Source organism: Callospermophilus lateralis, chromosome 2 (genome assembly GCF_048772815.1).
Source record: "Callospermophilus lateralis isolate mCalLat2 chromosome 2, mCalLat2.hap1, whole genome shotgun sequence".
NCBI lineage: Eukaryota > Metazoa > Chordata > Mammalia > Rodentia > Sciuridae > Callospermophilus > Callospermophilus lateralis.
This window is the reverse complement of record NC_135306.1, coordinates 159,016,196-159,129,862: the sequence shown is the minus strand read 5'-3', so window position 1 is coordinate 159,129,862 and position 113,667 is coordinate 159,016,196. Positions and strand designations below refer to the sequence as shown.

General features: G+C 39.2%; 1 protein-coding gene and 1 non-coding gene across 5 annotated transcripts; one reads left to right on the top strand and one right to left on the bottom strand.

Annotated features, from left to right (window-relative positions):
- The first annotated feature begins 14,697 nt into the window (after positions 1-14,697).
- Positions 14,698-103,976, top strand: Dennd5a (DENN domain containing 5A). 4 transcript variants are annotated; one of them, XM_076846851.1, is made up of 23 exons: positions 14,698-14,869; positions 44,958-45,029; positions 45,791-45,900; positions 48,371-49,028; positions 59,147-59,334; positions 69,434-69,751; positions 70,968-71,183; positions 72,342-72,576; positions 77,469-77,619; positions 78,662-78,755; positions 80,993-81,124; positions 83,484-83,636; positions 88,642-88,726; positions 90,999-91,083; positions 91,539-91,667; positions 96,807-96,928; positions 97,858-98,003; positions 98,733-98,851; positions 99,242-99,423; positions 100,003-100,085; positions 100,636-100,759; positions 101,348-101,516; positions 102,931-103,976. In XM_076846851.1, exons 1-23 carry the CDS (start codon positions 14,758-14,760, stop codon positions 103,112-103,114), a joined length of 3,867 nt encoding a protein of 1,288 aa, XP_076702966.1. In that variant the 5' UTR covers positions 14,698-14,757; the 3' UTR covers positions 103,115-103,976. The 4 variants fall into 4 exon arrangements, with proteins under 4 accessions (XP_076702966.1, XP_076702969.1, XP_076702968.1 ...); XM_076846854.1 differs by having other exon boundaries at positions 101,348-101,482; positions 102,931-103,093; XM_076846852.1 differs by lacking the exon at positions 14,698-14,869 and adding an exon at positions 32,073-32,103.
- Positions 20,484-20,589, bottom strand: LOC143393299 (small nucleolar RNA U13). The gene has a single exon (XR_013090593.1). It is a non-coding gene; the product is annotated as a small nucleolar RNA U13 (small nucleolar RNA).
- Positions 103,977-113,667: the final 9,691 nt, after the last annotated feature.

Below are 113,667 nucleotides of genomic sequence, written 5' to 3'. Positions count from 1 at the left end.
TGTCTGCCTCAACCTCCCAAGTCTCTTGGATAACATGTATATACCACCATGCCTGCTGATCTCAAATTCTGATGGACATTTTTACCACTAAGAAAAAAAAAACAACTTCAAGACCTTTACTTTTTTTTTTTTTCCCCAGTGCTGAGGATCAAACTACAGGGCTTCTACATGCTAGGCAAACACTCTACTATCAACATACACCCCTAGTTCAACCTTTTAATTTTAAAAGAAACAACTGAGCTAGTCACAGTGATACATGCATAAAGAAAAGAGGTTACCTCTAAGGAGTGAGTGATAAAATGTCCAAAACCTTTTTAAAAAAAGAGGTTTATTTACCTCACTGTTTCTGAGGTCCGGGACCAAGGGGAATCTGGTGATATGCTTCTTCCTAATAGAATCTGGAGGTGACATGGGATATCACATGTAGAGAGATTAAGAGTATACTTGGATAACTTCTGGTCTCTCTCTTACAAAGCCATTAGTATTCCATCTTCTACCCTGATGTCCTTATCCTAATCACTTCCCAAAGGCCTCACCTCTAAACACCATAGTTGGATTAAGTTTCTTAATATCTCACAGTGGGAATTAAATTTAAGACATGAATCCTTGAGGACACACTGTTTTGTATTTGTGTCGATATCATCTCTTAATTGTATCATATATGTATCTAGATAAATAGATGTAGATGGGAAAATGTTACCATTGGATTTTTAAATGGATTTTTCTTGTTTCTTAGAAATACAAATAATTCTATTATTATTGACAGATGAAGTTTAACTAGAAACAAAACAGATTACATGAATACCCAATGCAGAAAGTTGGAATAAATCTTAGTAAACTTTGAAAAATAAAAAGTTAAATTGAAGAGTAGATATTAATGAAATAGCTGGATATGGTGGCACATACCTATAATCCTAGGTACTTTAGAGGCCGAGGCAGGAGGATCACAGGTTCCAGGCCAACTTGGGCAATTTAGCAAAACCGTGTCTCAAAAGTTTTAAGCTGGATGTGGTGGCACACACCTATAATCCCAGTGGCTTAGGGGACTGAAACAATAGGATTGAAAGTTTGAGACCAGCCTCAACAATTTAGCAAGGCTCTAAACAACTTAGTGAGACACTCAAGATGAGGCAGGAGAATTGCGAGTTCAAAGCCAGTCTCTGCAAAAGCAAGAAGCTAAGCAACTCAGTGAGACCCTTCCTCTAAATAAAATACAAAAAAGGACTTGGTGGGTGGGGCAGGGAAGGACTATAAGAAAAAAACATGAAGCTTAAATATAAAAAAATACATTAGTGAAATTGCAAAGGTAATCAGGCACCTCCCCTTCACAAAGCCCCAGGGTGATTTTTAATTTCAAAATCTAGTGAAAATAATGCAATAAAAGATAAACTCATTTCACTTATGAACACTGGTGCAAAAATCCTAACATAGTGTATGTCTACATCCAGGTCTTACAATAATAAAGAGTTTAGCTCAGCATGGTAGCTCACATCTATAAACCCCAGCAACTCAGGAAGCTGAGGCCAAAGGACCAGCCTCAGCAATTTATCCAGGCCTTAAGCAATTTAGCTAGAGGCTGTCTCAAAATAAAAACAACTGGGAATGTTGCTCAGTGGTAAAGTACTCCTTGATTCAATCCTTAGTATTTAAAAAAAAAAAAAACATAGGGGTGATTTCATGTCAGAAAAAATATTTTTCAGTGTAATTCATGTTGAGGAAAGTAATATTTCTGTAGATTTGGGAAAAGTTAATAGAGTTACACCTATATATGATAAAATTGATGATATATGATAAAATTGTACTGTCAGTAATAAAAGGGTATTTCTTTAATTGATAAATGGTTTGCCAAAAACCCACAGCAAAAGTGTGTGTGTGTGTGTGTGTGTGTGTGTGTGTGTGTGTAGCTAGGCATCACACACAGATCCTTACACATGGTAGGCATGTACTCTACCCATGCCTGCAAGTTCTTTTTTTTTTTTTTTTTTTTTTGATACCAGCAATTGAACCAAGGTGTATTTAACCACTGAGCCACATTCCTGGCCCTTTTTATTTCAGGGTCTGGCTAAATCAATGAGGCTGGCTTTTAACTTGCAATCCTGCCTTAGCCTCCCCAGTCATTGGGATTGCAGGTGTCTACCATCATAACCAGCTAAATGTCATTCTTTTTGGGGGGGTGGGGGGCTACTGGGGATTGAACTCAGGAGTACTTGCCCACTGAACCAAGCCCCATTTTGTATTTTATTTAGAGTCAGGGTCTCACTGAGTTGCTTAGTGTCTCGCTTTTGCTGAGACTGGCTTTGAACTGAGAATTCTCATGCCTTGACCTTCTGAACTGCTGGGATTACAGGCATGCACCACCATGCCCCGCTAAATGTCATTCTTAATGAAAAACTTTAAATGCATTCTCTCTAGAGTTGGGATCTAAATAAGGGTTCCTGCTATCATGAGATGCCTTGCTCAATGCTGAAAGGAAAGAGAAATGTGAGGTGTGAAAATTTGAAGAGAAAGAGAAAACTCCCATTATTTGCAGTTGATTTAGGACTACTTAAAATATACACATAGACTTGCACAGTAGAATAAACAAACTAAACCAAAATCATGTTTTAATAGGGCCACTGGACATGTTCAAATGCCTCTTCAGTTAATAGGACCCACCATCTTAGAATCTTTGGAATCTTATCCTCATACCACAAGGTGGCCTCTCCCCTCAGGAATCTTTTTTTCTTTGGTACTAGGGATTGAACTCAGGGGCACTCAACCACTGAACCACATCCCCAGACCTATTTTGTATTTTATTTAGAGATGGGTCACTGAGTTGCTCAGCACCTCACTTTTTTGCCAAGGCTGGCTTTGAACTCGGATCCTCCTATCTCAACCTCCCAAGCCACTGGGATTACAAGCATGCGCCGCTGTGCCTGCCCCAGGAATCTTTTTACAGCTGCTAATGGAATAAAAAGCTTACATTGTGATTGGATTTTATTTACTCTTCTGTCTCTCCCAACTAACCATGAGCTCCTGGAGGATAGGAGCTTGGCTAATGAGAGGGAGGGTTTATGATGTCCCCACCAATTGGTATTTGAGGAAAGGAAGGGTAAAGGAACCAGGGGATGGGAGGGTGAGTGGGGTTAGAGACTCAACTATGTGCCTAGTAGCTTCAGGGAGAAGTTGGGCCTGGAGCTTTTCTGTTTAGTGGTAAAAATCTGAATCTGAAACCTAATCAAGGTTGTGAGCAATGGAATTTCAAGTTTTCTAATTTACATTGACAACATAGAAGTGATGTTAGAATAAGTCATGGATATGAAATCTAGAAATCCAAGTTGGGAAAGTCATGACAGTGATCAATATTGTCAAATAAACTCCAGGTTTGTTCATTTTTTTTACTTTTAGTATTTATATGTGGTGCTGTGAATTGAACCCAGTCCCAAGAGCACTCTACCACTAAGCCACAACCCCAGCCCCAGGTTTGTTTAAAATAAAGATTTAATAAATACATAAAAGTTGTGTGTTGTGGTTTTTAAATTGACCAGGCATTTAGCTTAATTTTATCATTACTGGTGGGGTATAGTAGACGGATAGCCCATTATAATATCTGACATTTTGGAGGCGGTTTTGAGCAACTGTATACCAGGTATATTAGGCAGAAAAGGATTCAACATGGGGATTTTAGGTGTTTACAAAAATCATTAGAAAGATTGGAGTATAATAGGCTTTATGCTGAAGATTAAAACATGACTACCATTAAAACTCCAGACTACCAGTAACTGTGTTCAAGAACTTCCCACTGTAGCTGTGATTCAGGGCTCAGAAGGACAGGATCTAAACTATCATAGCAACCATTGATGCCCTGGAAGAGTGAAGGCTAACTGCCTTGGCCACTGCAATATTCTTGTCATATCCTCAACAAAATTGGAGATGGATATTGGTATCTCTGCAACCCTATCTGCCTAAGGAATGTTGCCTAAAGTAGCAGGGAATGACCTGTTTCTTGTTTTTCCATTCAAATATCTTGCAAGTGCTTCTAATTGTGGAATCTACTCTGTATGCAGAATTCTAACTTTTAAGTGTTTATAAGTTTCCAGCTTATGCAATGCAGTACAGAATAATTGGGTCCAGATATATAATGTATAGGGCCAATGCACAATGAAGGTGCCCAGAGTCCATATTTGAAAAACAAGAAAAATAATAGTACCATTAAAGTTACTAAGAGATGGTATGATATGGTGGTGTATGCCAATAATACTAGCAATTTAGCAAGGCCTGGAGATGTGATTCAGTGGTTAAAACACCCTGGGTTCAATCCCTGGTACCAAAAAAAAAAAAAAAAAAAAGATACTAAAAGATAAACATTTTTTTCTTTCATCCAATCTCCTTTTTAAAAAAAAAAATTTCAGAGGGTGGGTACTGGGGATTAAACTCAATGGCCCTCAATCAGCCACTGAGCCACATCCCCAGTCCAATTTTGTAGTTAAAGAATTGCTTAGCACCTCACTTTTGCTGAGGCTGGCTTTGAACTCACAATCCTCCTGCCTCCACCAGCCAAGCCACTGGGATTACAGATATGTGCCACTATGCCTGACCTCATTCAGTCTCCCTCTTGACTTGTCATGTATTTTTATTTTCTACTTAATGTTCTAAGAAAAATTAAGATTTTACATAATTACTTGAATTTTACTTTATTATATTTTACAAAGCTATCTTTTTAAAAACAAATATTTTTTAGTTATAGGTAGACACAATATATTTCATTTTTATGTGGTGCTGAGGATCGAACCCAGTACCCCACACATAGTAGGTGAGTGCTCTACCTCTGAGCCACAACCCCAGCCCCAAAGCCACATTAAAATATGAGTATTTAATTACATTGTGGAATTGCTGAAATTACACAATTCTGTTTTGTAGCTTTTACATATTCTTACTAGAATAGTGGAAATGCTGAAAAATGTAACTCCAACTGTTGATTAAACCCAGAGCCTCACACTTGGTAAACAAAAATACTCTACCCAGAGTTATAATCCCAGTCCTTTTTTTTTAGATGAACACAATATCTTTATTTATTTTATTTATTTATTTTTGGTGGTGCTGAGGATGGAACCCAGTGCCTCACATGTGCAAGGCAAGTGTGCTATTGCTGTGCTATAACCACAGTCCGCCCCCCACCCCCAGTCCTTTTTGAGACAAGATCTTGCTGAATTGCCCTGGCTAGTTTGGAACTTGTGATTCTCTTGCCTCAACCTCCTGAGTTTTGGGGATTACAGGTATGTGCCACCGTACCAGACTTTATTTCACTTCTCTATATGTACATGTTCTATCAACACCTTCTACCTTTAACTTAATGATGAATAAAGAAGTACTAGGGGCTGGGGTTGTGGCTCAGCAGTACAGCGCTCGCCTAGCACGTGTGAGGCTCTGGGTTCCATCCTCAACACCACATAAAAATAAATAAACAAAGATATTGTGTACAACTAAAAAATAAATATTTTAAAAAGTACTAAAAAGAGGGGCTGGGGTTGTGGCTCAGCAGTAGAGTGCTCACCTAGCATGTGTGAGGCCCTAGGTTCGATCCTTGGCACCACATAAAAATAAATAAAATTAATGTGTCCAACTACAACTAAAAAATATTTTTTAAAAAAAGTACTAAAAGGAAAAGGCTGCCCCATTTTTCTGTTTCCTGTATTTTTAGCAAATGCTTCATTAATAGAGGAAGTCATGCAAATAAAAATGTGATAGCTCGGCATGGTGGCACATGCCTGTAATTCTAGACTGAGATCAAAAGTTTGAGGCCAACCTCAGCCAGAGAGGGCTTAGGCAATTTGGTGAGACCCTGTCTCAAAATAAAAGGGGCGGGATTGTGGCTCAGTGGTAGAGTGCTCGCCTAGCATGGACAGGACCCAGGTTCGATCCTCAGCACCACATAAAAATGAAGGCATCGTGTTGTGTCCATCTACACCTAAAAAATAAATATTAAAAAAAAATAAAAGGTAAAAGGGGCTGGGGGGCTGGGCATGGTCACGTGCCTGTAATCCCAGTGGCCCAGGAGGCTGAGGCAGGAGGATCACAAATTCAAAAGGGCTGGATAAAGTGCCCTTGTGTTCAATCTCCCCAGTACAAAAAAAAAAAAAAAGTGATAGAACACTGTTGCCTTCTTGATGTTGTGCTAGTTTGAATGGATCAAACCCATGGCCCACATTCTAGGCAGTCTCTCTACCACTGAGCTATACCCCCAGCTCTCAAAAGGTAAAGCATTCCTTGAGAATGTCTTGAGTCCCAGCTGATGCAGTTGTAGACATAGACAGCTTGTCCTGGCTTTGTCTCTCTGAGGTCCCATTTATCACATGCACTGGAATTCTCTGCTCATGTGGGATTGCAAACATAAGGGAATGGAGGCAATAAGGAACAGTGGACACGCATAGCCATAGACCTTCAGTTGTGTACATGATCCTTTGTCCCCCCAGACGTCACTTAGAAAACAAATTCAAAAATAAGATTATTTAAAAATTCAGGATAGCAACAACAGAGCATTAAAGCAAGTGTGGCTCTTCTGAGCACAGGGCATGTGCACAAGTGGAATGTTGACCATATCCAGTAGAAACTGCTTGTAAACATAAGTGAGAGAGAAAGATATAGAGGCACTGAGGAAGCCATGTGATGAAAGAGCACATCAGATGCTGACTTTCTAGTCCTGCAAGTCCTGTGTCCTGCAGTTAATCAGCCCCAAACTGGGCAAAATAAAGATGTGCAACTGCATTGTTAGATCGTGGTGGCTTTCAGTGAACTAGAATTATGCTCCTTTCTTCAGATACTTTACTGCCATCTGTTGGAAAACTGTCATAATAACTATATTAACTAATAATGACTACATTGAGTGTTAGCAGCAATCTTTCCTGTTATGCTCAGAGTACCCAGGGCCAGAGGCACGAATGCTCATAACTAGAATCCTGAGCTTAGCAACTTAGCAGTGTGTGGCAGGCGGGATCCCCACCACACCCCTAACTTCCAGCCACAGAGTTAGTGAGTTGAATATCAGAACTAGTGATTCCTTACTTTATATTGTTTTGATCCTAGCACCCCATGAAGATTGTTGTGCTGGGGTCTTTATGGCCACTTCCAACATTTGACAAGGCCTGCTGTGTGGAATAACTTTTTGTATCTAGGAAAAGATTAAAAGGGCCTGCCGCAGTCTGGCTGGGCATAAATCACGAGCCACTGAAGCAGGAACAAACTTTATTTACGAACTCCCACGAACGCCACGCACGCGGCCTTCTCCTGGGACACACCACACACCAACCGGAAATCCCTCCTCCTGCACTTCCCCAACCAATGGGAACTCTCCGGGAATCCCCGCGAGAACTCCAAAGTAGCAGGCCCAGGTGGACTGCAGGGGTCTAATATACAATTGAATACACAGCTTAACATCTCAATGGCTTGCTGGCATCACCTCTCAACCACTCGTTCTGGCAAAAATGCCATGTGTCATCCCGACTCAGCTATGGCTCTCAGCAGGGCCAACAACAATAAAGTCTATTTTTGCTTTTGACTGGAATTACAGTAACTCTGCAGTCCACATATATTATGCTAATTAAAAGGTTTGAGCATTAGATAATGCATAATTTAGTAATAGATATAAGAAAACTGACTATAAATTTAGTTTGTTTTCAGAGACATCATCTTTCTTATAGGGTCCCTGGGGTGGGAAGGCAATAAGATGACTTTCAAAGATGCAGATAGTAGTAGAAACTGCTTCTTATATTCAGGCCCTTCTTCACGGAGGTGTTAGGTCAAAGATTTAAGAGACAGGGTCTTGCCCAATGTCACATCATCTGAATAAACTGCAAAGTTAGGATCCTAACTCAGGCTTCCTGGCTTCTGAGCCAGAAACTTTCTCATCTTCCAAGAGTAGGCAGCTGCTTCTCTCTTCCTCCTTCTTCCTCTTGAACTTTTATGAACCTTTATTCAGACTCATAGGAAGAAAAGATATTAACATTGCCAAAAGATAATCAAATGTATGATATGTCAAGATCATTGTATTGTCATGAGCAACTAATAAAAAAAATAAAAAATAATGATTGTACATTGTGAATATCTCATATTTAATCACTATAAATAGGGGTGGTGGAACATGCCTATAAACCTAGTGACTCAAGAGACTGAGAGGGAGGATTGCAAGTTTAAGGCCAGCCTTAGCAATTTAGTGAGACCCTGTCTCAAAAGATAAAAGGGGTTGGGGATATGCGTCCCTGGGTTCAAACCCCAATACCCAAACAAACAAAAAAATTCAAGTATATTAATTCTTTCATAAGAGCCACCATTTCTAGTAACCCAGTTAATTCTTGAAATGTTAAAAGTCTAGTTGGTTGTGTCTACAGGTGTAATCCCAGCAGTATACACCTGTAATTTAGCATCTTGGGAGGCCGAAGCAGGAGGATCACCAGTTCAAAGGCAGACTCAGCAACTTAGGGAGGCCCCAAACAACTCCGTGAGACTCTGTCTCTAAATAAAATACAAAAAAGACCTGGGGATGTGGCTTCATCAGATGTTGAGAGCCACAGCTGAAGGGGCCCCAGCAAACTTTCAGACTGCCAGCTGATGATTGGCTCACAGCGGCCCCAGCAACATCTAGCTCTTTGGCTCCTCTGCGGTGATGCTCATTGGGCTGTTTCCCTGCCCTTTCAGGCCACGGAGCTGCTCATTGGGGGACTTTTTTGGCTCCACCCATGCGACCCAGCCAATCGGCCTCAAGAGCAGGAGAATTGTGGGAGGTGGAGAGGCTGGTGGTTGGGGGAGTCGCTTGTGGGAAGCCGGTGGTGGCAATTGGGCTCTGAGGGTTTTTCCTGAGGAGCTGTTTTGTTTGGCATGTGTGGTTCTAAAAATAAAATTAGTTTCTTTTGACAAGTGGCTCCTGAATTGTGCCCAGCCAGACTGCGGCATGGCTTAGTGGTTAAGTGACTCTGAGTTCAATCCCCAGTACCAAAAATAAAGAAAGACTCTTGTGCTACTTAATCCTTTAAAATTCATTATTATAAATTTAATAATTTGTTAAATATCTTTCTTCATATAACAATTATTGTATGTATTTTCTGACATATCAAAGGCAGATTGATGCAATCTAGAAAACTGATACTATGGTTTTATATGTTTTACTTTTACAGTCAACACGAAAAAGTCCTAAAATATTCAATTATCAGTTGCATTTCTTTACCATTTATGAAGGTATCATTTTTATACAGTAAATTTACCATTTAGTGTACAGTTCTTTTGACTTTCGGCAAACAAACAATTGTGTAACCACCACCACAATGAAGATGTACAACAATTTCATCACTTCCCCAAATCCTTGAGAGCTCAGCTACAGCTGAATATATCTTCCTTTGGGGATCTGATCCAAGGGCCTTGCAATTCCCCTCATAGACCATCAGCCTTTCTCAGGAAGCTTTTGGCCCCAGGCTGATGGGAATAAGGAGGCCTCCGTGTTCACAGTCTAAGGGAGAAGGCTGCGGGTAGCACATATAAGGCCATCTGTCCAGACTCTGAAGGCTCTCAATCCAGGGGGACACAGAGAGGAGGAGAGAGGGGCTGTGGAATGCACCAGCTGAGTCATTCCTGGTCTTGGAAACCCAAAGGTACTACTTTGCTTCCTGTGTTTGACCACCCCACCTTGCCACAGCTTCCTCAGATAAAAGGACAAGCTCACACACTTATATCAATATTTATGCTTGCAAATACACAATCATACATCTGATATATATATAATCATGTACATACACAATCACCCCTATATACAATTGCTCACCCACATAGAAATAGATGTAAATATAGATATATACTTGCACTTGTCTCACAGTACTTTTGGGAAGGTTGCATCCCTTGGGGACATTATCAGCAATGAACTCCTCCTCTTGCTTAATTTTATACTTCCTCGTGCATGGGGAAGCCTGAGGCTAACTCTTCTCTGGGCCTTTTATGTTCCTATAGATTATGGTGGCTGATTTTTAACCAATTTAGGGAGCTGTGTCATTCAGAAAATGACATGAGGAGCCTGGTTACAAGCAAACTGTTGTGGACTAGTGAGACAGTAGTAGGGTATGGCGTAGTGAATGTAGTGACTTCTTTTGTAGAGATGGATTATAGATGGTTGTGGGTATTACCATTGGTTATGGAGGACCTGTTTTTCTGTAGGATCAGAGGGATGTATTTCAGTTTGCATAAACTGGACTCTTCATTGAGCATGGGACAGGAAGGTTTTGATTACTTGTGCATTCATTGGCTGATCTTTTCACCCAAGGTCTAGGTGCATGCTAGGGAAGCACATTACCACTGAGCTACATCCCCAGTTTTTTTCTTATTTTGAAACAGTGTCTCACTAAATTACTGAGGCTGGTCTCAAATTTGTGATTCTCCTGCTTCAGCCTGCCAAATTGCTGTGCCACTGAGCCTATCCAGCTGGCTGATTTTTCTTGAATGTTGTTCCATGAGTTGGGAGTAGGCAAGTTCTTCCTGGATGGAGTCAGGCTGACCTAGGTCTTACTGGAAGAAGCACCCAATCTATTATTGTGGTGGTGTAGAACTGTAATCCCAGTAGTATAAGTATGGACTACCTCAAGGAGGAATAAAATAAAGCATTGTTAATATTGCTTTGGGGAAGGGAACTGAGCAGCTGGAATTAGGGCCCTCTGCAATTAGATGTAGAGGGCTCCAGGAGTCTCCACTGGAGAACTCTTAGAAGAGGTGGGGCTCCAGCAGAGTCTGTAGGGGTAAAAGACAGGAATTAATCTGGTCTTAGCCTGGCATCTGTCTTTGTCTCTATCCTCCCTTAACCAAGGTTAGAATAAAAATACGGTAGGGCTGGGGTTGTGGCTTGGTGGTAGAGCGCTTACCTAGCTTACCTAGCATGTGTTGAGGCACTGGGTTCAATTCTCAGCACTGAATATAAATAAAGTCCACTGACAACTAAAAAAATATTATACACACACACACACACACACACACACACACACATACACACACACATATATATATAAGAGGTGAGTGGATATGCCAGCCTCAATGCCTATATGATGTGGTAGGCAGCAAAAGGATTTTCTTTTTTTTTTTAATATTTATTTTTTAATTGTAGTTGGACACAAAACCTTTTTTTAAAATATTTAACTGTAGTTGGACACAATACCTTTCCCCCCCCCCTTTGGGCTCCCTCAAGCCCTTTTATTTATTTATTTTTTAATATTTACTTTTTAGTTTTCGGTGGACACAACATCTTTGTTTGTATGTGGTGCTGAGGATCGAACCCGGGCCGCATGCATGCCAGGCGAGTACGCTACCACTTGAGCCACATCCCAAGCCCAGGATTTTCTTTTTGCCTAACACTGTGTCCTACTGCTCTTTTCCCTTTAGACTGAGGGTAGACCCAATATGAAAGATGAGGAAGTTCCTGCTTCCTGAGATTTCCCAGGTGAGAGAGAGTCTTTGGCTCAAGCATTCTTGGATCCTTATAACTCTTCTTCCTTCTAGGAAGGACTCCATTCTAAGACCTGAACTACTAGGTTGCTCAGGTAGGGTCAGGGAGAAAGAAGGTATTGTATGTTTGCTGACATAAATCGGTGAAAATGAAGTGGAAGGGGAGGTGCAGAGGAAGAGAACAAAAACTGGTTCACTTTGAGCTTTTTAAATTCTAAATTACTGGTGGTACTTTCCTCCTAGAGACAGTTCCACACACTATGGAAGAAGAAACATGATTTATTTTTTGATGAACTACAGGCCAACTCCACTACACCTTTTACTATCTCCTACCTTTCCTCCCAATCCTAACCCTCTCCAGCCTCCTCATTGCTCCATGAACACTCTGGGCCTGCTCTGCCTCATACCCTTTCCTGGAATTCCCCTCAGATGTTCACTTGCTCTCTCATGTCCTTTATGCTGAAATGGGTACTCTGGATTGCCACTTATTAACAAAAATATATTATGTTCTAGATATTTAAAATTCTCCTTTTCATTAATTTAAAATTAATTTATGAATCTTCAGTGTAATCTGCTGAGTGGTAAGAATGACTAATCTCATTTCAGAGAGATTAATGATATGTCTTAGTTTACATAGGTTTTAAAAGTGGGAGTGGGGATTGAAATATTAAATCATAAGAGCATCCAGTTCTGTATTTCCTCTGGCTCTCTAACAAGTAATCACTCTGCCAAACATATTTCCTGTTGGAAAGGAGATCACTTTACAGTTGAGTATTCTGGGCCTCTGAGCAGTTACATTTCCCAGAGCAAATTAATACAGTCATGCTTCTGTTTTTACTTGTGTTTTATGAGTTGAGTTAGTATAATAGGTCTTCTAGCACTTGGTTACTCAGGACACAGTGGATAAAAGGTTTCTGGACTTTTAAACTAGGGCATTTGTTTCTTTTTCAGGTCTTCTCCACATCACACTCAGAGTGATCATTCTAAGATGTGGGTCAGATCTTTTCAGTTGTTGGCTTAAATTCCTTTAATTTATCCCATCTGCACACCTGATAAGATAAAGTCTTTAGCCTGGCATTTGAAGTCTTTCTTGCCCTGGCCTCCCTCCCTTGTTTCATCCCTTTTTATTTTAATGAATTACTTGCTGTTGTGTAAACAAACCATTTTATCTGTCATTCCCTGATGTTACACATGCTGCATTAAACATTTTCTCCCTCCCTACTTTTTTTTAAATTTAAATTTTTTTTTTTTTTTTTTACCAGAGAAAGTTCATATTCCAGATCTCAGGTTAGAGATTCTTGTTCACAAAATCTGATCTCATGTTGGAGTATATACATCCTCTTGGAATCCTTCCCTGACCTTGCACCAACTCAGAGGGATGCCTCCTTTCTACTTTGCTCTCACTAGTTAGCTCTCTAATCCCCCTCCATTGTCTCTATGTCCCCAGCATGCAGGATAGGGTGTAGATCACCTTGACTGGAGTTTATTAAGTTACTTTCTCCTCTCCACTTTTCTCCCACCAGTTAGGGCAGGTTAGATTCAGGGAGGAGCTGGTGCTATGGTTTCCACGGATATTGCTTGTGACCTCCAGGCAATCCTCCCCAAGGGAACCACCAGTACTTGATAGAAGTACCAAGGAGAGAACCCAGGAGAATGCCCAGGCTCAGCCCTTAGGGAAGTCAATTGCCTTCTACTGCCCTTAGTGGCAGCCTGCTAGAGCAGACCTTTCTGGAACAATAATAATTGTAATATTTAGCTCTATATTCCAGGCACTATTCTCACTACTTTACCTATATATGCATTTGTCTTATGTAATCTTTCAACTCCCCACCCCCCACCTCTCCCAACTGGGAATTGAATTCAGGGGTGATTTACTACTGAACTACATTCCCGGCCCTTTTTTTATTTTTAATTTTGAGAGGAGGAGTCTCCCTAAATTTCCAGGAGTGACCTCGAATTTGCCAAGGCTGGCACTGAACTTGGGATCCTTCTGCCTCAGCCTCCGGAGTCATTGGGATTACAGGAGTGCGCCAATTTGGCTGTTGGCACCTGGAGATTAACCAACTTGCTTAAGGTCATACTATAAATGACAAAGTCAGAATTCAAATATGAGCATTATTTCTAGAGCCTATGCTAGTAACCACTATGCTGTAGTGCCTTCTTGGCCTCTGATTTCATTTCCAATAGACACATCTGCTGGCTGAGGTAAATAAAATCAGATGGTTCTAAACCAAGGACCAGGAGGTAAATTTCCCTCTTCCTTATCCATCAATTTTTCGCTGGCTCAAGGATGCATGGAATATTCTCACAGTTTGAAGAGGAAGGAGAACTTCCAAGTGGCAGGAACCTCTGAAGACTCCCAGAGAGAAAGCGGGGAAAGCTTGGTGTGTGGGAAAAGGCCTGGTTGTGGGTGGGGAGCAGCGAGTAGACTGCGAGATTGTAGTCCACGTTTTGGTCTCTTAAACTCAATGTAACCTTGGCCAAGTCATTGTTTCCTCCCCCAGCCTCAGTTTCTGTATTTGTAAATTAAGGATAAATATAAGACAGTGCTGATACCCTCCGAAAGAAGGGGCATCCTCAGTTTTGCTGGGGAAAAGGCCAAGGAGAGGGGGCAGGGAGATTGCGCTGTGTGGGTCCTAGGGCCACAGGGTTGGGTGGGCTTCGGAGCTCAGTCCTGCCATCCTATCCCGGTGACAGGGCCGGCCTAAATCTCCAGACCTCTAAGGGGTAGAAAGTGGGGGCATATGGGCCAGGGTCGTGGCACTGCGGGATGCGCCCATCTCCTCACACCTCCTCAGCCTTCCCAACCGGAGTCGCAGTCTCCCGGGATGCCGGCTGCTGGTGGCCAAGCAACCGCCGGCCGCGCTGCGGCGACTGCCCGGGAAGCTGCAGCCGGTGGGGGAACCAAGAACATCACGTCATCTTTTTCGCTAGGCGCCCGCCCCCTCCCCTACGGCGCCTGCGCAGGCGCGGCGGGAGGGGGGTGGCCGCCGCGGGGCTCTCCCGGCGCTTTCCGCCCTTCTCCAGGCTCGCTCGGGCCGCGGCGCTCTGGGCTGGCGGCGGCGGCGCTGAGCGAAGGCGTCCAGGATGCGGCGCGGGGCGGCCCGGTACCCCTCTGCCCCGTCACGGCAGCGGCGGCCGCGGGGACCGGGCCAGGGTCGGGGGCGGCGGCCCGAGCCGCGGTAGCGGCGGCGGCAGCGGCAGCGGCGGCGGGAGGGGCGGCCTGAGGGCGGGCGGGCGCCCGGGTGCGGGGGCTCCGCGCCGCTCCGCACAGCCCGGCCCGGCTCGGCCCCGCTCGGCCCCGGCGCCATGAGCGGCGGCGGCGGCGGAGGAGGGGGCTCGGCGCCCAGTCGCTTCGCCGACTACTTTGTCATCTGCGGGCTGGACACCGAGACCGGGCTGGAGCCGGACGAGCTGTCGGGTGAGTGTGCGCGGAGCTCTGTCCGCTTGCCCGCGCCGACTGCGGCCGGGGACCCCGGAGGAGCCTCTCCCATTCCGCTTTGTCCCGGGAGCCGGGCGAGGGTCGGTGGACAGGACGCAGGGCGGGCTTGGACGGAGGGGGCGTCGAGCTGGAGGAGGGGGACCGGATAAGGGGCCCTGCGCCGGGAGGAGTCCCAACCGCCACTCCGGCCCTTTGCGTCATGGGCGCTTCGCTAGGGGGAAGAGGGAAAGGGTCGTGTGGACTGGTGTAGGTTGAATGACTTAATGTAAAATAAAGGGAGCCTTGTCCTCCAATACCCTTCTGGGGATGGGGGGGAAAGAAGGCATTCCGCGTCTTAGTGAAAGTAAGTTCCACTCAGACTTAAAAAAAAAAAAAAAAAAAAAAAAAGCAAAACAAAAACTTGGTGGCTTTATCTGGCCTCTTCCCAAGATGCCTACAACACCAGTTCCTCAAAAACCGTTATAACCCGCCTGGGTTTTCCGACGGATTGCAATTCTGCCCAGTCTGGGACATAAAGTAATGAAGTGAACTTGGGCCCACCAAGTATATGGGAACTCCCATGGCACTTGAAAGGGCTTGTACTCCAGGGCCATAACTTTTTATGAAAAGTAATTTATGGCCTTTATGAGTCCAGGATCATTTGTGAATAAAAGGGTGTCATCCTGCTTAGGGTGGCTGTGTTGTTTCTCAAGTCGTCTTTCAAAGGGGGAAGTGGTGGAGGGGAGTGGCCGTGGGGCCCTGATCAGATTTGGAACTCACTGTGGGAAGTGTGTCAGAACTATAAAATCCCCGTGAATTCCACCCTATTGTCATCCAAGTCTCTGAATTGTAACAGTGTTGAAAAGTTTTTGTCTGAAGTGTTCAGTTAAAGGGTGGGGGGTTGTTATGTTACTACTTTAAAATTATATCATCCTGATTTGGTGAGGGAAATTCCTTTCAACTTTTCTTTCTTTTTCCCTCATTCTTTTTTTGGTACCAGGGATTGAACGCAGGCCCTTGCATATGATGTCACAGTTTGCCATGAGTTTCTCTTGGTTTTTGTTTTTGTTTTTGGTTCCTGGGACTGAACCAGTGACACTGAGCTTTTTTTTTTTTTTTTTTTTTTTTAGGCAGTGCTTGGGATTGAACCCAGGGCATTGTGCATTGGAGGCAAGCACTCTACCAACTAAACTATATTTTCCCCACCATCCCCACTTTTGTTTTTTATTTTGAGACAGGGACTCCTTAATTTGCTTAGAGCCTTGCTTAAATTGTTGAGGCTGGCTTTGAACTTGCTGGGATTTTAGGCACGGGCCATCATCACCTGCCACGTTTCTCTCGAAAGTGTTCATCTTGTTGACTAATTTTACTTTGCTTCAGAGATAACAGGACAGTTTCTTTTCTTTTCTTTCTTTCTTTTTCTTGCCACCAGTATCATTCCAGTGTTTTTTTTTTTTTTTTTTAAGAGAGAATTTTTAAATATTTATTTATTTTTTTTTAGTTTTTGGCGGACACAATATCTTTATTTGTATGTGGTGCTGAGGATCGAACCCAGCACCGCGCTCATGCCAGGCAAGCACGCTACCTCTTGAGCCACATCCCCAGCTCCATTCCAGTGCTTTTTATGAAAAAAAAAAAATTAAGTTCACATCACAAATGACAAAAGTGAATTTGTCTTTTAAAAATATGATAAATTTGTCATTTATCAAGGTGAATAACAAGCTGTTTCCCCAGATTAATAGCAGGTGGAGAAAAAAATCATGAAACTAGAAAAAAATCATGAAATTATTTATTTATTGCTACCAGGGATTGAACCCAGAGGTGCTCTACCATTGAGCTAGATCCCCAACCCTTTTATTTATTTTTTAATTTTGAAACAAGTCTTGTTAAGTTGCTGAAGCTGGCCTTGGACTTGTGATCTCTTGCCTCAGCCTCCAGAGTGGCTGGAATTAAAGGCATATGCACCGTACCCAACTGGTTAGCTTTGTTTATTCCAGTTTAATTTTTTAAAAAATGTTTTTGTTTTAGTTGTAGTTGGACACAATACCTTTATTTTATTTTCGTGTGGTGCTGAGGATTGAACCTAGGGCCCCGAACGTGCTAGGTGAGTGATCTACCGCTGAGTCGCAATCCCAGCCCTCAAGTTTACTTTTTTAGGTCTTCAAATTCTTATAACAGATCAATTGATTATTTGGTTCCTTTGTATTATATTTTATGACTTTGGGATGATATAATTGTTGGAATTCAGTTCAAGTTATTGGTGCTGGAAGCGACTCAGAGAGGAAATGAGGCCCAAGAAGCACAGTAAGGCCTACATCGTACTAGGTCATTTTTTAACTCTTAGTCTGGTGCTCTTCTCATGATACTAAATTGCATCTCATTGGCCTGGATGGAGGTCTTTCCCCCGCCCCCCCAAAAAAGTGATGCTCTACTACTGAGCTATGTCCTACATCCCTAGCTTTTTTTTTTTTTTTTTTAATTTTAAATTTTGATAAAGAGTCTCCCTAGGTTACCTACAGCTTGAATTCAGGATCCTCTTACCTCAGCTAACTGGAGTTGCAGGCATTACCACTGCATCTGCCTCTGACGGGATGTCTTTAGAAAACAGTAGCACGGGGGCTAGGGTTATGGCTCAGCAGCAGAATGCTCACCTAGCACAGGTTCGATTCTCAGCACCACATAAAAATAAATTAATTAATGCTATTGTATCTAACTACAACTAAAAAAATAAATATTAAAAAAACAGTACTAAAAATAAGTTATTCTCAATAAAAGAAATTTAAAGATGAAATAAACCAATGTTATTATGTTGTGCTTTGAGCATCTGATAAATTGTATAGACACTGGTTTTAGAAAATGAAGATAGTGGTTTGTAAATGGTAAAACAGGGAATGAAGCTAGGAAGTTACTGTTAGTGAGGCCATGAGTTTTGGGGTCTGATATTTCTGCTGTGCTACTATTTCTGTGACTGGGGGCAATAGTCGATAAACCTGCCAGGGAAAAGTGAATGTAAATATTATTCTCTCTCTCTTCTCCCTTTCTTTGGTGTGTGTATATGTGTGTGTCAGGGGTACTAAGATTTAACCAGGGGCAGTTTACACTGAGCTACATTCCCAGCCCTTTGAGACAGGGTCATACTAAATTGTTGATGCTGGCTTTGAACTTAAAATCCTCCTGCCCTAGCCTCCAGAGCTGCAGGGATTACAGGTATGTGCCACCACACCTAGCTATTCTCTTTTAATGAATATTTGTTAATTTCCTGGCTTTTCAACAAGCTAAAATTATATCTTTGTGTAAACTTATTGGGAGAATAAAGATAAGAGGGGTGAGTTGTAAAGAAGGTTATTTTCATGAGTCGTGGTGGTGCATGCTTATAATCCCAGTAATTTGGGAAGCTGAGGCAGGATTGCCAATTGGAGGCAAGACCCTGAGTCAAAAAATAAAGAGTGCTGGGCACAAAGCTCAGTGGTAGAGCACCTATGGGTTCAGTACCCATTGTGGCGCAGGTGGGAATGGGTGGGGGGAAGGACAGGGCATTTTCTTAAAATATAGTTGCACAGCCAGGTGTGAAGGCACATGTTTATAGATCCCAGTAGCTCATGAGGCTGAGGCAGGAGAATTGGGAGTTCAAAGCCAGTCTTAGTAATGGCAAGGTGCTGAACAACTCAGACCCTGTCTCTAAATAACATACAAAATTAGGCTGGGGATGAGGCTCAGTGGTTGAGTGCCCCTGAGTTCAATTTCCAGTACCTCTTTCCATCAAAATGTGGTTGTACAAATGGAATGCGAAGATCATCTATAAGTAGGTGGCTTTTATTAGAATAGATACTGATTGAAGGATTTTTTTTTTACCCCCTTCATTCATTTCTTATGGATAAATAAGAGTAGTCTGGACTACCCAGAGGGAATCTTTGAATAAAATAAACAATCCAAATAGCTCATCCAGTTGAGACTCTCCAGGGTGCATTTTCTCTCCTCTGCCTTTCTTATACCTCCCAAAGTGATGATGTCATTATCAGTGAAACTACAGGAAGTTGTGAATTGAGCCCAGTTTCTCTAGGGAGGTACTGGGGAGTCTGTTTTCTCCAAGCAAAGTAAGTTACATACTTTACCCAGTTTCTAAACTCTAAAGACTATATCCAGAACAAGTAAATCAAAGATGCTTAGTGTTCCTTTGGTTTTGGGAAGGATTAAGATTCTTTCCTTTCCATTTACAGAAGTTAGCATGGGGAATTGCTGTGTTAAATATAGACTCAGATCCTCCTGCCTCAGCCTGAGGTACTGGGATTACAGGCATATGCCACCATGCTTTGTCTCATCTTTCAGCCACATTGACTGTTCACATTTTGCCCCATTTTTTTTGTCACTTGTATGTATGTTGCCCTATATTATGTATAGGCAAAACAAACAGTGTATTGAGAAATAATTCATATACCATACAATTCACCTATTTAAAGCATAGTTCAGTTATTTTTAGTATATTCATAGTGGTTTAATCATCACTACAGTTAATTTTAGATAGAGTGATAATCACTCTGACCTTGAAGCCTGTAGTTGTAGATGGACAGAATGCCTTTATTTTATTTGTTTTTTTGTATGTGGTGCTAAGAATTGAACCCAGTGCCCCACACATGCTAGGCAAGTGCTCTGCCATTAAGCTATAACCCCAGTCCACTCCCCATTTCTTCTAATCTCTAAACCTCCATCCCTAACAGGTATCTTATTTAAAAGAAATAAAAGCTGGTCATGGTGGTACATACCTGTAATCCCAGCAATTGGAGAGACTGAGGCAGGAGGATCACAAGTTTGAGGCCAGCTTCAGCAATTTAGCAAGACTGTCTCTAAAATAAAGAGTGCTGGGGATATAGCTCAGTGATAGTAGTGCACCCCTGAGTTCAATCCCCATTACCAAAACCAAAAACCAACCAGCCAAACAGGCAAACAAAAAAACCACCCAGAAATAAAACCTGTTTCTTCTCATTTTATGGAGATGAAGTGGCTGTAAAAAGTTTAGTGAAGGGACTTGAACGTGTCTAAGTATAGTAGAATGCTTTGGTATCATATGTAAGGTCCTAAGTTCTATCCCCAGCACTGAAAAAATAAAAAGAGAAAAGAAGAAGAAAGAAAAGTGTGATGAGCCAGTTTTAAACTGGAATTCAATATGAACTAAATTTAAATTTTTATATTCCTTTGCCAGTTTGGTCAATTCTGGGCAAATTCTCTCACTAACTATAGTAGAACTCAAATCCTGCTTTACCTCAGGCACGTGTGGATACTGCCAGGAATCAAGGCTGCTGTAATGAGGGAGATTTCCTAAGTTAAGTCCTGTGTTTTCTTTTGTAAGGTAGAACAAGGAAGAAGTCAAGAGAAGAGACCTGCACATAGGAAATACAGAGTAGCCCAAGACAGTTTAAAGCACATGCTGCATTTACTTGGAGAGACCCTGTATTCCTAGAATGTAAGAGAATCCCATTTGACTCCCTCAGATAGGAAAGATCACATTGAAAATAAATGGACTTTACTTTAATGACACTGAGGCTCTGCTCCCCTATCTCTTTCTCTTTTTAAAATATTTTTTAGTTGTAAATGGATCTTTTTTTTTTTTCCCCCTTCATGTCAGAATGGGTAATGTGCCAATGTCATAACAAGGTTTAGAGGGAGGCACATCTCACACAAGAGCATGAACACCCAATCATCACACTTAAGAACCCAAGAATCATGTAAATGGATCTTTTATTTTTATTTATATGCAGTGCTGAGGATTGAACCCAGGGCCTCATACATGCCAGGCAAGTGCTCTACCACTGATTGTTGTTTATAGCTACACTCCAGCCCCTCTGCTCCTCTCTTTTTGTGAGGAAATCCTGGTCAGTGTTTGGTGCTTAAACCAAATTCTTTTTTTTTTTTTTTTAGTTTTTTTTAGTTGTAGATGGGCATAATACCTTTATTTTATTTGTTTATTTTCATATGGTGCCAGGATCGAACTCAGTGCCTCACACATGCTAGGCAAGTGCTCAACCACTGAGCCACAACTCTGGCCCTAAACCAAATTCTTAAGACTCGGTTTAGCCCTTCCTTCCTTCCTAGGTTAAAAATAAAGTTTACTTTGCTTAAGGCCTCCTTTGGTACACCCTTTTCCAGGCCTATATCGTTTTATAAACTTATTTTTTTGGCCAAGTCTGGTGGAAGGTGTACTTGGCCTTGGCCTGGCTCAATTCCTATTTTGTTATCCTTGGATTGGAATTACAGTCAGATGACTTTAGAGGTCTCTCAGGGACCTGCATTCACCTTAGGGAACCTCTACTTGATTTGTTTTAGGTTCCTGCTGGATATGACATAGGATCTAGTGAGAGAATGACTTGCCTCTCAGAAGCTTGTGTCTTCTTTGGAAGTCAGTGATTAAACACAGCCTACCTTTGCCAGATTTTAAGATTTAGTTCTTAAAAGTTATTAAGTGAGGCCGATATTAGTCAAATGCCTACATTTCAGTAATTCCATGATTGTTGATTCCAGTTTGGAGTATTTAGAACCACAGGGCTGAGTTCTGAGAGTGGCAGGGTCCTGTAATGACCAAAGGGAGTATATGTGCCAGATCTCAAGGTGTTTTCAGTATGTTTCTAGGGAATCAAATGTAACTTTAGGAGATAAGATGGCAACTATTACATTCCTCAAATATTATACTTAGAATATTTGCTAGGGTGCCATTCATGGGATCTCTTATGGCTGCTGCTGCTGCCGCTTTTTTTTTTTTTTTTTAATATTTTTTAGTTGTCAATGGACCTTTATTTTTATTCATTTATATGCAGTGCTGAGAATCGAATCCAGTGCCTCCACATGCTAAGCAAGCGCTGCTCTACCACTGAGCCACAACTCTCTTGTAGCTTCTTGTGAAAGGTTAGTCTTGATTGTTGTTTATTAGTGTGATGGATAAGTCAGGTCAAATTTTACTAGGCCATCTGTGGTCTACTGTGTGGACTGAACTAGCTGGGTAAGTACAAAGTGCTTCTATGGAATGCTGAGAGAATGCCTGAGCAGTGGAAAAGTCTGGAGATTCCTCTTGCTAAGTTTCATTCCCCAGCGAGTGTGGGATTCCTTGATTTCTAAAGTATTTTCATTTGGCAAAATACAGTATGCATGTGCATTCATTTATATTGGTCACAGAATCAAAAAATGTCAGAGCTAGATATCAGAGATAGTCTAGTTGTTGCTTTTGGCAGATGATAATGATTAATCTTTGTAGATGACCTTAAAATTTTTTAATATTGTATATATACACACATATATATACATGCTCTTTTTTTTTTTTTTTTGGTATTGGAGATTGAACTCGGGGTCACTCAACCACTGAGCCACATCCCAGCCCTATTTTGAATTTTATTTAGAGACAGGGTCTCACTGAGCTGCTCAGTGCTTTGAGGTTGCTGAGGCTGGCTTTGAACTTTCGATCTTCCTGCCTCAGCCTCCCAAGCCACTGGGATTACAGGTGTGTGCCACTGTGCCTGGCTTCTTAGTGTACTTTTAAATCCATTTTAATTTTTTCAGCCCTATTGAGGCTGGGGTCGTGGCTCAGTGATAGAGCATTCGCCTAGCATGTGTGAGGCACTAGATTCAGTCCTCAGCACCACACAAAAATATATAAACAAAATAAAAGTGTTGTGTCCATCTAAAACTAAAAAATATATATTGAAATTTTTTTTTCAGGCTAGGGATGTGGCTCAAGCGGTAACACGCTCGCCTGGCATGCGCAGGGCGCTAGGTTCGATCCTCAGCACCACATAAAATAAAATAAAGATGTTGTGTCCACTGAAAACTGAAAAATAAATATTAAAATATTCTCTCTCTCTCTCTCTTTAAAAAAAAATTTTTTTTTTTGTCCAGTATCACCTAGCAAGTTGGAACAGTTAGAATTCAAGTCTTCTGTCTGCTCACTATTGATCTATTGATGTGATTTTTGTAATTAAAAAAATTTTTTTTTCTTATAAGTATAGGGAAACTGAAGCAATGGCTTAATTATTGCGTCTTGAGTGTGTTGTGATGTGGTTTGGAATGGAGTGGCTTCTTAGTAGTTCAATCCCCAGTACATTTTGCAGTAGAAAAGACAGGCCACTTATTTATTTATTTATTTATTTATTGGATACTCCCATTTAATTAATTTATTTTTTAACTACATGACAGCAATGAAAAGCAATGTAATTCTTATTACACATATAGGGCACAATTTTTCATATCTGTATATAAAGTATGTTCACGTCAATTTATGCCTTTATACATGTACTTTGTTGTGGTTTTTTTTTTTTTTTTTTGCATTACAATTCTTTTTTTTTTTTTTTTTTTAAGGAGAGAGAGAGAGAGAATTTTTTTAATATTTATTTTTTAGTTTTCGGTGGACACAACATCTCTGTATGTGGTGCTGAGGATAGAACCCGGGCCGCACGCATGCCGGGCGAGCGTGCTTGAGTCATATCCCCAGCCCCTACAATTCTTAATACACATATATATCACAAATTTTGTATCTCTGTTTGTATATAAAGTATGTTGACACCCAATTCAAGTCTTCATACATGTACTTTATATAATGATGTCAGGCCACTTATTTTTTTGAAATGTAATTAAGGTTGATTGTTGTTTTTTCTTCTCTCTTATTTTTTTTGTGGTAGTTTTAGGATGTTTAATGCTTTTTGCCTGAGGTATGTTTCTTTGATTAGAAAAAAAAAAGATTTGCATCTGCTAACCTAAAAAATTCCTCAGTATAGTTTTATTTTGGGAGGGGTATAGGGGATTGAACTCAGGGGCACTCAACCACTGAGTCACATCCTGAGCCCTATTTTGTATTTTATTTAGAGACAGGGTCTCACTGAGTTGTTCAGTGCCTTGCTTTTTTACTGAGGCTAATTTTAAATTCACAATCCTTCTGGCTTCAGCCTCCCGAGCTGCTGGGATTACAGGCATGCGCCACGGAGCCTGGCTCTCAGTATAGTTTTGTAGTTCACATTTTTTTGTGATTGTAGTAGTTTGGAGTCTGTGACTTTCAATTAGCCATATTCTTCGTAGTGAAAGGATATGAGAAGCAACCAAGAAACTTGTGGAATTTTGTTTTGTTTTTGTTGGTGGTGATTGAGCCCAGTGCTTTACCACTGAAGTACATATCCAGCCCTTTTTATTTTTAATTTTTATTTTGAGATAGGGTGTCTTGAAGTTGCTTAGGGTCTCACTAACTTGCTGAGGCTGGTCTTGAACTTGTGACCCTACTGTCTCAGACTCCCAAGTTGCTGGGATTACTGGCGTATGTCACTGTGCCTGGCATTTTAGGATTTCTAAAGGCATTTAGACAGAAGAGAAGCCAGGCATAGTAGCTCAAGCCTGAAATCCCAGCAATTTGGGAGGCCAAGGCAGGAGGATTGTGAGTTCAAAGCCAGCCTTAGGAGGCTGGGGTTGTTGCTCTGTGGTAGGTAGGGTGCTCGCCTAGCATGCACGAGGCACCAAGTTCGATCCTTAGTACCACATAAATGTAAAATAAAGATATTGTGTCTACCTGAAACTTAAAAGAAAAAAAAAAAAAAAGCCAGCCTCAGCAATTTAGCGAGGCCTTAAGCAATTTAGTGAGACCCTGTCTCTAAATAAAATATATAAAGGATTGAGGATGTGGCTCAGTGATTAAGTACCTGTGGGTTCAATCCCTGGTACCAAAAATAAAGATTAAAAAGAAGAGAAATGACTTAGATATAATAATCACAGGTCATGGTTTATAGGACAGTAAGTAGATAACCCCAAGTTATAGCACATTACTTGTGCTTTTGTTATAAAACATTAAAATTAACTTTTAGGACTGTCAAAGGACTTGTTTCTTTTCTTTTTCTTTCTTTTTTTTTGTGTTGCATGGGGATTGAACCTAGGGCCTTGTGCATGTGAGGCAAGCACTCTACCAATTGAGCTATATCCCAACCCAGGATGTGATTTTTTTTCTCTCAAGATCAGGAGAATCATCATGTCATTTTCTTTCTTTTTATGTAAAATACACATAGCATCTGCAATTTTTAACCAGTTTAAAATATATAATTCAGTTATATTTGGTATTACAGTGTTGTGTAGTAGTTCTAAGACATTTCATCACCCCACCCACTAAATAGTAGCTTCACATTACCTGTTTTCCCAAGCGTGTGGCAAGTACTGATTCGCTTTCTGTCTGTGTAAATTTACACATCATGGATATTTTGTACAAATGGAATCATGCAAGACATGACCTTTTTGTGTTTGGCTTCTCTTACATAGTATATTTTAAGGGTTCACCCTTGTTACAGAATGTGTCAGTAATTCATTCCTTTTTTTAAATATACATTTTATTTTTTAGTTGTAGTTGGACACAATGCCTCTTTTTCATTTATTTGTTTTTATGTGGTGCTGAGAATCGAACCCAGGGCCCCGCATGTGCAAGGCGAGTGCTCTACCGCTGAGTCACAAACCCAGCCCCAGTAATTCATTCCTTTTTATGACAGAGTACTATTCCATTGCATGACTATATCATATTTTGTTTATTCATTCTTCTGTTGATGGACTTTGGGTTGTTTCACCTTTCTGGCTATTATTGAATAGAACTTCTGTGAACATTTATGTATCAGTTTTATTTGTACACCTGTGTGGATATATACAGTGAGGTTAAAATTAGGTTGGGTTCATCAGTTGATTATTTGTGCTTAGGAAAGTTGGTGAGGGGCTGGGGATGTGGCTCAAGCAGTAGTTCGCTCCCCTGCTCCCCTGGCATGGGTGCGGCCCGGGTTCGATCCTCAGCACCACATACAAAGATGTTGTGTCTGCCGAAAACTAAAATGTAAATAAAATATTTAAAAAAAAAAAGATTACAGATCAGGGCTGAGAATATAGCTTAGTCAGTAGAGTGCTTATTTAAAAAAAAAAAAAGGGGCTGGGGATGTGGCTCAAGCGGTAGCGCGCTCGCCTGGCATGTGTGCCGCCCAGGTTCGATCCTCAGCACCACATACAAACAAAGATGTTGTGTCCGCTGAAAACCAAAATGTAAATAAAATATTTAAAAAAAAAAAAGAAAGTTGATGAATATTATAAAAGTGGGGAGGATAAATGTGACTTAGAGGGTAATTTAGTTTCCTATGGGCTTCCATGTCAAATTACCAAAACTGGGTATCTTTTTATTTAATTAATTAACTTGTTTATTTTACAAACTGGGTATTTTAAAACAGTATGGTAATTTATTTTATCACTATTCCAGAGGCCAAAAGTTAAAATTCAAGGTGTCAGAAAGCCACAGTCCCTCAGTGGCTTTTGGGGAGAATAATTTCTTCCCCTTTTTAAGCTTTTGGTGGCTTTTGCCATTCTTTCACCTCTGACCACCCTAATTCAGTCTTTGTCTCTGTCTTCACATTCCTCTTTGCTTTGTATGTGTTTTTTCTTCTTTGTGTCTTTCTTATAGAATTTTTTTTTTTGAGAATTTTAATATTTATTTTTTAGTATTTGGCGGACAAAACATCCTTGTTTGTATGTGGTGCTGAGGATCGAACCTGGGCGGCATGCATGCCAGGCGAGTGTGCTACCGTTTGACTCACATCCCCAGCCCTCTTATAGAATTCTTTTTTTTTTTTTTTTTAAAGAGAGAGAGAGAGAGAGAATTTTTAAATATTTATTTATTTATTTTTTGTTAGTTTTCGGCGGACACAACATCTTTGTTTGTATGTGGTGCTGAGGACCGAACCCGGGCCGCACGCATGCCAGGCGAGCGCGCTACCGCTTGAGCCACATCCCCAGTCCTAGAATTCTTGACATTGAATTTTACCCAACTAATCCAGGATGATCTCATCTCAGGGTCTTTGATTATGTCTAAATGAACCTTTCCCCAAATAAGATAGATTGACTGGTTCTAGGAATTAGGATATTGTCATACATTTTGGGAGCTACCATTTAACCAATTACAGAGGGCCTAAAGAGTTGTCTTGAATTTCTTTGTGGTCAAGAAATATAGATGAATAAAAGGGGACAGTCTACAGAAAGAATGGTTAAAGAGAAAGGAGCCCAATATTACCAACGTTGTTATGGTTACTATACTTGGTATTCAGAGATGTCACAAGATTTTAGGGTAGATAAAAATGATTTAGATATAATTTATTTGAAAGAAGCCATGCAACTCAGATAAGAAATCAAATTGCTGCTAGGGTAGAACATTATTATCTAAAATAAAAAGCATTTCATTAACAGCCATAGAAATGTTAGAAAAAGTCAGATACTGTTTTTATTCTTATCAGCAGTCACTGTCATTTTTAAGCCTAGAATTTATACTGTATTCTTTTAAAATAGGCAAGTTAGGCCCCACAGATGATAAGCAAGAGTAAGTTAGAAATTTCAAACCTCTTATATTACAGAGGAAGAAAGTATAGCCTTGTCCAAGTTCTCAGCTTGTTAGTGCCAGAGCTGAGTCTTGAATTTGGGGTTCCTTAACTCTTAGGTGACTGGATTTTTTTTTTTTTTCATGATAAAATGTGAAGCTGTACAAAGAAGTGAAGATTTGTGATTATTTATGTTTTTCCCCTTTAAAGTAGAAGTTCCTTACTAGGATGATAATGGAGATAGTGTAACCTAGAGGTTACCTGGGTTTAAAACCCAACCCTTCCATCTTTCCTTCCTTATTTTATCTCTCTCCCTCCTTTATTCCCTCCATCTATTCTTCTCTCCTGATAGAACTCAGGGGCAGTATATCTCTGAGTCACATCCCTTAGGGTCTCACTAAGTTTCCAAAGCTGGTCTTGAACTTGTGATCGATCCTCCTGCCTCAGCCTTTGAGTTGCTGGGATTACAGGCATGCACCACTGCTCCCAGTGTCTTCCTTTAACTATTTGTGTGACCTTGGGTAATCTCCTTTCCTTTTTAGTTTTTTGATCTTTAAAGTGGAAATAGAACCCATCTCTTCAGAGTTCTTGTAAGGATTAAATGAATCAATAAGTGGTTTGGAACAGTGTCTGGCACATGATGTCTGTTAAACTGTCACTATTACTAACATTTTTTATTTTTATCATTTAAATTCCTTTATAATTTTGACACTGATGGGAAATTATGATAGGATAATAGTACTACATACATTATCTCATTTGAGCTTGTTAGCAGCTACATGAGGGAGATTCTATTATTCTCATTTTATAGATAAGAAAACTGAGGTATAGCAGAGTTAAGTAATTTGCCTAAAGTTACACAGCTAATGTGAGGAAAGATTGGGATTCAAATTCAGATCTGCTAGAATTCACTCTTTTTTTTTTAAATGTATTTTTTAGTTGTCAGTGGACCTTTATTTTACTTACTTATATGTGGTGCTGAGAATTGAACCAAGTGCCTCACACATACTAGGCAAGTTTTGAATTGTAATATTTATTGCTTTTCTCTCTAGTGTAGTGCATTTTGTATCTTTGCTGTTGCAAGGCCATGAAGATGTTCTGTGTTTTCTTCTAAAGGCTTTATTGTTTTACCTTTCACATTTAGATGTGTAATTCCAGAGCTAACCCTTCTAAATACTATGCTGTAACACTACTCTGTACTTGCTGACAAAAAGCTCCCCCATTCTTTTTCTTTCTTTCTTTTTTTTTTTTTTTTTTTTGGCTATTTTTCAGCTTTCTACAGAGTGAAAGAGAAACATTTCCATTGCTCACAGCTGGGCCTGAAGTACAACAAGGCTTTGATATGACCAATACAGTGCTTTTAATGCACATTTTGTAAAACAAATGCTAGTCTTTGTGCTTTGATATAGTACCAATTTGTAAGATTTTAATGGTTAGAAAACTCTGTAAGAAAAAAAAATTAATGCTATAAAAGGGTTTAAGAGAAAGGAAACTTTCTCTTTTGCTATTTTTTTTAAGAGAGAGTGAGAGAGAGGGAGAGAGAGAATTTTAATATTTATTTTTTAGTATTTGGCGGACAAAACATCTTTGTTTGTATGTGGTGCTGAGGATTGAACCTGGGCCGCACGCATGCCAGGCAAGCGCGCTACTGTTGAGCCACGTCCCCAGCCCTCTCTTTTGCTATTGAGGGTAAATTAATAGGAGGCACCCAGATTCTTTAATCTCCTTGTATTCTGTAGGGAAGAAGAGGCTTCTGGATGGTCCCTTATAAACTGTGGTTTAAAATTTAGATTCACGTCACACCAGGTTTCTTGAGATAGCTATATTTTCCTGGGCTCACAGGTATACATTCTGTAAAGTGGATATTTATATTGCCACTTTTATGCAGTAGAGACTTCTTTTTTGGGACATATTTAGAAACTTTCAGGGCATTTCTGTGTCTCATTTTTTAGGGCTGAAGGTTTGGAGGCAACTCTTGTACATATGACAGTTCTTTGGGGAAGAAAGGAGCTAATATTTGTTAAATATATATTGTGTTCTATGTTCCATATACTTTACTTGCACATACACTTATATATTTTTATATATACATATATATGTATATGTATTGGGAATTGAACCCATGGGTGCTTAACAACTAAGCCACATCCCAGATCTTTTTTTATATTTTGTTTTGAGACAGGGTCTTGCTAAGTTGCCTAAGGCTGATTTTGAACTTGCTATCCTCTTGCCTCAGCCTTCTGAGCTGCTGGGATTATGGGTATGTGCCACTGCTTTGACTTCTTTATATATGTTAACTCAGTCTTCTCAATAGTTTTGATGAAGGTAGGTATTGATTTCTCCATGGTATAGGTGAGGAAATAGATTTATAGAAAAGAGGTTCATATATATATTTTGGTACCAGGGATTGAACCCAGGGCTCTTTTATGCCTTTCTACATATGACACTTCTGACACTAAAGGTATACACTACCTCCTCCCGCCTACCCCATAATCAACCAGTTCTCTAACTCTCTGGATACCAACTGGATGTTCAACAGTTTAATTCAGTTTTTGACACCAACTACCTGGAGTTTGTGCAGATCCCACAGGCTAAGGGCTCAGTCCCAGAAGAAGACTTCTTTCCATTTCAGGTGCCAATCAGAAGTTCTAGATTGCCATGTATGCTTCTCAACAACTGGGTATCTAACAGGGATTTCCACATCCCTTCCTCAAGTTTGATAATTTGCTTGAATGGCTCACAGTATTCAGGAAAAATGCTTTACAATTACCCATTTATTATAAAGGATACTAGTCAGTAACAGCCAAATAGAAGAGAGATGCAAAGGGCAAGGTATGGGGGGTGAGGGTGTAGAGACTCTGCACTCTCTGTGCCCTCCCTGAACCTCAGTGTATTTACCAGCCCAGAGGCTATTTGAATCTTCTTGATTTTTTTTTTTAATATTTATTTTATTTTAGTTTTTGGCGGTCACAACATCTTTGTTTGTATGTGATACTGAAGATCGAACCCGGGCCGCACGCATGCCAGGCGAGCGCGCTACTGCTTGAACCACATCCCCAGCCCCCCCCCCCTTTTTTTTTAGTACCAGGGATTGAACTCAGAGGCACTCATCCCCATCCCCACTTTGTATTTTATTTAGAGACAGGATCTCACTGAGTTGCTTAGCTCCTCGCCTTTTTTTTTTTTTTTTATTTGCTGAGGCTGGCTTTGAACTCGCAATTCTCCTGTCTCAGCCTCCCAAGCTTCACCCAGCTAATTTTTAAATAGAGATTTTATTACTGAGTTCTGATTGATTTCTTATTGCCTCTTGGACCGGGAAGATATGAATGGGGATGGGTAGAAGATGGGTTAGCAGGGAACCATGGGCATGTTTTGGCAATATTGAAACATCCCATTTGGAGAGAAGTATGGTATTCAGAGGACAATAATTGGGAGAAAGGGCTAAAGAGTTATACCAGATACACTAGATGGACTATATGATAAAAGAATAGTGGGGCAAAAAAGAGATGACTATATTTGACTTTAATAGCTTTGAGACTATCAGTTGTCACTATTACTTCTATAAATAATCTAGTTCTAGGAAAATCACTATCCTATTAATCCTTCAGCTGGGATCCCCATTTTGGCATTTCTATATCTAATAAAAGGAAAGGAGAAGAGTGTTTGTAGGATTGTTGGTGTAAATGTATTCATTTTCAAAGTTTGTCCAGACAAGAAGGCATGTGAGATGTAGAACAATGACATTGAGAAGGTGGAGAGAAAGAATTGACATAGTATTTGTATTTTTTAAAAACCTGTAGGTTTTCACTTTTGCAATGATTAGTGGCTTTAGTCTTGTTTTTTCTTCTAAAGATTGGTAGAAGTCCTTAACCTCATGTCTTTATTATATTTTTCTTACTAATCTCAGTAGCTGGCAGGTTGGGATTACATTTTATCTTTATTTGCCAACTTTCCCTACATTTTTACCATTCTAGTAGTAACATGGGAAAGCTCTGAGGGACAGTCTTTTTCCTGTTACCCTCCCTGCTGGAGGGTAAGGCAGTTTGGAGATTATTGGTCCTTCATGTAATGAAAGAATCCAGGAGTTTTTGGGTTGCCTTTGGTTGCCTTGGTTCATGATCTGTGAGTTGAGGATGTACTCTGCATCACAGAAGAGAACTCGGGACCATCTGGCTCTTTAGCATTCTTTTTTTTTTTCCCTCCCCTTGGTACTAGGGAACTCAGGGGTGCTTTACCACTGAGGTGTTTCCCAGCCCTTTTTTTTTTTTTTTTTTTTGAGATAGGGTCTTGCTAATTTGCTGAGGGTCTTACTAAGTTGCTGAGTCTGGCCTCAAATTTATGATCTTCCTGAGTCGCTGGGATTGTAGCTGTATGCCACCGTGCTCAGCTGTCTCTTTAGCATTCTGCTGAAGATGATTTACTCTTCAGGAGTTTTCCTTACACCAAAATTATGCTTCTTGACTGCTCTAAAATCTGAAGTTCATCTTAGCTGGGGTTTCTGGAGGGCAGTTTCTAATTCCCTTTTGCTTCATCTTCACTGGGTATTTCCTTCATAAAACCCATTTCAGGGATGGATGTGGTGAAACTTAAGTAAAATGATATTTGTGTGTTTTTAATGGATTCCAGGTGGGGTGTATGTGTATATGTGTACATGAATGTGTGTATATGTGTGCATTTTGTTTTCCTTTTGCAGGCAGGATTTTTTGTTCCATATATTAAAAAGAGAGGAAAAAAATGCGGTGAGATGTGGATAATTACAGAATGTTTCATTTTCATAATTGGTTTCGTGAAGCGCCATGTTGACCTTTTGAGGAGGAATACTTTTAATTATCTAAGATTTTAAAGTAGACATAAGGAAAGCTCTGGTTGTGATGTTTTTCAGCTTAGGTAAGGAGCTGTATTTTCTTCTTTGGAAATATTACTAAAAGAGAAAGTGGGCATTGGATGAAAAGTCTGGAAAGGATGTAATTGTTATTTTGAAATTTTGTTCATGAGAGGAACTTGGTTTCTTCATCTGGGAAGGGAGACCAGTGCTGACTCAAGTTGTAAACTTAAATCCAGTCTTTGTAGATTTTATTTGCAAAGTATTAGGTTACAAATTCCACATACTATCTCTTCCCAGGGGAGATTTTTAGTAACAAGGCAGGGAATGATAGGTATTTTCCTTTATTCTCTCAAAGAATAATATAGCTATGCAAATCCCCTTGCAGGTGATGAGTCAGGACTCCTGCAGTAATTTTGGCCTTGAGTTGAATTTAAAAGTTTTGTTCATTTATGTTTTCAAATATTCTGTTAATATTGTGTAACTACATTAGATAGATAGTTATTGCTGCGGTTTAATGGAAATACACAATGTGTCATTCTAGTATTCAACTTTTACTTAGTTGCAAATAAATAGGAAGAGTTATATTTTTGTACTTAAAGGAAAAATAACTTTTCTCTACCCCCCCCCCCCCCCAGGTTTTTTGGCTTGGCTAGAAATTAAATTGACACAAGACAGATTAATGAGAGAAAATCCATTTGAATAATGTTTATATGTATGGGAATCCCACAAAACATCAGACTTTTTGAAGAATGGTCAGATGATAGAAACTTATATAGCATCTTGAGCTACAGAAGGGAATGAGGGGTTTGGGCTTTTGGAGTGTCATGGAAACAAGTTATGGGAGAGTGAGGGGAGAAAATGTATAGTGAATAAAGGTTGCTTTGTTATCCACATAAAATGTCTCTGAGGTAATTTGTTAGCATGCAGCTCTTTTTCTGATTGAGAAACTTTTACCAATGTGTCTACCTCTATAGATGTAACTTTCCTTTACATCAGGACAGCTTTTTCTTTCTTTCTTTTTTTTTTTTTTCAGTTGTAGAGGGACACACAATATCTTTGTTTATTAATTTATTTTTTATGAGGTGCTGAGGATGGAACCAGTGCCTCACACATGCTAGGCAAGTTCTCTGCCACTGAGCTACAGCCCCAGCCCCCATCAGGGCAGCTTTTCAGAGCTACTTTCTGTGTCTATAGTTTCTTCAGGTAACCAGCTAGAAATATGCCTAACAATTATATTTTGGTGTGACATATCTGGTCTCAAGACATATTTTGGGGTGGATGTTCTGAGTCCCTATGTACTTTAATAGTTAAATAAACTATTGTTTCAATATATAAATGGATATTGATATTCTAAATTTTAGGTTTAGAAAAAGTGTATCAGTTCAAGAGAATGCACTATTAAATTATTCATGTTGTTTTAGTGTACTTTTTGTCATATATTATATGACTATACATGCTCATTAAAGGAAATTTTAGAAAAGTATAAAGAAAAAAACAGCAATCACTTATACTCTGACCTTCCAGAGGCAGTATTGTTATAGAGCAAGGACCTGCTGTGGAGGTGAGGCAGCTATAGTGATCCTTGGTTACCTGTTCTTGGAATCATGCTGGAATGATTTCAGCAGGTATGAGTTTATTAGAAGGTACAGGAAAAGATACAAAGGGGACACTTTCAAGGGAAAGAGTGGATCCTCTCAGAGAGGAGAGGGATGACATACCCCCTTGCCCAGCCAGACTGCGGCACCCCCCTGGCTCTCCAGGTTTATAGAGGTCTTAGGGAAGTTTCCAGAGAGTCCTGCCTAGGTCCATCTCTTGACTTTTTTGGCGGGGTGAGGTGGGGTGGGGGGAATGATGACCAAGGATCAAACCCAGGGGTTCTTAACCACTGAGCAACATCCCCAGCCCTTTTTTATTTTTTATTTTGAGACTGTGTCTCTCTAAGTTGCTTAGAGCCTTGCTAAATTGCTGAGGCTGGCTTTGAATTTACAATCCTCCTGCCTCAGCCTCTGAACCTCTGGGATTTCAGGCATATGCGACTGTAAATGGCCCACTTGACTTTTGACTGACAAGATTGCATCAGATTTTCAAGTTTACACTGCACATGATCCTACCCATGGAAGGGAGGTTTGCCATGCTAAAAATCCAAGGCTACTGGCCAGTTCTAATTATCACATCTCCCTGAGTTCTAGAATCTAGTCTGTGTAAAGGTGCCCAAAGTTCCTTCCTTCAGGGTAACTTGTGTTCTTCTTATCCACAGGGAGTGTTTTGGGCTTACTTTCTCCTTAAGCTACAACCCCAGCTTCCTTCCTTTTATCTTGAGACAGGGTCTCACTACGTTACTTAGGGTTTCACTAAATTGCTGAGGCCGGCCTTGAACTTGTGATCCTCCTGTTTCAGCCCCTCGAATTGCTGGGTTTACAGGAGTACACTACTGCACTACTGCACCCAGCTAGATTACTTATCTTTTTATTCAATCACATTTTTGCACGGCTTTCTATTCTTTATTGAACCTAAGCATAGAAATAGATTGTTTTCCCTGGGCCTTTTGATGTTCATTTCTGAAAGCTCCCATGTCACATAAAATTTGATAAAGTTGTTATGCTTTTTCTTATTAACTTGTCTTTTGTTAGTGTCAGCTATGACCCTTATGGTGGAGGAGGAAAGATATCACATCTTCCTACTCCTATGACAATTATCTCTATTTCTTTCTTCTTCTTTGTGGGGACAACTGGGGTTTGAACCCAGGGGCACTTAGCCACCAAGCACATCCCCAGCCTTTCTTATATTTTGAGACAAGGTCTCAATAAGTTGCTTAGGGCCTTACTAAATTGTTGAGGCTGACCTCATCCTCCCAAGCTGCTGGGATTACAGACATATGCCACCAAGCCCAGCTCCTGTTTCTTTTAATACCTTTTGTCCTGCTTTAAATGTTTTTTTGTATGATTTTTCTTATATATCACCTTATTTTTGTGGTAGGAGTAAAAAAAGTAAAACCATTGTTGTCTCTTCAAATGTCTTAAGTTGTGTGTATTAAGGTATAAAACTTCAGCTGGAGTTACGTTTACTAGACTTCTAGAGTGCTTTAACTACTACTCTGTTTTCTTTCCTTTTGTTTCTAGGTGATGATCTCCAGTCAGGAAAATTGTTAATTTACATCATTATTCTATAATTTTTCCTTTGAGATTTGTAGCATCTGAGATTTTTTTTTTTTTTTGTTAAGGAGTCTGTTATGGTTTTACCTTGTGTAAGATCTGTAATGGATGCTTAAAGCAGTGGTTTAAAGTAGTTATTGTTTCATGGGTCCCTTTGAAAATATGATGCAAGTTGGGGGCACGGTGGCACATGCCTGATCTTAGCTACTACTTGGGAAACTGAGGTGGGAGGATTGTGAGTTTGAGGTTAGCCTACGCAACTTAGTGAGATCCTGTCTCCATATAAAACAAAAGCACTGGTAGTGGTAGCTCAGTGGTAGAGTGCTTGCCTAGCATGTGTGAGGCCCAGGGTTCATTCTGCAGTGAGCATACACACACATGATCTGATGCAAGCTTGCCCTAGCCTTATCAGTCTGGATTGTTTGGTGACTTAGGCTGCCAGGTCTATTGCACTGAAATCTTGGAACATTCCTTTGCTTTATCTTGGAGTTATCCTTTGTTACTCTTTTGTGATGGATGTAGCTTCCTACATATATACATCTTCATTCCATATATACATCTTTCTTAGTTAAGTCAAATTTGGGCAAAGCACATCCTTTCTGAGAAAGTATTCATGGAGAGCATATTTTTTTTTTTTTTAAAAAGATTAAATATTTGAAAATGTCTTTCTTTTATTCTTTATTGATAATTGGACTGAGTATAGAATTATAGTAGGCAGTAGTTTTCCCACAGGATTTTGAAGACATTGCTCCATTGTTTTTTAGCTTCTAATGTTGCTATTGAGAAGCCCAATCTATTCAGATTCTCTGTCCTTTGTAATTAGTTTTTTCTTTCTGGAAATGTCTGGAATTTCTTCTTTGTTCTTGGCATTGTGAAGTTTCAACATAATGTGCCTTATGGGCCTGTTTTCAGTTATTGTGCTTGAGAGAGCACTTTGAATTCGGAAATTTGTGTCTTTCATTTCTAAGAAATTCTGTTAAATTGTTTTATTGATAATTTCTTTTTTAAATTTTTGTGTTTTTTCTTCAAATTTTGTTTTTTTTAATTGTAGATGGACACAATACCTTTATTTTATTTGTTTTTATTTTTATTGGTGCTGAGTATTGAACCCAGTGCCTCACGCATGCTAGGCAAGTACTCTACCACTGAGCCACAACCTCAGCCCCTTCTTCTTTCTTTATAGAATACTATTATTTGAATTTTAGAACTCCTAGATTTGAATCCAATTTCTTACTTTTCCTCCAATTTTATTTTGTTTTGCTTATTTCTGAGGATATCGCCTCAAATCTATTTTCCAACTCTTCTATTAAGTTTTTTTTTTTTTTTTTGGAGGGGGGAGGGAGGACCAGAGATAGAACCCCAGGGGAGCTTAGCCACATTCCTAGCCCTCTAATATCATTTTAATTTTTAAAGTTTTCTATTTTTATTTTCTGAATATTCTTTAAAAATATCCTACATGGTGGTCCACACCTATAATCCCAGCTTCTTGAGGTCGCCCTCAGCAATTTATTGAGAACCTATCTTGGAAAAAAAAAAGGCTATGGGTTAGTTCAGTGGTAAAACATCTGTCAGTTCCATCCCCAGTACTGTGGGGTTGAGTGAGCAACATTCTATTCTTGTTCCATGTACAGTATATAGTATTGTTTTAAAATCATTGAGGATAATTTATTTACTCATTTTTTTGGTATTGGGGATTGAACCCAAAGATGCTTTACCTCTGAATCACCCCCAACCCTTTGTGGTTTTTATTTTAGACAGGATCTTGCTAAGTTTCTAAGGGCCTCACTAAGTTGCAGAGGGTGCCATTGAAATTGTGGTCCTCCTGCCTCAGCCTCCCCAGTTGCTGGGAATACATGGATGCACTACCATGCCCAGACTCTGAGGATATTTATGATAATGACTATGGGAAAACCATTTTTTTGTATATGGGAAAACCATTTTGTTGGAAATGACACATCCTCTGATAGAGGGAGACTGTGTTTTACTAGCATGCCAAATTTCTTTAGTTGTTACCTTTTAAAAATAACTTTATTGAGATATAATTTATATACCATAAAGTTTATTTGTTTAAAGTGTATAATTCACCAGTTTTTAGCATAGTTACAGAATTGTGCAGTCATAGCCATAATCTAATTTTAGCACATTTTCATCACTCCATAATGATACCTGGTACCCATTAGCAGGCACTTTCACTTTAGGCAACCACAAAGCTAGTTTCTGTTTCTATAGATTTACTTAATCTAGATATTGTAGTTAAATGGGATATTATTTTAAAACATTCTTTTTTTTTTTTTTGAGAGAGAGAGAGAGAGAGAGAGAGAGAATTTCGACATTTATTTATTTATTTTTTTAGTTTTCGGCGGACACAACATCTTTGTTTGTATGTGGTGCTGAGGATCGAACCCCGGCTGCACGCATGCCAGGCAAGCACGCTACCGCTTGAGCCACATTCCCAGCCCTTAAAACATTCTTGATAAACCTTCTTTTGGAATAGATTTAGACTTATAGAAAAATTGATAATGCAGGAGAGTTCGTACATACCTTACACTTGGTTTCCCCTAATATTTGCATCTTACATTTAGTATGGTACATTCATTACAATCGATGAACCTATTATTATTATTATTATTATTAACAACAAAATTTTGTACTCAGAGTTTGTAAGTTTTTTGCCTAATATTTTTTTTTCTGTTCAGGGTCCCATTCAGTGTATATATTATATTTAGTTGTCATGCCTCCTTAGTCTCTTCTTGACTGACAGTTTTTCAGACTTACTTTGTTTTTGATGACTTTGTCAATTTTAATTTTTTCCTTTCTGGTACTAGGGATTTAACCAAGGGGCACTCCACCACTGAGTTACAATGCTAGCCCTTTTTATTTTTTATTTTGAGACAGGGTCTTGCTAAATTGCTTAGGGTTAAGTTGCTGAGGCTCGTCTTGAACTTGTGATCCTCCTTCCTCAGCCTCCTGAGTTGCTGGAATTATAAGCCTGTGCCACCAAGCCTGGCAACTCTGGCAGTTTTGAAGAGTTTTGGTTAGATATTTTGTAGAGTATCCCTCAGTTGACATGTTGAATGAGTTTTTTCTCATGATTAGATTGGGTTTATTATTTTGCGGGGGCAGAAGATCTCATAAAGTTCCATTCCTACCACATCAAAGATACATAGTTGACACGACTTATCAGTGTTGATGTTAATTTTGATAATCTGGTAATGTTTGATTTTTCTTCAGTGTAAAATTAACTCTTTGTTCCTTCTTTCCATGATGTACTCTTTGGAAGGTCACTGTGTACAGATAAGATTTAAGGATTAGAAAGTTATATTCCACCTCCTTGGAGCAGAGTGTTTACATAAATTATTTGGATTTTTTTTTTTAATCGTAGATGGATACAATATCTTTATTTTTATTTGTTTATTTTTATGTGGTGCCGGGAATCAAACCCAGTGCCTCACGCATGCTGGGTAAGCACTCTACCACTGAGCCACAACCCAGCCCCTGGAATTCTTTTGCATGAGAGATTTGTCTGTCTTCCTTTATTTTGATCTAATATTTGTTTTGGTACAGGCTCATGGATACTTATTTTATACTTTGTTATAATTCAACAATTATTTTGTTGTTCAGTTGTTCTAACTTTGGCTATTGTGAGATCTTTCAGTTGATTTCATCAAAGTACCCAAGTTATTGTGTTTGTTTTTTTAGTATTTCCTTACTTTTTGGTACTATAAAATGCTCCAGGCTTGTTTTGTATGTTTCCTGTTCCAGTTGTAGAAGCAGCCATTTTTGCAAAGGGATGTTTTTTTGTATTGGAGAATGATATTAGAGACTAAGATGTGTGCTCGTTATTACCAGGCTGATGTTGTTTCTGATCCCTAAGATAGTATTTTAAAAATATTTTTTCCTGTATAATTTAATTTAGCAAGGGACATATTTTAATTTTCATGTAGTTGTAGATGGACACAATGCTTGATTTATGTGTGTGTGTGTGTGTGTGTGTGTGTGTGTGTGTGTGGTGCTGGGAATTGAACCAGGGCTTTGTGCATTTGAGGCAACCAACTGAGCTATATCCCCAGCCCAGCAACGGATGTCTTTACTTTTTAATTTTTTTTTTTAATCTTAGTGTCTTTTTCCCAATGTCTCAAAATTTCTGGCTTTCTGTTTACATTTAAGAATATTGGCCAGGTGTGGTGGTGCATGCCTATAATCCCAGCTGCAGGGGAAGTGAGGCAGGAGAATTACAAATTCAAACCAGTTGAGGCCCTGAGCAAGTAAGCAAGACCCTGTCTCAAAAAAAAAAAAAAAAAAAAAAAAAAAGTGGGGGTGTGGGGGTTGCTGGGGATGTAGCTTATTGGTTAAGTGCCTTTGGGTTCAGTCCCCTGTACCCAAATAAATAAATAATAAAATAAAAGATAAGGGGAAAAAAGGATAACATGCGGGGGAAAAACACCAAATAAAACAAAACAAAAAACCAGGGATGGTGATGCCCAACTATAATCTCAGTGGTTTGGGAGGTTGAGGCAGAAGGATTGCAAGTTCAAGGCTAGCCTTAGCAATTTAGTAAGGCTCTAAGCAATTTAGTGAGACCCTCTCAAAATAAAAAAGGTCTGGCAATGTAGCTCAGTGGTAGAGCATCTCTGGTTTCATTCCCCAGTAACAAAAACAGACACCAAGCCCATCACCACCACTACAACAAAAGCACCAAAAAGAATAATAATACACGGAGAAGCTGACTGGAAGGAAGCTTTGTGTTCATAAAGTGGGATTGGTGACTGAGAAGCTGACTGTAGAATAATCTGGTTACAGAGTTTCTTCACTAAGGTATTGTCAGTATCTGTGGATTTTTTTTCTTGAGCTGCTCAGATTCACAGAAAATACTCTTCCAGATCTCTGTCTTGAGGGCATAATCCTAGCTGCCTCCCTTCTGAGAGCCACATATTAGAACACTGGGGGTCTCAACTTCCAGCATTTAAAATTTCTTTTACTTCCTGTTTTTAGAATGAGATACCCTGGCTTTCATTTGTGTCTGTGTTTTCCCAGCTGTTGGTGCTTGATACAATTGTAATCCTCAAGTATAAGTACCCATTTTTTCATTTATCTTTTGTAAAGAATAAGCTTCAGTTTTCTTTTGAAATGGAGGAGGCCACATGGAGGGAGAGGTTTTGGGGTATGAGGTCCAGTTGATTGTTTTTTAAATAATTAAGAATATAATTAACATAACTTTACCTTTTTTTGTGTGTGTGCTGGGGAATGAACCCTGGGTCACTCTACCGCTGAGTCACATCCCCAGCTGTATTTTGTTTTTTATTTATAGACAGGGTCTCACTGAGTTGCTTAGCACCTTGGACATTGCTCAGGCTGGCTTTGAATTTGCAATTCTCCTGTCTCAGCCTCCAGAGCCACTGGGATTATAGGCATGCGCCACTGTGCCTGGTTACCTTTACCGTTTTGAAGTGTGCGTTTTAGTGGTGTGTGTGTGTGTGTATGTGTTTGTTCAGTATGCTGTGCAGCCATCACTACTATCAAGTTTTAGAACATCTCCATCTTTCCCAATAAAACTGCATTACTATTAGGAGTTAATCCCAATTTTCCCTTTCCCCCATCTCCTGACAACCACTAATTTACTTTTTGTCTCTATAGACATGCCTATTCTGGACATTTTATATAAGTGAAATCATACATTATATGGTCTTTTTTTTTTTTTTTTGTAACTTTCAGGATTCATCTGTGTCATAGCCTATAATAGTAGGTATCCTTTTTATGGTTAAATAATGTTCCATTGTATGGTTGCATTATATTTTATTTATTCATCAGATGACACCTATTCTTAAATAATCTTTGAACCAGTTCTTCTGTTTTTAGCTCCATCTATACCCCTACTTTCATAAGTGTTACAAATTCCTGTAATTATGGTGTATCTAAGTTTTCTCAAGTCCATTGTTACTAATCACCATCCATCTGCTTTTTAGGAAAAAAAATTGTTGTTTTTACCTTCATTATCGTTGTTGTTGTTCTTCTTCTCCTTCTTCTTTAGTTGTAATGGACACAATACGTTTTTCTTATGTGGTGTGGAGGATTGAACCCAATACCTCACATGTGCAAGCACTCTACCACTGAGCTACAACCCCAGCCCCACCTTCATTCTTTTCTGTGGGTTTGTGCCACCCTGGCCCATGCAATTTTAGTGGGGCTTTGGAAGAAGAGAGATAGCAGAGGGAGATAAGACCCTTCGGTTTGCAGTCTTTCACTTTGATGGATCAGGCACTAGGCCCAATGGTCATGGAATGACCAAGCTGTAAAAATCTTTACAAATCAGCAATTAGGCTGAGTGTGGTGGCACATGCCTATAATCCTAGTGATTTGGTAGGCTGAGGCAGGAGGATTACAAGTTCAAAGCCAGCCTAAACAATTTAGTGAGACATTGTCTCAAAATAAAAAATAAAAAGGGCTGGGGATGTGTCTAAGTGGTTAAGCACCCTAGGTTCAATCCCTGGTACCAAAAAAACCAAAAAACCAAAAACAAAATAAACCAAAAACAAATCAGCAGTTAGTCCATATTTGGTCTTGTAGGTGAGACTCAAAAGACACAGTAGTCTTATAATTAGTAGCCAAATAGGACCTTAATCCTATCTTCTGCTTTCCAGGCTAGTTACTCAGACTTAATTTAGGCTATTTTAAAATTTGTTAATGAGGAGAGCATAGAGTCCATTGCTCAGATTTGGTTTCTGCCACTTCATAGTTAGAGAAGTAGTGGGCTTTTCCAAGAACAGTTTCTGCCTGTGTGCTTGGATAGCTTGTAGGAACTCTTAGTGTGTCTATCTGATTTAGTTGGAAAAGAACATGGAATTGGGTTCCTTAGACTTTTGACAGCTTGTTATATTTCTCATTAAACAGAACAAATTATCCAAATATGAGCTTTGCTTCAATATATAGAAATGTTCCCTGTAGAATATTTAAATGGAAGGCAGTGTTGACTGAGGTAGTAGTCTTTCCTATTAAATTTTCTAGCAGTGGCTTGATGGAGTCCTGTCTGGATAGGTTTGCCAAAGTTTGTCCTCTGGTTCTTCAACTTGGTAATACTGTAGGTTTTTATCAGAGTTTTAGCCACTTGTCATGGCACAGACTGGGACTTGTCTGACTGGAAGCCACCCAGGTCATTATCTTCTTTGAAGTGTTGACCAAACTCTTCCCCTGTCAGAATCTGCCTGCTTTTCATTCTCTACTATCTTCAAGTAGTATTTTTTTATTTTTTGCAGTCCTATGGACTACTTGGGTCTTCACCCATACAAGGGAAGTCTTCCCACTGAGCTAAATCCCCAGCTCTAAGTAATTGTATTTTGTATTTTTTCAAAAGTTCATAGTTGTTTGCAGGAAAAGTTCATTAGATAGGAGCTACTTACTCTGCCATGACTGAGAACAGAATTAAGAACTAGGTATAAATTATTTTGTTGACAGAATCAACTTTTTTAGTTGTAATTTCACAGACATTTAAGGTATCTTCCCCTTTTCCTCTAAGGTGCCAGATATAAGATTGACTTAGCTTCTTTTTAAAAACACTTTAAATTTGATATAAAGCCTCTTTAAGTGTCTTTCAATTCTTCCAAATTGAAATACTTATATATATGTATAATTTAAGATGTAGATATAATAGATGTGTTTCATAAACAGTTTTCTAGTAAATGATGATTATTTTGCTTCAATCTAAACATCTTGGTCTGTTGCCATAACAGAATTCCTAAGACTGGATACCTTGTAAAGAAAAAGTTTATTTTGACTCATGGTTCTGGAGACTTAAGAAGTCCAACATTCGGTAGCCACATCTCGTGAGGATTTTGTGTAGCTTCAACATGAAGGAATATGTAAGGGCAAGTGGGCAAGAACAGAAGAGAGAAAAGGGGGCCATACTTCTGTAATAGCTAATAATTTCTGTGGGAGCAGCATTAATCCATTCATGACTTGAATACCTCCCAATTGGCCCCAACCCTCAACACTGCCTCACTGAAGAATTAATATTCCTAAACATGAACCTTTTGGGGGACATGCTCAAATCAGAGCACTTAAGCTATGTTCTGGAATAGCTTTGTGAGTACAACATAAAAGTCAAGGGATCACCATGTGGATGTAACTGGGATATACCTTTTCATATTCACTCTTACCATTTCAAATGTCATTGTCTTTCACAGATGTAAAGCATGTAATATAAAAGTGCAACTTTTACATGTTGGTGAAATTTCCTGATGACCTTCTATGCTAGGCAGAAAGCTTTGAGAACTTTTTAAAAACTTATATGTGTGTATGTTTAAAAGGAAATAATTTGCATCTATTCAATATAGACTTCTTATGATAGGAAATGAAAATAATGTTGCCCTGATTTGGGTCAGCATCAGCCTGGAAGTGGTCATTTGGTACTGCATAAATCTTAGCTTGCCCATTTAGGTTAATCTGTAAATAGTCAAATGTTTCCTGCCCAAATTAGGACATTTGGAAGTGTGGTTTCTAATTTTTTAAAACATTAAACATTTCATGATTGCTTTTTTAATTTCTCTGAAGATGTCTTGGAATTTTAATGGGAATTATATTGAATCTGTATGGGGCTTTTGGTAGTATGGCTATTTTGATAATATTAATTCTGCCTATGTAAGAACATGTGAGGTCCTTCTATCTTCTAAGGTTTTCAATTTCTTTAGTGTTCTATTGTTTTAATTGTAGAAGTCCTTCACCTTTTTTTTTTTAATGTTTATTTTTTAGCTTTAGGTGGACACAATATCTTTATTTTACATTTATGTGGTGCTGAGGATTGAACCCAGTGCCTCGTGCATGCTAGGCGAGCACTCTACCACTGAGCCACAACCGCAGCCCCCTTCACCTTTTATATTAGATTGATTTCCAAGTGTTTTTTTTGAGGTTATTGTGAATGGCCATTTTTAGAAGATTTAGGAACTGGATTAATTTATGGATGTTGATTTTGTATTCTGCTACTTTGCTGAATTCATTTATGAATTCTAGAAGTTTTCTGGTGGTGTTTTTTGGGTCTTCTAAATATAGGATCATATCATTGGCAAACAGAATTTGAGCTCTTCTTTTCCTATTTGTATCCCTTTAATTTCCTTCTCTTGCCTAATTACTATGGCTAGAGTTTCAAGGAATATGTTGCATAGGAGTGGTAAAACTATATTGTTCCTGTTTTTAGAAGGAATGTTTTCTAACTGTAAGATTCTTGAGGGTAAGTGTTGGGTCTGGTTCATCTTTATCCATGACAGTACCTAAGTTATTTATGTAACAAGATAACTCAGAAAATAGGTATAGAATTCACCTCAGTTGTCCTCGATCATGTTTTTCATGTTTTTCTGTGACAACTATTATTAAACTTACTTGTTTGAGCTATTTAGGTGCATGTAATTTGCCCACTACCCCCTAACCTCTTAGGAAAAGCAATATTTTGGGTGGTCTCTTTCAAATAAAATCCCAGTGACATTATAAGTTAATTGGTATCAGTTGAGCTCTTTATTATATCTTATTGTAATGTTTTTCAAACCTGTAATCAGCATTTAAAAAAATGATACAGAGTAGAAAACATGAGAGGGCATCACATATGGTAAAGGTAAGTATTGTTTTATGAAATTTTTGTTTTAGGAAAATTTATATATACACATACATGTATGTGTTTATTGCTTCATGATGTATAATGTGTTTTGTACTGGAGTCATGGTCAAAAAAGTCTGAATAACACTGCTTTATTGTAATACTCTGTTATTTCATTTATCATATAGCATTATGCCAGTACATACAGGCTTCTAAAGCCAGGGATGGTGCCAGCCCTTTCATTTCGAGTACGACTGAAGGTAAAAACAAAATAAAATTGAGAAAACCCAAAGCTTTCTGATGGTTTTTACACATCTTCAGTGGCATTCTGTACCCTGTGACCTTCTAACCTTCTTGTGCTTTTTTTGACCAGTAGATTTTTCAGATTTATATTCCTCTAGGTGGTGGGTTCTTTGTTTTTCCCCTCCTTACTTAACTATTCTTAATTTCAGTATACTCTTACTGTTGCTAGGAGGGGGAGGGGAGAAACAAAGGAGAATTTTAGAAATTTCAAATGATTCCAAACAAAATAGCTTAATGAGATTTACCCTGAAATCTACTTTTTTGATGTTCTTATATCTTTTAATCTCTTTTTTAGTGATCACAGAAATGTATAGTTTGTTCTGAATTTAAAGTATTCTGCTTCTATGATGTTTTCAGTTGGCTTCATTAAACAAATTAATGTGGCTTTCAGAGAAAGAAAAAAGTATATACAGTTCTTTATCATTCTTTGTGCTTATTCCCCTCTTTTCCATGAAAATTGACTATTGGCTTTGTAGTAAAAATTTCATTTCAAAGAAAAGCAAAGACAGCTAGTGGTGCCCACTATTAACCATGTTATACTTTTTCAGCTTCTTTACTGATCTAATAACTTTAATGCCTTTCCTATTCTTAGATGGTTGGCATACTAACCCCCTTGCCTTTATTTCTGTACCTTGCTGGACTGCCAAGCTCAGACAGGCATAAAACTGTGATTTAAATGAATTTATAGAAATGATTGGCTTTGTTCTTTTTCTTACAGGAGAAAATTTTGAGCAGACACCATTAAGACGAACATTCAAGTCTAAGGTCCTTGCCCGATATCCTGAGAATGTAGAATGGAATCCCTTTGACCAAGATGCAGTGGGAATGGTTTGTATTTGTTAGCTACAAATATAAGATAATTTACAGTTAAATTTATCATAGGATTATAAGTCCATGCTGTGGTAGCAGTGCCTTTACCAAGTATCAATACCTTTTTTGTTGTGGGGGGTGGTGATGGTGACTAGGGATTAAATCCAAGGGTGCTTAACCACTGAGCCACATTCCCAGCCAATTTTTCTTTTTATTTTGAGACAGTTGCTTAGAGCCTTGCCAAATTGCTGAGGCTGGCTTTGAATTTGTAATCTTCCTGCCTCAGCCTCCCAAATCACTGGAATTACAGGATACTCCATCACACTGTCTGGCTTATCAGTACCTTTTTTTTGTTGTTGTTACAGGGGATTAAAGTCAGGGGTGCTTAATCACTGAGACCCATTCCCAGCCCTTTTTTGTATTTTATTTAGAGATAGAGTCTCACTGAGTTGCTTAAGGCCTTGCTAAATTTTGAGGCTGGCTTTGAATTTGTGATCCTCCTGCCTCAGCCTCCCAAGCCACTGGGATAACAGGTGTGCTCCACGTGCCTGGCTTTATCAGTACCTTTTGAAAAAGAGATTGTAATGCATAGTGTTCGTGATTCTGCATTTTGATCAATATATCAAATATATAAAAAATCACAATGTTTCTTTTGTGTCAGACAAATATGTATTATAGAGTCAATAAATTTATTTTGGAGTACTGAGCTATTGATTGCTTATTTCATTGAGATGACTTGATTGAATTTTGAAGTGGTTTTTATCTCATTTTGCATTGTATATATCTGAGTAATATGGCAGAAATGGGCCTCTTGGTTTTATCATAATTTTAGATAGAACAGCATTTTAAATCTCATGTGAAAGAATACTACTTGGAATATTCTGACCTTTATTAAATATTTATCTGTGCCAGGCATTCTAATGAGGATTTTACATTACATAAATTAACTCATCTAATCCTAATACCCCTAATACTAATACTCATCTAATCCTAATACCCTTACAAAGAAATATTAAATAAACACCCACACACCCATACAAATACAAATGTACATATTTTACAAATAGGAAAATTAAGATTTAGAGAGATTAGTAATGTGTCAAAGGTTACATAGCTAATAAGAGTTGCAGTACTGCAGTTAGGTTCCAGACCCTGCTTTTGACCACATCTTTATACTGCCTTTATTACATTTCTCATAGTATTCTATGGTTTTTAGAGGATGATCATGTTTGATACATACAATAACTTTTCTGAAGTAGACAGAGTAAATTTGTTACTTCACAGATGAGGAAACTGAGTCTTAGAGTCCAAAGCTTTTGACCATTGCTTATTTCATTTTTATATGCTATATTCTAGAAATACATAAGCTTCAGGAAATTAAGTTCAAAGCTAATGTATGCAACATAATGTAGGTCCTTATATTTGTTAATCCAGGCTATTAGTATTTCATTTGTATAGCTACGTTTATATAAAATGGGAAAATGAGGACTGATTGATTCAGGTCAGTTTAATTATACAAGTTTCTTTGTATAACTCATCTGAGTTAAAGTGAAAAGGTTTATCCTGATTATGTCATCTTCTTGGTTTATATGAAATGAGCATGTTTTTTGATGTGAAAAGATAATTTTATTGATAATAGAATGTTATGATCTGGTAAAATCTAAAACTGTTTATAAATTTATTTTATTTTTATGTATACAGTTGCTCTGTCTGATTTTCATTTGTATTTCTAGCATAATTCCTTCTTATGTATCTTTTTTTTTTTAATATTTGTTTTTTGGTTGTAGATGGGCACAATACCTTTATTTATTTTTATGTGGTGCTGAGGATTGAACCCAGGGCCTTGAGTGTGCTAGGCGAGCACTCTACCCCTGAGCCACAACCCCAACCCCTTTATTATGTATCATAATTATCGAGCTTATTTACCTATTGTTTCCTAAATTGTCCAAGGGATTGAACCTGGAGGCACTTTGTCACTGAGTTATATCCCCAGTACTTTTAATTTTTTTTTCTTAATTTGGAGATAGAATCTTGCTAAATTGTTGAGGGTCTTGCTAAGTTGCTGAAACTAGCCTCAAACTTATGATCCTCCTGATTCAGCCTCCTGAGATGTAGGATTACAAGCATGCACCATTGTGCCAGGCCAAGCACTCTTTTACTTCTGTAACTTTGTGTATTTTCTTTCTGTCCTTGAAATGCCTTTATTTCTATTGTGTCTAAGATGAATTTTAGTATAACCTCATTTCTGAGCTTTTTCTAATGTTTTCAGACTGAGTTGTCTGTTTGGTGTTCCTCCAGCACTTTGTATATACTTTGGTATATCTCTGATGATTGTATTATAATTTTATTTACTTGTATGTCTTGAGCTTTAGGGCAGATAGGTATATATCCAGCACAATAGGTGCTAGGTAGGTAGGTATGAAGATAATGTGTTCTGAAGAGGATCAGCAGTGAATGTTCTTACTACTTGTTGCCTTGTTTTTTGCAGCTATGTATGCCTAAAGGGCTGGCATTCAAGACCCAGGCTGATCCCAGGGAGCCCCAGTTCCATGCCTTTATTATCACAAGAGAGGATGGCTCTCGAACATTTGGGTTTGCCCTTACATTTTACGAAGAGGTGACTAGCAAGCAGATCTGCAGTGCAATGCAAACCCTTTACCATATGCACAATGCTGAGTATGATGTCCTACATGCTCCTCTTGCTGATGGCCGAGACCAGAGTGGCATGGAAGATAGTGAAGGCACTCCTGGGACCAAACTTCAGCGCTTCAACTCCTATGACATTAGCCGGGACACTCTCTATGTCTCTAAGTGTATCTGCCTCATCACACCCATGTCCTTCATGAAGGCATGTCGGCGTGTGCTGGAGCAACTTCATCAGGCAGTCACTTCACCTCAGCCCCCTCCTCTGCCCCTTGAGAGCTACATATACAACGTACTCTATGAGGTGCCACTCCCACCTCCTGGCCGGTCCTTGAAGTTTTCAGGGGTCTATGGGCCAATAATCTGCCAGAGACCAAGTACCAATGAGCTTCCCCTATTTGACTTTCCTGTCAAAGAGGTCTTTGAACTGCTTGGGGTGGAGAATGTGTTCCAGCTCTTTACTTGTGCCCTTCTGGAGTTTCAAATCCTGCTCTATTCACAGCGTAAGTCAGTGCTTACTAGAGCTTTTTGCCTGCATAGGGCCTTCCTACTTTCCGTAGTCATGAAAAGTGAGTGATTTTTTGTTAGTGTGACTGACTAAAGGGCTGTTTCAGTTTTAGTAAAACCCAAATCTTTTGCAGGTAAGTAGGGGATGAAAAATTGATGAAACATGAGGAGGCTAACATTTTGGATTGGCCATCCTCACTGCCTTTTGCTAAGCACTCCAGTTTCAGAGGGGAACCCTACTTCCTAACATTCTTGTTTACCAAGGTTAAAAAGAGGGGTAAGGGGTGATGGTCACCAGAAGTGATGTTTTATCAGTTCTATGCTGTTATTCTACAGGGGTATTTTTGCTCCTCCCTCAGCCTAAAAGTAAAATCAAGGATTCACAAAGGGTGATCCTTTAATTATGAAGAAAATGTATTTGAAAAAATAAGGTTTTGCTTTTTTCCATTGTTAGTTTCACTGAATTTGTTTTATAAATGGTCAGTTGAATGTGAGCAGCAGATTTGGAAAAAATAGTAAGTCGAAAGAAGGAAACAGATGCTTATTTAATAAGCCACATAAATAATATAAAATTTATTCATTCAGGATATTTACTGAGAGCATACTATATGGCAGGTATTGTTTCAAGGACCAGAGATACGGGGTGGACAAAGCAGATAAAATTTCTTTCTGTAGTGGAAATTATATTTTAGTGGGAAAAAGAGTGGTGATTATGTCAATAAATACATTATACAAAATGGTAGTTAATAAACTCTGAGGAAAAATAAACCAGGAAAGGGATAGTATTTGAGAAGAGAAATTCCAGTTTTTAATGGGGTGATTAGGTTAGGCCTCTCTGAGTTACTTGTTAATGTCTATAGAAAAGTATTTTAAAAGGCACAGGATAAGTGATCTAAGACAAGAATGTGCTTCAAAGAACAAAGAGGAAAGTAGAGTGGATCAAGTGGAGTAAATGAGAAGGAGAGTAGCAGGAGATGGAGGCCTGATTGTATAGGGTTTTGTAGGCTATTGTAAGGACTTTGGCTTTTACCTTGAGATATATAGCCATCAGAGGATATAATTTTTTTTGCTCTTTATTTAGAAATAATTTTCAACTTATGGAAGAGTTGCAAAGAATGTTTGAAGAACTCTTGTATACCCACTCACAAATTCACCAGTTGCTAATATTTTTCTATATTTGCTTTAGTACTCTGAGAACTCTGTATGTATGTGAAAATAGCTGAACCATTGAGAATTATTACAGACACCATATCTCTTGGTTTCTGAATGCTCAAACTTTTATTTCCTAAAAATGAGGACATTCTCTTATATAATTATTAAATTTAGGAAATTAACATTGATACCATATTCAAGTTTCACTATTGTCCAGTAATATCTGTTATGATTATTTTTTTCATTTCTGATCCAGAATCTAGTTACTAAATGCATTGGTTTTAATTGTCATTTTCTCAGCTTTTACTTGCTTTCATAACATTAACATTTTTGAAGAGTGCAGATATGTTATTTTGTAGGATGTTCCTCATTTTGTGTTAGTTAGTCCCTCATGATTAGATTCTAGTAATTTTGGGGTGGAATATCACAGAAGCAATATTGGGGTTTTCTTAGTGCCTCTTATCAGGAGGCACATAATGTTGATTTTTACCATTTTAGGAGGCATGTATTGTCAGGCATGTATTGTCCTATTTTGTGTGATGTTAATTTGATCACATTACTTGGTTAAGATTGTGTCTGCTGCATTTCTTAACTGGAAAATTATTTTCTTGTTATAATTAAAAAGTAATTTATAGAAATATAGGAAACAAAAAATTATTTACTACTCATCTTCAAAGTTTTGCCTAATAGTTTTAAAAATTTTTTATTCTTTTTAGTTACACATGACAATAGAGTATATATTTTTAATGTATTTATTTTTTAGTTGTTGATGGACTTTTATTTTATTTATGTATATGTGGTGCTGAGAATCAAGCCCAGTGCCTCACACATGCTAGACAATTCCTCTACTACTGAGCTACAACCCCAGCGCATTGACACATTATACATACATGGAGTATAACTTCCCATTCTGGTGGTTGTACATGATATGGAGTTATACTGGTTGTATATGCATATATGAATATATATATGAAAGTTATATCTGATTCATTCTACTGTTTTTCCCATTCCCATCTTCCTCCTTTCCCCTCATTCCAATGAACTTCTACCTCCTCTGCATTGTGTGTTAGCATCCACATATCAGAGAGAACATTTAGCCTTTGGTTTTTGGGGATGGGCTTATTTTACTCAGCATGATGGTCTCCAGATCCGTCTATTTACCTGCAAATGCCATAATTACGTTCTTCTTTATGGCAGAGTAATATTCCATTGTGTGTGTGTATATATATATATATCACATTTTCTTTATCCATTCATCTTTGAAGGGCACATAAGTTGGTTCCCATAGCTTAGCTATTGTGAATTGAGCTGCTATGAACATTGATGTTTATCTAAGAGTTTTATTAATCATTCTGGTCTGAATCAATTATTTCTATGATGATTGAAAAATAGTGGTTTTTCTAATTTCATTTATATTTAGTAAATCACATTCTACTACAGGGAAGAATATTCGATTCTCCCTTATTTGTTTATTATTGTATGGAATCATAGATTTTTATTTTGCTTAGTAGGTAATACTTATTTTGATGCTCAGATTGTTTCAGAAATTTGATCCAGGGGCAATGGAATGACATTTAACTTTCACAATGGCAAGGTTTACATTTTGCTCACTGATGTATTCTAAGCATTAAAATAGTGACTGGTATATAAGAGTGCTCAATAAATGTCTTCTGAATAAATGAATAACTTTTAACAGGATATTTTAGCCACTATCTTAAGCGTATATCCCTAAAGAGGGAATGGAGGAAAGCCAAGAATCTAGTTAGACGGCCATTATAGTAATCCAAATGAGAGATGATGCTAGCCAGAACTGAGGAGGTAGCCATGAAGTGATACGAAATGATTGGTGTTTTGGATCTAGTTCGAAGGTGATGTAGTGGAGGTGATGTTGAATCAAAGAGCACATACCCTATCTAGAATGAACAGCTACAACCTCCAATTCATTCCTTGTGGGGATGCTGGCCTTATGTTACTTAAATTTTTCAGTTTTTCACAAGGACCTAGACTTTTTTTTTAAAACATGAAGTCTGTGATTTTTTTTTTAAATGATCAGATTGTGAGATCTGTAACTTAACTTTGTTTTATTTATTTATTTTTATGTGGTGCTCAGGATCGAACCCAGGGCCTTGCACATGCGAGGTGAGCACTCTACCGCTGAGCCATAAACCCAGCCCCATGAAGTCTGTGAATTTTAAATGTTGACAGCAGTGTTCTTGCTAAATACTGCGGGTCAAACAAAAAACATCTGTAGGTAACTGTGGTTCCTGAGGCTTTACTTTGCAACTTCTGGTTTAAAATAGAGTCTTATGCCACATAATGATGTTTTGGTCAGTGGCAGACTGCATATATGATGGTAGTCTAATAAGCGCTCTACCGCTGAGCCACAACCCCAGTCCACAAAGTTATCATCCTTTTGTAGATGAAAACCTCTGGTTCAAAATGTACCTCACCACTGCAGTTAATGTTGCCTGCTTCATGTATTGCCTTTTGAATAGAAGTGTTACTCAGGGAAAAGGAATCCAGGCTAAATTGCAAGATTCTAACTGTGTAATCCTTTCAGTGACTTTTTTTTTTTTTTTTTTTTTTTAAAGAGAGAGGGAGAGAGAGAGAATTTTAATATTTATTTATTTTTTTTTTAGTTATCGGCTGACACAACATCTTTGTTTTTGTATGTGGTGCTGAGGATCGAACCCGGGCTGCATGCATGCCAGGCGAGTGCGCTACCGCTTGAGCCACATCCCCAGCCCCTCCTTTCAGTGACTTAACTGACAGATTTGAGCAGTGTTTTGTTTGTGCAAGCTATTTTATATTTTATTTTGGTTCATATGGAAAAATTTAAATTTTTTTTTTTAAAGAGAGAGAGAGGGAGACAGAGAATTTTTATTTATTTTTTTAAGCTTTTGGTGGACACAACATCTTTGTTTGTATGTGGTGCTGAAGATCGAACCCGGGTCACACGCATGCGAGGCGAGTGTGCTACCGCTTGAGCCACATCCCCAGCCCTGGAAAAATTTTTAATAGTATTATTTTTTAGTGATTGTTTTATTTTTGTGGTGCTGGGGATGGAACCTAGAACTGCATGCATGTATTCAACCACAGAGCTACAACCCTGACCTTAGTGGTTGTTTTAAAGTAATATATAGAACAAAATCTCTGTACCTGATATGGCTTAGTGGGGTTGTTCACAGGACAATTGAAAAAGTCAGTGAGTCTGGGAACCCTAAAAGTGATATATACATTTATTAAACATTTTAACTTAAAACATGTAACTGCATAGTCACCAATCTTTTGATGATGAGTCTAGGCATTTCCCATGATTAGGGTCCACAAATTAGATGTCTGCCTTGCTTTCTTATATAAACCACACTCATACTGTGTTATCTAGGTTTTCTAATTACTTTTTAAATTTTTTTTAAACGGACAATATCTTTATTTTATTTGTTTGTATTTATGTAGTGCTAAGGATTGAACCCAGTGCCTCACACATGCTAGGCAAGCACTCTGCCACTGAGCTACAGCACAGCCCTCTAATTACTTTTATAAATTTGCTTTTAAGTGGAATGCAATTTAACCAGACTACCTCTATGTTTTTGTAGTTTCCCTTAGTAGTTTTTGCTTACTTCCCTTTTGGTATGCCTATTTAATTACAATATTTTTTAGCGATTTTGCAGTACTCAGTCTTTTGAAAGAATTTTATGTTTAGAGAACTAAACATTTTAAGAACTAAAATATGAATAAAAACTAAACATTAAAGAACTAACATTTTCTTTCTCTTATTTTTTGGCACCAGGGGTGCTTTACCCTTAAGCCACATTTAAAAAAAAAAATTCTATTTTAAAATGTATTTTGTCGTGCATTACAGTTATACATAATAGTAGGATTCATTTTAATATAAATATACATACATAGAATATAATTCATTCCATTTCCATCTCTACTACTTTCCCTCCTCTTGTACAACTCCCACCCCTTCTTTTTTTGAGAACAGGGTCTTACTGTATTGCTGAGACTGGGCTTGAATTTGTGACCTTCCTGCTTCAGCCTCCTGAGTCATTGGGATTCCAGGCATGCACCAGTGCACCTGGCCTTTATTTTTGCCTTCATATTTTACTATTTATTTACCTGATAATTGCTTACATTTTGTAATACAGAAAGAAGTTTACATAGCATGTTTGGAAACAAATGAGCCCACTCTTGTTAAGCAATTTGTGTGGGAGCAATGCAAGCTTTACTGAGAGAATGGGGAAAATCAATTAATATAGTGAGCTGGGTAAGTGGAAGTTAGTAAGGTATCTATTGTATTTTAATACCTAAACTAGTTTTTTAAATTACAGTGTGAATTTAAGACACAAATCCAAAACAGTTCCAAATAGAATAAAATGAAATCTATTTCCCTTCCTCCTGTGGTGCTAAAAATAAAGTTTCTCAAGAATCTCTATCAAAGATAATAGTTTTTTTTAAATAAATAATATGTGGATAAAGAATGCAGAGAAAGTTGCTTTGTATTTTCTTCTGCCTAGAATCCTACCCTTGAGAAGAAATCTATGAATTTTTAAATTTCTCTCTTCCCCAATATTTTTAAACAAGATACTACTTTTTGTTAGGTGTTGAGTATACATGTATTAGTGTTAACACTCTTTAAATTATACATTTATATTATGATATATGTTTGGTATATTAAGATGAAACTTGAAATAAGAAAGTATTTCAGTTATATGGTAGAAATTTAAAGCTTTGCAGAAGGGTGTAAAGTGAAGTATGAAACTTTTACCTCTGCCCTCAGGTTCTCCCTCCTAGAGGTTGCTACAGTTTCTTGTTTCCTTCCAGATAGTCATGGGCACACAACATTTATACTTCCTAAAAACAATGCAAATGGGAGCGTATTAATTGTTTTGTACCTTGCTTCTTGCATTTAACAATGTTTCATGGAGATGTCAGTATATACAGATTAGGTTGTTTTTCTGAGAGCAGAGTGTTGTGTGAAACATTTTGTACAATGTAAAAAAATTTTTTTAAGTTGTCAATGGACGTTTATTTAATTAATTTATTTATGTATTTACAAGTGGTTCTGAGGATTGAACCCAATGTCTCACACATGCTAGGCAAGTGCTCTACTACCAGTCCCTGGTTTGTATAATTTTAATGGAAGTGTCTGTATGCAAGGGCAGTTTATGATTCAGTTAGTAATATGAGGAGTTGCCCGGTAGTTTGCTAAGGAGGCTTATTTGTAGAGTGATCCTAAGTCTTATGTCATTCTCTGCATACACACAAGTCACAAAAATGTGCTGATTCTTCCTTTCTTACCAATATAATGGTGGTTGTGATCCCAATATACTTTATGTTATCACCTTTTATTAAAAGTAATTGCTTATTACAACATGGTGAGACGGAACCTGTGAGAGAATCCAGACAGTTACCTGGAGCTCGTGTCTATAGTGGATTTTGATTGGCTGAAATCTTTTGGATGAAGCTGACCTTGAGCTGCTTCCTATTTATTGGTTTCACCTTATTGAACTGGTGGGCACAGAGAAGGGCAATGGCAAAGAACATACGGATTTTATTGTTTTGACTGGTATACAGAAATAGGCTTTTGCATCGGGCACAGTGGTGCAAGCCTGTAATCCCAGTGGCTTGGGGGCCTGAGGCAGGAGGATCACAGGTTCAAAGCCAGCCTCAGCAACAGCGAGGTGCTAAGCAACTAGGTGAGACCCTGTGTCTAAATAAAATACAAATAGGTTTGTGATTCAATGGTTGAGTGACCCTGTATTCAATTCTCAGTACCAAAAAAAAAAAAAAAAAAGAAAGAAAAAGAAAAGAAATAGGCTTTTGTTTATAATTCTTGGTAGTCTCAGCTTCCTAGTGTGGATGCCACAGATTTCTGGATCCCTGAGGCATTATTTATTAAGCTATCCTTGAAGGTGGGATGTTGCTAAAAAAAAAAAATGTAGAGGGAAAAAACCCACAACTAGACCAAAAAGGCCAGAAAATTTGAAATTTCTTGTAATCTGTTAAACCAAACTTTACATGAAGGGAATGAGGTTAGCCTTGAAAGGGAGGAAGTATTATCTTTTACTCCCAAAAGAATTCTATTTCTGAGATTGCCACAGCCAAATGCATCACAAGAATTTCAAAGAGCATCCTCAGAGATTTCAGTCTGAAGCAAATAAAATTATCCACCCTATCAGAATCAAGTGGTCTGAGTTTCAAATACTAGATTACAGTCATCCTGAAGGGTAGGAGGAAAACTAGAACAAGATTTCTATACTATTAATCTTGCTTTTATGGAACAGAGAAAAGCCCTTCTCTTTAAATTCTAGTCTTCCCTGATTTGTGGTTATGGAGTAGATGTTCTCAGATCCTGCACTTCTGTACTGAATAGAATATCCAGTGTCCAGAAAGTCTCACAACAATGGCATTTCAGGAACTGCCGTACTCTGTTGGTACACTGTGAGAAGTTACTGTCCCTAAGCAGAAATGTTAGGAATGCCAGCCACATAAAGCACTATTACCTGTTTTACTGACTTGGTGAGGGAAGGAAGAAGCTTTTTGTAATTAAAATGACTTTTTGTTTTTTAATCTAGAAATTGTGCATATGTACACTGAAAGAAGGGATTTATTTGTGGGATGTTTATTTAGGACATGTGTTCAAGACTCAGTGTATAAGGTATAGTGGAAGTGGATTTAAATATCAGTTGAAGGTTTTCTCCCATGCCTTTGCATTCTTTTGAAATATCTTAATTTTGAATTTTTAAAAGTAATTTTTTAGACACTGATGGATTTTTATTTTATTCACTTATTCATATTTGGTGCTGAGAATTGAACCCAATGCCTCACACATGCAAGGCATGTCACTGATTCCTATTTATTTGAATTACCATTGAGCCACAACCCTAGCCCCTTAATTTTGAATTTTAAAATAAATTGTTATAGTAAGATTCTTAAGATGTTTGCTCTTGGGTAGATAGATTATTGGGGAGCAGTCCTTCTCACTAAATAGATTTTTGTGGTACTGGGGATTGAATTCAGGGCCTCCCACAAGTTCTCTACCTTAGCTCATTATCTTTTTTGAAATTGGTTTCACTTTTTTGTTCATGGGCTCAAGTAATCTTACTGCATCAGCATCCTTGGCTGGGACTAAAGGCACACAGTACTAGGATCTCTGAGCTCAGTTTTACTCATTGATTGGCTATATCACTGATCTGTCAATTGCTTTAGTTTCCTCAAAGAAGCATATAGGTAGTTTCCTGCAGTGTACTCAAAACATATTTGTCTTTTTTCCCCTCCTTTTTTGGTGGTACTGAGGATGAACTCAGGTCTTGCACATGCACATGCATATGCAAGTGCTCTACCACTGACTTACCCATTTTAATTTTGTTTTGAGACAGTTTCTCTAAACTGCCCAGGCTGGTCTTGTATCCTCCTGCTTCAGCCTTATGAGTAGCTGATATTATAGGTGTGTGCTGCTGGGCCCGACTTAAAATGTTTTTTTGTTTTTTTTTTTTTTTTTGGTGGTGCTGGGGATTGAACCCAGGGCCTTGTGCATGCAAGGCAAGTACTCTATCAACTGAGCTATATCCCCATCCCCTCAAAAATGTTTTAAATAAAGAATTTTAAGTCGTTGATTCCTATTTATTTGAATTACTTATTTGATATGTTTCTACTCAAAATACTATTGATACCAAATATAAGAGGGTTTTCTTCATACCAATCAATTCTCCAGCTTTTTAGACATAACAGTTTAATTAAATTCTGATACTGCTTGAAGTTATCACAGACCCCATACGTAAAGACCCCGTCTTACAAGACTACCCCCACCAGTGACAAGTCAGGGCCATCTGTATTTTTGACCTGTAGGCTATACATTTGGGAGGTTCCCATAGCCCTCTATATGTATTTGGTAATTTGCCAGATGGCTCACCAAACCCAGGGAAGTGGTTTACTTTTTTATGGGTTTTTATTTATTATGAGTAATGATACAACTCAGGAACAGCTAAATAGAAGAGATATATAAGTAAAGTTGTGGGGGGTAGGGGCATATAGCCTCCATGCCCTCTCCCAGTGTGTTACCTCCCAGCACCTCAATATGTTTGCCACCAGATCTTTGAACTATCTTTCATGGAGGTTTTATTACTATGTAGGCCTGATTGATGAAACATTTGCTCACTGGTGATGAACTTAAATCTTCAATTCCTCCCCTCTCTCATAAGATTGGGGTTGAGATGAAATTCCCAGCCTTGGCTTTTCTGGTGACCAGCACCCATCCTGAAGCTATCCAGGTGACTCCCTGCTTTCTCCATCCCAGCCACCTCTGTTCATCTCAACATATAAAGTTTTCAGGGGTTTGTGAAGAACTGGAGATCAAGACCAAAAAAATATTTATCATGGTAATTAAAAGTTATTTACAGGTCATACTCTACTTTGATTACCAGGAGCAAGGTTATAGACAGCTTTCAAAGCTTTATTACTGAGACTATTTTGGCTTCCATGCTGAGTGAAGATCCTGACTACTATTGCTTTTTTTTTTTTTTTTTAATCTCATCCGTTTGTACTTAAGTGTGTGCATGCAATATATCTGGGGTAGTATCTGGAGCAAGGTGCTATTTATTATTTCAGTTTATTTCCATACTAAATTTTATTACTAGCTGGGCCTGTGTATGGGAAGGGGGTCATACTGAATCAAGGTGCTATTTATTATTTTTCTTTATTTCCATATTAAATTTTCTTATTAGTTGGACGTGTGTGTGTGTGTGTGTGTGTGTGTGTGTGTGTAGGAATCTCTAAGTTATCTTTGACACCTACAAAATAGTCATACTGAGCATGTCCTTTCTGAAGTTTATGCTGATCCTTTGTAATGTGAAATTGCTTTGAAGGTTTTAAGTTACTATTTGAAAAGCAAGTACCTCATTTTTAATTGATTTGTGTGTGTTTTTTTCTTTCTTTCTTTCTTTTTTTTTTGACCCAGATTACCAGAGACTGATGACTGTGGCGGAGACGATTACAGCTCTCATGTTTCCTTTCCAGTGGCAGCATGTCTATGTCCCTATTCTCCCAGCTTCTCTCCTGCATTTCTTAGATGCTCCTGTTCCATACCTGATGGGCTTGCATTCCAATGGCCTGGATGACCGGTCAAAGCTGGAACTGCCTCAGGAGGTGAGAGCCTGAGTTTTGGTGCCTCTGATCTAGGACTGGGTGGACAGAGGCCTTGGGATGAGCCCACTATGGTGTGACCAAATTTATTTTATTTGGGGGGACATGAATACCTTTTCAGGAAAAAAGTACAAATAATAGACATTTAGCTCAACTTATTCCAGAGATACTTTATTATCTTTTATTACCTGATATTATAATCTCTTTTTTTAAATTAATTGTCTTTTTAATATGCTTTTTCTTTTTTTGTATTGGGGATGGAACCTAAGGGCACTTTACCACTGAGCTACATCCCTAGTCCTTTTATTTTTTTATTTTGAGACAGGGTCTTGCTAGTTGCTGAGGGTCTTGCTAAATTTCTGAGGCTGGCCTCAAACTTTCAGTCCTTCTTCGTTAGCCTCCCAAATTGCTGGGATTAGAGACATGTGCTACTCACCCAGCATCATACACATTTTTTTTCAAACATGGTACTTTATATATTTTTTTCCTACCAGTATGGTTATTGAACCCAGGGGTGCTTTACTACTGAGATATATCCTCTGCCCTTTTTATTTTTTAATTTGGAACAGAGTCTAGCAAAATTGCTAAATTAATGAAACAGATTGGGATTTCCTACCCCAGACTCCTGACTGTGAGCCCTTACAAACCCAGGATATTTTACATACTTTTAAAACATTATTAGAGACACGTTTTATTATGTAAAATTCTATAGCTAAAATACACAAAAGAATATCACAAAACCAGCTTCTCAAAACCAGCTTCAATTGTTCTCATATGTTACGCTGAATTTTACCTTTTACTTCCTATAATTTTAAACAAATCCCATAGAATTTAATAACTACCTTAGAAAATAGATGCATATTGATAAGTCAGTGGCTTTCTTTTATAGGCCATAGTTGGTCTATAGAAGTTGATCTGATCATAGTGTTTTTTATAGTCCTGAGCCTGTTTTGAAAATTTCTTAGTTCAATACGAGGAAAGCTTGAGGAAATACTTTTCCTCTCTTGCTTCTGTTTCCTACTTCATTTTAAAATAGATTTAAGCATGTTTAGAAAAGATTATTTGGAAGCAGGAGATGTGACTCAGTGGTAAAGCACTTGCCTAGCATGGACCAGGCCCTAGGTTTGATCCCCAGCATCAGTGATACTAGTCTTGACTATTTGTCCCCTTATACCGGAGCCCCCCCCCCCCCCCCAAAAAAAGAAATAAGCTTGCTTTATTTTTCATTTTCTTGGAGTTACCAGTAGAACTGGTCAACTTTTTCATATTTTATGGCTGATAAGAAACTGTATTTAACATCTTTAGCAATTAGAGAAATGCAAATCAAAATTCGAATGAGATTTTTATCTCATTCCAATCAGAATTGCAATCACGAAGTATACAAACGATAATAAATGCTGGAGAGGATGTGGGGAAAAAAGGAATACTTTTACACTTTTGGTAAGATTGTAAATTAGTACCACCACTATGGAAGTCAAAGTTTCTCAAAAGACTAGAAGTGGATCACCATACGATCTAGCTATACCCCTCCTCAGTGTTTATCCTAAAAAATTAAAGTCATTATACTGTAGCAATATATGCATACCTATGCTTACAGCAGCACAATTCACAATAGTCAAACTATAGAACAAGCCTAGGTATTTGTCAGTGAATGAATGGATAAAGATTGTGGGGGCTGGGGTGGTGGCTCAGTGGTAAAGTGCTCACCTAGCATGCATGAGGCACTGGTTTGATCCTCGGCATCACATAAAAATAAACTAATGTATCCACCTAAAAAACTAAAGATAGGGGCTGGGATTGTGACTTAGCAGTAGCGCACTTGCCTGGCATATGAAAAGCAACTGGGTTTGATTCTCAGCACCACATAAAAATAAATAAATAAAGGCCTATCAACAACTAAAAAAAATAAAATAAAATAAAAAACTAAAGATACATAAATAAATAAATATTTAAAAAAAAGAAATTGTGGTATATATACACAGTGTAGTTTTATTTAGCTATAAAAGAAGAATGAAACCAGATGTAGTGGCTCACACTTATAATTCCAGTGACTTAGGAGACTGAGGCGGGAGTATCATAAATTCAAAGCCAGCCTCAGCAATATAGTGAGGCCCTATACAACTTAGGGAGATCCTGTCTCAAACTAAAAAACGAAAAGGGCTGTGGATATGGCTCAGTGGTTAAGTGCCCCTTGATTCAATCTCTGGTACCAAAGAAAAGAAAAAAAAAAAAAGGAAAGAAGTTGAGTCACTTGCAGGACAATGGATGGAACCTGAGAGCCTTATGTTAAGGAAGATAAGCCAAAGGGTCATGTGTTTTCTCTCATATGTTGAAGGTAAAGAGGAAAAGAGAAAAGGTGGGCAGGGAAATCTCATGAAAATCCAAGGGAGACCATTAGAGTAGAATAAAGGGACCAGGGGAAGAAGGAGGGGAGGGAAAGGGTAAATACTGGGAAATTACAGTGACCAAATTATATTGTTATGTCATGTGCATATACAAATATGTGCCAAGGAATCCCACTATTATGTATGATTATAATGTATCAATAAAAAATATGGGGAAAAAGAATGATTTTTTTTAAAAAAAGGCAGGCCTGGGAAGAAGACTTTGGAGTATATATAACTCTTGTTTCCTCCCTCCACCAGTTCTTTTTCTCCCATGCTGGGGATTAAACCCAGGGATTTGCACATGGTAGGCAAGCACTCTACCATTGAATTGTATCCCCAGTAAATTCTAAATACTTTTTTTTGAAGGGGAGGATGATTTAAAAAAATACATACATATGTGTTGAATATGAGTAGGGAGACCTCTAAACAAGAGAATATTCTTATGGAATTGCTTAGGGACAAAACTTAATTGGGCATCTGGGTATCATCTTTGATTAATGCCCTGATAATTAGACCATATCTGTGATACTTTAAAACAAATGCATCTTTTGCTCCTTTTTCTCTTTTCTTTGGTTTAGAATTAAAATGTCTTCCTTGGATTGGGGCTGTAGCTCAGTGGAAGAGTGCCTTGTATGTGGGAGGCACTGGGTTTGATCCTCAGCACCACATAAAAATAAACAAATAAGGGCTGTGGTTGTGGCTCAGTGGTAGAGCACTCGCCTGGCATGTACAAGGCCCTGGGTTCGATCCTCAGCACTACATAAAAATAAAATAAAGATATTGTGTCCAACTATAACTAAAAGAAATATACTTAAAATAAACAAAATAAAATAAACATATAAAGGCATGCTGTACATCTATAGCTACAAAAAAAAAAAAAAATTTCCATTCCTTTTTCTCCTTTGACTCACTCCTCAGAGGTTTGTGTTCTTTGGGATAGAACAAAATTAATTAAAGAAAAAAAAGATCTAAATGATGAAGAAAACTATTGACTTGATATACTGGATTTTTTGTGTACTTGTCTACTGTATCCATAATGTTCATGAAGAATAATATCAAAGACTGGAGAAAGAGAACTTTTTAGTTTTTACTTTAAGCAAATGTATGTTTTTTTTAAAAAAAATTTTATATTTTTAAATTTTAGAAAATTAGTTATACATGAAAGTAGAATGCATTTTGGCACATCATACATACATGGAGTATAACTTCTCATTCATGTGGTTTTACATGATGTAGAGTTACACAGGTCATGTAATCATGTATGCACATAGGGTAATAATGTCCAGTTCATTGTACTATCATTTCTCCCCCATGCCCCCTCCCCTGCCTTCACTCCCCTCTGTCTAGTCCAAAATATTTTCACCCCACCCCCCATCTTATTGTGACTTAGCATCCACATATCAGAAAACTAAATGTTCTTTGGTATTGGCTTATTTCTAAGCAAATTGATATCTACTTCTAATTTATTTAATTCTGATTTTGTGAAGTCAGAATAAGGAATAATAAGAAATGATTGAAAGTTGAAGTTCAAGGGGGGATGTTACATGCATAATCTGATAAATAGGTTATTAACCAAGAAGGCAAATTTCTCAGTATACTTGGAGCAAGTTTTTGTTTTTGTTTTGGTACTGGGGATTGAACCCAGGGGCACTTAACCACTGAGCCACATCACTAGCCCTTTTTTGAATTTTATTTAGAGACAGGGTCTCAATGAGTTGCTTTAGGGCCTTGCTAAGTTGCTGAGGATGGCTTTGAACTCGCCTTCCTCCTACCTCAGCCCTGTCTCGAGCTACTGGGATTACAGGGTATGTACCACCATGCCTGGCTTGGAGCAAGTTCTGTTCCCTCTAGGATCTTTCAACATTGGTCTTTGTGTGCTTCATATATGTGGAAATATGAAGAGGATGCTTGGAGACCAGCAGTTTTCTTAAAGGGACTGTTTGACTACTTTTGCAGCATTCCCCATCACTACTATAGCCTTTGTTACATGAGCTTTCGGTCTCTCCCTGTGGATTGCTGACATTTGGTTGATAGAATACCAGTGTGTGCTTCATAAGCAGTTCTAGGGTCTTGGAGTTCCATTTCACCCAGGTTTTCCCTCTGACAGTTAATATCCAGATACTTTTTACTTTGATTTTTAGTAGATAACCAACCTCTGGGATATTTGAATCTGTGTAGTCCCTATGGAAAATCCTAGACTGGGGAGAAGAGAACTGGCTTTCTAAAGGAGAGAAACACTATAAGGTCACAATAATGAAAGGAGAATGATAGTATCTTGGAAATACAATTTTGAGGTATCTCGGAAATGATAACATGTTTATGGTAAAAAAGTCAACAATAAAATTATTTCAAATTTTATTACCCAGAGATAACTGATTTCAGCGTTTGCTGAACATCCTTTTTTTCTTTTTTCTTATACTGGGGATTGAACCCAGGGGTGCTTAGCCACTGAGCCACATCCCTGGTCCTTTTTGTTTTTTATTTTGAGGCAAGGTCTTGCTAAGTTGCTGAGAATGGCTTTGAACTTACAATCATCTTGCCTTAGCCTCCCAAGTCTCTGGGATTACAGCTATGTGTCACTGTACTCAGCTGGTAGACATCCTTAAACTGTGTGGTATCTTAGCCAGATGTAATGCTACACATCTGCAATCCCAGTTACTCAAGAGACTTAGGCAGGAGGATCACAAATTCAAAGCCAGCTTTAGCAACTTAGAGCAAACCATGTGGATCTTTAGACTCTGCTTTGAGACAGGATTCAGGATTTCACCTGGACTTGTGACAGGGTCCATCATCAGGGTAGCAAGGTAGGACAAACTTGTTTTCTAAAAGGGGCTTCCTCCAGAGGGATGAAGAGTGTACATTTCCTAGCCCCCCAGATCAGAATTCATCAGTTGTGGGGGCTGGGGTCCTGACTCAGGAGTAGAGCGCTTGCCTAGCACGTGTGAGGCCCTGGGTTCAATCCTCAGCACTACATAAAAATAAGTAAATAAAATAAAGATATTAAAAAATTATATTTTTTTAAAAAAGAATTAATCAGTTGCTGCCCCATCTTTGCACATCAGAAGTATGAAAAAAGCGCCCTCCCCCCGCCCCTTTTCACTAACACATAGCACTCAACTGACCCTGAGCAAGTGAAAGTGTTGAGCTGTTTTTGTGAGGAAGCATCCTTTGTTCTGTGCTCTTCTTTGTTTTTTTTTTTTTAAGAACATTTTTTTGAGAGAGAACTTTTAATATTTATTTTTTAGTTTTCGGCGGACACAACAGCTTTGTTTGTATGTGGTGCTGAGGATAGAACCCGGGCCGCACGCACGCATGCCAGCCACATCCCCAGCCCTATGCTTCTCTTTGATGCTCCATTGTCTCAATCTAGGAAGGAATTATTTCATCCACAGCCATGTCAGGGAACTAAGCAGAGGATATTAGAATAAATATTAGATATTAGTATTCTGTCTTGGTTTTTATTTCTTGCCCTTTCTTAGAATACTTCTTAAATAGCTTACCCCCAGTAATCCGTATGGTGAACTTCCCTTCAGACATAAGGATAGACTATTGGGAGAAGCTGGCTATGTTTTTTTTTTTTTTTTTCATGGGAGGTACTAGGGATTTAACTAAGATGCCCTTTACCACTAAATATATGCCTGGCACTTTTTTATTTTTTATTTTGAGATAGGGTCTCACTAAGTTGCTTAGGGCCTTGCTAAATTGCTGAGGCTGGCCTCAAACTCGAGATTCTTGTATCTCAGTCTCCCAAATCGCTGGGATTATAGGTGTGAGCCACTATGCCTGGTGCTGATTGTGATTTGGCGTTAGAAACTCAGGGTTGAGAAAAGGGCATTGTGACCCTTCACAGGAAGAGATTTGGGAGATTTTTATGGGATTTGGGAAATCGATATGGTCAATTCCCCAGGTTGTCCAGGTCTTCCCATGGCTCCTCCAACAATAAAGGAGATTAACAGAAGGAAACTGAACACTTGGGGTTTAGTACATTTTTAGGCTATTGCTTCTCCCCAGAGCTATTATGCAGGAGCGAGGCTCTTGTCAGCTAAGGAAAGGGGTGCCCAAGGAATTGGTTTATAAGTTGCTTCTGTTTGCCATATTTCTCTATATGCTGGGAGAAAACAACATGAGGCTTGTATGTGCTTAAATGACCTTCTTTTTCTGTTTGCTTTCTCTCTCTCTCTCTCTTTTTTTTTTGTACTGGGGACTGAACTCAGGGGTAGTCAGCCACCGAGTCACATCCCCAGCCTTATTTTGTATTTTATTTAGAGACAGGGTCTCACTGAGTTGCTCAGTGCCTCACCATTGCTGAGGCTGGCTTTGAACTCGTGATCCTCCTGCCTCAGCCTCCTGAGCCACTGATCCTGGCTCTCCGTTTGCCTTCTTACTCCTTCCTCTTTCAACCCAATTTTGCAAAGGATGACTGGTGGTATCTACTGGAGGTTCCTATTGTATTTTCATATAGTCCATCTTTGAAATGTGTCTGAGCTGCTTTCTTGAAACCTCAGCCACCTCTGACCAGGGGATATCCACAAATGTGGACTCATCATTTGGAGTTTATAAAATTCTCTATAGTCACTGTATATTTGGTTCACAGTAATGGGAGAAAAGCCAACCAAACTTGTTGAATGGATTTAGTTTTTAACTTCCTGTACATTTCCTTTTAGAGAAATTGCTTTTTTTCTTCCAAAGAGAAGAGAACCAAGTGGATAGATGATTGCATTGTGTGCCTCACTGGTGGTCACAATGTCTTGTTCTGATAGGTGTATGGATAAGACCTGTGAGGCAGGTGATATGACAAGATGAGTTCATTCTGTTTTTTAGTATCTTTTTTGATTACTTGGCCTGACAACATTTATAATTTTAAAAAATTAAAAGGAATGAATAAAAAATAGCTAATTTTTGGACAGTAAGTATTTATTTGACCCTTAACCAGGTAGGGCTCAAAGTTTTGTCCTTGTAAAACTCTGGCAAGTGAAACTTAAAGAGATTCTTCTAGTCTTTGAATTTTTTGAGACAAGAATTTTTTTTTTTTAGTTGTATGTTGGTAGGCAGACTAATTTATTGACTAAGTAAATGTTTATGGAATGAAACATGCAGGACCTATAAAACATACAGTTTTAATTAGCTTGAAAGTTTTTTAATAGCTATATTAAGCTGGTCTTAATCATGTTACCCTCCTGCCTCTTCTTTCAGAATATGATTTATTGGCCCGGGGATAAACAGATCAACAGAACAGCATTTTGATATACAATTGGAGATACCATGTCAAAGGAGAGGCTACTTAATGATGATGATAGAAAAATTGTGTATTATGGCTTGAATCTAGAAAGCCCCCCTAAAAGTTTGTATGTTGAAAACATGGTCCTCAATGTAGCAAGGTTCAGAGGTTGAGTGGCAATGATTGGATCATGAGGCCTCTGACCTCATTAGTAAATTAATCCATCTGATGGATTAATAATTTAAATGGACTTACTGTGAGGTGATGAAAACTATAGGTAGGTGGGACATGGCTGGAGAAAGTAGGTCACAAGATTGGGGTGTGTGTGACTTGGGGACTCTATATGTTCTTGGTGTATGTGCATGTCTCTTTCTCTCACCCTCTCTCTTCCTTTTCTCTCTCCTCCTCTCTCTCTTCCCCCTCCCTTCCTCCCTCTGTCTCTCTCTCTCTTTCTCTGTGTCTCTCCCTCTATTTTTTTTCTGCCATCTGCTGAACAGTTTTCCTCTGCCTCACCCTCTACCATGATCTTTCTTCCTTGAAGCCTGCCAACTATGGACTGAATTCTCTGAAATTGTGAACCAAAATAAATCTTTCCTCCTCTAAATTGTTTTTGTTGCATATTTTAGTCACAGTGACAAAAGCAGACGAACAAAATAAGGGGAAAGTAAAAAGGATCCATATCTCATATCTCATGCCATAACGTCATGCCATAACAAAATCAATTTCAGATGGATCAAAAAAGCTTAAATGGGGCTGAGGATGTGGCTCAAGCGGTAACGTGCTCGCCTGGCATGCACGGGGCGCTGGGTTAGATACTCGGCACCACATAAAAATAAAGATGTTTATCCACCGAAAACTAAAAAATAAATATTAAAAAATTCTCTCTCTCTTTCTCTCTCTCTCTCTCTCCTCTCTCTTAAAAAAAAAAAAAAAAAGCTTAAATGTCAAAAGCACTTGTTTAAATCTTCCAGAGAAGAAAATGTCTGTGAATACCTTTCTGACCTCTGCATAAAGAAACATTGTGTAAACAAGATACAGAAATCACTACCCATAAAATAGATTGGCATATTTGATCTTCTTATAAAGAAAAAAGATATCTTAAAGATAATAGGTAGGAGAAAGTATGAATAACATCTAACCCACGAAGAGTTAGCATCAAGAAAATATAAAAACTGGGCGTGGTGGCATACGCCTGTAATCCTGGCTCTAGAGGCTGAGGCATGAGGATCATGAGTTCAAAGGCAGCCTTAGCAATTTAGAAAGGCCCTAAGTAACTTAGTAAGACTCTGTATCAAAATTTAAAAAAGGGCTAGAGATGTGGTTCAGTGACTAAGCACCGCTGGGTTCAATCCTCAGTTATACCCCCCCAAAAAAAATATATATATATAAAAGAATTGTAAGTCATTAAGAAGGTTAGATGAGCAACACAGTAGAGAAATGATGTAAAATATGAATAGGAATTGCACAAAAATGTACATTTCTTAATTTCATCAGCAGAGAAGTATAAATCAAATGTACCATGCAATACCATTTTATTCTCCTTTCATTGGCAAAATTTCAAAAGTGTGAGGATACCAAGTTTTAAAAGGATTTTGAATCAGTAGGTTGCATTAGAATGCTGGTAAAAATATAAATTGTTGCAATCACTTAGGAACACAGATATCTTACTTTAAAGTTGAACATTTGTATATACTATGTAACACAGTGTATAGGGAGAATGTTTTTCAGGAATAATGGGGAACCATGTTAAGTAATGATCCTGAGATAGGAAAGACTTTGACATGTTCAAAAAGATTAAAGAAGAATGAAGAAGTTAAAAAGAATGAAGTATATGATTGAAGCAGGTTCCCATTAGAGGTATAGGTGAGTGACTATGAACTTGCAATCCTCCTGACTCAGCCTCCTGAGCTGCTGGAATTACAGATGTGCTGCTAGAAGTAGTCTTAAAGCCAGAAGAAAGCATAGGAATCATCAGGATCAGCCACAAACATTAGGCGTTAGAAAGTCTAGGTTGCAGTTGTTCTTTTTGCTGACTGTAGAATTCATGAATTTATCAAATGTTTAAGGAGAATATACTATATGTAGGGCTGGGGTTATAGCTCAGTGGTAGTGAGCTTGCCTAGCACATGTGAGGTACTAGGTTCAGTCCTCAGCACCACATAAAATGAATAAAATAAAGATATTAAAAAAAGAATATACTACATGTTAAATTTCTGTGTTAGATACTTAATATCTATGACACAATATCCTCACTACTCTCTAACATGAATGTTTTTAATTTTATCTCCATTTTATCGCCAAGGAAAAGGAGTCAGGTTAAGTAACTTCCTTAAATCTCACAACTAGAAACTGTCAGGTCTATCTCATCTGAGCCCCAACTTCTCATATATTCCTGTTTCAGGTGTATCCTCTTCCCTCTCTTTTCATTATCCTTTATAAAACTTCCTCCTTGATTATTCGGAATTGTTTGCATGACTCCTCCTGTTTTGACTTCCAGGCTAACCTCTGCTTTGTGGACGTTGATAACCATTTCATTGAGCTACCAGAGGACTTGCCTCAGTTTCCCAACAAATTGGAGTTTGTCCAGGAAGTCTCTGAGATTCTCATGACATTTGGCATTCCCCCTGAAGGAAACCTTCATTGCAGCGAGAGTGCCTCTAAGTTGAAAAGGCTCCGGGCCTCTGAGCTTGTCTCTGACAAGAGGAATGGGAACATTGCTAGTTCCCCTTTGCATTCCTATGAGCTCCTTAAGGAGAATGAAACTATTGCCCGGCTGCAAGCCTTGGTCAAGAGGACTGGGGTAAGCTTAGAAAAGGTAAGATGCTGAATTTAAGTCTTACAAATTTCATTTGTGCTTGAATGCTGTCCTTGTTGAGTAAGGTGTGGGATGATAAAGCACCCAGTTCAGCACAAGGCATGTTTGTGTACAGTAAGAGACTGATTCAGCTCTAGAGTAAATGTGATCCTGGCAAATGCTACTCAAATCAGAATCTGGATAACTTCTCCAACACATGTTAAGGAAAGCCTGCTGCAATTCTGTGTGAGAACTATAGCAGAGTAACTCCATTGGAGGGAATGGTGGTGGTAATGATCAGAACTTTTTTCAAATTCATTGCCCTATGAGTTTCACAGCAACCTAAGGAACTTAGGACAGGTGTTAATTGTTTTATAGTTGAAAAAAAGCAAACTTTAGAGAGCCCAAGTGGTTGTGGTTTTGCCTGATTCAATGCCTAGCAAATAGATGAGCTGAGGCCAGAACTGGTCCTCTTGAATTCTAATCCTGTGCTCTTTCCAGGGATGCACTTAACTTTTGTTTTCTGACTTTGGTGAAACTAAGCTTTCTGTACTTGGTTACCTATCTTCTTTTTCCTTTTTTTTTTTTTTTTAGTTGTAGATGAACACAGTACCTTTTGTTTATTTATTTATTTTTATGTGGTGCAGAGGATTGAACCCAGTGCTTCACGCCTGCTAGGCAAGCCTCCACCACTGACCTAAACCCCAGTCCTGTTACCTATCTTCTTCTTACCTCTCCCATTCTTATATTTGTGTAAAAGTTATATGTTTTCTTTTTAAAAATAATGGCCTGTTAAAGAGCAGAGAGATAATTAGGGAGATTAAAAAGGTTTTATTTGTTTGTTTGTTTGTCCTCTAAAAGGGAAAATACTTAGGGAAAAACATACAGAAAGTGACTTGGGGAAGAAATCCAAAGAGGTAGAGAACCAAAGTCTAATCTTGATACTTTGTATTACTGTTTTTTTCAATTACTTCCTATATTCCTTCCTTTCTGTTTGGCCCTTGAGATATTCAGCACCGTTTCCTCTATGGCTGAATTTCTCTCTTATGGAGCTTTTTAACTTTCCTCCTGATCAGAATCCCTTTCTTTTATTTTTTTCTTCCCATTTCTCCTTATTTTTTTCTCACCTTACTTTTGCTGCTAAGTAAATAACCACTGGGAAAAAAATTAGAAGATTTGCATTTCTTTTGAATAAAATGAAGAGTATCTGTTCTCAGCTGTTGTTTCTTTTTTGTAGCTGGAAGTACGTGAAGACTCCAGCAACAATAAGGATATTAAAGTTCAGTGTGATGAAGAAGAACTCAGAATTTACCAGCTAAACATTCAGATCCGGGAAGTTTTTGCAAATCGTTTTACTCAGATGTTTGCAGATTATGAAGTGTTTGTTATTCAGCCCAGCCAGGATAAGGAGTCCTGGTTTACCAACCGGGAGCAGATGCAAAACTTTGATAAAGTGAGTGTAATATTGCTGGGGAAGAGGTGATTAGAATGAGAACTCAGTTACTTCTTTTTTTTTTTTTAATATTTTTTAAAATTTGTTTTTAATATTTATTTTTTAGTTTTCGGCAGACACACTTGTTTGTATGTGGTGCTGAGGATCGAACCCGGGCCGCACGCATGCCAGGCGAGCACGCTACCACTTGAGCCACATCCCCAGCCCCAATCAGTTACTTCTTGAAGTAACCTAAAATGAGATTTTCTTTTGCAATATTACTGGAACAAGTGATTTTTGGGGGGGGTTTGGTGGTGGTTTGTGAGCCAGGAGGATTGAACTCAGGGATGCTTAACCACTACCACCCACATCCTCAGCCCTTCAGCCCTTTTTAAAATGTATTTATTTATTTTATTTTGAGACAGGGTCTAAGTTGCCTATGGCCTCACTAAATTACTGAGGCTGACTTTGAACTTGCAATCCTCCTTCCTCAACCTTTCACTGGGTGGAACAAGTTTTATTGTCTTCAGATGTTCGTAAACTAGAAGGTTGTGTTGCTTAAAAACAGATGTGCTAATTATTACCATCAGATGATTTATACCCAGACAAAGGACTCTCTTCCTTCTTTTTCTTCCTCTCCTCTCGTGTTCCCCACTTCTGTCCCCCTTCCTTTTCTTCCTTCCTTTCTGTGCAGTGCTACAGAAAAGGACTCTTAAGGCAAAGGTGTTCATTTAGATTGATTGGTTGCCTCAAAAAGTTACATGAGTAAATTTGTAACAGTATGAGTGTTTTTAAAAAAGAAGCCGCAGGGACAGCCTGGCACAGTGATTCATGCCTGTAATCTCAGCCACTCAGGAGGCTGAAGCAGGAGGATCACAGGTTTTGAGGCAACTTAGCAAGCCCTGACTAAAAATATAAATAAATAAAAAAAGGGTGGGGATAGCTTAGTTGTAAACACCCCTGGTTCAATCCCAGTATCACCCCACCCCACCCCACCCCACCCACCCTACCCACCCTGAAAAAAAAAAAGAAGGAAGGGATTTTGCAGTTTGCTTTTCATAAAGACCTGGAAAGCTCTGGAAGAATTCGCCTACTGCATCCGTTGGACATGTTGCCTTTGCAATTCAAGGCTGACATACTCTTTCCCTGTCAATAACTGTTATCTTTTGATCCCACCAGGCATCTTTTTTGTCAGATCAGCCTGAGCCCTACCTGCCTTTCCTCTCAAGATTCCTGGAGACTCAGATGTTTGCATCTTTCATTGACAACAAAATCATGTGTCATGATGATGATGATAAAGACCCTGTTCTCCGGGTATTTGATTCTCGGGTGGACAAGATCAGGCTGTTGAATGTTCGGACGCCTACTCTCCGAACATCCATGTACCAGAAGTGTACCACTGTGGACGAAGCAGGTAAGGCCTCCTGGGAGCTATACATTTTAGTCTCTTGGACTATGTCATCAACAGGTCTTGGTTCCTAAACAGCCCGCCTCTTCCTCTGTTTCTGCCTCTGCATATGTTTTTACCATTGCCTGCAATGTTTGTTTTCCTTGTTTTTGCCTAGCAATCTTCTTGTCATCCTTTAACACTTGTGTCCATTGGGAATGGGTCCTGCTGTAAGAGATAGAGAACCTAATCAACAGTGGGTTAAGCAGGAGGTTATTTTTCTTAAATTAGCAAGAAGTTCAAAACTGGTGGTTGCTGGTGTTTGCTCAGCTGCTCAGAACTGAGATTCTATCGTTTTATTCAGCTTTCCTTAGCATGTTGGCTTTTATGATTTATGCTGATAACCTCATGGTTATAAGAGGCTTTTTATATTCACATGCAAGCCAACAAGAGGGAAAAGTTGATAACAGCTGTGTTTTCCCCCTTTCATCAGAAAAAAAAAGTTTTCCTGGAAATTCTAGATAAGCTCTCTTGAGTCATAGGCCAGAGTCATGTTTTTAACTGCCTTTAAATGCAAGGAAGGCTGTGAAAGTGAACACTGAACTGAGAGTAATGTTATCCTGACAATACTGAAGTTCTATAATCAAGAAAGAAGGGATGAATGAGTAAGAAGTTGATATTTGTCACAAAACTAGCCTACATCCCTTCTCTCTGAAGCCTTCTGTGATGCCCTAGGATGTGTCGGTTGATTCTTTCTCTGTGCCCTTTGATGCTTTGTCCTTCCCTTTACTCTATAGTTTCTTTTTTCTTTTCTTTCTTTCTTTCTTTTTTTTTTTGTTTGTGCTATAATTATTAGGGAACAGCTTAAGTGTGGAGACCATATTTATTCATTTTCTTAACCTTAGTCCTCCAGCATTGTGCCTGGAACACATGGATATGAACAGTTGTGAACTACACAAATGATTGAATATGCCTTTCTGTTCATAGAGTCTGCATCTCGATCAACTTAGAGGATAGTCTCAGCTCAATGTGTTAGATTAAGTAGTGGGTTCACTTCCTTATGGGAATTTCAGTTTCTTTACTGTATTTTTATATATTTTTGTTGATTCATTTACCATATAACTACCACCATATATATGCTTAACATATGCTAAGTGCTCAACAAATATTTGCCAAATGAATGGATACGCCAGGCTTTGAGTTTTTTTTTTTTTTTTGGTTTTGTTTTGTTTTTAGGTTTTGAGGATACAAGTGATAACAGTTTAAACAAAGTCTTGCTGCCTTCATCAACCTTACCTCCACCCTCTCTCCTTTCCCTCCCCTTCTCTTTTCTTATAATACTGAGGATTGATCCCAGGGTTGTTCTACCAATTAGCTACATTCCCAGTCCATTTTACTTTTTATTTTGAGACAGCATCTCACTAAGTTGCCAAGGCTGGCTTTGAACTTGTTCTTGCCTCACCTTCCTGAGTAGCTGAGATTATAGGCATGCACCACCATGCCTAGCTCAACCTTACATTTTTTAGCCTTCTGTCTTTACTGAATAGCTTCTCTCCCAGGTTTTTCATTTAAGATGACTCTTAGGTAAGGCTTAAGGGCACATTACCCATATAAGTAGACTAAACCCTGCCTAAGGCTTTGGTCCTGAGCAGCTTAATGAAGATTTTTTTGAAAACTGGATTTAGCATACCATTTCCTAAATCATAGTGCAAATCAGGCTCCAATCCCTTTCATTTTGTGGTACATTGAAAATGACAATATTTTGAGTATGACACACTAACGTAGAGTGAGGCATCTGCTTATAGCTAGACACTGTAAGGACAGATGCTGTAGTCAGTTGAGGCCCTACTCATAGGGTTGAGGCAATCAGTTCTTATCCTCCGCCCCCTTTTTTGAATTAAAAAGATTTTTTTTTTTTTTGTAGTTGTAGATGGACAGAATGCTTTTATTTTATTTGTTTATTTTTATTTGATGCTGCGGATCGAACCCAGTGCCCCATGCTACACTGAGCTATAGCCTCCATCCCTCTTATCCCTTTTGTAATCCTTCTGTTATGCACTGAACACTGCAACATACTGATTTGAATCACTCTACTCTCAGTTGTGGCCAGAGCATTTAGTGTCATGGGCTTGTTAGAATGTGGGTTTTGGGGGCTGGGGGTGTGGCAGAGCACTTGCCTAACACGTATGAGGCACTGGGTTCAATTCTCAGCATTGCATATAAATAAATGAATAAAATAAAAGTCCATTAACATCTAAAAAAATAATAAAAAGAAAAAGAATGTGGATTTTGGAATATGGAATGCAGAGTTAACTAACCCTCATTTGTAAGGCTTATTTCAGAAAAATGGGTGTCCCAGAGATGCTTTAGGCAGCTATCTGCTTTGCTTCCAGAAATCCTGGGTCTATCCTTGTCATTGGTATATCTCTTAGGTATGAACCAGATATACATACTTGAAATATGCTTGAGCAGGCTTCTTGCCACTGGCCTCAGATCCTTAACCTTGAGTAGTAGTACAACTATCTTATCCCATCCCACATCTTAGCTTCTTGAACCAATTTGATTGGAAAATGGTAATAACATAACTAAAGACATCTTACTGGAGATCCTTTAAAATGTTTCATTTTATGATCCATTCAAAGTTTTGTTGAATAAGAAAAAAGGGAAAGGGGAAGTGAAGAAGGCCCAGACAGAAGATGACTTGACCTAGAACACATAGCAAGGCCAAAGTTGAGATGTTCTTTTTACATGACTCTACAAAATGCTGGGAGAGTTATCAGCTTTTTAAATTTTTACTCTTTGAAAGTTTTGAGATATAATTGGTACACAAAGTGCTGGCATATGCTTACACTTGCATCAAGAACTGGTGGACATACTTATTATCCTCAAAAGTTTCCTCAGGGGGCTGGAGATGTGGCCCAAGCAGTAGTGCGCTCGCCTGGCATGCGTGTGGCCCGGGTTCGATCCTCAGCACCACATACAAAGAAAGATGTTGTGTCCGCCAAATACTAAAAAATAAATATTAAAAAAATCCCCTCCCCCTCCCTCCCCCCTCCCCCTCCCCCTCCCTCTCCCTCTCCCTCTCCCCCCCCCCCTCAAAAAAAGTTTCCTCAGGTCACTTTGTAATTTTTGATTTTTAAACAATGTTGTGACATAGTTGAATAGTTAACGTAACTGTTAATATCTCTAATTCTGCTAATTCTGACAGTTGTGTCAGTTCTGGCTTGGTTTCAATCATGACTAGTTTTTTTTTTTTTTCTGTCATTTGTTCTACCACGCGGCCAGCGCAATGGTTTCATTAATGAGGTTCTTGGCATAAAAGTTAGCTAGCGAGATCGAAATAAACACACAGACTCAGTTACCTTTTTCTATGACCAGGTCCGAGACGGCTCCCCTCTCTGGTTCCCTCCTCTAACCGCCCGGCAGGGCAGCAAGGATTACTCAGGGCTAGCAGGAGAGAGAGAGAGAGAGCACGCCAGGGAGTAGCCTTTTATTGGGGAGCAAGAAATTCAGGGGATAATTCCATCCAATGAAGGTTGAAGGGGGAGCCGCACTCCAAGGTCAGGGTCAGTGATTGGGCCTCCGGGGTCAGTGGTCAGTTACACCCCCACACAGACAGGTTCTCTCATCAGGAGAGGGCCGGGAAAGCTCCGACACAGCCAGAGCGCCTCAGACCCTAACCGGGAGTCACCCAGTCACGTGTGAGAATGGCTTCCGACAATTTGTTACATTATCTGGCTTCTTTGCTCACCTGGTGGTGTTTTAGGCAGCTTTTTCAGTGCTATAAGCAAGAGATCAAACAAGAAAAATCAGAGGAGGAAAAGCTTATTTTGGGGGGCTCATGGTTTCAGAGGTCAGTCCATAGAAGGCCAGCTCTCATAACCTAGTCATCCTGTCTCCTAGCTTTCTTGAATTGTCCCACACACATGAGGTTTTGGGGGACACCTAATATTTAACCATAACACCTGGTAATCTTTGATTAGATGAATTTTACCGTTTTGAGTCCTGGATACTTTGTTTTCCTATAAATATTCTTTTTTAAAAAATATTTATTTTTTAGTTTTAGTTGAACACAATATCTTTATTTTATTTTTATATGGTGCTGAGAATCAAACCCAGTGCCTCACGCATGCTAGGTGAGCACATTACCACTTGAGCCACATCCCCAGCCCCAAATATTCTTGATTATTGTTCTGGGATATAATTTATTTGGAAATAGTTTGATTCTTTTGGGCTTTCCTTTAGATATTTATTTGGTAGAACTAGAGAATCCTTTAGTCTGTGGCTAATTATTTTCCTCTACTGAGGCAAGACTCTTCTTAGTACTCTGTTTAAAGACCTATGAATGATAGCTTAAAGATCTATTTAAAGATGATTTAAAGACCTATGATGAGGTTTTAAAGACTGGTTTTCTAGCTCTGGATATGAACTGTATATATTATTCCTTCTAAACTTTCAGGTGATTCTTTTCCCATCCTTGAGTAGTTGCTTTACTTGTTTGAACTAATCAATTAACCTACTGAATACTCAAGTGGGGGACCCCCTGCAGATCTGGGTTCTCTTTCCTCTCTGCTACCATTTCTTGTTAACTCTAGCTACCTTGGTCTCTTTAACTCAGGGAGACCACTAGACTCTTGTCTAATTTTCCCCTTCCTATTCCACAGCTTGAAAACTCTCTCAAGGCAATTAACTGGGGCAGTTTTAAGAGTTACCTCGTTTATTTCCTGTTTGTCAGGGAGCACTGCCCAATATTTTGAAATTCATTTTTTTCATGTATTTTGCCTGGTTTCTTTTTTCCTGTTATTTTAGGAAGGAGGGTAAAATCATTCCTTTTTACTGCATCTTGGCTGAAGTGGAAGAGTAACTCTTTCTAAAAAAAAATATTTGACTTGACTTTTTAAAAAAATATTTTAATCCAGAGAAAGCAATTGAGCTGCGTCTGGCAAAAATTGACCATACTGCGATTCACCCACACTTACTTGACATGAAGATTGGACAAGGAAAGTATGAACCAGGCTTTTTCCCTAAGCTGCAGTCTGATGTACTTTCTACTGGGCCAACCAGCAACAAGTGAGTCAACCCCAGAAATTCCCTAACCTAGCTTCCAAGCCACGGAAGTGAGGGTCATTCATATCTGAGCTGGAGCTATTCCAAAGACCTCAGAATTTTATAAAGCAAATATGGAGAAGACCAGACTATGTAGGTTGTTCATTTGTTTGAATAAGAAGATAGCTGACAGAGTTTGTCAGCTCCTGTCTCCACTGTGCAAATTGAGATAGCTGTACATGTCCAGAACCCACAAAAAACCAGGCTGCAGATGGTTTAAAATAATCTCATGCCTGGATTGCATATATAGTTTTTAATAAGTGGTGGTTGAAATAATTGGAGCCTGAACTGAAAAAGATAACAGCTGGATTACTGTACTTCTAGAGATGATTATGTGTGAGTTGAATGATTATAGTTTTTGATCTATAGTTTTTTGTAGATGTTTCAATATAAATAAGTCTGTGTCCTTGGGATGTTCTCTCATTCAATTACTGCTTTTTTCCTTTCCTTTCCCTTCATTCTTCCTTTTTTTTGTTCTATCAGAAAAATAAAGGATGTTTTCAATTTAACAGTAATCACATGTGTAGTTAACACATTTATAGCAGAAAGTCCAAAATGTCAGCTCTTAGAGAAATCTTACTTTAAAGAGATCTTCAGTAATAAATTGACTCATTAGCTACCAACATTCTCCCAAATTCTCCAGGCTACCATTCCTGAGTATTATTTCTTTATTCTGAGAAAATATCTGTAATTTCTGGGTCCTTTTAAAATAAGAAACATATTAATTATATAAATTAATGGGATTTATTGTGACATTTCTGTATATTAGTTGTTGCTTTTATCTCTGACCTGTCTCTGGTGACTTCTTGGTGGTTTCCTGTGCCCAGCATTGGCCTCCTAGACATTCAGGTTTTCTCCTGTCAATTGACCTTACTCCTTTTTAGTGTTTTGTTTGTGTGTTTGTTTTTGGTGCTGGAGTTGCACAGGCTAGGCAGGCACTCTGTCACTGAGTTACAACCACAGCCCATAGTGGAATGTTGTTAATTGCCTGCTTTGATTCTGTCAGGTGGACAAAAAGGAATGCCCCTGCCCAGTGGAGGCGGAAAGATCGGCAGAAGCAGCACACAGAACACCTACGTTTAGATAATGACCAGAGAGAGGTGAGATACTTAAGAATGACAAAGAATGACCCTATTATTTTGCTGTACACACCTTCTCTTTTATCACTTCTTTGGTCTCTGGTCTGATTAATTTATCCTAGTAGTATTTTAAAGTTGGTGAGGCATTTTTTGTTTTTGTGGTAGGAAAGGAGTTAATTTTGTTAGAGTGAAAATGAGGATAGTGAACTTGGATTAATACTGCGAATCTCTGAGGAGCAAGGGCACTTGTTCCTATTTTTTTGATATCTTAATTTAAAATGTTTAATCTTGACCTTGTTTTTAAGGGGACTGAAAGAGGGGGATGATGTGCTTGGGGACTGAGGATTCTCAAATTTACCTCTTGAATCCTCATTGCTTGCAAGCTGGGTTTCTCTGCTCTACTATAATTTGTTTCTAATAAAGTTTCTAGTTCTAAACTTCAGGGTGGAGAGCCTGCCTTCATAGTTGCAGAGAAGTTGTGAAAATGGGGCTTTACCTTAGAAGCCTATTTCAAGGAACTTCTTTTTGAGAAAAAACCCTATAATTTTTATCTTACACAGATATAACCCAATAAAGCATATGGTTTTCACATGTGTCTGTCACTTCAGTAAGAAAACAATGTTTTGCCTTTGCTGTTTCTTTTCCTTTTTTTGCTACCAGGGATTGAACCTAGGGCACTTAACCACTGAGCCACATCCCTAGCCCTTTTAATATTTTTATTTAGAGACAAGATCTTTCTGAGTTGCTTAGGGCCTTGCTAAGTTGCTGAGGCTGGTCTTGAACTTGTGATCCTCTTGCCTCAGTCTCAAGCTGCTGGTATTATAGGTGAGCACCACTGCACATGGCTGCTTTTACTATTTCTTAAAGGAATAAATGATAACTGGAAGGTTTGAATATGAATGTTTAACTGTTGAACTATAGGATATAGTCTTGTTTAGTTTTTTTCGCCAGGGCGGCATAAGAAGTGTTAGTATTGGTGTTGTTTTAAAACTGACCCCTGTTGGTACAGTTGAGAATTCAACATGTCAATTAAAAAAAAAAAAAGAGAGAGAGAGAGAGAGGGAGAAAAGAAAAAGAAAAAAAACAGAAACTTAACTTCTGTGTCTTCCATCTCACCTCTGTATTACTCTTTTCAGCAGTATTTATTTGAATGTGCTTTTTGGTCAAAAGCACTTTGAAATATAAAGATGACAAGGAGGTAGCCTTTCCCTCAGAGAATGTCAGTTTATTAAGGGGGAAAGTCAAATAATCAACAAACAAAACTGCTTGCAGTGGGAGCCAGCATCTGTTTCTACATCAACCTCTAAGCCTTGGAGATTGATAGACTTGTTAGAAGAGAAGAGTAAATGACAGGCTCTAAAGCTTGGTGTATGAATATTTTGGGCACATATTTTGGAGGGGAGAGGTACAGAAGATAGCTAGCAAGTTAGGAGATGGGTAGCAATAGTCCAGATGATAGGAATTAAATTCAAACCTTGGGGAGGGGTTGATGATAGTGGCAGATTAAGGGGCTACAACACAGAGTGGACAGAGTTGTGCAGCTAGAGAAAAATATGAGGGAAGGGAGAAGAGAAGTAAAGGGTAAAAATGTTGGTTGTGAACCTGGGAAGTTACTAAGGAGATGTAAGTGTGTAGTTTACTGTATTGATGTGGATTTTATGTCCAAACAAATAACACATGGAAAATTACCAGTATATTGTAGAAAAGTAGTTGTTTTGAGTGTATAGTCTTATTTTCTCATGCCTTAACTTATTATTTTTATTTTTTATTTATTTGAGCATATGGAGTACTAGGGATGAACCCAGGGCATCACACATGCTATTAGTAAGCACTCTACTAATAAGCTATATTCTCTGCCCACAGGCCCTAATTTAGGAAGGTTAGAAAGAGTAGATATCTTTGGTATGGGCAGAAGAGTAATTTCTTTCAACTTGATGGAAAAAATGATTTTCTCAAGGTATTCTGAGATTTGATTGGATTTGCACATTGAGCTAGGCATGCTGTAGCCATGTTGTTGTTTTTTTGCCTCTTATATCTTTAAATCACAGATAGTACTCATGTAGTTCTTTATCAGCAAAAATAGAAATCATATTATCTCAGTTTTTCCATTTGTTAAAAGAATTGCCTTTTAAACTTTCTGCTCCTGACCTTATCTGAACCAAGAAGAGGGAGCAAGAAAATGTGAGGTGATAGTGCCCTCTTCAGGCACCCATCATTATTTGTCACTTATGAGCTTTTTATTTTTCTGTTTGATGTAGAAGTATATCCAGGAAGCCAGAAATATGGGCAGCACCATCCGCCAGCCCAAACTGTCCAACCTGTCTCCATCAGTCATTGCCCAAACCAACTGGAAGTTTGTAGAGGGCCTGCTGAAGGAGTGCCGCAATAAGGTGAGCTGTGGTGCTTCTGCATGCGTGTCGTTTCCCTTAGCAACAAAAGGAAACCATTGCTTGGCTCTGACCACTGCCTTTTCTTTTTTTTTTTTTTTTTTTATACTAGGGATTGAACTACTGAGCCACATTCCCAGCCCTATTTTGTATATTATTTAGAGACAGGGTCTCACTGAGTTGCTTGGCACTTCACTTTGCTGAGGCTAGCTTTGAATTCTGATCCTTCCATCTCAGCCTCCTGAGCCGCTGGGATTACAGGCATGTGCCACCATGCCTAGCTGACCACTCCTTCTTGATTTAAAAAATACTGTTAATATAATGGGATAAAACTAATTTTAAGATCCTGTTAACCTGGAATTAATTGTATTATTTTTAAATAGCATAATACCATTGAGAGCAAATATGCTTTGCATGATATTAGCTTAATATATAATTTTAAAAATTTAAAGATAGATGTAGGGTCTTTTTATTTATTTATTATTTTGGTATTGGGGATTGAGTTCAGGTACTTTATCACTGAGCTACACCCCCAGTCTTTTTTTTTTTGAGACAGGATCTTACTAAGTTGTCTAGGGTTTCACTAAATTGCTGAGGCTGGCCTTGAACTTGTGATCCTCCTGTCCCAGCCTTCAGGGTCTCTGGGATTACAAGCATGTGACACCATGCTGGCAGATATCTGAGATTTTCCATGCAATGTTATCTTTCCTGCCATCAAAACATTGGTAATGCTACATTTCTTGAAAGAGTGTTCCTTCATTGTCTCTGAAATTCATTCACAAGTTTTGAGATGCAAGTCCAGGCAGTGACAGCTTTATGTGTCCTCTGCCTGGATAAATGATAAATGATGAAAGGCATGCCATTTTCAAACATAGTTCTATGTGGGAAAATGTGGTGCTTAGAATTGAAGAAATACAGTAAGCAGTCTTAACACCATCAAGTTTTGGCTAGCATGTGAAGCAGCAGGTGCAATCTTCGTTGGAAGTACAAATTGATACCGTCACTTTGGAAAACAGCATAACATTATGTAGTAATTCTTCTCTTAGGTATATTGCCTGGAGAAACTCTTGCAGTGTGTTCTGGGAGATAGGTATAAGAAGTTTAGAGCACCATTCTTTGTAACAGTCCCAAACTTGGAAAACAAAAACAAAAACAAAGGCCAATCATTAGGACAATTAATAAATGATTTGTGGCTTTTTCATTCAGTGACATGCTATAAAGCAGTAGAACCAGGTGACAGTTATACCCATCAACTTGGATGAATTTCATAAACCCAAAGTTGAATGAAACACCAAATCATAAAAGAAAAATACAGGCAAAACTAAATTATATTGTTCAGGGATTCCCATATACATGACAATTATTTCCTTAATTTTGTTTAGTTTCATTGTATAAGTTGTCACTTCTAGGGTGAAAAGGTGATTGGAAGAGGACACGTAGGGTGCCTTAAAGGTGTAGACGGACTGTGTTTTATTTTTTAACCTGGGTGTTTTAACACATAAACACCCACAATATATTTTACAATAAAAAAATTAGTAACACTGGAAAGAAATGACAAAATATTAAGAGTTGTTGCTTCTTCAGGGTAGTTTGAGGGGTGTTTATTTTCCCTGCTTTTTAGATTTTTAGATGTTACAAATTTATAGCATAATTAAATATTACTTAAGAACTTGGACTCGAGATTCAGGCAGATTTGGGTTCAAAAGCAAGATCTCCTACTCCTTTGCTGTGTGACTTTGGACAAGTAACTTAAATTTTCCTGACAATTTCCACATCAGTAAAAATTGAGAATGATAATAGTTATCTTTTGAAATTGTTGAGAGGCTTAAATGAGATAATGTAATGCTTAGTATAGCACCTAACACATATTTAATAAAAATTGTGATTATTATTACATAGATTTTTTTGGTTATAGTTTTATAATAAGCATTTGAAGATTTTTATTAATTATCCTCATTTTTTAATCCTCTTGACAGTTATTTCAGATATATTTCTAGGTTATATGTATGCTTGAAGTTTTGTTTAAGGTTATGTAAATAGAATCAGGATGTGAGAGGTGAGTATGACTGAAAGATTTTATTTGATTCTTTCCATTTTATAAATGCAAAAGCTGAATCCAGAGTGATGAAATCACTTGCTGAGGATCCTATGGTGATTGCTATGTTCTCATTTTTTTTCTTAACTAAACTTTTAAAGTATGAACTCCCTGCAACCTGACATGTATGGGTATACTGTGTCCCTTGGGCTTAATTTATTTTGTCCTTCCCAGACTAGTGGGCGTACTGTGCACGCTGCCACAGCTCTCTCTAGTTGTACATGATCCTGTTCATTGTGATTATCTATCCTACTAACTGATTCCTAGACCAAGAGAATGCTGGTGGAGAAGATGGGTCGCGAGGCTGTGGAGCTAGGACATGGGGAGGTGAACATCACTGGGGTGGAAGAAAACACCTTGATTGCTAGCCTCTGTGACCTCCTGGAGAGGATTTGGAGTCATGGGCTACAAGTGAAACAGGTAATGGATGTGTGTAACCTCTTCTGTTGAGCAAACTATCTTTCTGACTTTACTTGCTAGCCTCTCTCCACACTCCTTTTCTCCAGCTGACTGGCTTTGAAGAGTGGTGCATACTGCTTATGGAATGAGACATGAAATAGCTGAACAAACAAATGTGATCCAAACTTTTTTTTTTTAAAAAAAGTAAACTTCAAAAATCTGTGTTTGTCACTCATTAAAAGTGGCATGGGAGTAAAAGTGAAGGCCAATCTGTTAGCTCCTGTTTAGCAGTGGTACTTGCCTGGAGGTAGAGAAAGAACTTGGAGCTCAGAAAGTATCAAACATACTCTAAGGACCTTTCACTAATTATACATTCCCAGTGGAAAAAGGTTTGTAATTAACATTTCTTTTATAAGTAGATGATTTAACCAGTTACGATTTGAGAGAAGTTGAATGTTTGATTTTTACCACTTAATACCCAGAGAATTTCCTTATTTCAAAATACTATACTTTCAACTGCTAATCAAGATGCTTTGGATTGGGGTTGTGGCTCAGTGGTAGAGCACTTGCCTTGCACATGTGAGACACTGAGTTTGATCCTTAGCACCACATAAAAATAAACAAACAAAATGAAGATATTGTGTCCATCTATAACTAAAAATTTTTAAAAAAGATGCTTATCTTTTTATGTATTTTTAAATTTGAAAGGAACTTGAACATTTTCATAAAGCACATTTATCATGAAAAAGTTAGAAAATAAATTTTAGTATCTAGAAACTGTTTATTCAGATCTTACAGACATTGTTGTAGGCACATGAGATACTTCAGTGAACAAAGTAGAAGACCTGTCTTCATGGAGTTTCTGTTCTCATGGGTATGACCACAGTGTGTCCTATCTGTCCTTCAAAACATTTCTCTGTGCTCAAATGCCTATCCACATATAGCTATATACTTATCCAATGGACCATAATTTCATACCTACCATTATCATTTATTAAAGTAAAAAATATAGTAACAAATGTTATCAAATATGTGGAGAATTTGGAACCTTTGTACAGTTCTGGTGGGAATGTAAAATGGGGCAGCTACTTTAGAAAACAGTCTGGTAGTTCCTCAGAATGTTAAGATGGTTATCATATGACACAGCAAGTCCACTTCCAGATATGTACTCAAGAGAAGTGAAAACATAATGTCTACACAAACACTTATACACAAATGCTGATAGCAATATTATTCATCATGGCCAAAGAGTGGAAACAACCCAACTGTTTATCAGCTGGTGAATGAATAAAAGTGATATATCCCATATAATGGGATGTTATTCAGCAGTTAAATGGAATGAAGTACAAATATATGGTATAACCTGTGTATCAGATACCCAGAACAGGCAAATCCTTGATAAAAAATAGATAGAGCATTTCTAGAGGCTTAGAGGAGGGGAATAATGGGGAGTGACTGCTAAGGTAGATGGTTTTCTTTTGGGGTGATGAAATTTTCTAAAATTAGGTAGTGGTGATGGTTGGACAATGTGAATATATTAAAAACCAGATTTTTTTGTGTGTGCAGAAAATGGCACATTTTTAAAAGTATGAATTTTATGGTAATGTGAATTATGACTCAGTAAAGCTGTTTTAAAAAAATCCAAATGGGATCATACTGTACCTACTGTGTTTTGTTTTGATCATACTGTACCTACTGTGTTTTGTTTTGTTCAGAGATTGAACCCAGGGTTGTTTAACCATGGAGCCACATCCTCAGCCCTTTTTATTTTTTATTTGAGACAGGGTCTTGCTAAGTTGCTTAGAACTTTGCTAAGTGCTGAGCCTGGCTTCAAACCTGTGATCCTCCTGCCTCAGCCTCCTGAGTTGCTGGGATTTTAGGCGTGTGCCACCTTGTCTGGCCCTAATATTTTATACTTGATTTTTTTTCACCTCATATCTTCACCACATCCCAACCATTTTTAGGTGATAATTATGTATTTAAGAGCTATATTTAAGACAATAAATCAGAGCTGGGTTTGAAGTATAATTCCTACTTAATACTTTATGAAACTGAGCAAGGTACCTAACTTCTCTAAGCCTATTTTCTCTTATATGCAATAGAGTTTTAAAAATGCCCACCTTTGTAGGGTTTTTATAAGGATTTGATAAGGTAATTAAAAAGCACTAAGCTCAGGGTTAGGGTTGTGGCTCAGTGGTAGAGCACTTGCCTAGTATGTATGAGCTCTGGGTTCAATTCTCAGCACTGCATATAAATAAATGAATAAAATAAAGGTCCATCAACATCTTTAAAAAAAAAGAGGCACTAAACTCAGAGCCCAGTATCTGGGAGGTTCTCTGAAAATGTTTTAGTTATTCTAAAGTCTGTTTTAATTATTCTCTATCCATTGTTGGTCATTTAATTTTTTTTTCTGTTTTTTCAGTATTATAAGTAATATTGTGATCATGGAATTTTTTAAATATTAAAAAAACTGTGTAGTGAATTCCTAAAATTTTGAGGGTTCTTGTAGTATAGTAGTGACAATTTGAACAATTGAGTCAGTAAGGCTTGGGTTTAAATCGTAGATTGACTAAATGACTTTAAGTAAATGATATGCAATTTGTAAGCTTCTTCTCCAAACCCCCAAGAGTTATATAGTTAACAAAACCTGCCTTCCAGGGTTGTTGTGATAATTATTTGTAATAAAAAATAAGAACCTGGCCTGTGATGAGCATGCTACACATGATAGCTGTTGTTATAAAGCATTTGGTTTTTTTCATCTGTAACAAGTAGAGTACATATAATCCTTTTATTTTCATCTCTTCCAGATTTTTAATAAGACATATAACCTCAAAAACTTTTAATATTTACCATAAAAATCTCTAGGGAGTTAGGCTTTTTCCTACATTTTAGAAAACAGTACTTTATCAAGCTAGGTGTGGTGGCAAACACCTGTAATCTTAGCAACTTGGGAGGTTGAGGCAGGAAGATTAAGAGTTCAAAGCCAGCCTCAGCAGCTTAGTGAGGCACTTAGTGACCCAGCAAGACTCTGTCTCTAAATAAAATATAAAAAAGGGTTGGGGATGTGGTTTAATGGTTAAGCACCCCTTGGTTCAGTCCCTGATACAAAAAAAAAAAAAAAAAAGGAGGGGGAAATAGTACCTTATCACTACTTGTTCTAAACCTGTCCTCTGAGGCTTTGTAGCATATTCTGCAAGAATTCTCATAGCATTACTCATTTCTTTTGGAGTCCTTTTGATTCCTCTCTCATTTTGGTAGATGGTAAGAAAACAAATGCAAAATAATAGGGACTTTATAGTTATGGTTCCATTTTGTTGAGTCCTAGCCCTGGAACTCCAAACACGAAGCAATGACACTACTACCAGAGGAAAGTGGTGGTTTGTGCTTTCTGGGAGGACGTTTATGTTCTTAGTGATAATTGTTCAGCTGGAGATTTACTGGGTTGGATTTGTACCAACATGCTCTCCTTAGTTCTTTATTTTGCTAGCCTGTATATAGACCACCTTCCTCCTGCTAAAGCATTCTTCACTTATGTTCTGGTCCAGAGGTCACATCCTTTTCTTTTCTCTCCTCCATTATGCATTCAGATGATGACTAAATTCAGTCTTAGAGGGTGATCTGTTTGGGGGCATCTTACTGAGCAATTACTCTTATTACCTGCTTAGAAAGTAGAGAACTCAAATAGCAATGTTTACTGCTGATCTCTTAAAATTTCATTATCAGCCTTGTCTGCTTGCATGCAGTGGTGCCTGCAGCAAATCTCATAAAACCTCTGTTATCCTCACCACTCTCTTGTCTTTTAGTGAAAGAGATGAGCTTTCATCTCTAGTGCGTTTTTCTGGCAATTAGAGGTGAAGTTTGGTTTTTCATACTGGTTTTTGTAGCTGCTGTCATTTATAGCTGCTGTCATTTATAGCTGCTGTTTGTAGCTGCTGGGAACTGATCTATGCAAAAGGGTTCTCCTCTTTTTGTGCTTAAGGAACTCTTAAAGAGTCTTTTTTTTAAAATTTTTTAATATTTATTTTTTAGTTTTCGGCAGACACAACATCTTTATTTGTATGTGGTGCTGAGGATCGAACCTGGGCCGCACGCATGCCAGGCAAGCACGCTACCACTTGAGCCACATCCCTAGCCCGTCTTAAAGAGTCTTGTGCTGTATAATGCATGGCCATATTCCTACAACAATCAGGCTGTATTGAACCTTGAAGTCCCCAGCAACCCCTTTACAAAAGAGGGAAAAAAAGCCAGATGTAGTGATACATGCCTGTAATTCCAGCTACTTGGGAACCTGAGGAATCATTATATTAACCATAGTTGATTTCAACCTTGCACTTAAGAGCTAGCCTGCCTTCCTGCAGATTTCTTCAACTATACCTTCAATAGTAAATCCTCATCATAGTGGTGACTTATTATCTCCAGTCTGCAGTAAGTGCAGGAAATTCAGAAGCTATCACAAAATCTCATTCTCTGGATGTATGTTCTGTGCATAAACCATCATGCTCTGCCCAGGCTGACCTTCAACTAAGAAATCATTTAGAGGTTCACAGGTTATTAACCTTTTTATTTTCTTTCTTATCCACTGGTCCCTTCCCAGGCTCTCTTGGGCATTTCCTTTCTGTTCTTAATGGGGGAGTTTCCTTTTTCTGTTCACTTTTATTCTTTTGTTTCTCCTGGGTTTTTAGTAAGGGGATATATGTGTATACATTGTGTTTGGGGATATTGGGATTTGAAACAAAAAATAGCACAGATATCCCCCCAACTCCCAATACTGGGGATTGAACTCAGGGACATTCTACCACTGATGTATACCCTTTTATTTTTCATTTTGGGAGAAGGACTTGTCAGCTGCTGAGGTAGGCTTTGAGCTTACTATCTTCCTGCCTTAATCTCCATTTTAGCTGGAGTTACAGGTGTCCATCACCACACCCAGCACTGTACAGATCCTTTTTAGCAAAAGCCTGTATGAATATGTTGGAAGCCTCAACCTCTAAAAACTGAACTAACAGGTCCCTTACATTAATTCCAGGGGAAATCAGCATTATGGTCTCACCTGTTACATTATCAGGAAAACCGGCAGAGAAAACTCACATCAGGAAGCCTCAGTACCTCAGGTAAGTTGTTCTTTACACCATTGTGGTGAAATCTCTTCATCCACTTTCCGACCCCTCACTGGAGTGATCGATCATCTGTAGCCAATTGTTTAAGACCAGTGAAGCCTTTGCTCTTTTTATATGGAACCATCAGACTTCCCAGAACCACAGAACATACCAAAGCCATGGGGTTTGCTTTCATTGTATGTTCCTATACCCTTTTATAAAATTATTTTTTTTTAATTAATTTATTTTTATGTGGTGCTAAGGATTGAACCCAGTGCCTCATACATGCTAAGCAAATGCTCTGCTACTGAGCTATAGCCCCAGGTCTTCTACACCCTTTTGATCAGCGACAGAAAAATTAAACAGCAAGAGGCCAGGCTTAGAATGAATTGAGGTTTTACTGAAGTGCTGGTGTCCTATATTTGGAGGAAGTGGTTTTTAGAGTCTTTTATTTCTCTGACGTGTACATTGAGATTATTATTCCTATTAAGTCAGTATCCTTCCTAAGAACTGAAAGTCAACACCCTGGTGTACATAATCTTTTATTCTTCCTTTCTGTTTCTAGTTTAATAAAAATGTCAAGTTTGTAGGGACTATAGACATCATATAGTCCAGGCCTTTTATTTTATGAGAAAAAACTGGGGTCCAGAAGGGAATTGAGTTTACTTAAGATCATGCAGTAAATTAATAGAAGAGGCCAGATTAGGAGCCAGACCTCTTGTTTTCTGGTCTATTGTTCTTTATATCATCCTACAGTACCTCTTCCAGAACAGTCTCCCTCCTTCTTTTACTTCTTGGATGCATGTCACCTTGGCACTATGTTGTGTTTTCCCCTCTTTCACTGGAGTTTCTTTACTTTTCTTTGATATTCTTAATTTAATGATAAAGATCAGTTAAATGGGGTGAAATATGGACAACTCTTCGCCCTTGAACTGAAAGTGGGCAGATAATTGACTGAAAACCAGGAACAGGAGTTCCCTAGGTAGCCTTATGAGAATTTTTTTTGGTCTGCTTTCTGGATATGAGAGCAAAGAGTCATCTCAGGAAAGCTGTACAAGTTATTGCTAAGGTATAAACTATAGCCAAAAGTTCTGAACAATTTGGTGATGAAAACACTAACTTTTAGCTGGGTGTGGTGACACACATCTATAATCCCAGTGACTCGGGGGACTGAGGCAGGAGGATCCCAAGTTGGAGGCTAGCCTCAGCAACTTGGTGAGACCCTCAGTAATTTAACAAGATACAGTATACTCATAACAGTATACCCATACTGAGATTTAACTAGTGGCCATTTTAGTGAAACTGTCTCAAAATAATAAGTACTGGGAATAAGGAAGTAGCACAGTGGTGGAGTGCCCCTGGGTTCAAGCCCTAGTACAGAAAAGATAGGAAGAAAGAAAAGAAGGAAGTGAGAGAAGGAGGGAGGGAAGGAAGAAGAAAAGGAAACCACTAAGTTTTAAACACTGAGTCAAACATGAAGGTGTTGTAGCTTCTCTTCTCCTAGAGGGCATAAATATTTGGCAACAGGTGCTTGACACCTTCTCTTGGCTCTATTTTGAAGCCAGAACATGACATGAGTGGTAGCTTCAAGTGGAAGCACTGCTTTCATGGATTATGATGAGTGATTAGGAGCCAGGAGATGTGTGTTCCAATCTTGACTTTGTGACTTGGTGACCGAGGTAAAGCAGCTAACTTCTCTGAACTTTAGTTTCTTCTGCTATTTAGTAGGGAAATTGTGATATCTTCCTTGGCTCTATTATTAGTTAATAGAGAATTGAATAATATGCATAAAATGTAAAATCTGATCTCTAGTGGGAACCTAACAAATATTTATGAGCTCTTTTTTTCCCCAAAAGAATGTTGGAGGCAATTTATTAGACACATTTTTGTTTGGTCAAAACAATTTGTCATTTAAGGTGAAATGATTTCTTAAGGCATTACCAATTAACCATCTGTTTCCCATAGAAATTTGTGGTTTGAGCCAGACAAAGTGGTTTACACCTGTAATCCAACAACTCGGGAGGCTTGAGGCAGGAAGATCCCGAGTTTGAGGTTAGCTTCAGCAACTTAGCGAGATCCTTAATGATTTAGCAAGATGCTGTCTCAAAAAAAAAAAAAAAAAAGAGCTGGGGATTTAGCTCAGTGTTAAAAACACCCTGGGTTCAATCTCCAGTACAAAAAATAAAAGAAAAAAAGAAAGATTAATTTGTGATTTGAGATGAAGGAGAATAATTTACTTATTTGGATATTCAGATGTCTTTGGACATAACCAACTTTGTTGTTCTAGGAATACTTCTTGATTCAGAACGGAGGAAGTCTGATGCCAGCTCAGTCATGTCTCCCCTGAGAATCTCCCTGATTCAGGATATGAGGTCAGTCTGGGCTCACATGTAATAAACCACTAAAATTCTGTTTTCAGTTGTTGCTTAGGTGTCCACCTTAGATAACAGAATCTCAGTGGCTATTACAGCATCTCAGCTATCCAGGAAGCCCTCCTTATTGATCTTGTGCTTCATGATACATTTGAACTGTTTGGTTTTCTGGAATTTTTGGAGAACTATTCCAGCTGCAGGAGAGTATGTCAAGGTTCCAGGGTTACCCCCCACCCTTTTTTTTTGAGGGCTATTCTCTTTTTTCCCCACAAAATTATGATGTTCCTGCCTGGTAAATCCACATGGTTGCCCCAATTTGAAGAATAAGAGAGATGGAGTCTCCCGGGATGGGATAAAGCTTCCTTACCAGAATCCTTTGGCTTTACATGTGAGATATTGGCAGTGAGTCCATCTCTTGCTCCACCCTCCACTTCCTTTTTTTATTTCCCCTTTAGGCATATCCAGAACATTGGAGAAATCAAGACTGATGTGGGAAAGGCCAGAGCATGGGTGCGACTGTCCATGGAAAAAAAATTACTTTCCAGACACCTGAAGCAGCTTCTTTCAGACCACGAGCTCACCAAGTAAGGTCACTCCACAGAATAGAACCAGATTAACCAGGAAAGGTGGGAGAGATTGGAAACCCCACTATGGAACAGGGAAGTGTTCAAAATGTCATTTCTGCTGCATTCAGCTAAACTCGGCTTGCCTATGAAATTTTTGCATTATTCTTCTCCATCTTTATCTGTAGAAAAGTATTTCTGCTCTCTTTTCCCTTTATTCTCAATCTTTATGCCTACAACTAGCTTTCTTAAAGAGGTAACAAAAAGGATGAGGTATTCTTCTTTCTTCAGGTGACATGTATTAACTCTTTTTTTTTTTTTTTAAATATTTATTTATTTGTTTAGTTTTCAGTGGACACAACATCTTTGTATGTGGTGCCGAGGATCGAACCCGGGCCGCACACACGCCAGGCAAGCGCGCTACTGCTTGAGCCACATCCCCAGCCCCTGTATTAACTCTTAATATAAGGTTTTTTCCTTTGTCTTCTGTCCTGAGGAGCAAAGGATTAGAGAATTAAAAGGAAACTTCTCTTATCTCTTGTTCCCTCCTGAGCCCAAGGTCAGTCCAAAGCAACCAGTTCTTTGTTCTTCCTGTTTGGTTTCTGAGTCTTGCAGGAGCTTAGAAGGGACTTTCAGATAACACTGGGGAACTTCCTCCACACCTTCTACCCAGAAAGAGGGAGGGTGACCAAGGCTCTCACTTTCCCAGGAACAATTAAACCTGCAGTTCTTTCTCTTGATTTTCTTTTTTAATCCCCTGCATTTTTTCCCCTGTACCCTAAGATATTAGAGGAAGAGGGGAGAAAGGCTGTCCTTCCTTTTCCATCTTTTTTTTTTATATCTATTTTTTAGTTTTCAGCGGACACAACATCTTCGTTTGTATGTGGTGCTGAGGATCGAACCCGGGCCCCACGCATGCCAGGCGAGCATGCTACCACTTGAGCCACATCCCCAGCCCCTCCATCTTTCCTTGATGACCGTCTCACTGGTTTCATCATCCCTGATGTCTAGATATATTTGGCACTTTTTCATCGGCAAGCCTGTTGGGTCTTTTTTTTTTTTTTCTTTTCCCCCCTTAAGCATCCTCTCAAGAGGTCTTTTATTATGTGATTTTTATGAACGATATCGCAGAGGAGTAGACCTCGGGGAAATTTTGTGTAAGCAAATTGATTAAATTTGAAGATCTGTTTTATTAAATGAATAATATATCTTGAACTGTTTATTATGTGTGTAAATCATTGAAAGAAACCAGGTTTAAAACCTTGATAGGTTAAGTTGGGAAGGAGCAATTCTTTTGACTCTCTAAAGGGACAAAATAATGTTTAGGAATAAAATTTGAAGATTGGACTGGGTATGGTGGTGCATGCCTATAATCCCAGTGGCTCAAAAGGCTGAGGCAGGAGGATTGCAAGTTTGAGGCCAGCCTCAGCAACTTAGTAAGGGCCTAAGCAACTTAGCAAGACCCTGTCTCAAAATAAAATAGAAGGGTTGGGATCAATCCCTGGTACCAAAATAAATAAATAAATAAATAATCCCTGGTACCAAATAAATAAATAAAGAATTGAAGATCAGGAGGACAACTGAGAGAAAACAAGTGAACAGCTAAGCTTACCATTTGGAAGGGAAATGTTTGCACACCAGATTCTAGAAGACAATTTGTGTCCTGGGGAAGATCTGCCATTGTAGTCATGAAGGCACCAGGGCCAGATAGGGAGTCATTACTGTAGACCAGTGTGGGAGTTGTCTATTGGGAAAACTGTAGTCAGCAGGAGGATGGGGTAAAGAGACAGCTGGGAGGGGGTCAAGCACAAGAACTTTATGAAGGCCAGACATGGATAGGTCCAGGGCTATGAACTTAAGGATCTCATCAACAGGAAGGGTGCAGACTTTGGCAAGAAAGTTGTTTTTTTTTTTTTTTTTTTTGCAGTAGCTGTCAGGGGAGATAAGTCTGCACTTAATGCAATACATAGTATCTTATTACCCAATATTCTAAACCCTGTTCTCTTTCATTGAGTAAAAAATGAGGAGAGTTTTGCTTCTACTGATTGCACTTTGGGGGACAAGGAGAGAGAAAAGACACAGAATATTTGACCCTAGATATTTTATAAAAAGAGGTTTATTTAGCTCATAGTTTGGGAACCTAAGAGTCCAAGATCAGGAGGCCTGTTCTGTGTAAGGGCTTCCCTGGCTGTGTCATAACATGGTGGAAAAATGGAGAAGGAAATGGCTGCATGTAGAAGGGATGCAGTGCATGGGATAGCCTTGCTTTATAACATTCTACTCTCATGAGAACTTACTTCCTTCATGAGACCGGTATTAATCCCTTCTGAGGTTGATGCCCCTGTGACCTGATTACCTTCCATTAAGCCCTGTCTCTTAAAGATTGTGCCATATTGACATCACCACACTGGGGATCAAGATTCCAGCACATGAAACTTTAGGGGACACACTCAGACCATATCCATACACATAGCATCCTCTGTCCTGTATTCTCTCACTTTTCACCTGAGTTTGCTTAAATCTTCCCCCAGTCTCTGCACGCATGCCCTTTCTTTGTCACTGACTCATTTGTGTGCACTCTCTCACTTGGTGATCTCACCTGTTCTCATCACTTCTGTCACCTCTAAGCGGGTGACTACCACTTCTGAAACTTCTATTTCTGATGATTATTTGGAGTGTCAGTCCTTCCCCCACCCTTAGCCTCTCAGTACTGGGGATTGAACCCAGGGGCACTCTACCACTGAGCTATAACTCTAGCCCGGTTTTTTTTGTTTGTTTGTTTTTGTTTTTTTTTTTGGTTTTTTTTTTTTTTTTTTGTTGTTGTTGTTGTCTTTTATTTTGAAACAGGGTCTCACTAAATTGCCCAGGCTGTCCTCAGACAGGTAGCTGGGATTACAGGCATGTATACCACACCTGGCTCCAATTTTGTTTTTATTTCCATTCAGATATCTTGGTTGTGGCTCAGAACAAAAGCAAGATTCACTGTAACTGCTTTTCTCTCCAATTTTTGTTAATGTCATCACTATCCTTTCTGAACTTTCTTCCCCGACTCCTCCCTACGTACATTCCAAATTTGGAGTCAGTTTTTTTTTTTCTTTTTTATTTTTTTTGCTTGTAATTTATTTTTATTTATTTTATTTTTTATTGGTTATTCAAAACATTACAAAGCTCTTGACATATCATATTTCATGATTCAAGTGGGTTATGAACTCCCATTTTTACCCTGTATACAGATTGCAGAATCACATCGGTTACACATCCACGTTTTTACATGTTGCCATACTAGTGACTGTTGTATTCTGCTATCTTTCCTATCCTCTACTATCCCCCCATCCCCTCCCCTCCCATCTTCTCTCTCTACCCCATCTACTGTAATTCATTTCTCTCCCTTGATTTTTTTTTCCCTTTTCCCTCACATCCTCTTATATGTAATTTTGTATAACAATGAGGGTCTCCTTCCTTTTCCATGCAATTTCCCTTCTCTCTCCCTTTCCCTCCCACCTCTCCTCCCTGTTTAATGTTAATCTTTTTCTCATGCTCTTCCTCCCTGCTCTGTTTTTAGTTGCTCTCCTTATATCAAAGAAGACATTTGGCATTTGTTTTTTTAGGGATTGGCTAGCTTCACTTAGCATAATCTGCTCTAATGCCAAAATTTGGAGTCAGTTTTTGACTTTGTTTTTACCTTCCACATACAGGTCTCCAGGACTTAGCCTCTGCAATGCCTTATTTTATCCTTTTATGCTTTTTTCACCCTTCACCTGAACAAACTTTAAGTTTCCTAAAGTTGATCATGGCTCTCCCTTTACTGTCTAGGGCAAATTGCAGAAACCCCATTACTAAACAGAGCAAATTGCAGTCTTTAGCCTGAAAATTTAGACTCTTCATTTGACCATAGATTAACTTTTCAGCTTTACTGCTAAAAGATCACATCCCTAAACCCTCAACTCTAGCCAAACTGGTTCCATACCTGTCCTTCCTCCTGTACAATAATATCTATCTAAATGTGTATTGTCTCTCAGGTCCCTCTTGTTCCAGAAAGTCTTTCAGGACTGACTATTGAAGTTCATGGTGTTTTTTGTTATTGTTGTGTGTTGTGTTTGTTTTTTTAGTTGTAGATGGAAGCAGTACCTTTATTTTATTTATTTATTTTTATGTAGTGCTCATGATGGAACCCAGTGCTTTACATGTGCTAAGCAAATGCTCTCCACTGAGCTATAACCCCAGGCCTCATGATTCTTTAAATTCCCAGAAAGAGCCTTTTATTTGGTTACTCATTATGGGTAATCTTATACCATGGTGGCTACCAGTTTATTCATTTAGACTGTATTGGAGGGCAGGTACTTCCTCTATGTAATAAATAGCCCTTGAATGGTGAATTACCTGTTGAAGGTGCTTTATAAATCTGTCAGACTTTCACAGGTCTTCTGAATCCCATACATCTCTGGCCTTGGTGATTGCAGTCTGGGCAATCGGGACAGTTGTCTACTTTGTTCTCTGTGTATTTCTCTTTGAATGAGGGTCTGCACATTTGGCTCTCAGTGTCCCCTTTACTTGGGGAGGATATCATGCTGTGCAACTGCAGGAGGCCTGGAATGTTAGGCAAAGGGTAGCCTTTGACAAATAGGCAGTGGATGAAAGGAGAAAGCTTGAAAAGTGGAGAAGAACATGATCTGCACAGCTCTTTAACACCTGTGACCTGACCTTTCATCCACATTCAGAGTAGTGTTCTGAGTTATGGTTCTCAAGTCTGCTGAGGATTTGAGTAGGTCTGGTAATGAATGATGATCACAGACCTCTTGCTGTTGCTGCTCGAATGCCATACATTGGAGTGGCAGCTTAACTAGAAGCCTGAGAGGACCTTGTCCTCCCTGATGGAATTTTATTCTAGCCCTCAGTTAAGGAAGGGGAGTTCCAAGACCTGTCATATTTGACACTATAACATCAACCCTTAGGCACAGGTAGTGATTAATTTTCTTTGTTTCTGCTGTGGTCCTAGCACTCTCTACACAAAGCAGCTAGCTTTGTAACTTTATAGAGTAACCCTAAGAAACTTGAGGCTTGACACCATATGCTTCCCTTAACTGTTTCTGGAACTGAATAATTCTAGCTTCTTTTCCCTTCTTTTGGCTGGGGACTGATGTGCTGTCTCCTCTCCAACAGAAAGTTGTATAAGCGCTATGCCTTCCTGCGCTGTGATGATGAGAAGGAGCAGTTCCTCTATCACCTGCTCTCTTTCAATGCTGTTGATTACTTTTGCTTCACCAATGTCTTCACAACGATCCGTGAGTAGCCCCATGCACCCCATTGGCCTTCTCAAGGCAGTTTTTTTATTCACTGGCCCTGGATACTTACTATCCTCTCTTTAAGGAAATATTTTCCCTTGCACTTTTTATATGCCTTTTGCTAGGAGGAGTGGCTCCTTTCTTGGAGGTTATGCTTTCTCTAAAGCTTCTTGTTCTTGTTCTGAACCAAGAAGGGCAGTGCTTTTGGCAATCATGTGGTCAGTGTTGTCCCTGGCACTGCTCTGGGAGCCTACGGCAATGAAAGTAGAGTGGGGTGAGGTGGGAGGTACAGGTTACCTCCTACCTTACATACATAACTATGAAGAGTCTCCCTTTATTTCTGGCCTGAGAGGCCACTTAGCATCACAGATTTTAGAGCAGGTCCAAGGGAGAAAGATCTCTTTCCAAGGTAATAGAAGGAATCCAAATGGCAGTGGGACATTAGGTATGGGCTGGCTCTGCCCCTAATTCATTATGTGTCTGTGAGCAGAGATGGTGGACCAGCATCCCTGCTGTGGACATCAGTCTACCTATTTTCAGATTAAAGAAAAGAGTTCAATATGGTCTAAGACTCTTTGAGCCTTTTCTGTCTGAAACCAGGATTCTTCCCTAGGTGGGGGTAGTCTTTGAATTTGCATCATGGCTAGTTCTTTGGCCTGCCCCTCGGCTGCCTCAATAGTACACACTCTTGTTTCCATTGCCTCTTCCTTCTCAGAGAGTAGGACTGTGGGCTTAGCAAAAGTAGCACCAGATTGGAATTTAGAATACCAGAGGCAAACTCTTTCCCTCTCTGCCTTGGGAAAGGGATACAATATCAGTGTGGCCTCTCCTAAGATTGTATGTTTGTTATTAGGGTTCATGAAAGATTAAGAAGTGTTCTGGGAGGGATTTCTGATCCCCTTCAATGCCTTTGTGATTTGCCTATACAGTGATCCCATACCACATTCTGATTGTACCAAGCAAGAAGCTGGGGGGCTCCATGTTCACCGCCAATCCATGGATCTGTATCTCAGGAGAACTGGGTGAGACACAGATCTTACAGATTCCCAGGAACGTGCTAGAGATGACCTTTGAGGTATGTGCTATCTGGGGTCCACAGTCCCAGGTTCTATGGAGCTCTGGGTTTGCAGGAGCTGCTTTGGAGTATTTTGTGGAGGCCCTGCTCTGCAATCTTACACATTAGCACAGCTTCTGTATCCTGAGATGAACTCATGCTGGAATCAAGAGTTGGCCCTGAGAAAAGGGAGCATGCCCTGCCCATCTGACTAGGATGTGTTTACTTGTCTGGACTTGCCTACTTCCCTGTGGCTGATGTGTCAAGAAATCCCCAGGTTCTTCAGCTATTGAACCCATGTTTCAAGAGACCTCAGAACCTACTTCCAAGCTGGGTGTGGTGGCACGTGCCTGTAATCCCAGCAGTTTGGGAGGCTGAGGCAGGACAATTACAAGTTTGAGTCTAGCCTCAGGACCTAAACAACTCAGTGAGACCCTGTCTCAAAATAAAAAAGGACCAGAGATGTGGCTCAATGGTTAAGTGCTCTTGGGTTCAATCTCTGGTACCAAGGCAAAACAAACAAAAAAGAGCCTTCTGAGCCCTGTTGGCAACAGTGGCAACATCTTCTTTCTTAGCCATGGGCTACCCAAGAGATAATACTGTACTTCCACACCAGGCAGTAGATGGATCCATGAACTCTGCCCTTCCAAATGATGAGGGGCCAGGCAGCCAGTCAGATCTGTGCCTCTGAGAATTGCCACTTTTCCTTCTATTTTTCTAATATGTTTCATCTTTTCTATTCTCTCACAGTACCAGAACTTGGGGAAGCTCACTACTGTCCAGATTGGTCATGATAATTCTGGGCTGTATGCCAAATGGCTAGTGGAGTATGTGATGGTCAGGAATGAGACCACAGGACATACTTACAAGTAAGTGTTCCCTCAGCTCTGCCTTGCACTGGTGTAGCAAGGTGGACCACCAGGGGCTATCTCTGATGCTTGGGTATGTGCATTCTCGAGGAGCCTTGAGAGATTGTGATAGGCCAAGGCAACTTTTGTTGGCTTTGTCTCGGGTACTTGAGGCAGAAGGAGGATTTCCAAGTGAAAGTATATGGTATTGCTATCCACAAGTTCCAGGCTACCTCTGCCACTCGAGTGATTTCTCTGACACCCTGGGACAAACCAGGGCCTTGGGGATGTCTCCAGCTTGGGTTCATAGCTTTTCTCTAGGAATCAGCTTTGTTGATGGCTCTTGCTAAACAGCAAAGGAAAGGACACTGGAGGTGCTGGCAGCTCTGACAGGCATTGCCTGACTTTTAGGTTCCCGTGTGGCCGGTGGTTGGGGAAGGGCATGGACGATGGAAGCCTGGAACGGGTCCTAGTTGGAGAGCTGCTCACATCTCTACCCGAGGTGGATGAGAGGCCATGCAGGACCCCACCGCTGCAGCAGTCCCCCAGTGTCATCCGGAGGCTTGTTACCATCTCACCCAACAACAAGCCCAGTAAGTAAGAGGAGGGGCTAAGCCCTCATGCTACCCAACCTGGGAATGGGCAGATCTCTGGGAGCTTATGCGGCTGCCTCTGGAACCACCTCTGCTGACAAACCTGCCTCAGAACTTTGGTACTTTTCTCTCATGAATCTGTCGGGGTATGTGGCACTGTCCTTAGAGGCTTGGAAAGTGTAGAGAAAGCTCATGAATCCATTCTGAGTGCTCTGTACTGTTTGTGTGTGATTTGTAGAGGAAGAAGGGTCTACTTTTAGGCCTTTTTCTTAGTTTCTAGGCTACACAGCCAAGTCTTAGCCCTCTTTTAGTTGCCCAAAATCCCAAGGTAAAATGGAATTAAACTTTACCAGATTTCATAGGTTACTGAACTCTAAGGTGTTAGCTTTAGCGATTTCTCCAAGATTTTGGGAACAGCTAGCTTAGCAAAGTTGGGTGGGCAAGAGTCTGCTTCCCAGGATCCAGTTGCCCTGCCTCTCCCATGGGCCCTCCTCCCTATGTCCTCAGTCTCCTGCTCAGTCAGCTAAGACACTGTCAGCCTCTGAGATTGGTTAGGGATATCTGCTTGATTTTTATCAGAGCTCAACACTGGGCAGATCCAGGAGTCCATCGGGGAGGCAGTCAATGGCATTGTGAAGCACTTCCATAAGCCTGAGAAAGAGGTGAGCCTTCCTACCCTTCACCCCAGGGGTTTATGTTGAGTAAGATGGAGTCATCTTGATTTTGCAGTTATCTTGTAGTGCTCTTCTAGATTCATGTGCTATAGATAGCATAGTTTTATAAGAATATGTGTCTCAGCTAGTTTGGGCTGCAGCAGACTCCTTCCTTTGGGGTTCTTGCCTCTGATTGTTCTTTCTCTCCCTCTACTCTGATGATCCAGTGGAGTCTCTGGGGTCTCCTAATAAACCGTGCCTATTCTTGTCTGCCTCTGGATTGACCTGGATCTCCCCAAATGATGACTACACTGGCTTTGTCCTCCAATTGGGGAATCTCCTTGTGTGTGACCCAGATCCATTGTCCTTTTTTTCATTTGTTCCTTCAACAGTGTTCACTGAGAGCTGCCCTGAGCCAGGCACTGTGCCAGGTGCTGGGGGAACAGACAGAGTTCTTGTCTCCCTCCTGGCTCTGGGCTGTAGGTTTGCAGATGTGGTGGTGATGGGAGGGAAGTTCAGATGAGATCAGCCTATTGTTCACCCCTGTTTTCTTACCTAGCGAGGCAGTCTGACATTATTACTTTGTGGAGAGTGTGGCCTTGTCTCAGCCCTGGAACAAGCTTTCCAGCATGGATTTAAATCACCTCGGCTCTTCAAAAATGTCTTCATTTGGGATTTCCTGGGTGAGTTGGGTTAGGGTATGAGAGTAAGGAAAGCCTACAGAGAAGGGGGGCTTTGCTTACTAACATAGCATAGGTGCTGACCTCTGGGGTCTGGATGCAGAACCCAAATCAGGCCACTCTGTAATTCAATCGGTTTGTGTGCCTTGGTTTTTCTTGATGAGCGTGACATCATCCCTCTTCCCTCCTCATGAACTTGTATATCCTGAGAACTAGACAGAAGATCCTTTCTAGATATCTGTTATTTAGTATGGGTTTAGTTCTGAGTTCTCATATTTTCTCCTTTAAATACAAAGGGCCAGTTGAGAGCATTGGAGCCTAAACTCTGTGTGGTGCCTACTTGGAAATATTTTCATGCAAGAAACCATCCTTGGAGCTTTGTTCTATCTTCAGTCTAGGGAAAAGATCATCTTTGTATCAAGGGCCACATATATAAATTTAAAAAATGAGGATCATTTTGAAATGTAATCAGTGATATCAGAGCATTCATTGTTCTCACGAAGTTACTTGTCTTAGAGGGCCTGTAGAACAAAGATATTTTGATATGTTTTGATAATCATTATCATTGGAAAACTTTTCTCTTCTTCACAGAAAAAGCACAAACCTATTATGAGACATTGGAGCAGAATGAAGTAGTCCCTGAGGAAAACTGGCATACAAGGGCCCGGAACTTCTGTCGATTTGTCACTGCAATCAATAATACTCCCCGGAACATTGGCAAGGATGGCAAGTTTCAGATGCTGGTGTGCTTGGGAGCCAGGTACTGCAGCCCCAGGGTTCAGAGTGCACAGAAGCCAGCCTTGGAGGTGATACAGGAGGGTGGGCAATAGCTAGTGCCTGGGTACCCTTGGGCCCAGGTTGCATTGGAGAACTTCCTAAAGGCCATTCATTTCCTTCATGTATCCTGTGTATGTGTAGGGATCTGTGGAGGAGAGAGTATGTGTAACTAGGGAAGGTAGGGGGGAAAAAGGCTCAAAAAAATTCCACTGGGGACATTTGAAGCAGAATATATGTATTTGAATGTGCTAGGTCTTATGGAAAGTGGTGGAAGAAAGCTGAATCAAGCAAGGTCTCTGCCATTTGCAAGTTCATTTTTCCTAATTTTAAAAAGCAGAAGGTTGTGAGAATCCAAAAAAGAAGTACCCGCTTAGGATATGCTTATATAGAGGAGAAAGATTAGAGGCAGATTCATGGAGGAGTCAGTATTTGAGGTGGAAGGAAATAACAGGTAGAATGTGGGAAAGGCAGTAATAGAAAAGTGGAAAGGAGGCTAGAGGCAGTGAGAACCTGGGACATAGAAATATTCTCCCTATGTTAGGAAGCATTGCTTAATCAGGGGAGTATATTATGTGGCCCTTGATATACTCTGAAAATAATGATATTCTCTGAAATAATATGAGTCTGATGTCATAGATGGAGTATATGGTAGTGGACAGGATTGTGAAGGGTTATTCCAGTAGATCAGGTAAGAGAGCATGAAACCCAAATGAATCTGAGACCATAGTTCAGGCCACATAAAGAGGAAGTTGACACAGTGGTTTTTTAGACTAAGCCAGACATGATGGCACATGCTTCTAGTCCTAACTACTTGGGAGGCTGAGGAAGGAGGATTGCTTGAGGCCAACCTGTCAACCAGAACCAAAGTTACCAGGTTCACATCTCAGGACTGATACTTATCAACTACTGGACAAGCTATTTAACCTTTGTACCTCAGTTTCTTTATCTGTAAAGTGGGTACAATGTCCTAGGGTTGTCATGAAGGTTAAATCTCTCATAACAGTGCTGGCACATGCCAAGTGCTGGTACCCTCCCTCACATGGCCCATGATGGTAGCTGTGGGGATGAAAGTTGTTCTGGTAGAGATTGCTCTGAGATGGACAGAGTAGTATTGACTGCAACCTGGTGTCTGGTTGCTGTTGGGGTTCTCTAGGGAGGGGTGGGAAGTAGAGGAGGTGGAGCAGATGATAAGGCTAATTTGGGTCATATTGGATTGGTAACCCCAGGGCTGGGCAACCCCCTGGGCGGAGGCAAGCCTTATTAGGGAGGATAAAGGAGCTGTGGGGAGCCATCAGCTTCTCCAGCTTCAGACTTGTCAAGGTTCCTCGTTGGCCTTCCACCATCTTTCTTCCATTTCTCTTTCTTCTCTGACCATCTGGACCACTCCTGCCAACCAGAGATCACCTCCTGCACCATTGGATTGCCCTGCTGGCTGATTGTCCCATCACAGCACACATGTATGAGGATGTGGCACTGATCAAAGACCACACACTTGTCAATTCCTTGATCCGCGTGCTGCAGACTTTGCAGGAGTTCAACATCACGCTGGAGACCTCCCTCGTCAAGGGCATTGACATCTGACCTCTCAGCACCAGCCAGCAGCAGGACCAGGAAAGACTCTCCCTGCAGCTTTGTCCCTTCTTCCCAAAGGGACCTAAGCAAGTTGTGCAGGGTCAGAGAGATGTACACTTACTGTAAAAAGAAAACTAGAGGATTTTTGGAAAAAAATAATCTATTTTAGAGTTTATTTGCTGATTTGCTTTTTACACACTTTCATGTGAAAGAGTGATAGGGAGAGAGAGCGAGGTTGGTGCTGCTTATTTTGAAGCTGGTACCCTCCCTCGCGTGGCCACGCACTGGGAGCCTGTGGCCTCCTGGACTGAGCCGGCGCATGTGCGGGGTATTCTGCTTCCTTGCCCTGCCGCGTTAATGAGGCCATTCTACATCGTTTTTAAACTAATGTTTTCTATATTAACATTATTATGGATATTTGGATTTCGTGGGCCACACAAAGGTGTGCTGAGCAGGAAGCCCCATGCTCCAATCAAAGGGATTTTTAGTAGTGCCTCTAAGCAAGCACTGAGGAGTCAATCCCACCGTTTTTTGTTTTTTTTTTTTGGTCAGTATTATTTGGGAAGGAGACATGCCGGAACGTGTCTTCGTGCTATCATCGTGCGGAAAATCACGTTTCTTGTTGGCACACAGTTGCACAGAAGTAAACAAAAGCATGTTTTAACAAGTCTTTCTTTTTTCTTATGCTTTATTTATTTAACCCTTCATTGTGTGTTTAAGTATTTCCTTTTTTTTTTTTTTTTTTTTTTTTAAGGAAAGAAAAAGCTTGTCACCGTCTAACTGGCTATGTTATAACTGTTAAATTTATGTTGTTTTGCAACTTAGAAACCAGCTACAGTATGGCCCACTTAATAAAACACCTGAAATAAAACGGCATGGATTGCTGACTTTTATGGGGGTTTTCGAGCAGTGGATGGGCAGATTGGTACAGTTTGATTTGCTTTAGAAGACCAGCCTGTGCATCACCTCTCTTCACTAGTTGACTTGAGGCCAGGATGCTCCCAAGGGCCTGACATCTCTTGAATCCTTCCCCCTGCAGTGTCAGGAGCTTTCATAGCTGTTAATTCAAATGGCTAATTGAGAAGGATATGAATAAGGTTATTTTCCCACTTCATAGGGGAGGAGACTGAGGCACAGAAGAGAAAAGACCTGGCCAGGGTTATGAAGATTGTTACTTGATCAAAACAGGATGTGCCATTTCTTGAGAGGTCAAAGGAGACCATATGTAGGAACATAGGACAAGGGAACCCTCTCTACCCTGGATTGGGAAGGTGGGGTAAGGTTTACACCCTTTCTTGAGAGAAGGGTTTGCTTTTCTAGGGATAGCAGGTAGAAGAGCTTTATGAGGGTCCTGGGAATCAGCTTCCTTTATTTATATTCATCCAAGCTGCTTTGACAGAAAGCTTCAGAAATATAGCATGACCAAGTAGAGCTCCTCAAACCACTCAGTGTCGTCTTGTGTGCATCCCTGGTTTTGCATGTACTGTTCATTGCTGGAATTTGTTCTCACCAACTTCATGAACTTTGTTCAAGGTTTACTTTAGGAGTCATCCACTATGAAATCTTCCTGAACCCCCTCCCTCACTATGGTCCTGCAATTTCTTACATGCTAGCACCTCCTTTTGACTGCCTCGTTTTGGGTTCCCCCATAGACTGTGAACTCCTACAGGGAAGAAAGAACCTCTTGTCCTTCTCTATCTATCTATCCCAGTGCCTGGCAGGTGATGAGTACCCATTGAAGGTTCTTGGAAAAGACGATAAAAGGGAGGCCCAAGGGGAGCTGCAATGCAACATCCTGTCAGCAGGGGGCGTGAGCCAGCTACCTGAAGGCCACAGAGTCTTCAGTTCATTTGGAGATTGCAGACCAGTGGGTAAGACAGGGTGGACTGTGCTTCTGGAGCAGGAAGGGGAGATACCTGACTGGGCAGGTAGGACAGTATGGGGCTTAGCTGTCTCTGTGTATATTATGGGCCTAGGTCTGGGCTTACCTTAAACCAGGAGCTTTAAGACTCACCTCTCCCTTTTCTTTACAACTGTATAAGGTAAGTATAAATTATCCTAGATAGTCTAAGTGAGGTAATTGAGGCTCAGAGAAGTTTAGCTACTTGTCCAAAGCCACACAACAGTTTACAGTTACCAGAACATTTTTATTCCAAGCCTGTGGCTTTTCCATTGACCACTACTCATTTATTTGATTCAGGTCTCTGCTGAGATATGCTTGGAGACCTTAACCTAACCACTCAAAAAGACCAAGTGATTCCATCAGTCACTCTTTTTTTTTTTTTTTTTTTAAGATGCTGGGGATTGAACCCAGGGCCTTTCACATGCTTGACAAGAATTCTATCACTGAGTTATGTCCCTAGACCCCATCAGTTTCTTGTTATTCCTTTATTATGTTTTAATCCTGAATACTTAACAGGCATTACACTAATTATTTGTTCATTCCAAATGTAAGTGTTTCAAAGGTGAGACTTTGGTCCACTTTGTTCACTAAATAGTGTCTGTCACACATGGTAAACCACTGCCTGTAATAGTAAATGAATTAATTGACAGTGGTTAAGATTATACACTTAGGTTAAATCCTTATTCTGTTACTATGACATGCCAGGGCAAGCTACATAACTTCCTCAAACTTCAGTGTATTCATCCATACAATGAGGTTGATAATAGTGCCTGCATCCTAAGGATGTTGTAAGAATTAAACTGCCTAGATAGGACATGTCAGGTGTCTAAGTGCTCTAAAAGTGTCAGTTGTTACCCTATTGTGTCACGTCCTGGTATAGAGTTGACTCAGACCCAGACCCTGACTGCCACTCTCAGGGAACACAGAGGCAAATGCTGTAGGGGAGTATGGCACCAGGGGGGTCTTGACCATGATGAGTTCTGTTCAGGATGGAACAGAACTTGAGTCAGCTGCATCCTTCCATGTGGGACCTTGTCAGGCCTCTCCAATAGTGAACATTGCCAGTTGAGAAAATAGCATGAGCAAAAGCCTGAAATATGAAAGTAACTGCAGATTGTGAAGCTTAGGGAAATCCAGAGTAGAATCTGAGCTGGGGAGATGTACAGGTTTGCAGGCTTCATACCCACAAGATGAGAGACAAAGGTTTTGAGGGGTGCTCAGGAGATGTGCACTGACAATGAATAAACACATGCTTCGGGCCAAAAAAAATCTAAACCATGTTACCAGTATATGGCATTAGCGTATCCTTAGATCCCATGAGTATTGCTGCTGCTCTGGGTCCTCCTTGTCTGATGGATGTGGGGAATGGAAACCCATGGCCTGCACACAGCTGCTGGACCAGGCAACACAGAGGTAAGTGTGGGTATCACGCACACTGTATCTCAAAGAGTGTGGCCTTAGCAAGTCCCTGACAACATATGTTTGTAACCACAGGGTCTGGTCACTCTTCAGACCCTCCATAAAGGGACCATACACCTGAGAAGAACAGGGAAAATATCTTTTAGGTAATTCAGGAGTATTTTTAGAAGCTGATTACCTAAACCAGTGCCCAAGCTCATTGGTTAAATGACCTTTCCCATATGTGGTGATAAGTCTAACTTGTACAACTCGCCAGTGGTCCATGTTTCCCCTTGGACACACAGCACCTTGCTCTTGGGTTATGTACTTTAGTGAGGGTGTTGGTGGCCTGGGTCAGTCAAATCAGGGGAGGTGCTTCGCCCTTTTCAGCAGATGTTGCTGAGAAGATGGGTGTGAATATGGTTTATAAGTTAGGACTTGCCTGGACTGTGTATTTTTCTGCAGTGTCTAACAGCTGATTCTGCTATGAATGTCTCATTTTCAACTGTGTTTTGTTTTATAATTTGCTGCAAATCCTTTCTGGAATGATATGTGATATGAAAGCAGATACATTCAGTATTTCAAAGACACTTGAGTCAACTGCATCCTTCCATGTTGGGCCCGGTCAGGCCTCTCCAGCAACTCTGGGTAAAGCAAGTATATCCAGTTGGTTCAGCAAGCAGCCCTGCCTTCCTCAGCTGCTGCACCTGCTCTTATTTTGTGCTTTCCAGACTCTGAGATTTCAGGGACTGGTAAGTAAACAAGCAAGCAAATGAACTCAGTGAATTATTATGAAGTGAGCACCCTTATACTTACTACCCATGTGACGCCCCACTCCAATCTTCCAAGTTCCCTGCTCCTCATTGCAGTTCCAGGTGCCTTCCTCCTAATTTCCTGCCTTGTACAGTAATCATTTCCTTGAGTTTCTTAAATTCAAGTTTAAGGAAAATGTACATTCCTATACATCTCATCCTTTAAAATTTTTGAACATGTGCTCCTTTATCCTCTGTATTTCCTAGAAATTAGCATTTAGATCCAGAGACTTGATTTGCCTCAGGTTTGATCCTTTTGATGTGACTCCAGGTGGTGGTGTGCTAATTTACCAGGAGACACATCATATCTGCCTTTCACTTTTTTTTTGATCTTAGCAGCCATTGATGTTCAATGCCTATGTGCAATGTTATTAACTGGAGGTTGCCACTTGGGGATTTTCTAATCTATTATTTTAGTTTCATTTATTAGATGGAATGGTTTTATAAGGAGACATTTCTCTTCATCTATTATTTGATTTTCTATAGAGTTTACATAGAAAATGCAGATAAGTGCTTAATTCTTTCTGTGTATTTACCCAACTTTTAAGATAACGAACTGGTTCCTTGTCATTTTCAGAAGGTGACTATTTAAAAAATTTTATTATGAATCAGGTGTAGGAGTGCATGTCCGTAATCACAAGAGGCTGAGGCAGGAGTTTCACAAGTTTAAGGCCAGCCTGGGCTTAGTGAGATCCTTTCTCAAAATAAAAAATAAAAAGAGCTAGATATGTATCTCAGTGTTAGAGAGCCTCATGGTTCAGTTCTCAGGACTGCCTCTCCCCAAAAATTATGAACTTATGGATTTAAACATATTCAATGGGTTTCACACCACTGCAATTACTATCTTTATTTCCTTATCTTTGGCTTTGGCTCCTTAATTGTTTTGTCATGACCCTAGTGGTCTTTGATATCTTCTTTGCTTTCTGGTATTTCAAGATATTCTAGGCTCATCTGATACATTTTCTGTCCTAGACTTGTAATCAACCATTTCTTCCAAAAGTCCTGGTTTCTTTAAATAGAAAATGACATTCTAAGATTATAGTCAGACACTAGAGATGCTCCTTGATAATGGTAGGTCATCATGTCTGTTCAGTAGACAGAGCTTACATTATACTTAAATATAACATTTACATATATTTTATAGAAATATTTATCTAGAATTAGCTATATAATTAATACATATATTTAAATACATAGTAAGATCTTAGAATAATACACATAAAATTCACATGCAAATGTATGTGTGTTGGCGTGTGTATATACAAATACGTCTGTACCCCATGATTATATAGTGTTATTTGATTCAAATTCAGGGTTCAGTTTTTACTTAACTTTTACATGTTATGTCTTTGTCTCTTTTTTTCCACAATGAGAACATGGTTTTCTAGGGCAGAGGGATTGGTAGAATTATAATGTCTTCTAAATAGCTGCTTTATTCCTCATTATAAACAGAGTAGCCTCAGAAAAACAGTATTAATACTTCCACCACCAATTAGAACAACAAACAACTAGAAAGAAGAAGCCAGGGTTGTAGCTAGCTTTAGAGATCCATTTCTTTCCTGCTTTTCTTCTCATCCAGTAGGTGGCGTCGTCTGTTGTAAACTGGTGTCTGCCCTCTGGATGGTGGAAGTAGCCTGGGTGAGAACTGTTTCATGGGAAACAGTTAAACATGTTTTGGTATGCTAATCTCATTCTTTCCCCAAGCCCCCACTTTTTTAAAAAATAGTTTTCCTCTGTCTTTGACAGATCACATGCTATTTCAGTCAACTTAGCCTCAGCAAAAGCAACTCAGTGAGACCCTGTCTCTAAATAAAATACAAAATAGGGCAGGGGATGTGGTTCAGTGTAGTAAAATGCTAAATAATGTGCTGTAACTGTCTAGAAAACATCTATCTGGAAATGGCATAATTTACAAGATAACTTCCTAATCTAGTGAAATTAACTTCTATTACTATTACAAGGTCATGAATGAAACTTTGTTACAAACAATGTATTTTAAAGGACTGTTTCTAAAAGAATTTCAGTTATACAACTGAGAACCTATAATTTAAAAAAATATGTTATGAAGAATTATTCAGCCATAAAGAAGACTGAAATTATAGCATTTGCTGGTAAATGAATGGAACTGGACAACATCATGCTAAGTGAAATAAGCCAGACTCAGAAAATCAAGGATCAAATGTTTTCTCTCATATGCAGAAGCTAGAGCCAAGTAAGGGGGAGAAAGGAGGGGGATTGGATATCATAAGGACAGAGGGAAGATTAATGGAGTAGAAAAAGGAGATTGAGTGTGGGGTGGGGGAACAGGAAAAGGGAGGAAATGAGGAATGACTTTTGACAGAAATATTCTATGTGCATGTATAGATAGGAGGTTAGAGAGAAGGAGGAGCAGCTGGAAAGAGGAGGTACCAAGAACTGAAATGAAGCAAATTAAATTCCATGTATGTAGGATTATGTCAGAATGTACCTCACTATTATGTATAACTATAATGCACTAATAAAAGCATAAAAAATGAATAAGAGAAAAAGTGGGATCAGAAAAGTTTTTTGGATTTTGGAATATTTACTTAGACTATTAATTGAGTATACCTATTGCTGAACTCTAAAATCTGGCCAGGCATGGTGGTGCACACCTGTAATCCCAGCCACTTGGGAAGCTGAGGAAGGAAGACCACAAGCTTTAGACCATCCTGAATATCTTAGAGATATTCTGAGACCCTGTCTCTAAATACATACATACATACATAGCTAGGGGTGTAACTCAGTGGTAGATTGCTTGCCTAGAACATACGAGGCTTGGGTTCAATCTGATTCCAAGACTGCTAACCTGAGTAGTTTAAACAACAAATATTTATTTACCACAGTTTGGAAGGCTAAGAAGTTCAAGATCAAGGTGCTGGCTGGTTTGGTGTCTGGTGAGGGCCACTTCCTGGTTCGAAAATGGTAATCTTTCCAGTACCAGAAAAATAAATAAAATAAAAGGGAGGGGGTTGGGGATGCAGCTCAGTAGTAGAGCATATGCTTAGCATGTATGAAGCCCTGGCTTCAATCCCCAGCATGATACACGATACACGCACACACACAAAGGCAGCAATTGGCATACAAATTTGTTGCAGTTCTTCCAAAACAAAACCAGAAAGAAACACTTTGAGGGAATCATTTAAGCCTCTATCCAACTTTATCCTCAGTTACATTGTCACATTAACAATAATAACTAACATTTCAGGGCAGAAGCATTTATGCTCCCGAAGTATCCATATCCTTTTCCACATAATATTGCAGAAAAGACATAGGCTCTCGTGTGTCTTTGCAAGACCCTGCTGGTCCTCCTTCCTTGCTTCTGCCTGGCTCTCTTGCCAACCTCCAGCCTTGCTGGTCTGCAGACACAAGGGCAATGACAGCTCACACATGTAGAAGTGATGATCTTGCCTAGACTGCTTTTCCACTGCTGTGCTGCTGTCTGACACCTTAGGACAAATCCATTTTGCTAAGTTGTTCCTTGTGGTTCTGCTACCCTGCAGAAACAGAGCTGTAGGACCTTCAACTGTCCTGTGTCCTGAGGTGATAGCCTGACATTCTTCTCCTGCTTTAGCTCAGGGTGGACCAGGGCTTCGGTCAGAGGGCTTTCCTTAAGTTCAGAGCAACTAGAAGAGCAGGAAGCCATTGACTCTCCTGGACAAAACTTTGGCACCTCTGTGCTATAGCCACTGCAGCACATGATACTCACAGGTGGCCAACAGGTATCTGTGTTTTCTTCTACTTCAAACACAACTCTCCGTCCCAGGGATAGAGATGGGTGTATGGTTCCAAGCCTGCTAAATTGGGTAGTTTAAACAACAAACATTTATTTACCACAATTTGGAAGGCTGAGAAGTCCAAGATCAAGGTGCTTGGCTGGTTTGGTGCCTGGTGTGAGGGTCACTTCCTGGTTCAAAGATGGTAAATCTTTCCACCAATTCCTCACATAATTTTTTTTTTCCAATACTGGAGGTTGAATCCAGGGTGCTTTATCACAGAGATATATCTCCAATCCTTTTTATTTTGAGGCAGGGTGTCACAAAATTGCTTAGGCTGACCTCAAATTTGTGATTCTCCTGTCTCAGCTTCCTTAGTTTCTGGGATTACAGGTGTATACCACCACCCAGCTTTCTCCTCACATGAGAGAAAGCAAGCTCTCTTGGAACTCTTCTAAGGACACTAATTCCAGGACCTCATCTAATCCTGATTACCTTCCAAAGGCTCTAATATCACTGTAGGGGGAATGTTTCAACATATGAATTAGAGTGGGACAGAATTATTCAGTTCATAACAAAAGACAAGTCTGGTGGTAATCCTCTCTCTTGCACCCACAATGATCCAGGTTCAGGTAGGTTTCCTTCATCTGGCTACAAAGACAGTCCCCAATGAGTAGCTGGGAAAGACTGAGCTGAAACCTACCTCTGAAGAAGGAGGGGGTTCAGCTATGGGGGACCACTTAGAAGCGAACAGACCTCACTTAGTATAAGTTCTGTTTTTATTGTTTTGCTGTACTGGGGGTTGAACCCAGGATGCTCTAACACTGAGCCTTTATTTTGAGATAGGGTCTCACTGAGGGAGGGATTATCAGGGAAAGCTTTGGGGGAGGGGCTATATAGGCCTGGGCCAGTGAAATCAATGGGGAGAAAAAATGGTGTCATGTCAGTGGGGGCGTGGTCCTCATCTTGTTTGCACTGGCCTCCAGTCCTTGGGGTCCTATTGTTGACCTGCCCACATTAGGTTCAGCAGCTCAAGTAATTCTGGGCCTATCCTGGCATTAACACCTGGTACTGTCTCACTGAGCATTCCCTCAGTCTGACAGAAAGCAAGAACTTGTGGGGAGCTTCGAGGTTCATAGAACTTGACATTCACACAAGTCTACTGGCTGATGCCACTTAACAACCAGTTCTTGATTTCCATGGTACCTTTCTTACTGAAGAAAACTGAACCACCAAAGCAACCACAGTCATTATAGAAAATTAATGTAAGGGGAAGACAAAACTGATTCTAGATGCCTGTTAAAGTTGGAGGAGATGATTTCTTGATCTTTTTGTGCATGAGAAGAAAGGTTCATGAGGAAGGCCTCATACTCTGCATAAGGAAATGTGGAACATGAAAAATTTGGTAGTTTAGTGGCAGGTGAGGATCTAGAGGATATAAAGTGGGGCCAGGGTGCAGAAGTGAGGATCTTCTCACTGTGATGACATGGCCCCGTGAGACGCAGGATTGAGAAGATTGTTCAGTGAGACTCTTTCAGAAGTCTCAGGATCAGCCAGAACACATAGAATTTTTCTGCAGATTTTACATTGTCTAGTGTACCACATGGAGCTCTGGCCTCCTCAGCAGCACCTTAGTATAAGGTACTCATTGGGAGAAATCAAGGAAAAGAGGTTTCTTCTACTTGTGTTAACTGAGGACAGAGAGAAGGGAAGAGCTGCGGAGAACTGGATGCCAGGGAATTGAGAGCAGCAGGAAGAGGAAATAGGAGTGAACACGAGAGCCAATCTGAAAAATTGCAGCAATGTTGGGGGAGGCACTGGAGTTTGCACACTAAATGGAATAATGACTTCGGTTTTTTTTTTTTTTTTGTACTGGGGATTGAGCTCAGGGGCACTTTACTACTAAACTACTCATCTAAACTACTCATTCATCCCTTTTTATTTTTTATTTTGAGACAAGGTCTCACTAAGTTGACCAGGCTGGACTCAAATTTACAGTCTTCCTGCCTCAGCCTCCTGGGTTGCTGGGATTACAAGCATGAGCCATTGCACAAACAGCATCAGCTGTTTTTATTTAAATGTTAGATGAAGAAAGATCTTTCAAGGCTAGGAGATTTGGGGGAACAGGGATAGCAGATAAATAAACTACAAATATACACAAATGGAAGAAAATAAAAATCCCTCCATGCCCACCTAGAGGGACAAATAACTTCAATCATTTCAGTGCATATCCTTCAGATTTTTTTCTTTCATACATACTTCTGTATCTAAAGCAGTATTTAGGGCTGGGGTTGTGGTTCAGTGGTAGATCCCTTGCCTAGCATGAGCAAGGCCCTTGGTTCAATCCCCAGTATAGCAAAAACAAATAATAAAGTGGGATTTAAAGTACACATCATTTTGTAGTCTGATTTTTATACTTTATATGATATTATGAGCATCCTTCTCAATTATTCATATTTGGCATCATTTCTAAGGATTACATAACATTTTGTGTGGAGATACCATAATTGATGAGAGAGAGGCAAAAAAATTAATTTAAAAATCAGAGAAAATTACTTAGGCAGTGACACATGCCCATGATCCACGTGATTTGGGAAGCTGAGGCAGAAGGATCTCAAGTTTGATGCCAGCCTGTGCAACTTAGTGAGATTCTGTCCCAAAATAAAAAATAGAGTTGGGAATGTAGCTCAGTGGTAGAGAACCCCTGGGTTAAAC

Excerpts from the sequence above, each read along its gene's own strand:
- Dennd5a (XM_076846851.1), top strand. The coding sequence starts at position 14,758 with ATGAGCGGCGGCGGCGGCGGAGGAGGGGGCTCGGCGCCCAGTCGCTTC. Across the intron at positions 45,030-45,790 it reads CATTTCGAGTACGACTGAAG|GAGAAAATTTTGAGCAGACA; the intron begins GTAAAAACAAAA and ends TTTTTCTTACAG. Across the intron at positions 99,424-100,002 it reads CTCACCCAACAACAAGCCCA|AGCTCAACACTGGGCAGATC; the intron begins GTAAGTAAGAGG and ends GATTTTTATCAG.